Below are 144,179 nucleotides of genomic sequence, written 5' to 3'. Positions count from 1 at the left end.
TAGGAACCCTATGTATTGACGGATGTTGCAAGATTCCGGTCTTCTTAGATTTGTCGATTGTTATACAAATCTCGCTGGTAGGGAAGGAGTGAAATATGTGCCTTATTTGCTGAAACACTAGTGTGGCTACACCCATACCTTTGAGGGTACATTCGGGGAGTTTACCATTACAGTGGTGGATGTGGCTGCCTTATTGGCATTTCCCATTGGGGGTACTGTGTGTCTGCTCAACATTGAATCTGGTCTCACAGACTTGAGGGAGCTTTGCGATGAACTCCTTCATGAAATTGCGGTTTACAAGGCTCGAGTAGACCGAACCTCTGTACGTGGGAAGATGCGATTGGAGCAATGGTTGGAGTTTTGGTTCGAATCCCATGGTAGTGTAGGTGTGATGGTGCGTGGTGCGAATACTCAGTGCCACCTTGCCATGTTTATCTTGTATGTCTCTTCCCGTTTCCTCTTCCCTGGACTTCTTGACTGTGGCCTGCGGACAGTCCTAGTTCCACTTGCCATTCTGATTGCTAGTGGCCATCAACTACCATTAGCTTCGATGCTCCTAGGTTACCTCTATGAACAAATGGACGATACTGTCCAGAGATAGTAGACCCGAGCTGCAAGAGGCGCGTCAGCTATATTTGTGCGCCATTTCTTTGGATGTTCATGCATGAGCGCTTCGACCTCAGTGTCACACCTCGCTATCTATCTCCTATTCGACTTGTCATCGCCACTATGAGGGATGATGAATTTGAAGAGAAGGAGTTCGAGGTTTGTAGGGGCAAGCGTTGGCTCCAAGCTCCCAAGCACAAAAATTTCAGGATGAGCGAGATTAACATGAAGCTGGCTTCTCTTGATGGCATTGTTTGGAGGCCATACACTAAAGTTGTTCACTATGCCATGTTGTTCTGTGTTGGCATGTCTATTCCGGCAGACGGTGATTGACACTGCATTGTGGAAGTGAATAGTCCTACTGTGGGTGTCGCGTGACTGGTGACCTGGCCTGGTGTTGTGGCATATATGGACCGCATCGACGAAGCACAACTGGCTGCCTGCTGTCCAAACCAGGTGCTGCGTTAGTTTGGCTATGACAATATTGGAAGGAGGTTCCTTAGGACTTCTGGGGAGGACATGATCTGGGTTCGTAGTCACGACCCTGCTTTTCCCGATTGTTCCAAGTTCCCTATCACTGGATTTGAAGGTTGCAAGGTTGTAAGTCCCTTCATTTTTCTTACCTTCGCTCATTATTTGGTGGATTTCAAGAGTTAGTAAGGAAGAACCCCCACCCACGTCATGCTTTGGCTCCCCCAGTCATTCTGCCGACCAGGCAAATTTTCCATCTGTTCCTTTGTTTTCTCCTTCATCGCACTCGCCAAGGGTGGTGGGGGTGAAGTGCGGAAGAAGTCATTAGTTTTAGAAGAGGGGGAGAGTAGCAGCACCCCCATCATGAAAAGGTGGAGATCTGCGAGTGTACCTCACTCGATTTGGCCAACGTCCATGCCACGGTCCGTTGACTCGGGTATCACTTCATAACTGTAGGAGTGCCTGACCGAGGCTAGATAGGAGTGTCCAGCGTCCCCATCTACAGAGGAGGTTGCGCCTACCACAGAGCCAGTAGACGTGGCAGTGGTGGTGCCCTCCACAAAGATTACTTGCATTCGTTTCTCGAGCAAGGCGCATGAATAGGATGGCTCCCCACCGACCGATGTGTGGTCCTGTGGACAATATCTCGGTAAGTGATATATTATCGTTTTTCTCCCCTTCTTTACCGTTATTTGGTTATTTTTATTGTGAATAACTGGATCATGTTTGTTGTATCATTTTTTGTAGAACAGGTTGGTCTGGTAAGTGTAATTTTATCTTGCTTTACTGTTACTGCAATCACACATTTTTACCTTAGCTGATGTTGGTGTAGTCTTTTATTTTGAACCATGTGGACGCCACGGAAGGTTGGCTCGATGCGGGCGCGACAGAGGTTCCTGCCATGGGCAAAAAGGTCTGTATAAATTTATTTTACTAATGTGTTTTGGTTGAGCATTTAGGTTTATCATGCTGACTGAATGTGCCTTGTTCCGTCACAGGTCCCATTCGGTGTAGATCTTGCTACTGTACCAATCTTGCCTGTTATCAGGAGATTGGAAGAGGAGCTGAGTTTATCGCAGCCCCTCAGCCAGGTTTCTGAAGATTCTGAGATTGCTGAGATTGCTGGCGTGGGTGATGTCATTCCTGGCGTCGTAATGTGAAGGAAGGAAAGCTCCTCGGGGGTGGAGCCATACTTGGTTAATCATGGCAAAGAAGCCCATGCCTCTCATACCATTGTTGAGGCGGAGGTACTCACCAACCAAGAGATCCAAGCCGTGAATGGGACTGAGGTTCTCGGTGTACCAGAGACCCCCATCAAAGGAAGGGGTGAGGCGGAAGAATTGTCTTATGAGGAAGAACTTGTTGGATTTTAATCTCACAAGAGCTTAAATCCAATGAGTTTGATTGGTCAATTACATGAGGCAGTGTAGAGTTGAATTTCACCTCCGGAAAGACACTAACTCTCCTGAATGTTCTCCATGTTCCTGACATTAGAAAGAACTTGGTCTCGGTAAATCTTGTTTGTAAGAGGGGATTCAAAGACAATGGAATGTTTGTTGGAAAGGGATATGGTTGTAATGGTATGTTCAAATTAAGTATTAATGAAGAAAAAGTTTCTGCTTATATTGTTGGTTCTTTCTTTTTATGGCATGATAGATTAGCACACTTGAATTTTAAATTCATAAAGAACATGAGCAAACTTGATATAATTGCTTACAGTAATGAATCAACTAAAAAATGTGAAATATGTGTAAAATCTAAAATGGCTAAGAAACATTTCCATAGTGTTGAGATAAATTCTCAACTTCTAGAACTAATCCATTTTGACATCTGTGAACTCAATAGTGTATTAACTAGAGGAGGTAAGAGATACATCATAATATTTATAGATGACTTTTCTAGGTACACATATGTCTACCTTATGAGAACTAAAGATGAAGCCTTTGACATGTTTAAACTATATAAGACTGAAGTTGAAAATCAACTAAAAAAGAAAATTAAAATCCTTAGAAGTGACATGGGTGCTAAATACTTTAAAAATGAGTTTAATTCTTTCTGTGAAGAATTTGGAATAATACATTAGTGTTCTCCCTATATCCCTCAACAGAATGGTCTGGCCGAAAGGAAAAATAAAACACTTACAGAAATGATAAACTGCATGTTGTTAAAAGTTAATGCACCCTTAATCCTGTGGGGGGAAGCACTCCTAATAACCTGCTATTTACATAACAGAAATGTTTCTAGAATTAATAACAAATGTCCATATGAATTATGGATAGGAAGAAATCCTAATTTAACATATCTAAAAGTGTGGGGGTGCTTAGCATATTATAGAGTTTCAGATCCTAAAATAACCAAATTAGGACTCAGAGCTAAGAAAAGTATGTTTGTTGGATATGCAGAATATAGCAAGGCCTATAGGCTTCTAGACTTAGAGTCCAATATATTAATTGAAAGTAGAGATGTTGAATTCTTTAAAAATAAGTTGTGCTCTGAATCTACAGAAAATGAATCTATAGGAAAAGACAGAGAAACTCATATCTCAATACCTATTGATAATAATGAGACTGAAAGAAAAAATGACACAACTGTAACACTTACAATAGGACTTAAAAGAAGTCAAAGACAGAATAGAGAAACACATAGGTTTAGATTTTATCTCTACTCAATCAATTGTATTTTTGGTTGAGGCTAATAGAGAGAAGATTTTAAATAAAATACCTATTGTCCTAAACATTGAAAATGATCTAAAAACCTACAGTGAGGCCATGACCTCTAGAGATGTTGCCTTTTGGAAGGAAGCCATAAATGATGAAATGGATTCAATAATGTCAAATAACACATAGGTACTAGTAGACATGCCTCCAAGATCAAAATCAATAAAATGTAAATGGGTGTTTAGAAGAAAATATAACACTGATGGAACTATACAAACTTTTATGGCTAGATTGGTAGCCAAAGGATTTAGTCAAAAGGAAGGGATTGATTACTTTGACACCTATGCACCAGTGGCTAGAACAACTTCCATTAGAACACTCATAGCATTAGCATCCATTTATCACTTATCTGTTTACCAAATGGATGTTAAAACCACTTTCTTCAATGGTGATTTAAATGAAGAGGTTTATATGGAATAACCAAAAGGATTTGTTCTTCCTGGAAATGAGAAGAAAGTCTGTAAATCGGTTAAATCACTATATGGATTAAAACAAACACCTAAATAGTGGCATGAGAAATTTGATTCTTGCATCCTAGCTTTTGGTTTTAAACATAATAGTACTGATAGATGCATCTACTCAAAATTCATTGAAAATTATGGAGTAATTGTGTGTCTTTATGTTGATGATATGCTTATTGTGGGTACAAATATGGTTGGCATAAATGAAACTAAAAACTACTTATTCTTTGTCTTCAAGATGAAAGATTTAGGAGAAGTAGATATCATATTGGGAATAAAAGTTAAAAAGCTTAGTAGGGGCTATGCATTAAGCCAATCACATTATATTGAGAAAGTACTTGAGAAATTTAAGCATTTAGGGTTTAAAGAATATAGCACACCATATGATTCTAGTATAAAGCTAGTAGAAAATACTGGTAGAGCAATTGCACAACTTGAGTATGCTAGTGCAGTAGGGAGCTTGATGTATGCTATGCTTTGTACCAAACCTGATATTGGATTTGCAATAAGTAAACTCAGTCAGTTTACAAGTAATCCTGGTGCAGAGCATTGGAAGGAAATTGGGAGAATTCTTGGGTATCTCAAGAGAACCTTGGAACTTGGCTTGTTTTATTGTGATTATCCAGATGTACTAGAAGGGTACACTGATGCAAGTTGGATTACCGATAATGAAGATAACAAGTCCACATCTGGATGGAGTTTTGTCCTTGGTGGGGGTGCGATCTCTTGGGCATCCAAGAGACAAACTTGGATATCTCACTCGACTATGAAATCCAAATTCATAGCCTTAGTGGCTGGTGAGAAAGATACTGAATGGATTAAGAATTTATTATTGGATATAAAACTTTGGCTTAGTCCTATGCCTCCAATTTCCATTTACTATGATAGTGAGGCAACTCTGTCAAGGGCCTACAGTGGTACCTACAATGGTAAGTCCAGACATATAAGTCTGAGACATGAATTTGTTAGGCAACTGATTCAAGATGGAGTCATCACTATAAACTATGTAAAGCCAAGTATAAACTTGGTTAATCCTTTTACCAAGGGTTTAGCCAGAGAATTGGTAAGAATGACAATCAAAGAGATGGGATTAAAACTCTTTACTTAGTCACTTGTAATGGTAACCCAACCTGAACTGAAAAACCATCAGTATTGGGTTTAGTGGGTAACAACAAGTTATAACAATGTGACTGTTAGCACTGACATTGAGAAATTTCTCATCACAACATAAACAGTGATGTCCGTTATGATGAGAGGTTGAGAAAAACTCTTAATGAAGTTCTGAAATGTGTCAAATAACGGAGCACATAGTGGAAATTCACCTATGTGAACATAGAAGTGGTGCCACTTCTCATGAGGGTTTGGGTTTGCTTTCGGGATTGTTCATGAAACCAGAAAAGAAGCACATGGTCATAACAGTGATGAGCAAAAGTTGAAACTCTTGTAGAGACTAGACATTTTTGTGCATATATGTGTCTCCGATCTGTCTTGAGAGTAATTGGTTTAAGGTCTTACCACCAATAACTTTGACAAGACTCTGAGATAACTATACTAACAAGCAGTTTAAGTTGATAAACAGCTTTTGTATGCATAACTATGTCATAGTAGTTTGGATTGAGAGAGAACTATGTAATTGATCAATCAATGTGGGGGATTGTTGGATTTTAATCTCATAAGAGATTAAATCCAATGGGTTTGATTGGTCAATTACATGAGAAATTGCACCTGCACACTTGGTTGAAAAATCAATTTTCTCTTACAAAAACCCAGTTTTGAACTTGTCCCACATTGGAAAATTATGAGTTTTGTTTTCAGTATTTCAATTGGAGCTGATTTACACTCCTTAGAATTAGTAGAGGAGAGTATGAGGATTCGATACCGCACAATATGTGCGCACGCATGTGCGCGCGTGTGTGCGGCGCAATGAGGTGCTTTAGAGGTGCACTTTTCTCACACTTCGCAATGAACGGCTCTGGTTTTGGTGTGTTGATGACCGTTGATCACCGTTGATGAGATCAACGGTCACGATTCGATCGAGTGCGATCAAGAGGCACAATTCAAAGTTAACAGTCACCAACTGTTAACTACTTTTTAAACAGTCACAATGTTTGAAATTGTGACTGTTCAATGTGCCTTCTCTAAACCAGCACCTGCCTTTTCTTCATACCTCTTCACAAATTATTTAAGGAGCATGAATCAGACTCCAAATCACACAATTTTGAAATTCACTCTCTCTCTCTCTCTCAGTCATGTCTGCTATAGTCTCGCAGAAGGTTTCTCTGGAGATTCTTTAACTTTGCTGGTTGCAGATTCTCGCCCTAGGCTCTATTGTATCCTGGGAACGAATTTTCCTGTAACCCAACAGCAAAATCAATAAAACTGAGTAGGGGCAAATAACGTTCTAAAGACAGTGTTTTCAGACGTGCCTCAGAGCTTCTCCTCCAAAGTTACAGTGACCTCATTTTTCTCCAACAAAACTTGTGTAGATCTGTCGAGAGCTCAGGGAATACTATGATAGGCACAACGTCCCATCTCTGGGATATGAAATCGTACCTATCCAGGTTCAGGGGCATCGGGGAAATGATAAGTACTCCATCTCTCATTCGATAGTGGGGTTTGCTTCGACTATCATCCCAGCAGGATGGATGCCATCAGCCAATCTTCACTTGGTGGTCGTAGGGCCGACCTTGAATACAATTGCGACAATGATGGGCCATATAATGAACCGGCCTACCGAGGAGCTTTCTTGGATGGATTTTTCTTGATGGCTCGAAGCATGTAGATCCTTTTCTACCATCGGCTTCCAAACGGACCAAATCGAAAGATTGGTTGTAATGTTGGTCCATGCATTTTGGAAGGCCGGTCTCAAAGTGTCAAAAACTATTTTGTTTCGCTCAGTAAAGGATGTGCGCCTCCTTCGAAAAGTAGTCAAGGTTAGTATCGTGAAGGCGATAGTGAAAATCAAGGCCATGATAGACAAGTGTGCTAGGTAGAAGAAGATCCTCGACGAATATGAGGGAGAATTGAAAGACTAGTAGAGCGTCGAAGAATGTAGCTAGGCCTTAGAAACCATTATTACTATGAGAAAGGAGTGGGTGAAGGAATGAATACTTTGTACTTATTGTAAAAAAAAATAGAATTATACTAAATAGAACGTAAATTTTGTTTTATGTTGTTGCTTCTAATACTGCAATTGTTTCATATTCGATGTAATTGTCTGCACAATTCCTGGTTATTTGCCTTTGCGCATTGTTATTAGTTACTAGCGCATATCAGAGTCAACTGTTTCGAAAGATTTTCCTGGTGTTGTTTCGTTGCATAAAACCCTTATGGCAATGTTCACTATGATTTTGCTATTCTTGAGTTTTATTGTAAATAAGTATCATTGCAAGAAGGAAAACAAAGTTTTGTATACTTTGAAAAGCTAAGTGTTGACTCATCGTACTTCACCGCAGTTAGTAATTTCTATACATCCCCAAATAACTTTGTTTGTGTGTAAGCATTGAACATTATTTAGGGGTTTGGGTGTCCTTGGTAAGGCGAAGTTAGTCAATATCTGCTAAAATAGAATAAAAAATAGAAGGATTTCGATTTTAATGGAATTTTGTGATTTCATGAAATACGGTGTTTATGCTTGTAGTGATCCCCTATTCGCTCAGAATTCGGGTTTAGAAGAGAACATTATCACAACTCTTTGTATTGGCAAGCTAAGCCGTGCATATTCCTAAGTTTTGGTTTTAAGTGTGACTGTCAAAATAAGGTTCGATCATTCAAAATTGGGAGTTTTGCAAAATTTTATCCCAGTCGCACACTGCTATGATTAGAATGTAATCATGAATGAGTATTGACATAAGTACAATTTAGACTTTAGTGCCAGACTAGTAGAGAAAAGGGTCGATTCCAAGATATGCTAACCATCATCACGCCGTTAGTACTTATCGAAACATATTGGGTGAGCTTTTGGATTGAAGGCCCAACACGATTGTTGAATAATCATGATGTGAGTATTCGGAGTCACAAACTTTATTGCAGATTGCATTTATAGGTATCAACTAAGATTCAAGTAATCAAGTATTTTGTGAACCCTGACTGTGAGCGAGAGCTTATGTTCGTTTATTGGTGATCGTGATTGGCCATTAGTCACGAGACATTTAGAGGGAAGAAAAAATCTATTATGGTTCAGTTTCCCGGGGCCTTCTTGGGGTTGCTAGGGAAAGTGAGCATGCCTGGGGTTTCTAGGCCATTCCCAGGGTTGCCGAGGAAACTAAGTGTACCTGGGGTTGTTAGGGCCTTCTTGGGGTTGTCGAGGAAACTAAGTGCACCCGGGGTTGCCAAGGCCTTTCCAAGGTTGTCAAGGAAATCGAGTGTGCTTAGGGTTGCTAGGGCCTTTCTGAGGATTCTGGGAAACTGAGTGCGCCTGGGGTTGCCAGGGCCTTCGTTGGATTGCCAAGGAGTGTGAGTGCACCTGGCGTTGCCAAGGCCTTCTTGGGGTTGTCGAGAAATATGAGCACACCTGAGGTTGCTAGGGACTTCCTGGGGTTTCTAGGGAATGTGAGCGTGCCTGGGGTTTCTAGGGACTTCCCGGGGTTGCCAGGGAATTTTAGTGCAATCCTGGGGTTGCAAGGAGATAAGACAGTGCAACTGGGGTTGCCAGGGAATTTCAGTACAATCTTGGGGTTGCAAGGAGATAAGATAGCACACCTAGGATTGCTGCAATCCTGGGGTTGCTAGGGGATAATATGAGAGACATATTCAAGGGTTAGTACCCAAGTTATATTGATCAAAGCATTGTAACAACAAATAGTTATCAATTGATTATATACGTGGTCACATCAGGGCTTTATTATCGGAATTGAGAAAGAAAGTAAACTTTATTGCAAGGCATGAATTGTTAACGTATGCATCAGGAAATCATTGTAGTACAATATCAAAAGAATTCTCAGCAAAAGAAGAAAGCTTGTATAATATCTTTGATACATTTATCTTTAAAGAAAATACATGAGATAGTAGAATTACATCTTGTACAATACTTCTCAAAGTAATGTTTCAACTAGTAGTCATTTATTGTTACATCCTATGTTCATGTATCTACAATTTTTAATACATAGTAGCCAGATGAGTGAGCCTCTTTGATCATATAACTTCCCATGTTGGAGAAAATTTTCCAGTAGACTTTCTTTGTCTAATGTTCAGTGTTGTCTTGAGTACCTTATCTTCTAGCTTGGTCCTTTTTCCCATTGCAAAAGCTACACAAGTGGACACTACCCGTATTTCTACCGGCAACACTACTTATTGGCCATACACTAGTGAATAAGGTGTCGCTTATGTGCTTTTTCTAATGGTAGTGCAATAAGCCCAGAGGGTTTCTGACAACTTTTCTTACCAATCTTTTTAATTATCGGCCACCGTTTTTCTAAGCATTCTAAGTAGGGACTTATTGGTGGCTTCTGCTTGTCCATTTTCTTACGGGTAGTACGTTGTTGACGTTCCTAGTCTTGCACCATATTGCCCTAGAAGGTGACAGACTTCCTAGTTCCTAATAGATAGGCAATTGTCTGTCAAGATCCTCATCAGGACTCCAAATCAGTGGACTACATGTTGCCTGAGGAAATTGGCTATATTCTCTACACAAATCCTCTGCAAGTGTATAGCCTATACCCATTTGGTGAAGTAATTTGTGGCCACTATAATGAAGCAGGATCCTTTGGATGGGGGGGATGGATTTTGCCTATGAGATCTACTGCCTAGGTGAGGAAGGGCCAAGGTGTGATGATGGGGTGAAGGCTATTGGTGGGTTTGTGTATTCCATCAGTGTGGATTTGGCATTTATGACATTTGTGCACATGATTTTAAGTGTCCTCCGTCATAGTGGGCTAGTAGAAGCCTAGATCCAAGATGTGATAGGGCTAGCTGTCATTGGTGTGGGGTAGGCTTAGTTAGAACTATGGGAAACTTCTAGTACCTCCTCAATCTCTTCACCAGCCAGGCATCGCAAAGGTTTTCCTATATGGGACTTCTTGTACAATATTCCTTCCTGGAGGTAGAACCGCTTAGCTTTGGATAGGAGCGTTCTTCTTAGTGCTAGGTCTATCGGTAGTGTGTTGTCTTCTAAGTAGCTTATGTACATGCTCCTCCAATCTTCCTCTCCCACCATGAGGCATTCTCTTCCATCCACCTCTATGATACACTTTTCGCTTTTGCGCTGTACTCTGGCAAAGTCTAACTTCATTGCAGGCCAGTAGTACCCCAAAATTTGCAATTTTCTTTACAGGGTGCTAGTGATATCTCCGTAGTGGGCTTTGTTGGTCTCATTCAAGATTACCTCTACCTCTTTCTTCCCTAAGCATCTTGTTCTCATCATGTCCACCTGTCTATGGTATAGTACTCCATTCACTAGTTGGAACCTAAGAAGCACTTTGCTATCCTGTGTACCTACTGCCAGGCTGCTTAATTTCTGAATTATGTAAATATATTTGTGTAAATATATTTTGCTTAATTTGTGTAAATATATTTTGCAAAACAAATTTCAATGATTGAAATCGGTTGTTGGCAGCATTGGTTTCTATCAGAGAGAGTGCATCCCCAATCATTCACTTTGTCTGACAAAGGGGCTGAGTCTGTCACTATGATCACCCACTTAGATGAATTCTTAGACTGTCCCAACATACCCAAGTTTTGACCCCCTCTAATGATCTCACTGATTGACATATCAAAGATAGCCCAATCCGAGACCTAGTGAAGTATCATAATCGAGTCTAGGGGTCAGGTGTAACATTCTAGTTTTGCTCATCTATCTCCAAGGTCCAGGGCAATACTAGAATTCTGGTCCGGTTCAGGGTTTCAAGAAAACCCACATTGCATGTACCTCAAGTCTCACCCTGGCAGCTGAGACAAGCCACCCCAACCAACTTGGTGGCATATCAGTGTCATCCTTGGTAGGATAAATCTACTCAGATCTATCCAAAGGCTGTAAAGATTCTAAACTAACACAAGTCTCAATATGTGTCTAGTTTAAAGGTATTACACAAAAACACACCATAATAAAATGAATCAAATATGTACTTTAATCATTTACATTAAATACCATAATGTACATCATTCTGATTGGAGCTAAGGGCATACACTGTCTAACAGTTACACCAGATCCCTAGACTCAATTATGGTATTGCACTAGGTGTTGGATTGTGCTGTCTTTGATATGCCAATTAGTGAGATCCCTAGAGGGGGTCAAAACCTAGGTATGTTGGGGCAGTTCGAGAATTTACCTAAGTGGGCGATCATAGTGACAGGATCAGTCCCTTTATCAGACAAAGTGAATAATTGGGGAATGCACTCTCTCTGATGGAAACCTAAATTATCGGTAGTTGATTTTAAACTTGTTTGAGATTTGTGTTTTGCAAAATATATTTATATAAAAATATACATATATATTATGGTTTCACAAAATGTTTAGAAAAGGTTTTAATTCCTAGGATCCATGTAAGTAGAGAGTGCAACACTATACCATGTAGCCGAGGGAGAGGTCCTCTCTTGTCGAGCAGCGTTTGATCATTATGGGCTAAGAGGTTAAGTGTAAGACCATTTAGGGCTTTTGCTTGATGGGCTAATCTCTTACTTGCCCACAGTCCTTGGGCCTTCATAAGATGGCTGGACCCAAGGACCATTTAGTGTAAATGTTGGGCCTATTAATAGCCCATACTGATGGACTCAGGGGTTCACTGTACTTAGCAGTGAATTCGGCCAGGCCTTGTAATAGAGGTTAGGCTGAAACCATGTGGCTTATGTGGAGATCTATGATGGGGTCCCAAGCCATACAAAAAGAGCCAAGCTAGCCAACACTTATAGGGAAATGAGCCTTAAAGATTAATGGGCCTAAATCCGAATTCGAACTGGGCTTAATATGATTAATTAAAATAAGGGGGCAAATCTGGGTATGGGTCAGTAGATAAGGATAAGAGGATAACTCTTATCCACTTAAAGAATCTAAATTCAAATAAAGATTTGGATTAGGAAACTTCTAATTGGATTAGGAGAAGTTGATCCTGATATGCAAATAAGATAAGGGATAGGCCTTATCAATTAAAGAGCCTAGATTCAAATAAAGATTTGGATCAAGAAACTCCTAATCAGATTAGGAGGTTAACTCTTGAAGGATTATATAAAAGGAGGAGGGTGAACTGGGAAAAGGTTACACAGTTACACAGTTTTTTGCATTCAATTCTCTCTCCTACTCTTTCTGCCCTAACTTATTCGATCTCTAGTTCTTTGAGTGATCAAGATTGGATCTTGATATTGATTCTTGCTAGAAGAATCAATCTTGAAGTTGTGCTTACATCCCTGCTTGACTCTTGCTAAAGAATTGGGGTTCTTGTTGAAGAATCTCCCTACTGATCCTTCCTCACCCTAAGTTGTGTCTTCTTTAGTGGAGGAAGGATTTGGTAACCTCTTTGGGCGTGAACACCTACATTAGGAGGAGATTTTTTGCATGGATTCCATATCAGGTATTCCTCTCCCTAATCTTTGTTTCAGATTTGGTCCGGTTTGTTTCAAGAACGAACCTTGAAAATTCAGTTTTTCTAAATCAGGGAATAGGATTCCTTAATGGGAGAAATAAACTTTTGAAATTTCACCGAGCCACCTTGCATGGTTCGTTCATCCATATGATGGATCTCCCTTCCCTTCATTATCTTCCGTCCCCCCTTCTTTATTGTTATTTCAGTTGTTTTATTTCAAATGACTAGGTCATTTTTGGATTATTGTTTTGCAGTCTATGTTGAGTGACAACATCCCTCCAAATGTGTAGGGCTCGGTGGCCCCTTCGGGAACGGGCTAGTTTGGTAAGTGAAATTTTATCTTACTTTACTGTTGCATAACCACATAGTTTTTTATTGTAACTAATATCATTGTAGTCTTTTATTTTGAAGCGTGTGGACACCATGGAAGCTCATCCCAATGCAGAGGTAGTTGAGGTTCCTATCATGGGCAAAAGGGTTTGTATAAATTTACTCTACTAATGTGTTTCAGCTGTGCAATGAGGTTTATCGTGTTGACCTAATGTGCCTTGTTTCATCGCAGGCCCCATTCAATGTAGATTTTGCCACCATGCCGATCTCGCCTATTATCCAGTGACTGGTGGAGGAGCAGAGGTCATCGCAGCCCCCTAGCCAAGTTTTTGAAGCTATTGAGGACGTTGGATTAGCGGTACCACTCCTGATGCAACGATGCAAGAAGAAGAAGGCCAAATAGTTGCAAAGGTAGAGCCTGTGGTTCACGTGAAGAGGTTCCCACTCCTCCAACTGATGAAGTTGAGGCCCCTGTGAATTCAGAGGTTTGGGCTTATATAGAGCTAGAGATTCCCGTTGAAAAGTTGGGGTCTCCAAGGGCATAGAAGACTGGCCTGGGGGTAGGGATGCGGAGTCTAGGATTGTCTTTCCAACTGAGGAGCTGACATATGAGGGGGAACTGGCTTAGATATGGCAAGAACTCGGGGACTACTATGATAGACATGACATCCCTCCCTTGGGTTATGCAGCTGTAGAACCTATTCAAATTCAAGGTCATTGGAGGGGTGACAAGTACATGGTTTTTGGCTCGGTGGTGAAGTTTGCTTCCACCATCATATGGGCTGGCTGGTTGCCATCTGTGGACCCTCATCCCATGGTTGTGGGGCCTGCTTTGAATACCATTGTGACCATGATGGACCGCATTGTGAACAACCCAGTTTAAGAACTTTTTGGTTCTATTCTGGTGTTTGAAGTCTACATCCAGGTTGTGGGTTAGCCTCTAGATCAAGGTCCTATATGGCAGGATAGTCAACTCTTTTACTATCATGCTTCCATCAGGCTAGCCTATTACTAGTTTGGAATCACTTATCACTTTAATCTTCTTTGCTTCAAACTCTATTGCCTTGATCAAACCCAGAACTAAAGCTTCATACTCGGCTATATTGTAGGAATAAAGAAACTGGAGTTTGAAGGAGTAAGTGAAGGTTTGATCGTCTAGTGCGGTTAAGGTGACTCTGGCACCTGTTGAAGTACAAGTATTGATTCCATCGAAAGTTAGGACCCACTCTCTTCCTTCAGCTATTGCGATCATGGTTATGTCTCCTTGTATTTCTTCTAATATGGGAAAGTCACCATTGGAGGGAAAGATGGCCAGGAGATCTACCATTGCTTGATACTTAATGGCCCTGGGCTGGGTATACTCTTTCATGTACTCACTCATTTTCATTATTCATTTGACAAGTCTGCTAGAAAGGGGAGGTTTATCCATGAAGAACTTGATTAGGTCACTTCGTGCAATGAGTCTCATCTTTTGACCTAGGATGTAATGTCTGAATTTTTGTGTGGCGAACACCAGTGCGAGGCTCTACTGCTCCATGTGGGAGTAATTCTTCTCAACCGGTTTAAGGGTCCTACTAGCATAGTATACTAAACATTCTACTCCTTCATCACCTTCCTGTGCTAGTAAACATCCTATTGCCTTTGAACCTGATGTGATGTATACCCTGAATTCATGACCTTCCTTGGGTGGTGACATGGTTGGGACCTTAGCAAGGGTAACCTTCAACTGTTCAAAAGTCTATTGGTGCTCTGTGCACTTGAATTCTGTAGACTTCTTAACTAGCTTCATTAATGGCATCACTGCATGTGCAAGACTAGGGATGAACATCCTCAGGTATGAGACTTTTCCTATAAAGGTTTTTAATTGGGACTCATTAACTGGAGGTGGGAGATCTAGGACTGCTTTCACCTTACTCTCATCTTGGTGTATCCCCACTTGGTCAACTCTATCTCCCAAAAATTTTCTAGATTGCACTTCGAATGCACACTTCAACGGATTAAGTCTCAAATTAAAAGCTTTGCACCAACTGAGCACTTTCCTCAACACATCGGGATGGTCTGCCTGCCTCGTTTCTTTGACCATTATATTGTCCACATAGCATTCAATTTTCTTGTGTAATATGTCATGGAAGACATGTGTCATGGCCCTTTGATATAGGGCCCTGGTGTTCTTCAACCAAATGGCATCATCTTGTAGTGGAAGTTTCTTATCGGTGCCCTAAAGGCCATGTGAGCTGCATTTGTAGGGTCCATGAAGATTTGGTTGTACCCATTGTAAGCATCTAGGAAGGAGAAAAGTTCATTCCCTATTGTCGAGTCTATCAGCACCTCCATGTTCGATAGGGGAAACTCATCCTTGGGGCAAGCCTTATTTAGGTCTCTAAAGTTGACACAACACATGTGATACAGTTGGGATGGGTTAATTTTCGATGATGTGCTAAGACTAGGTAACTAAGCTAGAAACACTAACCTAAGTTGCTCTTTCTTCTTCTTCACTAGTACTATATTGGCCCGCCACTGAGGGTGTGCTATGGGTTTGTTCAATCCCACTTTCAAGAGTCAGTTGACTTCCTCTTTAATCTTCAAAGCTACCTCTGGTTTAAAGATCCTTTGTGGCTATTTTATTGGTCTGAACTTGGGGTCTATGCACAGTGAATGTTGATGATGCGTGTCCTACTCACTCCCTCATGTCAGTGACTGGGACCGAACCAAGTTCTGATCTAGCAATGCCAAGCTATACTGTCGAGCTATAAACTGTAGGTCTGAGCTAAGTAGGGCTGTAAAGAAAGAAGGGTTAGAGTGCTTGAGTATGTTTTACCCGGGAGAACACTCCGATGCTTAAGCCAGTAAAGGGGACTTTTGTGAGAATTTGAGAGAGAGTTCAAGAGCTTTAGTGCACATACCTTTCAGAGTGATCCTGCATTCTTTTTATAGCTATTTAAGGTTTAGGTGCCATCAGGCAACATCTCTAAGTCTTCTACGAAGCTGTTTCTACAGTTTGGGGGGTGCTTGACTGTTAGTTGCTAGATTTGTGCGGCGATTACAAGTCACCCTCGAGTCTTGTGGTGTACAGTTCGACAAGCTGTTCTTGTAGAAGTAGTAACGGTGTTCAAATGGGCATGGCATGCGGGATGATTTTGGGGAGAGCTGTCGTTGTCAACACCTGATGTCGATTGCTATCTTGCTGAGTTGGACGCTGCATTGCTGACAACGTCCACATGTCTATAACTATGTGGGGTGACCAAAATGCCCCACATCAAATGTCTAACAAGGTCCAGGTCTAGGCCTAGCATCTGGTTGTACGACCAAATGAAAACATCTTGAAATTCTATGAAAGTACACACAAATTAAATTCTTTTAACAGGTTTCAGTGGTTTGTGATGAAGAAAGTTCTTTACCTTTCAGTAGTGCGATCAACTTTTCTCTTTGCTTGGGTCCTAACTTGGTTGATAAGTATAGTGGTTTCTTCTCTGCTCCTTTTACCACCGGGTTTATCTCCTCTAAGGGTTCTTCCACTATGTCGATGGAACTTGTCATGCGCTTGGGAGGTATTTGAACTTCATCATAGTTTTCTAAAGTCTCCTTTATTAGTTCCCTTTGTTGTAAGCATTACTCAATGTCTTTTTGTGTATGCTACTAATCAAGAGTCTAATATTGTTCATTGTCGCACCTCTAACATTTTTTATTCATTTTCGGATTGCGATTTATTGTTCAATGATGAAATTACAATAACATAATTTAGCGAAAATGATTTGACAAATTAGTTCTGGTTGAAACATTACTTAGAGCTTTGTTAGAGGGGGAATCATGATTGCATAACTCATGTTATCAGGAGATAATTTGGCCAAAAAGAAAGGACTCACATATACTTTTTTGGAAATAGTTTCATAACAGTGTCTTGCGATGAACACAATATATTTTGAAATAAATCATAACTTACATTTTCTTCTAGGGACAACTTATGATCATGCTCTAGAATAATGTAAGTAAATCATAATTTGAATTCATAAACCAGCTCATACCTCAAGAATGGCCTGCTTACTTGTCGGTGCTTCCTCACCTTCATAGGCTGTGACGATGGTGTAACCATCACCATCTGTTACCCACATGCATCTGGTTCATTTTTTTTCTTTTTCTATAGCTATTGGAAGCTTATTCTGTGCAAGGTATGGTAGTTTCGTCCCTTTCTACCTTGGCTATCCTTGTCTCCCCTTCATCTACCAGTTCTGTGTAATAGATCATGTCTTGTAGGTGGGTCACTATCTTATCGAAGGGAACTCTGGTAGTTGGGATTCTGATCACGTGCCCCTTGTGTTTGGCTTTATCGCACTAGTGATGTGTTGATGGAATGAGAACTAGGCTTTGTATCAAAGCTCATCCCAAGAGGTCATGGTAGGCAGTCCTCCTTGAGATGACCTAAAATTCCTGGGAGATGGAGAATGGCTTGATCGCTACTTGTAGTTCAATGGACCACTCTGTGACAGATGTGTTTCCGTTGAAATATGTGACCTCCATCGGCAGTCCTCTAATAGTCTATTGTTGTATGTTCATTAGCTTCAACGTGTAGAATGAGATCAAATTAACAGAACTCCCAAGATCTATCATTGACCTTCTCATTTGGAAGCCCCCCACTCTTGTTGAAACATATAGGGGCCGGTTGTGATGGGGGTCGATAGCTAACATGTCTTCCGCTGTGAATTCCATGCTAGCGATCAGGTTGATAAGGTTCTAATGACATCCTGAGGACTTCTATCAACGCTTTGATAGCTAGTTTTCTTGTTGACATGCTTTCTATCTGCTTATTGAAGAACTGTTGGAGCTCCTAGCTTTGTTCAATTCTCTCTTTCAGCCTGTCCGACTGCTACTGTCTTGCTGCTCCTACCACGTTGATATTTCCCCCTTGGGCATGGGTTGGAAGGGGGTCAATTTCTACTCGCGCTGGGTTTCTTTCTATGAACTCATCCAACTTTACTTTTTGTATGAACAATCTTCTTAATGAGAAACAGTCCCTGAAGTCATTGTGTAGTGATTGGTGATAGTTGCATCACCTTCTGTCGCGTCTACCCTCCTTTGGGTCTACTCCTGCTGGTGGTGGTGGCAAATTGATCACCCCATCTTCAACTAATTTATTTATTATGATAATTACTTTCTCTTTTGTGCAAGTGAAGGGAGGAGGGATGGCAGGTCACTTCTCTTTCCCAGGGTGGCATTACAGTAGTAGGGCCCCTGTCTGGGTCCTCTATTGTTTTGAGGCTTCTAGTCGACTGCATATGCTTCATTCCTTCAATATGGTGCAGGCTGGTGCAAGATGTTCTTCACCGTGCGTGCCATTCTTTTTACACATCTCCATAGTTGACTGAACATCTCAACCTCCACATTCTTGATGCCTATTCTATAAGCAGGCCACATCCCTTGACATGTTGTTCAATGAAGATTTTCTTTGTGGCATGTTCATCAAAAACGGAGTGAGTTAGTTTTGGAACCTCATGACGTACACCAAGAGATCTATCCCTGAATCTTGCTCTATATTTCTCAGATCGGCCATCATCAGCTTTATTTCTAGAATGAACCATTTTGATAGGAACTTTTTGGCTAGTTCACCCTAGGAATCGATGCTTCCAGCGATGAGGCTGACAAACTAGTTGTACATCAGGCCGGTTAGAGATTTTGAAAACTCCCAGACCTTGAGATCCCCATCAAGAGCTAAGGATCCAAGGTTGTCTTCAAACTTTCTTATGTGCTCTTGTGGGCTGCCTTTCTGGCCATCATACTACAGCCACTATTGTAGGAATGTATCCAATGGGGTATGGTTTGTATAGGATCTAGTCAGAGTAAGGCTTATGTAGGATGATGAAGTCTTGCACTTAGTTATGACTTTCTATCACTAGTCCTTGGACATACTGGTTGATGAGGTTTGTAGCTGGTTGATGAGGTGTTGCCCTATCTGCACGGTTAGATCATTTTGGCTGAGCGGAGCCTCCATTTCCGGATTCGTTTGGGAGAAGGTTTGTAGCTGGTTGATGAGGTGTTGCCCTATCTGCACGGGCATGGGATTGGTTTTGTTGGGTTGCTCTAGTGCAGCAAGAATTGGGTTGAAGGCGTGACAGTTGGTAGGGACACTAGTGGGAACAACGGTTGGGGTGAAAGGAGATTGTTTGGCATGGGCTGATCATTAGAGAAGGGTTTGAAGGGCATTCCTTGTTTCTTCTTCCATCCACTCAACTCTTTTTGAATAGAGACTCAAAACATGCCTCGAACTCATACACCATGTTCGAGAATATTTTGATGTCAGCTTGATTGGCTGCCTCTGTTTCAAATTGATTCTCCACTCCTAGGCTGGTATCCTTAGGGATGTTGTCGTATCTTCAGGGACTGGCATGAGGTTAATTCTACGGGTAGCCTTTCTCTGTGATCAAAGACGGAACCAAAGATTCTATTGTAGGTGTGGTGGTAAGGGTACACATAGAAGTCTCCTTGAAAGATGAAGGTGTAGGGTAAGGTGGCAGCTAGGATAGGGAGGTGGTCTCTTTGAAAGATAGAGAAAGACCGAGAACAAGGGAATCAATCCGGAGGCCAAGGCACAGAGGGAGAGTAACAGAACGGGGGATCAATGATGAGGATAAATGAATTTCGTTATGAGAAGGATCTCTATTTAGGGGGAAGATCCCAAGATCCTGAAAGGAAAGAACTAAAGGCATTTGTCTCCTACTAGGAAAGTGAATATTGGATTCACCATCAATCATTAAGGGCATTTCTAGGGTTTCTCCATGTGTCCCTATGGGGATCTTTCTGAGGATTGGATTTTCTTTCACTCGGAGATCCTCATAGCCCATGTGTGCTACTACCTTTATGCTTCTTACTTAACTGACGTGGCGCTAGTGACATCACTACTTGGTGGGCAAGGTTTTATTAGACCTACGTGGCATCATGTCACATTCCCCACATCAACATTACATGTGTAGCTAATACCCGAATTCGGTTCATAATGAATCAGAATCCCATAATGGTTTTAGGGTTCATCATGGGCCAAGTACACGTGAAACCTTATCGCAGGTTCGTCCTGAGTTCATTTTGGGCCTACACTAAGCATAGGATCATTGCAAGAGTGTGGTGAACTGCGGGTTCATCACAAGCATCCATGTGGTATCAATCTAATGTCTACTGTGCTCTGAGGGACTTTGTGAGCACTATGTTCCTATAGTTACAACATTCAAGCTTTGACTCTGGTACATTTGGATATAAACCGAACTCAGATCCTTTAATGATGAATCTTGACATCTTCATTATATTTCACTTTCGCTATGCTAATCCTATTTAATTAATGATTTTCTTGCCAATCTTACTTTCTTTATTTCTTTATTTTTTTTGGTTATCTACTAATTCTAAATCACCATCTCCATTTTTTGATAAATATGTGAGGGGCTTAAGGATGATCACATGTATACGAGATCGCTATTTAGGGCTTAATTAACAAGGGTTCCATATGTGATGAATCAAAGTCAATTTTCTCTACTAAATGGTTTCTCTCCTAGGTTGACTATCTCGATTAAGGGAACCATAATCGTATTTTGCACCCTGAAAAATGGCCGCACCATTCTAGAATTGAAGCAAACATTCATAGTTTCTAGAGGAAGCCTCTCTCCGCGTCATTTCCATTAGAGGAGGCTTTCATGATAGCTTTTGTTGTCATCTGTTATTGTAATTTTTTCTCTGCTTTTGCTGAACCTATTTTCTCTCTCCAAGTGTATTCTATCATGGAAGCTTTCATTTTGATTGCATGTTGTATTAGTTTAGAGTGCTCTCAAATTGTTTGACATAATGCCTTATTGGTTCCATGACTTGAGCTCACCGTTCTTCTTAAGGGCTATGTATGCTATCCTATTACATTTGCCGGCCTTGGAACATCAATTATTTAAAAGGGACTCACCATGATGATTGGGTTTGCAGCTGATATTTTCCCATATCTAGTTAATGCAAAATTTTCATTATTAATGTTAACACATTAAGCAACTTAAGGTTTGTCTATCCTAGTTAAGTGGGTGCTGCATGACCTTTAAGAAGAGAAAAAAGAACCCTACTTAGGAGGCAACCACAATTAATCAAAGTGATTTGGAATGTGGAAATACCATTATGGTGGTTCGGGGTAACTATCGAATTATTGATGGTTGGGTGTGTAAGTACATATTGTTCACCATGATTGTGATGGCAATGAAGGTACCAAACTGGAACCACAGAAACACCCACGGAGACACGCAAGCTGACATGGATTTGTGATGAGTCCATAACTTGTCATGGGCCTATGATGAGATTGAAGCCACTAGAGACCAACGATGGACGAAAACACCATCAACCGAAGTCGTTCATATAAAGACATCCAATAGGATTAAATAGGACACGTTAGACTAGTCCTAACATTACCCATGCTATGTCAATACAGGAGACCCACGAAGGGAAGTAACACACGTATACTATGAGAATCCTCAGATGAAAGAAAAATTCATCCTGGAAAGATCTCATGAGACACATGGTGAACCCTTAGTAGTGTCCTCTGACAACTGACATTGATCGAAGATCCCCTTTCCAAATGGGAGTCAAATCCTTTTTGGCTCCTTCCCTTCAGGGCATCAAGATTTGTCATTATAAAAGGGGGTGTGAATCATAGAAAACACACGATTCTATCGATAGAAGCTCATGGAAAACACACATTTCCATTTGTCATTATAAAAGGAGACCACCACACTTGGCCTTACCACACCACCTACATTAGAATCTTTGGTTTTTCATCAATCACAGAGAATGACAGCTCATAGAATCAACCTTTCCCCTATCCTAAACGAACAGCCCAACAACCACAAGAATCCTAATCTAGAAGTTGAGGACCAGATTGGCCAGGAAATTGCTAAACATGCTGATATCGAAATCTTGGCCAATAAGGTGTACAAATTCAAGACTTGTTTTGACCGACTTGAATAGATGCAAGCCGAAATGAGAAACACCCTTCAACTACTACTACAGAAGACAACAATAACTGAATACTCTTTATTCACACCTGTTGGCCCATTTGTGTTTGAGGACCAAATTGTCCAGGAAATTATTGAACAGGTTGATATCGAAATCTTGGTCAATAAGGTGTACAACTTCAAGACTCATTTTGACCGAATTGAATAGATGCAAGCCAAAATGAGAAACACCCTTCAACAACTACTACAGAAGACAACAATAACTGAATACTTTTCATTCACATCTATTGGCCCATTTGTGCCCCCCTGCTAACAACCTTGGAATATTGAACCTTGGAACGATTGAGCATCTCTCTAGAGCCAACCCTACACCTGCACTAGATGCAACACAGGGAACCTGCTTCTCTATTGTTGAACCTTGTATAGTCCCATGGGATGCAACTGTTAGATAGTGTATGCCCTTAGCTCCAATCAGATCGATGAACAATTACATTTATTGTAAATGAATAAAAGTATATTATTATTTCATGTTGTTATTGGTGTGTTTCTGTGTTTTTACCCCTTAAACTGGACACTTATGAGACTCGTCTTAGTTTAGAATGTTCTCAGCCATTGTATAGGCTTAGGGAGATTATCCTACCAAGGCTGACACTGATGTGCTACCAAAGAAGTTGGAATAGTTTGTCTCAGTTGCTACGATTAGACCCGAAGCACATGTAGTGTGTGTTTGATTGAAGCACTAAACCCAGACCATTTTCCAGTTATGCCCTAGACTTTGGAGACTAAAGGGAAAAACTAGAAAGTTACACATAACCCCTAGACTTGATTATGGTACTGCACTGGGTGTCAGATTGGTTTGCCTTTGATATGCCAATTAGTGAGATCCTTTATGGGTCAAAACTTGGCTATGTTGGGGCAGTCTAAAATTCACTTGAGTGGGTGATCATAGTGATAGGATCAGCCCCTTTGTCGGACAAAATGAATGATCGGTACTACACTCTCTCTGATGGAAACCTAAACTTCCAGTAGTGGATCTCAATCATGTTTGAGATTTGTTTTACAAAATATATTTATATGATATATAAATTATATTTCAAGAAAAATCATTTCATAAATATTTTAATTCCTAGGATCCATTCAAGTATAGAGTGTGACACTACACCTTGTAGTTAGAGGAGAGGTCCTTCCTTGTTGGGTAGTGTTTGATCATTGCGGGCTGAGAGGTTAAGTGTAAGAGACCATTAAGAATTGATTACTTGATGGGCTAAATCTTACTTAAGTCTATTATCCTTAGGTCTTCATAGGATGGCTGGATTCAAGGATCATTTAATAGTTAATGTTGGGTCCCTTTGAGCCCATAGTGATGAGCTCATGGGGTTCACTACATTTGGTAGTTAATTCAGCCAAGCCTTTTGACAAAGGCTGTGCCAAATCCATTGTTATGTGAGGTCATTGTTGGGGTCCCACACCATACAAATTAAACCTAAACAAGCTGAAAACACTCTTAGGTCGTGTGCCACTTAGTTAATGGGCCTAAAACCCATGATTAATATGATTAATCAAGATGTCACTTAACTGCTTAAGTTGCCATGTGACGTGGGTGAATATGGGTTTGGAGCACCCATTATCTTAAGAGGATAAGACCTATCTTATGATAGAGTCCATATCCAGATAAAGATTTGGATTAAACATCCTAATTCGATTAGGAGAAGTGCTCTTTAAGGACAAAAGAAGAGGAGATCGAACTGCTCTAGATAACTCTACTTTCAGCTCTCTCTTCTTCTCTTGCGGCCTAAGAAACCCTAGTTCAATCTCTGAATTTAGGACTGATCTTGATCAGTTCTCTCTCTGATTTTTGCAAGAAAAATAAATAGAAAAATCTTGATCACCTCCCCAGTTTGATCCAAGGAGTTGGATTGCAGTTTTGCTACAAATTGCATTGATGAATCGACTTCACTTCAAGTTGTGCCATCTTCAGTGGAAGCTAGTTTTTGGATTTGACTTTGGGAATGAACTACCACTTTGGGAGCTACATTTGTGGAATCTATATCAGGTATACATCCCCCTCTTTTTGGTTTCAAATCTAATCCAATTTCAATGCAAGATAGATCCTAGAAAAATGTAGTTTTTCTAAAACAACAAATACGATTCCCAGAAGGCTGAATGAAATTTTTGAAATTTTGCCCAACCATCCAGCATGGTTCGGCCATCCATATGAAGAATTCCACCTTCCTTTAATAATGCAATAATGGATGTACCCATCATTCGAACCAATATAAAGAAATATGCCTAGGGCTAGATGGAAGAAAACCAAAACAGAACCCAACCCACACTCGTAATCTAGAAACCCTATTCCAATCACATATTGTACAAGCCATATCCCTCTGGCTATGTTCCCCCTCAGCAATGGCCATAGTTCGATGGATAGGAGGGAAGCCCACAAGAACACGTCAACAAGTTTGAAAATGCACTTGGATCATTTTCCTTGGATGGAGACTTGAAGGTTTGGGAGTTCTCCAAGTCCTTAACTGGACCGATGCATTCATGGTTCATCAACTTGACGATAGGGAGCATCAACTCATGGGCAGAATTAACAAAGAAATTCTTTTCCAAATGGTTCACCCATGAGCAGAGACTGAAAATGGCGGTTTTGTGCAACAAAGGACAATGTACTGGAGAAGACCTTCTAGCCTACATCATGCGATTTTATAAATCGACATACTCAGTCTTAGTCCTAAGCCTTCCTTCATCCTTCATGGAGACCACCACACTTAGCCTTACCACACCACCAGAGGGTGAGAGAGGGCAATGCAAGTCTTTAGGCAGTTCTTCTACTAAGTGTCTCATGAGAGAAGCTGTTGGAAGGGTTAAATTTTATTAGAGAGTCTCCCTCCCTAGTTCTCCATTGCACTTCGTTTGTATGCTTTAAACTATATCATGCTTTCCCTTGTTTCTTGTGATCTTGCATTGTCCTCTATTGATAGAATGGTTTGTTGTCAGTTTATCAATTTTTCAATTAATAAGTCTCCCTTTACTAATAAAAAAGAGTCCAACAATAAATTGTCATTAGAAATTCATTAATTTCTTTCAGATTCAACAATAGTGAAATACTACTAAAATGATGAAAAATATTTGTTAGCATGTTGCAGTTCTTAATTCATAAATTATTGATATCTTTGCCCCTTCTTTTTAGTAATATAATACATCATTTTACTTTCTAAAAAGAAAAAAACAAAGACATGATGCCATTTGCATCTCTAAACATTCCCTCTATTCCTGGTGATCCTAGGTTTTGAAAAGAGTTCCCATCAAAGTTCAATTTAATCTTGTTGTATACAGAGGGAGTGAGTGGTGTGGTAGGCTAAAGGCTCTAATTGATAGATTGTTCCTTCGTTATGAGTTAGGCTGATGAGACTAAAAAGTACCCTATTTTTATCACCTAATATTCACTCTTTTACTTCAATTTAGCACTTAAATGGACTCATTACTCTTGCATTTCAATTCAGGGCAAGAAAGAAGGCAATTGGAAGAAAATAGAGCAATTCGGATGATTTTGCACAGTTTCGGCAATAGTAAGTAATTTGGGCATAACTCTCAATTCCAGACTCCGAACTGGACAATTCAATAGGAATCAGAAAGATGAAAGAAAGGCCCACAACTTTTATGTTTTGGGTTTTGACAGGATCGGTCCGTATCGAATACAAAATCGGGCCCGAAGTCGGAGCAAGTTCGTAGCCAGGCCCAACTCATAGAAGAGACTTGTAGCAACCCAAGTTTTAAGGCAGTCCAACTTGAATTCAAGAGCTTAGAGTCCCAATTTCGAATGTAACCTCGAGAAGGAGAGTCTTATTAGATTTTAATTCTTGAATGTAATCCTATAAAGATAAGAAGATTGGATTAGATCACTAGATAAGAGATAGGTTAGGATTAAGTTCAAAACAGATCAAGACTTTTTAATTTGAGGTTAATCGCCTAGAAGGAGTTGGAGAGAGCCCCTCCCCCTAAAGTTATATAAAGGGGGAGGGGGGGCAGACCAGCTCTAGCATCACTCAATCCAAGATCCAAGAGATCATCAAGCAACTCAAGCTATCAAGAGAGCAGTTCGGCCATTGAGAAGCAGAGCATGGAGAATTTGAAGATCATGAGTAGCTAAGCTTTTCGTTTCTGGTTCAAAGGGAAAGATTCGATTGTGCCATTGTGAGGTTCTGTATTTAATTTAAGATCTTGCTTTTTAATTCAAGTATTCATTAATTCTTGTGCATATTTCCATTGGATGTTAATGTTAATTAGTCTGACAAACTGAATTAATGTTGACTTTCCTACTGCTATCCATAGTTCGGTGATCCGTAATTGTCACGAATAATGGTACAAGTAGCAATTAGGTTAATATCTTTCTGGGTCAATTGTTCGTGACAGCCTTTGACCAATGTATTGAATGTTTTAACCTAAAGGGAATCGATGGAATAGAATTCGATAATTGCAGCTATCTCAATTATTGTTATTTTGGTTTAACTATTTTCACAAAGCTTAATGCTATCATTAGTGGATATGGAACGCTATCGTACCCAGTCGATTAGTGATAAGTGTTGATCGAATGCTGGGTTTGGTCAGCTGATTTAGGAAAACACAATGTTTATTATGGCTATCCTAATAAACCTAAGGTTAAATGCTTGAATTGCAAGACCACCGAAGTCTACCTAGGATCGATGGTCAATTGACTAAACCGAACCCTTGAACCAGAATTCGGTAAGACTGATTACTTCTTGTTAGTTGAATTTGCTATTGCTTTCATGTTCTTTTAATTTCAGTTATTTAATTTTCCCACTCAGTGATAATATTCATTTGGCTGAGAGATTACTGTTAGCTCCCTGTAGGATTCGACCTAGTACCACTTTTACTACAAATATTTTATTGTGGGACTAGTACTAATTTTGAGGGCTTCGACAACCCGTCATAGGCCTCCTTTTATAAGAAGAGATCTTGAGGTCCTAAAAGGAAAGAACCAAAAGAGTTTGACTCCCACTTGGAAAGGGAATCTTTGATTCGATGTCAGTTGTTAGGGGGACACTGTTAAGGTTTCACCATGTGTCTTATGAGATCTTTCTAGGACGAGGTTTCCATTCGTCCGAGGATTCTCATAATACATGTATGCTACTTCCTTTTGTGAGTCTCCTAAACTGATGTGGCATGGGTGACATCGATGCTAGTCTTACGTGTCTCTCTTAATCCTACGAAGCATCCTTTTACGCGTGACATTGGCTAGTAATTGTGTTTTTGCTCGTCATTGATCTACAAGGGCTATGAGCTCATTGCAGGCTCTCGATGACTCTAAGCTCATCGTAGGATTGCGATGGCATTGTGCTCATCACAAATCCTTAGTGACTTTGAGTTCATCTTTAGTACCATAACTTTGAGTCTTTCAAAGGTCCGTAGTAACCTTGAGCTCATCATAAGCTCGTATAGGCATTGAGCTCATCACAAGTCCATGCAGGCTTTGAGCTCATTGCAACTTTGTGCTGAGTTGTGAACTTGTCATGGGTGTCTCTATGGCATTGGTTTAGCACCTTCTGTGCTATTGTGGTTGAGGTGATCAACATGTACCTACAGAGGGTCCACATCTTTTAGATTCCAGATGATGGTTCAACAATGTAATGTGTGTTTCTTTTTTTCTGATCAATAACTGATTTGCATCTATTCCAAACAAGAAATGTTCAAAAGATGTCTACATAGCAAGTTTATATTTCTTTTTGTTTCAAGTGAGCCCCTTGTTATTGTCCCTACTTCTCAAATAAAATTGTAATTTACAAGAATAATATTACACCCCCATACCATATGCTACCTATTTAATCCCTGCTATGATCTAATGTTGATGGTGATCCTCTGGATAAAAGTTTCAATTCCATTGGACATTTATTTTATTCATGGTCAAATAGAAAAAGTCATATAGATTTTATAATTTTTTCTCAGGAATTTGGAAAGTGAGAAAATTGGGAATGATATTTGAATATAAGGAAAGCATAGAATTAACTTATGGAACTTAAATGATAAAAGAGGTATAACTACACAATTAATACCTAAAACAGAATAACAAACCACTAGTCAACTATGTACAACAAATGATGTCAAAGAATTTAAATATGCCTATTTTATCATGAAGAGTTAATTTCTTTAAAAGCCAACAACAAATATAGAACTAACTTGTTGATTCTCTAATGTCATCTCTTTCTTGAATTTTGTGGCCATGATATTGGATGAAAATATTAATTATTAATAATTATATTTTTGCATGATTTTTGTAGAGAGTTAATTATGTGTACATGTTCTGATGTAATTTTGATCTTATAGAATTGTGTTGCCACCAAGGATGGGCCGAGGGCAACAATGTAATTTCATTTTCGTAGATGAGGATGTAGGTACGTAGTGGTCGCTTAGACCATCAGAGCATAGAAGATGTCGAATTAATGCCACATGGATGCTTGCAATGAGTTGACAACTCATTGAACGTCTATGATGAATTCATAATTCATCACATGATTGCGATGAACTTGTGCTCAAAACAATTTGCTATGAATTTTGGCCCAGATAAATTTGTGATGAGTTTCAGACACACATAGACTTGCAATAAGTCTCAGACATGCGTAGACTCGTGATGTGTTTTGGATACACACGAACCTGCGATGAGCTCAAAGCCATCGCAATCCCATGACAAATGTGGAATTACTGTATAACTAGGAATAAATATTAGATGCACATGTGTCTTTAAATTACGCATGATGGGACGCCCTGTGGTTCTAGTAAAGGAGAGCAATAAAAAAGGGTTTAGCACACGTGGATTATGAGAATCCTCATGCGAAAGGAAAGTTCATCCTAGAGATATCTCATGAGACACATGGCGAAACCCTATTGGTGCTCCCTTAATAGTAAATATAAAGAAAGATCCCCTTTCCTAGTAGGAAAGGTCTCCTTTTAAATCCTTCTCCTTATAGCCTTAGTTTCCCTCTAAAAATGGGGAAATATAACTTCGACCTAGGGTTTCCCACAAGGAAACTCTCCCTTCTCTCCCCTTTTTCTCCTCTCTTCCCTGCATTCTCTCTCTCTTTGGTCGTCTTCTCTAGACCTTCAAAGAACTGACCAACTTCCATAGCCTTACATTGGTATCAACATTAGAATCTCTAATTCCTCTTCATTCTCTAAAGAAGTTGGCATTATGGTAACCTCCTCAGGTTTGGGCAGCTCAACCGTGATGCAACCCTAATATCATGTCAGTGAACCATTACCGCTACAATTTAATATCTTCGACCTTGGGTGGGGTGACATTGAGAAAACTGATGTTGCATTATCATCCTTCCAGGCACAACAGAGAGATTTTAAAGGTATTTTTTATTATTTATTTTTGTTTGGGGGCTAATGCGATCGTCATCCACCTTCCTCTCACTCTTCGGTGGAAACTATCTTGACCAATGCTCTTAAGTTGAGCTCTGTTGTTCATTCTTGGTGCCATTGCAGCTTACTTTGTTAGTGACTTCATCAATCGTTGGCTCACGTTAAACCTAAATCTGAAAGGGTTTATACGTTGGACCAGTGAACCTGATTAGAAATCGCACCATTTAGATCAACCTGCCCAAAAGCGATATCATTCTTTGACCACCTGCTTCAATTCCTGGAGGACTTGTTATTCGGTCAATCAAAAGTCAAGGTGCAATCAAGATGATCCCCTATTCCATTCAGTCTTAGGAGTTTAAAGAAAGGTTCAGAACTTGGCCATGTGCCTTTTGGCTACTGTTTGTGATCCGCCCACTAAGCACCAGCAATGGAGAAGTTGCACCTGACACCAACTTTCTATGCTAATAGATTCTCTCCCAGATAGAGTGTCTTAGACGAAGGAACAACTTAATTTGCACACTTGAAAGATATGATCTATTCATGTTTCTATCACTGATGTTTAAACCTTAATCTCAATTCCTTTGGTCTTTAAAGCTACTTTATATAGCATGGTTTTGGGGATTTTGTGATTCCATTACTATTAAATTTTCCTTATTGGATTCTTGCTTCTATTTAATCCTACATCCCTAATTCGTCCAGTTGCTCAGAATCAATGTTGTCTTGATGGTTCTTGTTGCCGCACGGATTAGCCGGGGGCAACGAAGTAAAATCACTCTTCAGGTTCCAAGTGTTGGCCGAGGACCCCAGGGGCTCGGAAACGATTAACCGAAGTCGAGGCGAAGTACTCCTTTTGAGGACTATGGTGGCCGAGGACTGCAAGTCGAGGCGAAGTCTTCCTTCTGAGGACTATGGTAGCAAAGGACTACAAGTTGAGGCAAAGTCCCTGGTGACCAAAGATACAGCAAAACAAGGAGTGTCAGAAGCCTCAGGGTGGATACCTGAGGCAAAGGCTTCGGCGCTCAAGTTAGTACAAGGTGTAGAGTAAGGAAGGGTGTAGGATAGCCCTTGGGGAGAGTCCTCGGATGCACCTGACCTCCTCAAATTAATGCTAAGAAGACAAGGTTGGTAGCAAGAGTAAATGAATGAGTGATGTTGGAGTTTCTTCATTCCACCCCCCCCCCTTTAAGGGGTAGCTACCTCTTATTATACTTGAGCGTGTTGGGGGTAGGTGGAGATGAACACCCCGGATGAGAGCCGTATGAGGTCAGGCTGCTAGCCCTAGTGGGTACGTCTAACAGTTATGTGGTTGGCTCCATAAGAAGGTAGCAGGCTCTCTCCCACTATGGTTGATGCTATCAGGTGTCAGTGTGCTGGGCCTCCTAGCCCGATGTGGGCTAGGCCAAGCTAACCCATTTCACTTGCCCCCCACTCCCGAGACTGAGGTGAGTCTTCAACTTCAGCTAGAAATGAAGGTAGTAGCTGAAGTAAGGCTTTGGCTTCGGTCATTGGGAGTAGTGGCCATTACACCTTCGGATTCGTTAGCCGAGGGATGTCCAGTGGTGGTGTTGTTTTCGCTGTTCGCATTGTTCCTCTTTGCTTCGGAAGTGCGTGTGATGTGGATGCCTCGTCTTGGTGGACCTTTCGGTTGTCCCATGAGTTACGTATTTTCTAGGTAGGTCACATTAAGGGGGCTACCATGCAGGAGATGGCTGTCCCAAGAGTCATGTATTTTCTGGGTCGAACAGTCCACCTAGTGGTCCGCGATGAGCGGGCCTTTCGGTTTGCTCAGCGGGTTGCTGCGAGCGATCTTCATGGTCCACCCGATGTCGTTTTGCCTTCTAAGGGCATGCGCTAGGAGGTATAGTGGGACTAGTTTGCAGGAGCGGGGGGATCTCACATTTGTTGAATTTGCGTCAATCTGAACTGTTGCTTTGGGCGTCATTTCGTCTTCCAAGTCCAAGCACCGGGTGGCACACTACAGTTGGATGGTTGAAGTGGATTAGTTTTAAACGTTGGATTTAGAGAAATCCAGACAATTCATTTTCTTTTAAATAGGAGCCATGGCAGTGATTTTCTTCTTCATTTGAACTTAGATGCCCTTGCTCTCGAGTGAACGCAGCTCCCCAACTCTCAACTCTGTAGAGTTTTTCTATTTCTTCCCTTCTTCGAGACCTTTCTCCCTCTCTTAGGTAAGCAAAACATGTCATTTTCAGATTTTGGTCCTAAGTGCCATGAACTCTCAAACATCTCGGGAGGGAGCTCTCCTGCAACCCCCTCTCCCCTGTCTTCTTTGGGTTCTTTAGCCGTAGCCCCCCTTCGAGTTGAGGTGGCCGTTTTGAGGGAGAGGTTAACCTTAGGGGGTGCCAAGGGCAGTCACTAGGGGAATGATTCTCCTCATGAAATTGCTGCCTCGACATCGCTGAGGGAGCCCGAGGGATCCCCTGTCTCCGAGGATGATGCCGCAAAACTTGTCGCCGGACCAATGGGAGGGAGTGCTGCTCGAAGGGTGGCTGACGCTAGTGTCCTACGTTCGGAGTTTGACAGCTCCTTAGACATGTGCTAGGTCAAATCCTTGGCAAGGAGGTTCCACATACCCTAGTCTTATGACTTGAGGGTCCCTGACGTGGGCGATAGGCCATGGACCTCCGAGGAGGGGGAAATCTATGTCTACTAGCATTTTTTGGAGTCTAGCCTTAGGTTTCCCCTCCCAACCTTAATTTTCGAGTTGCTAGAGTAGTACGGCATCATTATCAGCCATCTCGTACCCAACGCCCTCAAGACCTTCATGGCGATGATGGTATGGGCTCGGCTCAAGGGTGTGGAGCTGACATTGAGGTTATCCCATGCCATGTTTGCACCGAGGAAGCATGATTCCCAAGTCAACATGTATTACTTCTATCCGAGGGGGGGGAAGCCTGTGCATAACCCCCCGTCTGTTCATGGGTGGAAGGATAAGTTCCTCTATGTCTCTTGCCTCGAGGGCTGGCGTTTCAAGTCCGACTGGGGGAGGCCTGTGTCATCATCGAGAGATGTCCCCCACCACTCTGAGATAAAGAGGCTGTAGCTGTAGCTCACCTTCTTGTGATGGGGACATTCCAGGCAAAAACGTTGGTGGAGGAGGAGGTCCCCCTAGTCTCCGCTGGGATTAGCCCAACCCCCCTCGGTAGGAGAGGTTCTATGGTTTGTGCATCTTCCACGTTCTTTTCTTTTTCACTAATGTAATGACTCTTTCCCTTTGTTGTTTCACAGAAGTTCGAATGGACTTCAAGCAACGTTTGCTAGAGAAAGCTCGAGCGAAGCAAGCCGGGAAGAAAGCCGGAGGGTAGACGTTGAAGAGCCCGGTGATGAAGTTGACCACCTGCGCTAGTGAAGGGGGGAGATCCGTAGGTTTCCACCAAGGGTAAATAGCCGGTGGTGACACTGAAGAAGATGGTTAAGGCACAGAAGAAGCCCACCACCTGGGTAGAGGCACCCAATAGGCACACGGATGAGCCCGAGGCGGGTAGAAAGAGGCCCGCTGTAGACACACCGGGGGAGGAGCCCCCATGGAAGCTTGCCAACACTAACAGGCAAGCCGAGGAGGTGGTGTGGAGATCTACGCCTAGGGAGTGTTCATCTGGTCCCTCATCAGCCCCTCCATCAGTAGAGGGGGTCCCCGAGAGAACCGAAGGGGCTAGGAAGACCATCCGCCCACAATGGCATCTTCAAGAGGGGGATTCCATTCATAACAAGGGGGTCAGCCAAAAGCTAGTTAGCAGATCCATCCTGCTGAGGGATCACTACCACCTTCTGCAAAGCGACCCTAAGTCCATTTATGATGAGGGCCTGTACCATTTGGCCGAGGTAAGGTGCTCTTCAATATCTTATTATATATATATATATATATATTTTTTTTTTTCTAATCGGTTTTGTGGTAGGCCTGTTTGCACTTTGCCGGTTTGGGGAACCAAACAAGATTGGCCATGGGTCGTATTGACAAGGTAGAGAAGGAAAAGTAGGCTGCCGAGGAGAAGCTCTAGAAGGAAAGGGAGAAGCTCCAAAAGGCAGCTGCCACCACCGAGGACAAGTACCAAAAATTCAAAAAGGCACTTCTGGATGAGCAATTGGTTCAAGAGCGCCTCAAGGCTCATCTAAAGGAGGCACAGCAAGGGCTCTCCAAAGAGAAAAAGAAGGCTACCGATAAGAAGGTGAAAGTAGACGAAGCCCTAGCTTCGGTAGAAGAGTCAAAGAAGGCAGCGATCAAGGGGGTGGAGGTGTACAAGAAATCTTCTGACTACTTGGACACGTTGGCAAAGTATTCTTCCTCGTCCTACCTCAATAGTATTGAAGATACTAAGAAGGCACTCCTACTGGTTCTGCCAGATTTTGATGTCGAGGGACTGCAAGTGATCACTGACACTCCTACCGAGGCTCAACCAGCTGAAGACGTTGTTCCCCCTCCTACCAATACAAAATTTTTATAAAGTCTATACAAGACGAACATTGAATAGTGAATGAAGCCCCTTTCTTATTTACTGTGTTTCATGCATGTTGTCTCTTCCCCTTTCTTTTCTCCCTTTTTATTGTGAGAGGCCCTTAGCCCTCCGAAAGCTTGAGACCACGATACACAAGGCACACATGATTCAGTTGTACTATTTGTTTATTTGCATGCTCGTCTCGGCTTCTCAGGGTATTGGGAGTCGGGGCGGAGTTATTTGTCCGAAGTGGGTCTCACCTGGCTTCCAAATTCCATGTTATCCCAAGGAAGGCCGAATGGTCCTAGCACCATGGCTGAGGTCTAGGGCTGAAGTATACCGCCGAGGTACCTGGGTGGATGAAGAGCCATGACGGAGCAGCACCATCAGGGTGCAGCTCCCCTGACTCATTCTTACCAAGCATCTTCTTGGGAGAGGCCGAGGCATCCCGTTGGCAAGGCTAAGGGCTCTATCTCATTACTTTCTTTGGGCTAAATGCCGATAGCCGAGGGGTCACCACACTCCGAGGTGATGAGGCATAACAGGCCTTTCCAGTTGGGGCCTAGCTTTCCTACTCTAGGTTTGGGAACCATGACCGTCCTGAAAACAAGGTCTCCCTCTCTAGAGTGCCTTTCTTTTACCCCGGAGTTGTAGTACTGGACCACTCGTTGCTGATAGGCGGTCATTCTAATTTGTGCTTGTTCTCGGGTTTCTTATAGCATGTCTATGTTTGCTCTAAGTGCCTCATCATTCTTGGGCTTAGTATACCGTTGGACCTGAAGCGTCAATTGGCCGATCTCTACTGTGATCACTACTTCCATGTCGTAGGTCTAGACTTGTTCATGGGTTGGGCCGGGTCGGGCTCTGGTCGGGCTTTCACTTTGTATTAACAGATTTTTCTAAGGCCCAAGCCCGATTCTGTCCCTCATAAAAAGCTCGAAGCCTGGGCCTGGGCCTGAGCTCAAAATTTAGCCCATACTGTTACTACTGTTGAAGCGGCTGATTAGAAAGAGAGAGAATTTATAAAAAAAAAGAATATAAAATGTATATATTAAATTATAAATATATATTTTAATAAATATTATATTATTTATATATTTTATATAATATATAAAATACATTATATAATTTAATATATGCCAACACTAACAGGCAAGCCAAGGAGGTGGTGTGGAGATCCACGCCTAGGGAGTGTTCATCTGGTCCCTCATCAGCCCCTCCATCAGTAGAGGGGGACCCCAAGAGAACCGAAGGGGCTAGGAAGACCATCCGCCCACAATGGCGTCTTCAAGAGGGGGATTCCATTCGTAACAAGGGGCTCAGCCAAAAGCTAGTTAGCAGATCCATCCTGCTGAGGGATCACTACCACCTTCTGCAAAGTGACCCTAAGTCCATTTATGATGAGGGCCTATACCATTTGGCCAAGGTAAGGTGCTCTTCAATATCTTATTATATATATATATATATATTTTTTTTTTTTTTTTTTTTTCTAATCGGTTTTGTGGTAGGCCTGTTTGAACTTTGCCGGTTTGGGGAACCAAACAAGATTGGCCATGGGTCGTATTGACAAGGTAGAGAAGGAAAAGTAGGCTGCCGAGGAGAAGCTCTAGAAGGAAAGGGAGAAGCTCCAAAAGGCAGCTGCCACCACCGAGGACAAGTACCAAAAATTCATAAAGGCACTTCTGGATGAGCAATTGGTTCAAGAGCGCCTCAAGGCTCAACTAAAGGAGGCACAGCAAGGGCTCTCCAAAGAGAAAAAGAAGGCTACCGATGAGAAGGTGAAAGCAAACAAAGCACTAGCTTCGGTAGAAGAGTCAAAGAAGGCAGCGGTCGAGGGGGTGGAGGTGTACAAGAAGTATTTTGACTACTTGGACGCGTTGGCAGAGTATTCTTCCTCGTCCTACCTCAATAGTATTGAAGATACTAAGAAGGCACTCCTACTAGTGCTGCCAGATTTTGATGTCGAGGGACTGCAAGTGATCACTGACACTCCTACCGAGGCTCAACCAGCTGAAGACGTTGTTCCCCCTCCTGCCAATACAAAATTTTTATAAAGTCTATACAAGACGAACATTGAATAGTGAATGAAGCCCCTTTTTTTATTTACTATGTTTCATGCATGTTGTCTCTTCCCCTTTCTTTTCTCCCTTTTTATTGTGAGAGGCCCTTAACCCTCCGAAAGCTTGAGACCACGATACACAAGGCACACATGATTCAGTTGTATTATTTGTTTATTTGCACGCTCGTCTCGGCTTCTCGGGGTATTGGGAGTCGGGGTGGAGTTATTTGTCCGAAGTGGGTCTCGCCTGGCTTCCAAATTCCATGTTATCCCAAGGAAGGCCGAATGGTTCTAGCACCATGGCTGAGGTCTAGGGCTGAAGTATACCGCCTAAGTACCTGGGTGGATGAAGAGCCATGACGGAGCAGCACCATCAGGGTGCAGCTCCCCTGACTCATTCTTACCAAGCATCTTCTTGGGGGAGGCCAAGGCATCCCGTTGGCAAGGCTAAGGGCTCTATCTCATTACTTTCTTTGGGCTAAATGCCGATAGCCGAGGGGTCACCACGCTCCGAGGTGATGAGGCATAACAGGCCTTTCCAGTTGGGGCCTAGCTTTCCTACTCTAGGTTTGGGAACCATGACCTTCCTGAAAACAAGGTCTCCCTCTCTGGAGTGCCTTTCTTTTACCCCGGAGTTGTAGTAGTGGACCACTCGTTGCTGATAGGCGGTCATTCTAATTTGTGCTTGTTCTTGGGTTTCTTATAGCATGTCTATGTTTGCTCTAAGTGCCTCATCATTCTTGGGCTTAGTATACCGTTGGACCTGAAGCGTCAATTGGCCGATCTCTACTGTGATCACTACTTCCATGCCGTAGGTCTAGACTTGTTCATGGGTTGGGCCGGGTCGGGCTCTGGTCGGGCTTTCACTTTGTATTAACAGATTTTTCTAAGGCCCAAGCCCGATTCTGTCCCTCATAAAAAGCTTGAAGCCTAGGCCTGGGCCTGAGCTCAAAATTTAGCCCATACTGTTACTACTGTTGAAGCGGCTGATTAGAAAGAGAGAGAGAATTTATAAAAAAAAGGAATAAAAAATGTATATATTAAATTATAAATATATATTTTAATAAATATTATATTATTTATATATTTTATATAATATATAAAATACATATTATATATTTTATAAAATATATAATGCTGAGTCGGACCAAGCCTAGCTCGTGCTGGGCTTTTTTAACAAACCCCGAGCCTGGCCCGAAACACAGTCGGGCTTACTGTGTTAGGCCCGAGGTCAGGCCCGTGGGCTTAATTACATGACCAAGCCCGATCGGGGTGCAGGCCGGGCCATCAGGCTACCCAGCCCATGCCCATGAACAGGTCTACATAGGTCAGGCTGAAAGGGGTCACTCTTGTCGCTGTCCGAGGTGTGGTTCAGTACACCTAGAGGATTTTGTGTAGTTCGTCGGCCCATAGGCCTTTAGCTCTATCCAACCTGGTCTTTAGTCCGTGTAGGATGATCCTGTTCATAACCTCGGCCAGGCCATTCATTTGGGGGTAGCCCACCGAGGTGTACTATTGCCTGATGTCTAGGGAGGTGCACCATTCTCAGAATTTAGGGTCACCGAACTGTTTTCCATTGTTCGTGACCAGCATGTGGGGGAAGCCGAAGTGGCAAATAATGTTCTTCCAAAAGAAGTTATGAATTGCCCACGTAGTGATAGTGGTTAGGGGTTCAGTCTCCACCCACTTGGTGATGTAATCCACAGCAACGACGAGGTACTTCCTGCCTCCCATCGCCTGAGGGAAGGGGCCGAGGAGGTCTCTCCCCCACTTGGCAAAGTGCCAGGGGTTGCTGAGGGCCGAGAGGGTGGTGGCTGGCTGATGGCAGCGGTTGGCATGTCTCTAACACTGATCACATTTTCACACCAATTTGGCCGCATCCTTGTGAAATGTCAACCAAAAGTACCCTTGTCTTAATGTTTTATGGGCTAGAGTCCAACCGCTGAGGTGATATCCATAGATGCCTTCATGAATTTCCTGGAGCACGTACTCGCCCTCCTCCTTGCAGAGGCATCGAAGGTAAGGCAAAATGAATGACCTCTTATACAATTTTCCTTCTAGTAGAGTGTAGTTGTTTCTTGTCATCAGAGTCTTTGGGCTTTGTTCCTGTCATCGGGTAGCCTTCCCATTAGTAGGAAGTCAATGATAGTATCAATCCAAGATGGTTTGGCCTTTACGGGGAGGATTCGGATGTCATCTATGGATGGTTGGGCCAATCTTTCCACGCGCACAGTGCAGCCGAGGGCCGCAACCAAGATTCTTGCTAATTTGGAGAGGGCATCAGCTCGGGTGTTCTTGGCTCATGGGACTTGTTGTAGAGAGAAACATTGGAAGTGGCAGGCTAACTCTTGAACTTTGGTGAGGTACTTAGACATGCTTTGTTCTGTAACCTCATACTTGTCGTTGGCTTGATTCACCACCAATTGCGAGTTGCTGAGGTCTCAGGCGAGCTGCAACACTGATCCTTGCAGCCGAGGGAGAGGTCCACTCTTGTCGGGCAGTGTTTGATCATTATGGGCTGAGAAGTTAAGTGTAAAACCATTGAGGGTAATACCTGATGGGCTAATCTTGCATCTGCCCACAGTCCTTGGGTTTTTATAAGGTGGCTTGACCCAGGGACCATTTAGTGTAAATGTTGGGCCCAATAAGAGCCCATGGTGATGGACTCAGGGGTTTATTGTCTCCTATAGTGAATTCGGCCAGGCCTTGTAACAAAGGTTGGGCTGAACCCATGTGGTTGATGTGTAGATCAATGCTTGGGTCCCACACAATACAAGGATATCCAACTGGGCAGAAGTTTGGAGGTTAAGTGAGCACATAGACTTAATGGGCCTAAAGCCCAATTCGAACTGGCTTAATGAGATTAACTAAAGAGGGGCGGTTCTGGAATTTAGATCAGTAGATAAAATAAGGGACAATCCCTATCCACTCAGAGAGTCCAAATCCAAATAAAGATTTGGATTAAGAAACTCCTAATTAGATTAGGAGGGCTGATCTTTATCTATAGGTAAGATAAGGGATTATCCTTATCTCTTAAAGAGAGTCCAGACCCAAATACAAGATTTGGATTAGGAAAATCCTAATGGGATTAGGAGAACCTCTCTTCAAGGCTATAAATAGAGGAGTAGGGTGAACCTCCAATTCATCCATCAGCCTATTGATTTAAGAGAGAGGACAAAATACAGTTTGACTGCTTCTGTCTTCTGCTCTTGCTCTCCCCTGCTAGTGCCGCCATACCAATTCGATCTCCACTTTGGGAGCAATCAAGAAGGGTTCTTCATATTACCTTTTGGCAGAAATGGTAATCAGAAGTCGTGCTCATTGTCCCTCCATCAGATTCTTGTTGAAGAATCAAGTTCTTGCTGAAGAGCCTTCCTGTTGATTCTGCTTCATCCCACACCGTGTCATCTTCAGTGGAAGCAGTCTTTGGATCTATCCTTGGGTGTGAACACCTTCATTAGTGGTTGTTATTACTTCGTATCAAGTATAACCCTCTACTCCCTTTTGGTTTCAGATCTGGTCTAGTTTAGGTTCAAGATTGATCCTTGAAAATGCAGTTTTCTAAAATAGGGAATGTGCTTCCCACGTGGGAGAGAAATTTTTTAATTTTCGCCCGACCTTCCTACAGGTTTCGGCCATTCATATGATGGATCTCTCATCCCTTCAATGTTGACAGCTCAGTCTCTACAGAGTGTTCGGGTACTTCTGCTTCTTCGGGTCAAGCTCCTAGATGTTAAGTTGCCTGGCATAGGCTTTTTGAGCTGAGGCCGAGGCCCCACCCGAGGCCATGCCCCCAGCGATGACGTCGATGATGCCTGCCACTTGCGGGTGCTACTCCTACTCCTACTGTTGGGAAGAAAAAGCGTCGGCCCCTCCTCCGACGAACTGCTTGAGGTGCCCATGGTGGATGAGGGTCTCTATTTCATTCTTTAGATCGTAGCAGTGCTCAGTGTCATGCTCGGTGCCACAGTGGTATTTGCAATACGTCATAGGGTTCCCCTTCTTGGGGTTCTGCTTCAGCTTTGTTGGCCACTTCACAAACTTCTCTTTCCCGATCTGCATCAGTATCTAGGTGTAGGTGGAATTGAGTGGCGTGTAATCCTTGTAGGCTGAGGCCGGAGCCAGTGGCTTCTTGTTGTCTTTGCCGCCATGGTTGTCGGGGCGGCGCTGGTCCCCGCCTTTCTTCTTCTTCTTCGGGGGCTCGTGTAGCGCTCGACTGCCTTTCTTGGCTGTCCTTGGCCGAAGCCTCTTGGGCCAAAATGTATTTTTGGACCTTTTTAAGGAACTTTAGTTTAGTCTCCGGTGAGGTCTTAGCAACCAAGCACTTGAGAGCCGAGCCAGGGTAGAGTCCGTTGATGGTTGTGTGCATGGAGACCATAGGGTCGAGGTCTCAAACTTTGAGCTCTTCTCTCTTAAAGTGGTCGATGTAAGACCACAGGCTTTCACCCAGCTCCTGTTTAAGTGACATCAGAGAGACTACGCTCTTCTAGCCTCACCTACTACTAATGAAGCGGGCGAGGAACAAGGTTGTAAATTGCTCCCATGAGCTGATTGATCGAGGAGGAAGGCTAGAGAACCAGCAGCGAGTGGCCTCTCTGAAGGTATCCTGGAAGGTCTAGCACATCATGGCGTCGGAGTAGCCGTATAGTATCATGAGTGCCCTGAAACCTTCCAGGTGGTCATCGGGGTTAGTGCTTCCATCGTAAGTTTCCAGTGTGGGAGCCTTGAAGTGTGGGGGAAGAGGCTTTGAGATAATTTCCAAGGTGAATGCGTCCATGTAGCGCACGGAGTTGTCGTGATTGGTTGAGGCATCAACTTGGCTCTCCTTAACCTGGCGGAGCTCATCCTCGACGACCCCAATCTCGGCTTGCAACTCAGCGAGCCTTGGGTCAGCATGGGCATGGGCCCCGCTTCTATCTTCGTGGACCCGGTGGGTGTCAGCTCCGACTCCCGAATACTCGGAGACAGGATAGTGCACTCCTCTGCGAGCGCAATGATAATTCAAACTGTCCTTGAGATTTGAGATGGGAAGTGGGGTGGGGTGGCATCAGCTCTCGCTTTGGGAGTGAATTGCAAGGCGGCTGAGGTGCCCGCCATCATCTCGGGGGGCCTCCCTATGTTGGCAGTGGTGCTGCTCCAGAGATTGATGGCTGTCTTCGGATTGAGCGGGCACACTCTCCCTTCAACTAGGACAAATATTACTTTGAGGTGAATCTGGGAGGCGGTTATTGCCCGATTCTGACGGTTCGGCCAGCAGATTACCATGGTTGTGGTCCAATGGCTCGACATTCTTGTGTTGGCCCTAATCTTTTGACACCCCAACGGGGTGGTTTCCTTGAGAGAGACCTCCTTCTTGGGGGCAAACTTCCTCCATTCATTGGGTGAGGCAGTCCAAACAATCAAGGACGACCTGAAATTGCTCATAGGTGACCGGGTTCTGGTTGTTCCTGACTCTCCTCACCATGACTTTCGAGCTAAATGGGGGTTTGGATTTTGAGTATTATTACTTTTTATTCTAAAAGTGGGTGTCATCTTAGCAAGGCTTCCCATAGACGATGCCAATAGTTGCCATGCGGTTTGGCAGGGGGAAACGAAGTAAATTCACTCTTCAGGTTCCAAGTGTTGGGCTAGGACCCCGGGGCCTCAGAAAAGATTGACCGAAGTTGAGGCGAAGTACTCCTTCTGAGGACTATGGAGGCCGAGGATTGCAAGTCGAGGTGAACACTTCCTTCCAAGGACTATGGTAGCCAAGGACTGCAAGTCAAGGTGAATCACTGGTGACCAAAGATACTGCAAAACAAGGAGTGTTAGAGGCCTTTGGGTGGATACCCAAGGCAGAGGCTCCAATGCTCAAGTTAGTATGAGGTGTAGAGTAGGGAAGGGTGCAGGAGAGCCCTTGGGGAGAGTCCTCAGATGCACTTGACCTCCCCAAATTAATGCTAAGAAGACAAGTTTGGTACTAGGAGTAAATGAGTGAGTGATGTTGGAGTTTCTCCATTCCAGCCCCCTTTAAGGGGCAGCTACCTCTTATTTATACTTGAGCACACTGGGGGTAGGTGGAGATGAATGCCCCGGATGAGAACCGTATGAGGTTAGGCTGCAGACCCTGGTGGGTTTGTCTGACAGTTATGTGGTTGGCTTTGTACGAAGGCAGTAGAGTAAAAGTGCTCTGACCCACATAAATTCTTGACCGACATGCACAAGATGAGTGTTAGAGTGTAAAAGTGCTCCACAACGCTTTGGTTAAAGTAAAAATAAATAAATAAATAAAACAGATTTGGTTTTGAGTGTTCGAGTGAAAGAAAGATGATTCGACTGAGTTCCCGATGATTAAACACTCCATTCCTTTCCTATTATCTAGAGATGAATCATGACACATTCTTAAGCTCTTCTGATGAAATGAGGTTTTCCTAAGAAAATAATATATATGCATGTTTTGAATAGAAGGTCTGTAGAATTCTATAACAGAGCATCTGTAAACAATTAATTGAAAATCTGCTTAAAAGTAGCTGAGCTTACACGATCCTTTTTTATGAACTGGATACGAACCCGATGCCTTTCCCTTTGGGGGGATTTTAGCATTGTCACACCTAGTAGATGATAGACCGAGGTGTCAAGAACCCAAATTTGAAAGTTGATTTAGTAGGGTGTGTATAACCAAGGTATTCAAGGTGAGGAGCATAAAAGGCCCTTTGTCTTTGGGTGTTAGCGCAATTAAAGTTGCACTCAAGTTTAATCACCACTTGTGCTATCAGGTTACTGATTTACTGATATTTGTATAGAAGAGATACAAGTTGATGTCAAGCCTCAATTAATCATCTTATTGGAAAAAGTAGACCTCCCTTTTAGGCAAAACTCTAGCTTTGAGGTCGGACCTTTGGGGTATCTAACAATAAGCCAACAATGAACCTTTATTATTAATCTACTCTTTTTACAAAGGGGGGGGGGGGGGGGGGAATCTTTGTTTAATGCACCCCAAGAAAGATGTAATACATCGTGTAAGCAAGTGAGGGCTGTGTTCATTTACATCACGAGCTGAATGATCTAGGGGGCTGAGCTAGATTATGAATTTACACTACTAATAATTTGCCCCGATGGGTCCTAACTATAGAAATTTTGGAACAAACTACCACTCCTTAAACCATGCAACCTAGGAACTATGTGGACTAACAACAAGACTGAAGGGATGAGAGATCCATCATAAGGATGGCCAAACCCTGCAGGTAGGTTGGGCAAAATTTCAAAAATTTCTCTCTCTCCCATGTGAGAATCACATTCCCTATTTTAGAAAACAACACTTTCAAAGATCAATCTTGAACCTAAACTGGACCAGATCTGAAACCAAAAGCTAGGAGAGGGAGATACCTGATACAGAGTAGTAGTAACTCCCAATGAAGGTTTTCATGCCCAAGGAGATTACCAAAGACTGTTCCCATTAAAGATGACACAGCGTAGGGTGGAGCAGAATCAACAGGGTGAAGAACCTGATTCTTCACCAAGAATCTGATATGGGGAGTGAGCACGACTTCAGATCAACTTTTCTTCCAAAAATTGATATCAAGAACCTTTCTTGATCGCTCCTACAGATGGAGATCGAACTAGCAATGGCGGCAGCAACAGGAGAAGGCAAGAGCAGAAGATGGCGTCAGTCCAACTGCAGTTGTCTTCTCTCTTGAATCAGTAATCTAATTGGGGTGAATTGGGATTCGCCCTCCTCCTCTATTTATAACTTTAAAGAAAGGTTCTCCTAATCTCATTAGGAATTTCAAAATCCAAATCTTGTATTTGGATCTGGACTCTCTTTAAGAGATAAGGATAATCCCTTATCTTATTTGTAGATAAAGATCAGCCTGAAGGGATGAGAGATCCATCCCATGGATGCCCAAAGATTGCGGAATAAGGGGCGAATTTCAAAAACTTTTCTCTCCCTTCAACTGGGAATCACATTCCCTATTTAGAAAATCATATTTTCAAGGATCAATCTTGAACATTAAACTGAACCAGATCTGAACCAAAAGGAATGGGAGAGAATAATACCTGATACGGAGAAGCAATATCTCCCAACGAAGGTGTTCACGCCCAAGGAAGGATCCAAAGACTGCTCCCACTGAAAATGGCGCAGTGCAAGATGGAGCAGAATCAGCAGTGTTCTTCCCCAAGAACTCTGTCCTTCGCAAGAAACAGTAGGATGGAACGTGAGCACAGTTTCCTTTTAAATCCTTTCTCAAAGAACTGATGTCAAGATCCAATCTTGACTTCTCCCACAGCTGGAGATCGAACTACCAAACAGGGCGGCAAGAGCAGGGAGGCGGAAAGAGAGTATTCGCAGGGTGCAGAATTCTCTCTTCTTGATTTCAGCACTAAAGAGGATCTGATGTGTTTCTTGGTCTCTCTCAAGGCTGCCGCCCCCTCCTTCCTTTTGTTAACTTGAAAAGATCATCTCCTAATCCCATTAGGAGGTGCTTATCCAAATCATATTTGGATCAGCCTTCTCATCTAGTGATAAGGATAAACCCTTATCTTATCTGCAGATTAGATTAGCTTTATCCTAATCCCATTATGAGGTTTCTAGATCTGAATCACATTCAGATCTGGACTCTCTGAGTGGATAGGGTTAACACCCTATCCTATCTGTTAATCTATCTCAGAATTCACCCCTTTAATTAACTAAATAAATAGCCCAGTTCGAAATGGGCTTCAGGCCCATCAAGCTTATGTGCTCACTTAACCTTCCTAACTGCTGCCCAGTTGGGCTTCCCTGTATGGCATGGGACCCAAGCATTGATCTACACATCAGCCACATGGGTTCAGCCCAACCTTTGTTACAAGGCCTGGTCGAATTCACTATAGGAGACAGTGCACCCCCTGAAATCCATCAAATGGGCTCTATGGGCCCAACACTTACCCTAAGTGGTCCCTGGGCCAAGCCACCTTGTAACACCCAGGGACTGTGGGCAGATGCAAGATTAGCCCATCAGGTATTATCCTCAATGGTCTTACACTTAACCTCTCAGCCCTTAATGATCATACACTGCCCGACAAGAGAGGACCTTTCCCTCGGCTGCAAGGAACATTGTTGCACTCTCCACTTATATGGATCCCGGGAATTAAATCCTTCTGCAAACATTTTAGAAACCATAATATATATACTTTTATATCTCATATAAAATATACTTTGCAAAACAAATTTCAACAGTTGAAATCGGCTGCCGGCAGTCTTGGTTTCCAACAGTGAGAGTGCATCCCCAATCATTACCTTTGTCCGACAAAGGGGCTGATCCTGTCACTATGATCACCCACTCAGATGAATTCTCGGATTGTCCCAACATACCCAGGTTTTGACCCCCGCTAAGGATCTCACTGATGGGTACATCAAAGACAGCCCGATCCGACACCTAGTGCAGTATCATAATCGAGTCTAGGGGTCGGGTGTAACTTTCCAGTTTTGCCCATCAATCTCCAAGGTCCAGGGCAATACTGGAAATCTGGTCCAGTTCAAAAATTCAATTAATCTCACACTGTATGTGCCTGGGGTCTCACCCCGGTAGCTGAGACAAGCCACCTCAATCGACTTGATGGCACCACAGTGTCAGCCTTGTCAGGATAGGTCTCCCCAGACCGACCCACTGGCTGTGAACTTTCTAAACTAACACGAGTCTCAATAAGTGTCCAGTTTAAGGGTATTACACAGAAACGTACCAAGGGAACATGAATCAAATATGCACTTTTATTCATTTACAATAAACTCATAAAGTACATCAATTTTGATTGAAGCTAAGGGCATACAAAACTGTCTAACACAGCCTTCCTAATCTAGTTGGAGTTTCCTGATCCAAATGTTTATTTGGATCTGGACTCTCTGAGTGGATAGGGACAACCACTTATCCTATCTGTTGATCTAAATCCTAGAACTGCCCCTCTTTATTTAATCATATTAAACCTGTTCGAATTTGGCTTTAGGTCAATTAAGTCCATGTGCTCACTTCATCTCCAAACTGATGCCTAGTTGGGTATCCTTGTATGGCGTGGGACCCAAACATTGATCTACACATCAGCCACATGGGTTCAGCACAACCTTTGTTACAAGGCCTGGCTAAATTCACTACAAGAAACAATGAACCCCTGAGTCCATCACCATGGGCTCTTAATGGGCCCAACATTTACACTAAATGGTCCCTAGGTCAAGCCACCTTATAAAATCCCAAGGACTGTGGGTAAATGCAATATTATCCCATCAGATATTACCCTCAATGGTCTTACAGTGTTGCATTCTCTACTCACATGGATCCCAGGAGTTAAAACTTTTTGCAAACATTTTGAAACCATAATATATATATATATATGTATGTATGTATATCTCTATATAAATATGTTTTGCAAAACAAATTTCAACAGTTGAAATCGGTTGTCGGCAGCTTTGGTTTCCATCAGAGAGAGTGCATCCCTGATCATTCACTTTGTCCAACAAAGGGACTGATCCTATCACTGTGATCACCCACTCATATGAATTCTTGGACTATCCCAACATACCCAGGTTTTGACCCCCTCTAAGGATCTCACTGATTGGAATATCAAAGATAGCCCAATCTGACACCTAGTGTAGTATCATAATCGAGTCTAGGGGTCAGGTGTAACATTCCAATTTGGCCGATCTATCTCCAAAGTCCAGGGCAATACTGGAATTCTGGTCCAGTTCAGGGTTTCAAAAAAACCCACACTACATGTACCTCAGGCCTCACCCTGGCAGCTGAGATAAGGCTCATCCAGGTCAACATTCACCGCAGTCAACATTTCTACATCATTTCCAATGAGTAGAATGTCATCTACATACAAAAACAATAACGTAACCTTATCCCCACTAGATTTCCTGTAAACACAAGGCTCATCCGGGTTTTGTTCAAAGTTAAACCTTTTGATGGTAGAGTCAAACCGGATGTGGTTGCTGCATGTAGATATCTTCACTAAGATCTCCATTCAGGAATGTAGTTTTGACATCCATTTGCCAAATCTCATAATCATGGTATGCTGTTACAGCTAGCAGGATCCTAATGGATTTAAGCATGACGACCGGCAAAAAGGTTTCCTCATAATTGATTCCCTCTTTCTGAGTATACCCCTTCACCACAAGACAAGCCTTGTAGGTCTCAACCTTACCATTGGGGCCCTTCTTCCTCTCATAGATCCATTTGCAACCAATTGCTTTTACCCCAAGAGGCGGATCTACTAGAGTCTAGACTCCATTGGTCTCCATCGAGTCCATCTCAACTCTCATGGCATCTACCCACTTCAAGGAATCTATGTCCAACATAGCTTTCGTATAAGTCACGGGATCCTCCTCACTGGTCGTAGCTTCCACCAGGTAACTATCCTATTCATAGCCAAAACGAACTGGAGGCCTGGAAACCTGGGTAGATCTTCTAGGTTGGTCATTACCTATAACTTGTGGAACACCTCCCACTACCCCTGGGCTCTCCTCATCAAGAACAACTTCTTGACGATAATTGTTCAGGATGTAATCATCTTCCAAGAAATGGGTTTTTCAACTACAGAACACCTTCTGTTCTCCTGGGTCATAGAATAGGTAACCCATAGAGCCCTTGGGGTAGCCTACGAATAGGCAACGGCTGGTCTTGGATTCCAATTTGTCCGCACTCATTCTTTTAACATGTGTCGGAGAACCCCAAATTTTCAAGTGTCTTACACTTGGTTTCTTTCTGGTCCAAAGCTCATAGGGAGTCTTCAGAACTGATTTGGTTGGAACTCAGTTCACCATGTACACCGCAGTCTCTAATGCTTAACCCCAAAAGGATGTGGGTAACTCTGAGTGTACGAGAAGTGATCGGACCATATCCAATAAAGTCTGGTTCCTCCTTTCTGACACACCGTTTAGCTGTGGTGTAGCAGGAGGAGGTAATAATGATACTATCCCATTGACTTTCAAGTAGTCCCTGAATTCGTCAGAGAGATACTCGCCACCTCGATCCGATTGAAGGGTCTTAATTTCTCTCCCTAACTGTTTCTTGACCTCTTGTCTGTACTCTTTGAACTTTTCAAATGATTTAGAGTTATGTCTCATTAGGTACACGTAACCATACCATGAGTAATCATCAGTAAATGTTATAAAATAAACATGTTGGTTATGTGTCCTAACACTCATGGGACCACATACATCAGTATGTATAAGGTCAAGTGTGCCCATACATCTTTGAGGCTTACTGTTAACTGGTTGTTTCGTCATCTTACCCAAAAGGCAAAGTTCATAGGTTAGAAGATCTTCTACAGTTAAAAAAATCCAAAGGACCATCCTTGACCAACCTTGTGATACGATCTATGTTAATATGGCCAAGTCAGTAATGCCATAGGCACCATCACGGGTTATTTCTTTGGGGATGTCATTCGACGTAGTTTCGGCTATGTTAGTTTCTAAAGAAGGATGGAGAACGTAGAGACCATTCTCAAGTTCTCCATATGCGGGGAATTTTTTATTTCTTTTGATAGTAATTGTATTACTAAAAAGAATAGAATATCCATCCGCACACAGTTCTGTACACAAAGACAATCTTTTAGTACAATAATTCCTTCTACAATAATTCCTTCTCTAAAAATTAACTCTATAGTTCCTATAGTTGTAGCTGCAACACTTGTAGAAGTCCCTAAGTAAGGAGTTACTTCTCCGTCACTCAGTCTTCTACTTATCCTAAACCTCTGCAGTGAGTTACACGCATGAGTCGATGCCGCGAAGTCAATACACCAGGAAGCAGAAGTTACCAACAAATTGGTTTCTATGACATAGGATTTGAAATTACCTTGTTTCTTGGATTCTAGGTACTGAGGATAGTTCCTCTTCTAGTGGCCGCTTTGCTTACAGAAGTGACAAGCATCTAATGCCTTGTCTTTCTTCTACTTAGACTTAGTAGCTTTTTTTCTGAGGCTTTCTCTTTGCCTTCCTCTTCTTCTTGACCGATTTGTCAACTTCAACAAGCATGGCAAAGGGTTCATCCTTCTTAATTAGTTCTTTGGCCCTCTGCAACATATTGTTGAGTTCCTGGATGCTAACATTTAGCTTGTTCATGTTTTAGTTCATGATGAACTGATTGAAGGAAGGAGGCAAAGAGTTTAGGATGGTGTCCACATTCGTGACATGGTCAAGCCTGCAGGCCCAGATCCAAGAGCCTCAAGTTCATTAATATATCCCATCATCCGAAGACAATGGTCATGAACCTGTTGGTTCTTGGATATCTGTGCGGTCATGAACTGCTTCAAAACCTTCTGCCGAGTAGAACGATTCTGCTCTTCGTACATCATCCTCAGACTATCCAAGATATCCTTGGACAATTCGACCTGCTCGAACTGTCATTGTATCTGATTATCCAAGGTGGCAATGATGTAGCAACGGGCTAGGGAATTTTTCTCTTATCATTCCTGGTAGTCCCTCCTACGGGCCTCAGAAGCCCTATCACCCGGACGTTCCGGGGTAGGATTTTTGGCTACTTTATCTAATTTCTCTGACGTGGGAACTAGCATAATGTTATGGTACCAGTTAAGCGAATTGTCCGTTTGCCATTTCTAATAAAAAGTAAACATTAGTCCACAACCTAATTTGATCCATGTTATCCACATAGATATGGCTTTTAATCTTTGTTCCATTTCCATTTATTCATCTCCAATATTTCCCTCCTATCTCAGTGACGGAGACTTCAAATTATGTCTCTGGAAATGTGGGAAATCACATAGGGTGCATGGAGCCAACTGTTTCAGCTGCAAAACCCCACCACCTTTCTGTGAAGGATCATATCCACTCATCGTATGAGCTTTCCCTTTGGCCTTTGTCAGACAAGGTTCATTGTCATTTTAGGTTAAACCTTTCTATCCAGTGAGTGCTCACCCATCATATTCATTTATGCCAAGGTACCATGAGAGAATCTTTCATTTTAGGATAGGCCCCTCCTACATCGGTCTATGATGCCCCTATCATCTTATGAAACATTCCAACAGATCCAACAGCAAATGGATAGCCTAATTTTATGGTACGTTTCCTCATTACTGAATGACCCATCTTCATGCTAATGATGAAAGGCCTTTAGAGAGTTCATCATATGAATCTCCCTATCACATGCACTCATATTGAGGGAACAAAATTATTACGTCCTAGTTTAATTTAGGTCAAACCAAAGTGGCTCTCATTGACTTTTAAAAAGCCAGATTTTGGTGGGCCCTAAATGGCTAGGGTTCCACACGGTTCCTCTTGGGGAGGTGTGGGGCCCACCACAAAGGGATGATCATCCAATGATCTTAAGGACACCATGGAAATCATGTGCATTCAACCATGGTGTGCGCGAGAGCCACTATTGTATCAGCATGGGCCAAGTTCTTATGGCCCATGAACGTTGCACATCACACATCCATACATCACATGCAGGGATAAAATTGATATATTCAATTAATATCTGTAAAATCCATTATTAAAGCCCATAATAATTCATAATATTACTGATTAATATTATCTAGGCATATGGGTTGAATAGCAACAAAGTGCAGTTAGGCCCATATAGCTTTTATGTAGTTAATGGGCTTAAGCAGTTTTAACACATTAAAACTGGGCTTTACAGGTGTGGGCCGAATTAGATCTTGCAATTAACTATCAATCCCTTGACCCAAGAATGAAAAATTAGGGCTGAGAACAACCCCATTGAACCATAGATTTGGTCCAATCTAGTTCAAATGGGTCTAGGGTTTGATTATTAATTCAAGATTTTAATTCAAGAATTTATCTGAAATTAAATTACTAATAAAAGACATTCAAGAATCAGTACTAGGGTTGTTCGTAGACCTGCTACCCTACAAAACAGAGGTTAGTTCACAGCTTGCAGTTTCTCAAAAGTTCTAAATATAAATCAGATTTAAAAGATTTAATTCCAGATCAATCGTCCTTAATCTGGGAACCGATTTCCCAGAAAATCTCTTATCTGCGCAAATCGGGTAGAACGCCTTCTGCCATTTGCGTAGTTTCAGATCTGATCAATTTTGGTTCAAGATTTGAACCTGGCTCTGATACCATGGAAGGGAAGAGAGATCCATCATATGGATGGGTGAAACCTGTAGGTAGGTTGGGCAAAATTTCAAAAATTTCTCTCTCCCATGTGGGAATCACATTCCCTATTTTAGAAAACTACATTTTCAATGATCAATCTTGAACCTAAACCACACCAGATCTGAAACCAAAAGGTAGGAGAGGGATATACCTGATACAAAATAGTAGTAACTCCCAATGAAGGTGTTCATGCCCAAGGAGATCACCAAAGTCTGCTCCCACTGAAGATGACACAACATAGGGTGGAGCAGAATCAGCAGGGTGGTTCTTCAGCAAGAACCTAATTCTTCACCAAGAATCTGATGGAGGGTGAGTGAGCATGACTTCAGATCAGCTTTTCTTCCAAAAACTGATATCAAGAACCTTTCTTGATCGCTCCAATAGGTGGAGATCGAACTGGCAATGGCGGTAGCAATAGGAGAAGGCAAGAGCAGAAGATGGCGTCAGTCCAACTGCAATGGTCTTCTCTCTTGTATCAGTAATCTTATTGGGTTGAATTGGGGTTTGCCCTCCTCCTCTATTTATAACTTTAAAGATAGGTTCTCCTAATCCCATTAGGAATTTCCTAATCCAAATCTTGCATTTGGATCTGGACTCTCTTTAAGAGATAAGGATAATCCCTTATCTTATCTACAAATAAAGATCAGCCCTCCTAATCTAATTAGGAGTTTCCTTATCCAAATATTTATTTGGACTCTAAGACTAGGTCATCACAGGGGTCAAACCTCCTAATCTTTATTTGGATGGTAAGCCTATTTCATCTAAATCTTTATTTAGAGATTTATATATTTTTTCAATCATCACGTAACCTTAGACAATGTAGTTCGTGGTGAGGAAGGGGTCGTCAAACCCACGGGGAAGCGAGGGAAAAATTATTATTTTCTCATTCCAGACAAATAAAAAGAAAATGGAATTGGGGATTGCAGAAAATAATAAAATAAAATTTATTAAATCTGAAATTAAAGGTTTGGAATTAAATAAAAGTGATCCAAAATTCGGATCCAATGGCGGTAGCTACAAATTGGCCGGACAGCTTGCAAGAAACCCTCCCGACTAGAACTGAACATCCTTACCCTCTTCAGCCCTCGAACCCCTCGAGACACCTTAGCCTTGAACCAGACGAATTCAGATCTGCAAAGCAAAGAAACGAACAGGAATTAAATCTAAAAGAGTGCTGAAATAAAAATAACGGAAAAGAAAATGAAGAAAAGAAAAGAATGGTTGATCAGATCCTAGGGCGATAGTTGTTAACCACTTCAGAACACCAATTTTAAAATTTATAAATTTTTCCAATCCTCACGTAACCATAGACAACGTAGTATGTGGTGAGGAAGAGGTCGAACCCACAGGGAAGCGAGGGAAAATTATTATTTTCTCGTTCTGGACAAATAAAAAGAAAATGGAACTGGGGATTGCAAAAAAATAAGAAAATAAAATTTATTATGCTAAAATTAAAGGTTTGGAATTAAACATGACAATAACTAAAATTCAAAAATTAATAGAGTACTGAAATTAACAAAAGAAATAAATTAAAGTGATCCAAAATTCGGACCCAGTGTCGGTAGCTGCAGATTGGCCGGACAGCTTGCAAGAACCCCTCCTAACAAGAACTAGGCATCCTTCCCTTCTTCAGCCCTCGAACCCCTCGAGACACCTTAGCCTTGAACTAGATGAATTCAGATCTACAAAGCAGAGAAACGAATAGGAATTAAATCTAAAAGAGTGCTGAAATAAAAATAATGGAAAAGAAAATGAAGAAAGGAAAAGAATGGTTGATCAGATCCAGGGGCGATAGTCGTTCACCAGTTTTAATATTTATAAATTTTTCCAATCCTCATGTAACCTTAGACAATGTAGTATGTGGTGAGGAAGGGGTCGAACCCATAGGGAAGCAAGGGAAAAATTATTATTTTCTCGTTCAGGACAAATAAAAAGAAAATGAAATCGGAGATTGCAAAAAATAAGAAAATAAAATTTATTAATGCTGAAATTAACAGTTTGGAATTAAACAAGACAATAACTAAAATTCAGAATTTAAAAAAGTATTGAAGTTAACAAAAGAAATAAATAAAAGTGATCCAAATTTTGGATCAAGTGGCGGTAGCTGCAGATTGGGCGGACAGCTTGTAGGAACCCTTCCTGACAAGAATTGGGCATCCTTCCCTTCTTCAACCCTCAAACCCCTCGAGACACCTTAGCCTTGAACCGAAAGAATTCAGATCTGCAAAATAGAGAAACGAGCATGAATTAAATCTAAGAGTGTTGAAAAAAAAATAATGAAAAAGAAAATGAAGAAAAGAGAATAATGGTTTATCAGATCTAGTGGCAGTAGTTATAGAGTGGTTGAAGAGCTTGTAGGAACCCCTCCTGACAAGATCTGGGCATCCTTCATTTCTACAACCCTTGAACTCCTCAAGAAACCTTAGCCTTGTGAACTGGGTGAATTGATCAACCCCTTCTACAGGGCCCTTGGGGTCCTTTTTATAGAGAAGAGTGGATAAAACTGAGATTAGAGATAATGAGGGGGGCGACAGCTGGGTTTTTGCAGAAATATGGGCACCCTAGGGTTTAGAATGGAGGGTTAGGATTGTTCTAAGGTGATCCTAAGAATAAAAAGAAAAGGAGAGGGCACCCAATATTATGTAGGGCTGAGATTTAATGGTTAAAGGCTGAATGGTGAATATTAGAAGTTAGGTGGCTCCCATGGTTAGAATGCTAAAAAGAGAGTGCCCTAGAAGGGATGGTGAAGATTAGAAGGGATGGGAGGTTAGGATTTAGCAATTAGGAGCGGCTAGGGTTTGTTAAGGATGAAAAGAATGTGAGGTGAGGTGCCCTAGGGTTTTCTAAGCAGAGGGGAGTATGCTAATACAGTAAGAGGGGCGCCAAACTAGGTTTAGCAAATAGGAGGTGCCCTCCTGTTCTTAGTTTTTCACAAAAACACCCCCTCTCTCAGTTGGACTTCACACCAACTTCCCAAAATCTGCATTTCAGCCATGTAACTTCCTCAGTTTTCCACAGAATTTGCACAGAGACCTTCAGAGGCACAACATTGAATTTAACTAAGTAAAGGGCATACTTTGACTATTGTAAGGCAAAAAATAGCCCTGAAATGATGCCCTTAAGGTATCAAAATGCAAAGTTATAAATAGGCCGAATATGATGCCAGAAGAACATTCAGATCTTGTGTGCCCCGCAAAGGCAGGTTCCATAACCTTTCACTTTGGCACCATTGTGCAAAAGTCCCTCAGCATGGTTGGGTTTTCAGCATAGTAGCTGCACTAAAATAGTTGTATGCTCAAAAGAAAAGTCCCCATAGGTTGAAATGGTCGAGCCTCATCGCAGACCGTAAACCATCCTTGCTCAAGAAAGTTGAATTTTGTCACTTCGAAATAGTCATGTGTTGTTTGCAAAACTCAGACTGTACGTTGGTTAAATATTTAAGACTTTATCGCACATACGAGAGTAAAGTTAGAGTCACCGCATGTGAGGTTTTAACGCATGTGGTGAATATAAGTGTGTAGGTACATAGTGATCGCTCAGACCATCAGAATACAGAGGATACTGAATTGATTCCCCATGGACCCCTATGATGAGTTCACAACTCATCAGCTACCTGAATGAGCTTACAATCCATCGGATGACTGTGATGAATGTATAACTCATCGCACGATTGTCGGCAATTGATTTCAAATTTGTTTAAGATTTTCTTTTGCAAAATATAATTATATATATTATGTTTTAAAAAAAGGTTTGCAAAGTTTTTAATTCTCGAAATCCATCCTGAGCAGAGAGTGCTAGACTCGATGATCATTTAGTGTAAATATTGGGCCTGTTAGAGCCCATACTAATCGGCTAAGGGGTTCACTGTGTTCAGTAGTGAATTCAGCCAGACCTTGTAACAGAGGTTAGGCTAAACCCATATGGCTTTTGTAAGATCAATGTTAGGGTCCCACGCCATACAAACAGAGCCAAGTTAGACAGCAATTAAAAGGGGAGGCGAGCCCATTTACTTAATGGGCCTAGGGCCCAAGATTAATATGATTAATCAATGTGTGTGAATCTGTGTTTAAATATGAGTTTAGATCAATATATGAGGATAAGGGGATAAGTCTTATCCACTTAAAGAGTCCAGATCCAAATAAAGATCTGGATTAAAAAACTTCTAATCTGATTATGAGATAAGCTCTTTAAGACCTATTTAATTAGAGGAGAGTGAATTGCAAAAAGGTTACACACTACTTTTAGTTCTCCCTCTTCTTCAGCTCTTGCCGCCATATACCCTGTTCGATCTCCATTCTTGGATTTATCAAGATTGGTCTTGATTCTGATTTTTGCAAGAAAAATCAGATCTGAATTCGTGCTCACATCCCTTGCTTAATCCTTGCTGAAGGATTGTAGTTCTTGCTAAAAGACTGCATTGCTGATCTTGCTTCATATCAAGCTGTGACATCTTCAATGGAGGCAGGATTTGGTACCCTCTTTGGGCATGAACACCTACTTTTGGAGCTACATTTTTGGATTCCGTATCAGGTATAGCCCTCCCTTTATTTTGATTCCAAATCTAGACCAGTTTGTTTCAAGAACAATCCCTGAAAAATGCAATTTTTCTAAAACTGGGAATATGATTCCCGAAAGGAAGACAAAAAATTTTTGAAATTTTGCCCAGCCACCCTGCATGGTTCGGCCATCTATATGATGGATCTCCCTTCCTTTCAATATTCACCTCCTCGATTTGATCGAAGGGTTTTGATGTGTCTTTCCAATTGTTTCTCAACTTCTTGTCTAAACTCCTTGAACTTTTTGAAGGATTCAAACTTATGTCTCATTAGGTACACGTAACCATACCGAGAGTAATCATTGGTGAAAGTTATGAAATAACAGTGCTGGTTGTGTGCCCTAACATTCATGGAACCACATACATCAGTATGCATCAGGTCAAGTGTGCCAATAGATCTTTCAGGCTTAAATGTAAATGGTCATTTAGTCATCTTACCCTGAAGGCATGGATCACAAATTGGTAGATCTTCTATAGTTGGAAAATTGAAAGGATCGTCCTTCACCAATTTTGTGATACGTTCTATATTGATATGACCAAGTCAGTAATGCCACATGCACGTGTGGTTAACCGTATCATGTGTTCTCTTCTTGGGGATAATTTCCGACATAGTTTTGATTATGTTCATTTTCAGATAAGCATGGAGAACATAGAGACCATTCTCAAGTTCTCCATAGGTAAGGAATTGTTTATTCAATTTAATAGTAATCTTATCACTGAAAATTAATGGTACATAAAGACAATCTTTAAGAGTTGCAATTCCTTCTCTAAAAATTAAATCTACTACTCCTATAGCAGTAGTTGCAATAGTTGCAGATGTCCCCAAGTAGAGTATCACCTCGTCGTCATTCAGCCTTCTTCTTTCTTTGAGCGCCTGCAATGTTTACATGCATGAGTAGAAACCAAGAGTCAATACACTAGGATGCAGAAGTGACCAACATATTGGTCTCTATGACAAGAGATTCAAAATTACCTTCTTTGTACTTGCAGGATTCCAGATACTGAGGACAATTCATCTTCCAATGTCTAGTCTGTTTGCAAAAATGACACTCATCTGATGACTTGTCTTTCTTCTGGCTTTTTGGCTTACCTACTTTCTTCTAAGGCCTCTTCTTGCCCTTCCTTTTTATTTTGCCTATTTTTCCATGTTCAACAAGCATAGCTACCAGCTTATCCTTCTTTATCAGTTCTTCAACGCTCTACAACATATTGCTGAGTTCCGGAAGGCTAACCTTTAGTTTGCTCATGTTGTAGTTCATGAAAAATTGATTGAAGGAGGGAGGCAAAGAGTTTAGGATGAAATCAGTTTTGGTGTCATCATCTAGCTGGGGTCCAAGAGCCTTCAGTTAATTTATATACCCCACCATCCGCATGGTGTGGTCATGGACCTGCAAGCTCTCAGTCATCCTTGTGGTCATCAACAGCTTGAGGACCTTCTGTCTAGCAGAATGATTTTTCTCTTTATACATAGTCTTTAAACTATCCAGAATATCTTTGCAGATTTTGATCTTATCAAATTGTCTCTAGATACTATTGTCTAAATATGCTACGACATAACACCAGGCAAGAGAGTTCTTCACCTCCCATTCTTGATATTCCCTCCTACATGGTTCAGAAGCCCTGTCACCAGGACATTCCAGAGCTAGGTTCTTGGAAATCTTGTCCAATTTCTCAAATGTGAGGAGTAGATTAAGGTTACAATACCAGTTAGCATAATTAGGTCCCTTTAGTCTGTTGTTGTCCAACAGTTTGACGAATTGTCTATGTGCCATTTTTTATAAAAGGCAATAGTTATTAGTCCATGACCTATAATTGTTTCATGTTATCTTACATAGAATGGTCTTTTGTCTATGTTCCGTCTCCATTTATTCATCTCCAAGATTTCCCTCCTATCTTAGTGATGAGGACACAATGCATGTCCTTGGAAATGTGGGAAATCACATAGGCGCATGGAGCTAACTTTTTCACCTACAAAACCCCACCACTTTCTATGAAGGATCAAGTATCCATCCATCCAATGAGCTTTCCCTTTGGCCTCCATCAAACAAGATTCATTGCAATTTTAGGTTAAACCTTTCTATCTGGTAATTGCTAACCTATCATATCGTGGAACCCAAGGTACCATGAAAGAGTCTTCCATTTTAGGATAGGCATCTCCCACCTCGGTCTATGACGTCTCTATCATCTCATGAAGCAATCCCATCAACTAGACCAGCAAAATGGATAGCCCAATTTTCTGGTGCATCTCCACCCACCAGTACAACTTGTTTTCATGCTAATGATAGAAGGCCTTTAGAGAATTCATCATATGATATTCCCAATCTCTTTGCACTTATATTAAACCGGAGGGAATGAGCAAGATAGTCCCTATGTCTAATTTAGGTCAAACCAAAGTGGCTCCCACTGGTTTTCATAAAGTCATATTCAAATGGGCCCAAATCGGGCTAGGGTTCCGTGAGGTTCCTCTTAGGGAGGAAGCTGATTAGGGGGCCCATCGAAAGGGATATCATCCAATGATATATGGGCACCATGGAAATGATGTACATTCAGCCATGGTGTTTGTAGAGAGCCACATACATCTAAAATCACATTCAGTACATCACACGCACACGCACAATCACAAATTGATCCAATCAATCAAAAGGCATGTAAAACCCTAATTAATTTAAGCTAACACACAATCATCCCATTAAAGGCCGAAAAATTATCCAATGATTTCATCTTGGTATATGGGCTAAATTGCATAAAGCAGTTTGGCCCGTATAGTAGTTATGCTGAAATCGGTTGATGTTGCTTTAACTTAATATAAACTGGTTTTTCAAGGGTGGGCCGAATTGGTCCATGTGATGGGCCATCAAACCCTTGGCCCATAACCGATTTTGAGCCACCAAAAACGTGACCCATGGGGCTGTGATCAAACCCCATCGAACCATTGGTTCGACCCAACTAATTTGGACCAAACTAGGTCAAATCAGCCTAGGGTTTGGTGTCCAAAAGATGCAACAATTCATATGAATCTGACCTGAAATTTTAACAGCCGAAAAATGACAATCAATCACAAAAAATAAACAATAATCTAGGGCTTCAAGTGTGATGGTCCAAATCTTATCCCGATGAACTGCAAACCTACAAAAAACTATTAATCACAGATTGCAGATTTTCTACAAAATCTTCCGTCTCCTTCTCCACGTGCTTCAGCAAGTCTTTCGATGTAAAAAGACATAGAAAAACCCAAATTTTGTATTACTTACATCAGAAAAAATCCTAGTACATCTTTTTTCTAAAAGGAAAAAAAATTATTTATAGACCAATAATCAAATAAATAATTTCTCGGGTGCGCAGACCTTGGCACCAATAAAGAACTCAATCTCCATTACACAAAGAGCCCAAGAACCAAAGAATTCATAGAAGAACAATTCTAAATTACATTAGAATATAATAATAAAACTTTCATATCGATTCGCCCAAAAACTGAGAAACGATTTCTCAAAGAACTACAAACTGCGCAAATCGGTTAGACTAGTTCTGCCGATTTCAGTCTTGTTTCAAATCTGGTCTATTTTGGTTCAAGATTGAACCTTTGCCACTGATACCACTGATGGAAGGTTATATCCATCATATGGATGGTCGAACCGTTCTAGATGATTGGGAAATTTTTCAAATATTTTCTTGCAACCTTCTAGGAATCGTATTCCCAGTTTTAGAAAAACTACATTTTTTAATGATCGTTCTTGCATCAAAACTGGACCAATTCTGAAACCAAAGAAAAAGGGAGGAGTATACCTGACATGGATGCCACGAGTGTAGCTCCTAAAGTGGTAGTTCATGCCCAAAGTGAGTCCCAAAACCAGCCTCCACTGAAGATGGCGCATCTTGAGATGAAGTCGATTCAACGATGCAGTTTTCAACAAAACTACAATCCAACAGATTGGATCGAACTGAAGAGGTGAGCATGGTTTTTCTCTAATACTTTCTTGAAAAATTTAGAGATCAAACTGATCAAAATCAGTCACAAGAAGGATAGAACAAATTAGTGTTTCTAGGGCGACAAAAGCAGAGAGAGAAACAAAAGCAGAATGTGTCTAGAGATGTTTGAGCTCTCCTTTCATAAGCCTTAAGTAGCACCACTCCTAATCAAATTAGGAGGTTCCTAATCCAAATCTTTATTTGGTTTTGGGCTCTCTAAGTGGATAAGGCTTATCCTCTTATACTAATGGGTACTTCATACCCTCATTCAAACCCATATTCGCCCAAGTCACATGACTGCTTAAGCTATAATGTGACCACTTGATCAATCCAATTAATCATGGGCTTTAGCAAGTGGCTCACGTCCCTAGGTAGTTGTTGGCCCATTTAGTTTCACTTTGTATGGCGTAGGACCCCAACAATGACCTTACATAAGCCCACATGGGTTTAGCCCTGCCTTTATGAAAAGGCCAGGCCAAATTCACTGTCAAGTATAGTGAACCCCTGAGTCCATCAGTATGAGCTCTTAATGGGCCCAACATTTACATCAAATGATTCTTAAGTCCAACCATCCTATGAAGGCCCAAGGAAATGGACTTAAGTAAGATATAGCCCATCAAGTATAAAGTCCTCAATGGTCTTTTACACTTTACCTCTTAGCCCATAATGATCAAACACTGCCTGACAGGGAAGGACCTCTCCCCTGGCTACAAGGTGCAGTGTTGCACTCTCTACTTGGATGGATCCTGGGAATTAAAACCCTTTTGCAAACCTTTTTTCTTAAAACATAATATATATATATATATATATATATATATATATATATATTACCATATAAATATATTTTGCAACCCGCTAAAAGCCCACTTTTGTAGGAAAGCTATATGGGCCGAATTGCTAAATCCTAATTTGGCCCATATACCTACATAATGTTAATTGTTAATGTTATGTATTAAAATGGGCTTTATTTATGGGCTTTACAGATATTTAATTGATTGGACCAATTTATCCCTACATGTGATGTATGGATGTGTGATGTGCAACGTTCATGGGCCAAAAGTACTTGGCCCATTCAGATACGATAGTGGCTCTTGCACACACCATGGCTGAATGCACATCATTGCCATGGTGTCCCTAAAGACCATTGGAAGATCTCTCTCAGTGGTGGGCCCCACACCTCCTGAAGAGGATACGTGCGGAACCATAGCCGATTAGGGCCCACCGAAATCTAACTTTATGAAAGTTAGTGGGAGCCCCTCTGGTTTGACCTAAATTAAGCTAGGGCATAATTATTGTTCCCTCCAGCAATATGAGTGCATGTGATAGGGAGATTCATGTGATGAACTCTCTAAAGCCCTTCCATCATTAGCATGAAGATGGGTCCTTCAGTAATGAGGAAACGCACCAGAAAATGGGCTATCCATTTGTTGTTGGATTTGTCTGAGTGTTTCATAAGATGATAAGGGCGTCATAGACCGATGTAGGAGGGGCTTCACCAGAAAATGGGAACTCTCTCACGGTACCTTGGTGTTCACGAATATGATGGGTGAGAACTCACTGGACAGAAAGATTTAACCTAAAATGGCTATGGACCTTGTCTGACAAAGGCCAAAGGGAAAGCTCATATGATGAGTGGATATAATCCTTCACAAAAAGGTGGTGGGGTTTTGCAGCTGAAACTGTTGGCTCCATGCACCCATATGATTTCCCACATTTCTAGAGACAAGTCGATGTCTCCTCACTGAGATAGGGGGGAAATCTCAGAGATGAACAAATGGGAATGGAACATAGATTAAAAGCCATATCTATTTAAAGAACATGAATCAAATTAGGTTGTGGACTGATGTTTGTTCTTTTATCAGAAAATGGCAAACAGGCAATTTGCAAAGCTTTGTGATGATAACAAGCTTAAGGGCCCAAACTATGCCAACTGGTACCGTAACCTCATGTTGGTCTTAACCTCTGAAAAGTTGGATAAGGTGGCCAAGAATCCTGCCCCGGATCATCTAGGAGATAGGGCTTCTAAGGCCTGGAGAAGAGAATACCAAGAATGGGAGGAGAAAAACTCACTTGCCCGCTGCTATATCATTGCCTCATTGGATAATCCAATACAGAAGTAGTTCGATCAGATTGAACTAGCCAAGGACATATTGGACAGTCTCATGACAATGTATGAAGAGCATAATCATTTTATTCGGCAGAAGGTCTTGAAATAGTTCATGACCGCACAGATGTCCAAGGGCCAATAGGTTCACAACCATTGTCTCGGATGATGGGTTATATCAACGAACTGGAGGCTCTTGTATTTGGGCTGGATTTGGTAACCCAGATCAATGCTATTCTCAACTCTTTGCCTCCGTCCTTCAATCCATTCATCATGAATTACAACATGAACAAACTGAATGTCAGCTTGTAGGAACTTAGCAATATATTGCAGAGGGCCAAAGAATTGATTAAGAAGGATGAGCCCATTGCCATGCTTGTTGAAACAGGCAAATTGGGCAAAAAGAGGAGGGCAAAGAGAAAGCCCCAAAAGAAGACCATCAAACCCAAGAAGTAGAGGAAAGACAAGGCATCAGATGCCTGTCATTTTTGCAAGCAGACCGGCCACTGGAAGAGGAACTATCCTCAATACCTGGAATCCAAGAAAGGTAATTTTGAATCTTGTGTCATAGAAACCAATTTGTTGGTTGCTTTTGCGTCTTGGTGTATTGACTCCGAGGCTTCAACTCATGCGTGTAATTCACTACAGAGGTTCAAGGTAAGTAGAAGGCTGAGTGAAGGAGAAGTAACACTTTACTTGGAGACTTCTGCAAGTGTTGCAGTTGTAGCCATTGGAATCGTAGAGTTATTTTTTAGAGAATGAACTATTGTACTTAAAATTTGTCTTTTTGTACAAAACTTAAGAAGAATTTTGATTTTTGTCTCAAAACTGTGTGCTGATGGTTATTTCTATCTTCTTTAGTAATACGATTACTATTAAAAGAAACAACAGATTCATCGCATATGGGGAACTAGAGAATGGTTTCTATGTTCTACATCCTTCTCTAGAAACTAACATAGCCGAAATTACGTCGGCTGATATCCCCAAGAAAATAATCCGTGATACAGTTAATTCCACGTGCCTATGGCATTACCGACTTGGCCATTATCGACTTTAGATTTTCTAATAGTATTAGCATAGGTGTAGTATGTTTTATCATAGATTTTTAAGGAAAAAAAGCAAATAGCTTTAACCCAACTGCTAAGACATTGTCGAGTGCAAAGACGTTATAACATTATGTTAGATAAACTTCTAATTAATGTATTAAAAGAAAAGGAAAGTTGAACAATTTCGTAGGTAAGCGTGGTTTTGATACCCATGTGAGGATCAAGGGCTGTCGTGCCTCGAAAATGCGGAACTTATTGTGGATGGTGTGATTAGAATGCAAGCAAAGTGTAATCGACTAGCATAAGCTAGAACATCATTACGAACATACCAACACATCTGTTTAGCTACGAGAATTAGTTTTGGGCTTTATCCCCCCTTGTTATTGCGATAATGTGTCGGGAAGCCATTTATTGAGGAGTCGAGGCCCTCCTTGGGCAATGCGACTAAGGTTTACTCATAATGTAAACAACCGTACCCATTATAATTTCATCGCAACCATACCGGAAGGGCAGCCTGCCACAAGGTTTCAATTTCGAACTTCATACCTTTGCATTCTTTATGATGATTTATGGTTCCAAAGTGAAGAGACTGCCAGAAATTCTTTTGGGGAAGTAGTTTGTCTGTGATTGGAGTAAGTGCTAAGTTCGTTCTAATGTTGCTAGAGCCCTCCAAGGGTTGTCTGGGGGTGCGACTATGCTTGAGGTCGCCATGGTATATGAGTGTGCCTAGGGTTGCCAGGGCCTTCCTAGGGCTGCCATGGAACTTTAGTGCAAGTGTGCCCGGATTCGCCAGGGCATTCCTAGCATTGCTAGGGAATGAGAAAGCACGCTTGGGGTTTCCAGGGCCTTCTTGGGGTTGCTAGGGAATGTAAGCATGCCTAGGGTTGCTAGGGACCTTCTTGGGGTTACCAGAGAGAATGTGATCATGCCTGGGGTATCTAGGGATTGTGAGTGCGCCTAGGGTTGCTAAGGCCTTCCTAGGGTTATCAAGGAATCTGAGCACACCTGGTGTTGCCAAGGCCTCCCCGGGGTTGCCAAGGAATCTGAGTGGACCTGGGGTTTCCAGGAAATCCGAGTGCACCTAGGGTTGCCAGAGCCTTCCTAGAGTTGTCAGGGAATGTGAGTGCACCTGGGGTTCCCCTCTTTTGTTCATGTTATTGGGGTTAGTATGTAGTGTTTTTCAATTTCGTTATCAATTGCAAATACAGTATGTTCATGGTCATACCTCTAGTGTTTGCGATACCTTTTCGGGTTATGGTACATCTTTCTGCAATGAGACTACAGCAATGTTCTCTCGCAGGAATGGCTCAATAAAATAGTACTAATTGAAGCATTACTCTTAGTTTTATTAGGAGGAAGCTTACGATAGTCTTGCTTATAATATTTGCATGGTATACACATATGTTTAAAGAAAAGTTTATGTATATTGCATATCTTGGGATGATAGTGGCTGTGATTTGCGATGGGGGTTACACTCATCATGCTCAGAATATTGTAAGGCAAACTATAACCTAGAATTATCAGAAGCTCATACTTCAGGAATAACTCTTTTGGTTGTTGATGGCCCATCGTCCTCGTAATCTATGACGATAATGTAGTAGCTTTGTCCGTCGTCGCCGGTCTTCCACATGCACCTGGTCCTTTTCTTCTTTTCTGCCATCATTGGAGGCTCTTCTCGTGCTAAGTTCAGTAGTTGTAGTCCTTCTACTCTTGTTATCTTCGTCTCTCCTTCATCAGCCAGCTCTATACCGTAGATTGCATCCTATAGGTAAGCCTCTGATCTGTCAAAGGGGACCTTGGTGGTGGAAATCCTTATCACGCATCTTTTATACTTATCTTTAATACACTAGTGGTACACCAACAAGACCAAGGCTAGGCTATTTATCAAAGGTCTCCCCAAGGGGGTATGGTAGGCAATCTTCCCCGAGATGACTTGGAACTCTTGTATGATTGAGAATGGTCCGGTTGCTACCTGTAGCTCAATGGAGACCTTTGTGACGGATGCATTCCCATTAAAGCCGATCACCTCCATAGGCAAACCTCTGACCGTCTCTAATTGTATATTCATTAACCTTAGTGTGTGGATAGAAATCAAGTAGATGGAACTCTCGGGGTCGACCATGGACCTCCTCATTTTGAAGCCCCCCACTCTTGTTGTAACGTATAAGGGACGATTATGGTGGGGATCCATGGCCAGCAGGTCCTCTGAGTAAACTCCACATTGATATGATCAGGAGAGAAAGGCTCCAAAGGTCTCCTAAACACTTCTGCTAAGGCCCTGATGGCTAGCTTCCTTGTTGACATGCTTTCCCTTTGCTTGCAGAAGAAGTGTTGGAGTTCCTAGCATTGCTCTAATTTTTCTTTCAACATGTCCGATTGGTTCTGGCCCAGTGTTCCCACTACGTTGATACTACCTCCTTGGGCATGAGCCAAGAGGGGACCAGTCTCCACCTGTGCAGGGTTTCACTTTACAAATTCATCTAGTTTCACCTTATGAATGAACGAACTTCTCAACGAGAAGCAATCCATCAGGTCATGGTGCGAGGATTGGTGGTAATTGCACCATTGCCCCCTGCATCTATCCTTCTCTAGGTCTACCCAAACTAGGGGTGGTAGTAAACAGATTACTCTGTCCTTGGTGCAGGGAAAAGGAAGAGGGATTGGCAAATCATTTCTTCTATTTTGGTCATTGTTTCAGTAATAAGGCTCCAGCCTAAGCCTTGAGCTATTACGGGACCTATGATCAACTGCGTAGGCCTCATTTCTACCAACCTACCCAGGTATCAATTGGGATTGGGTTATGGCGCTCCTGACTGTGCGCGCTATCCTTTTCGCGCACCGCCACAATTAGGTGAGCGTCTCCACTTCGACATTCTCGATGCCTATTTTATAAGAAACTTGTATTCCTTAGATACATTGTTTGATGAACCCTTTTTCCATGGAATGTTTGTTGAAAACTGAGTGGTTCAACTTCTAAAACTTCATGACATATGCAAAGAGGTTCTCTCACAAACGTTGTTCCATGTTCCTTAGGTTGGCCATCGTCAGTTTCCTCTCCAGGGTAAACCATTAGGACAGAAACCTTATGGCCAATTCAGTCCACGAATCTATGCTTCCAGTGATAAGGTTGACGAACCATGAATATGCTGGCCCCATTAAAGATTTCAAGAACTTGTGAACTTTCAGGTTTCCATCAAGGGCAAATGACCCCAAAGCATCTTCGAATTTACTGATGTGCTCTTGCGGGCTTCCCCTCTATCCATCGTATTGGGGCCACTGTTGGGGAGGGGTGTATCTAATGGGATAGGGCTTGTACAAATTCTATTAGAGTAGGGATTTTGTGGGACAATTGAATCTTGGGCTTGATTGCGACTCTCCACTACCAACCCCTAGACCTAATCTCTTAGCTCGTCCCGGCTGAGTTGAGCCTCCATCACAGGGTCAGTTTGGGGAAAGATTCTAGGATGGCCAGTGGAGTGTTACCCTGTTTTTTGGAGTGAAGGGAGACTATTTGGCTTAAGCTGATCATTGGAGGAGGATCTGGAGGGCATTTCTTGTTTCTTCTTGCATCTGCTCAAGATTTTTGAATCGAGCCTCAAAGCAGGCCTCAGACTCTGATGCGTTTAGAAGACACTAGCAAGTGCACTAGTCGATCAAGTAATATATTGATGAGTAGAGTATCATTCCCACAGGGATTAATCCAACAACTACTAGTACTGAATCGGCCTTTTGTTATTTGACAATCTCAAAGGTTAAACAGAAACAAACTTAACTCCTAATTAGCAAACTACCCTAAGTATTCTCGGATCAAACCGCCTAAAGCAATGAGAAGAAATACTGCATGCAAATACTAGCAGAACCGATTTAGCAATTAAATCATTAATTCAGTCATGGGTTGGCAAATTCCTCTTGGTATGAGTAGCCTCTTTTGAGCACAGCCTGCTCTACCTATGAGAAACAACTCCTATATTTCTATCAAGAATTTAATCGCCATAGGTGCATTAAGAACAAAGAATTAGACAGAAATCAATCCTGGTTGCATGAATGCCAAACAAATCGTGCATATTAACTCTAAGATGCATTCAATCCATTTTCTTGATCAGTTGATCTGATTACCTAAACCCTTTCTCAAGCAATTCAAGTAATCCAAGAAACAAGAATAATTCGACCAAGATTACTCTTATAATCAAAAAACCCTAATCAAGAAATCCCAAGAATGAATCATAATCGATCAAACAGCTTAAAAGATTAATTACATATCTGAATTAACATCCATCATGTTTCGCATAATAGAAAGAAAGAAAGTTTCAACAAAGAAAAACCACTAAACCCTAATTGAATCGAGGTTACTGAATTCACAGAATCAAAGAAGAAGACAACTTAGGATTTCTACGATCTCCATTCTTGGGATTAACATCCATCATGTTTCGCATAATAGTGCTTACCCTTAGGGTTAGTGCCCAAGGGCCCCTGCTCCTCCTTAGCAACTTGGTTCACATAGGGAACCCCATCCTTAGAAAGAGCCTCTCCACCCTCATCAGCCACGTGGCCCAGGCGGGACCATCACGTAACAAGGCCAGGGATCAACAACCATGAATAGTTGCATCCTGCCAAAAAGGGAACATAAATAACTCAGGTGGATAGATTTACAAACTTCAAATCTCTTGAAGCCAACCAGAGGGAAGCGAGAAATGCCAAGTCATTCCAATTAGTCTGGAAGACATCTTCACCACCCAATTGCAGAAACTACGAAGCCATGTTGTCATAGCCAAACTGATGGAGAAGACAGTCAAGGCAGTATGTTGTCAATTGTGCCTCTCCAGCACAGTCAAGATAAGCAAGAACCCCCGACCAAAGAATAAGGTGTGCGATGTGAGCAAGAGGGTGGTCAGTGTCGACAACACACTGCTGATCATCATCTTCAGGGACATTAACTCCAACACAGAATGGCATGGAGTAATGGATGGGCTGAGAGTATAGTTGTAGAACAAAACCTTTGAGAGAAGATAGCTTGAACTCGATTTCAGCAATCCTAAACTACTTTCCCCTCTAGGCACTAAGCCACCATATTCCACGACAAACCTCTAGAGTTGCATCTTCAGTTTGATCCCCCTCCAAGGTCGCCATGGTGACAGTCAGAGGAGATAACCGTTGAAGCATGACACTAAGATGGAAATCATCATATATAAACATAAATAGAAAAGGGGATAAAATGTATGAGCATTGACGCTTGCAACTCGAATCATTTATTTGATGCATAGTGTCACCCATCTAGTCAAAGAGATAACCCAAGAATATCGATGCTAATGGCAACTGATGACCACTAGTTGCCAGAACAGAAAGAGGAATCAAAATTGTTCGGAGGTCGTAGTCCAAATTGTTGGGAAATAAAAACTGAGACACGATGCAAAGAATGAAGGTTGCAAGATGGCATTGACTATCCTCCTTTCAAACCATGAAATTAGTGGAGCTCTTGCCCTCAAACCAGTAAGGGATCCATGCATCCAAGGGCTATTTCCCACAAGCTATAGACTCGTCAACCTGATTTTTGAAAACGTGAATTTCCTTTGTCAACTCCGTGTATAGATCAAAAGGGTTGCCGGGGATAGACTCCGCATACTATAAATGCTGGGACAAAATGGCCCCTCCCAAATGGAAAAGCCAGCAAAGCAACAATGTCCTTCACGATGACGTCGAACTCGCTGAAGGTGTCAATGAATGTGTGAGTACGGCAGCACCAATGAGAAAGGAGAGGCTTCATGTAGCTAACCCCCTCCTTATCAGAAGGTCTAAGAAATAGTCCACGAAAGAAGGAGCCCTACACTATGGAGCAACCAGCAGAACATAGGGTTCTCTAGTATGTAACATGCCCAAGTTGAATAGTTTACTTATGACTTGGAGTCGTCCGTCTTCAGCTCATGATACCGGAAGAAAATACTCTAAGCAACTGTATAGGCACATCAATTCCTTCCCCTCCACAACATCAAACTCGCCATCTTTTCCCCTCGACACTGGCATGGGGGGGGGGGGCAAAAACCTTTCCCACCGTCAGCCATGTTTGCAGACTCATGCTTAGAAAGAAGGTTCGTAGTGTTAACAACTCTCACAAAATTGACAAATGGACACTCAGACTTTATAGACTTCTTTGTGTATGAGGAGCCACTAATGAAAAAGCATAGGTGTTAAAGAAATGAAGGAGAAGAGGAAACAAAGAAAGAGAACAAACAGACATAGAAGGCACTAACAGAATCAGAGCAGGAACGCAAAAGAAAGCACAAGAAACATCCGAGCAGGGCCCTCTTATAGAAGCTTCGCATGGGCATGGCAGTCCAATTAGCATCGTGGAAGACTGAATGGAATGATTATCAATCACCCGTTGTCACTCAGCAGTCTAATTTAAAAGCATTGCCACATCATCAGGCCACCATTTCAACCAAATAACCCCCAATCCCAAGCCACACATGACCCATAGCACATAAACATGATTCGACAATTATACATGAGGAATGATGAAGATCATGTCACACATATAATGTTCGACCTCACCACCATCACATAACACAAGAATGAGAAGATCCATTCCATCCGTTAGCGAATCCCTATAGAAACCAGAAAACCATGAGTTGGGCATGCCCACCAACAAAAAGGGGGTTGAAAGCCTTGCCTAGATAACTTAACTCATTAATGTATTTCATGATAAAAAATACTTTGCCAAAGACAAGGGTTGGAAATCAAAACCATAACCTCAATTGTCTTTGACAAAGCATTTTCTATTGAGAAACAGGGGGCTAAAAATCAAATTACCACTACAAACTTCCCTAACAAAGAATATCTTGTCGATAATAGGGGCTTAAAAGCAAATCATCAGCTAGTAATTGTCTTTTAACAAACTACTTTTTACCGATATGTAAGGGGCTGAGAACTTCGCCAAATGGTTCAGTATCAAAATGCCTCTCGATAGAACGCACCCTGTCAAAAGATAGGGGGTTGAGTATACCAAAACAATCAACTCCAATAAACAAATAAATAATGCCAAATCTCTAAGAAAATCAATAGCCAAGCGGAAAACAAATTCAAAGTAGCCACCCTAGCATGCAAGTCAACAACACCAAAAATATAACAAAAATAGAAATTCTTACTGATAAGCTCACACTTACCAATAAGTAGGGTGCTAATAACCTACCCAAATTAAAATTTCTATGCACACAATCCAACATGCACCTTAGCCAAGCACAGGAACAATTACTAGACCCAACACAACAAGAGTACACCCCCCAGTCAAGGAACCCATCTACTGGAAGCCACGAGTAATCATAGAAATAAGATGCCATGACACCCATGATTATTCATATCCCTCACTTTGTCACACACACCTCCAAAGCAAACCCCAATGACACAAATTCTTATTGGTATGCTCCCACTTACCAATAAGCAAGGGGGCTAAATGTAGGTACATGTTAATCACCACAACCGTAATAGCATAGAAGGTGCCAAACTGATGCCACAAAGATACTCGTGATGAGTACAAGACTTGGCACAAACCTGTGATGAGGTCTAAGCCTACACAGACTTGCAATGAGTTCAAATCCTACAATGATCTTGTGATGAGATCAGGGCCACCATAGACCTACAATAGACCCAAAGCTGCAATATTGAAGATAAACTCAAAGCCAACACAAGCCTGCGATGAGCTCAAAGCCATTGCAAACATTCGATGAGTTCACAACCATCGCGTATTAGCGACGAACGAATGAACACAATGATTGACCAATGTCACTCGTGATAAGACGTCCAATAAGATTAGGAGAGACACATATGATTAGTATTAACATCATCCACACCACATCAGTCTAGGAGACTCGCGAAAGGAAGTAACGTACATGCATTATGAGAATCCTCAGATGAAAGGAAACCTCTTCCTTGAGACATCTCATAAGACATGTGGCAAAACCTTAGCGGTGTCTCCCTAACAATTGACACCGAATCAAAGTTTCCCTTTCCTAATAGGAATCAAACTCTTTTGGTACCTTCCTTTCAAGACCTTGGGATCTCTCCCTATAAAAAGAGGCCTATCTCATAACAAGAAGAGCATTCTATCAATCATAGCCTTTATCCTACCCGTTGCCCTCATCCTTCCTCCGTCCTTCAAGGACACCCTCAGTACGTAGCCTTTAGCCTACCCTTTGCCCCGTACGTACTCATCACGGGTGTCTCTGTCATATCGATTCAGCACCTTTTACGTTATTATGGTTGTGGTGATCAACATGTACCTACACTTTCAAATCAAACAGTTGGATCAAAAGGACCCAAAATCCAAAATTTTCAGCAATAAACATGATTACAAAATCTTGCATTGATCTTGAAACATACCCCATTTGAGTTTGACATTCACATGTGAAAGCATCCAAGAAACACAAATTCTAAACTTTGATAGTGTAGCATGCTTCCAAAGGCAATGTCATAATCAAATCCTATCCAAATCCATGCACAAAACAATTCTAGACTAGGATTCAATACTATTGATAGTCCATGAGGTTCAAGAGAGAAATAAAATGATCAAGAGAGTGGTGCTTACCTCTTTGGAAGTCCTAAACATTAGCCATGAGCATTAGGAGGAGAAATCCATGCTTTCCCAAGTAAAAACCATGTTCCTCATGTGAAATGACTCATTGACAATCATTGAATTTAAGTGTGCATATGCTTTCAAAACTCCTCAAACAGTTTGCATGTTAATTCACCACATAAAGGAATTGTGAGAGAAAATACACATGCGGAATTCAATTTCCATTTTGCTTCCTTATTTTAGCATTCATTCCCCCACAACCCTCATCCTTACACTCATTTTCTCTCTTCCACACTTGAATTAAATTAGGGGACAGGGATAGGGAACATGCAATTTGTTGACAGTCCTAACCACTTCCCCACATTCAACTTAAACTTTGTCTCTTTACAAAACATGTAATTCTACTATCCAAACCCGAGTGACATAAGAGCATGAAAGAGGCTTATTCCCTAGGGAAAAATTCCTAATTCAAGAAAGTAACATGAATACACAAAGCAAATTTCCTAATCCAAATTCATGTAAATCAAAATTTGATAAACTAAGAAGAAATCCATTCAATTGATGCAAGTAGATTGATTACGCAAGAAAAGAGAAATCAGTATGCCAAAAATGGGACAAGAGAGTCACACTTGTCATCAACAAAATAACATAATAAGCATTGCATGCAATAATCTAAATAAGAGACAAGAAAAACAAGCTCATTTCCAATAAAAAAAAAAAAAGAAAGAAAAAGCCAATTGGGCACCCCATGTGGGCCCTACCTATGGTCCAAGATCTCCCCAGTGGAGTCGTCAATTTGTAAGTGTCGGAAAATGGCTCACTTGGGCTGGATCTGGAGTCGCCACCCATCAGATTAGGAAATGAAGGTGATGGGACCTTTGAGGTATACATCGGAAAGCATTTTGGTTTAATAGTGACTCCAAAGCCTAGGCATTGGCTACACCAATCCGAGTAAGACTTGAATAAGGAGAGGAAAGGGGTTAGGCACCCCTCTCTCGGGTCCAATAGGTGGGGCCCACATGGTGTCCCAAATAAGTGCTATCACAAATATACAACCATGTAATTAAACTAGAGACATAAGTAATAGAGAGAAGCAAAACAAGCCAAGAACAAATCAACACAAGAGAATCAACCCAACTTACAATTTTATTTTTTTATTTTTATATTTTTATGTTTATTTTGTCATTTTCTTATGGAACCCTATTTATTTTATTTATTTTATGAGATTATTTCTATTTCCATTTTTTTACTTTTTAAATTATTTTTTTTAAATCCTTTATTTTCTTTTTATTTCAACTTTTATTGTTGTTTCCCTTTTCAGCAACTTATCCTCCCCCTTGTTAACTAACTATGCCTGAGTGTAGTAAAATTAGTTTACCCACTTCACATCTACTGTCAAGTTTGTTAATTTCTTCATTTATTTTTCTCCTTCCTTTTTTTATTTTTGTTTTTTATTTCTTATTTTTTAATCTTCCATTTTATTTATTATCTTTTATTGGTTAATAATTTTCTCATTTATCCGATCAACCATCTCTGTCTCTCACTCAAATCTTTCGACTGCTGTAGTGTCTCTTCTTTTAGAAGCCTCACATATATAGAAGTGAACGCCAAACGACTCACTCTCTCTCTCTCTCTCTCACTTCACTCAGATCTACCGTAGGTAGATGCCACACTGCCCCTTTCTCGCTCAGATCACCACAGCACCACCACTCTCCCTCTCTCTCTCTATTCATTTTCAGATCTTCAGTAGGTGGATGCCGCACCACCCCTCTATCGCGCTTGGATCTACAATAGGCGGATGCCACACTGCCCCTTTCTCGCTCAGATTGTCATAGCACCACCACTCTCTCTCTCTCTCTCTCTCTCTCTCTCTCTCTCTCTCTCTCTCTCTCTCTCTCTCTCTCTCTCTCTCTCTCTCTCTCATTTTCAGATCTACGGTAGGTGGATACCACACCACTCCTCTATCGCGCTCTGATCTTGAAGCTCGTCGCCACACCACCACCCTCTCTCTGTTGCTTAGATCTACCTTTGAAGGTCATCGTCGCACCACCGCTCTCCCTCTCTTGCTGACTCAGATCTCCAGTTCGAAGATTTGAAAGAATGAAGAATCAAAGACTATCATTAGAAATTTTAGTGACTTTTTTGTGTTTTGAAATATTTACAATGTCTTGTAAATTCTTGCAACTTGAAATGTAAATCCATCAAGGATTCTACAAATTTAACCGAAAATATTTTTGTAAATTTTTATCTCTGAAATATTTTTTTGAAAATTTGCTTCTATATTTGGTGGATTCATTGTCCATTTTTGCTTGATTGTTTTTGAAAAATTTTCATTTTATTAGTTTGTCTGCAATTTTTTACTTTTCTGCTATAAAATATAATTTTTTAATTTTAACATTTTAAGTATTTTTGCATTTTTTGCTTTTATCCCATCTTTATATTTATCTGATTTTTTGTCTTTTTCAATTTTCTTGTATTTTGTCTTTTTTAGTGTTTTGCTATAATTTCTATTGTTTTTTATAATTCTCTTTCTAGCATTTTCTATTTTCTACAATCTATACATTTTCTGTATTTTTTTGTTATTTATTTGCAATTTCTTTGTTTTCCTATAATTTTTGGTGTTTTCTACAATTTTTATTTTCTAAAATTTTTATTTTATGCAATTTATGCAGTTTATATAATTTATTTATTTTTTGTTTTTGAAATTTTTATTATGTTTGCAATTCTATATTTTTTATTTTTTTGCAATTTCTTTGTATTTATATAATTTATATATGAAAATATTTTTTGAACTTGTTTTCCTTTTTCATGGTTTTTAGTTAAAACATATATATGTATATTTTGTAGTTTTTTGTAATTCTATTCAGGCTTTTGCATTTTTTGAATTTTCTTACAACTTTCCTATATTTTTCTACAATTTGCGATGTTTTTTACATGAAATATTTTTTCTACATTTTTTTATTTTTATAAATTTTTATTTTTTATTTATTTGAAAATTTAAAACTTTTTATTTTTTTAATTGAAATATATAGTTCTATATGTTTATGTGATTAAAAAAGAGAAAAAATAAAAGGTTAAGGTTTTGCTTTGAATTAGTGGGTCAAATGGATGGGTTAGGGTCGGTAAGGGTCAAAATGGGTTGTGACGCACTTTGACCCACTAATATGGGTGGGGGATGGGATAGTGGGCAATGTGGGTGGGTTGGCACTCAACCCTCACCCAAACCAACCCAACCCACCCATTTGTCACCCCTACATGATATCTAATTGCCTTATACTAAGAAGGAAGCATATCAAAATCAGTTTCATTATTCTAGTTACCTTATACCAAACTAAGTTTTAGTCCTTGAAAACTCCTTCTTAGCATTCATAGGCTGACATGATATAAAATTACCTTATAGAAAATAAAAAGAATCATCAAGTAAGTTGTCTCTTCAAAAAAATATAGGTTCCTCCATATGAGGACTTCTAATTCAAAAACTTTGGATATGATGTTGCATGTGACAAAAACAATTGTAATCATTAACCAAATTTTTAATTCCAAAAACAAAAATTACAAGGTCCTCCATACAAGGACTTGCCATCTTTCCATATTTCCATCCATTGTAAATATGATTTTGCAAACACATAAACATATGCCATTATATTTTAGCAATGAATAATGTATATATGTTTTAGATATGTTATATGTATTATTTTATAATTAATTTATGTTTCTTAATTCAGTTTTTAATTTTTTATTTATAAAAAAATATTAAAATTTGCAATTTGAGGCCAAAAAAGGGGGTTTTCTTACGAAAATAGTGGAGCAAGGCACCTATGGCTCCTTGGGATAAATAGATCTTGAAAAGTTATCTGGAATAAAAAAAATCACCTCAATCAGATATCAGAGTGCAAAGTTATGGCCTCCGAAAATTTTGCATGCATTGAAAGTGCAACCCATGACTTGGTCACCGGGTCGAACGGGTCAATGGTTGAACCAATTGAATCGAATGATTCTTGACCAAGAGTTTTTTATTGTCTGATGGGTCTTGATTGAACCAGACCCAAAATCCCGGCTGGGTGATGGTTTGAGTGATTCGATCGACTGGGTCAATGGCAGGTTGAAAACATTGTTATATATATAGATAGATAGATGTGGATAGAGTGTTTAATCTGAATTCCCATAACTGTAAGATTTTTCATCTTTATCCTCCTTCTTGGTGTAGGCCTTAAGGGTTTTTAGGTTATGATAGATTGATAACTTAGTTTGGACCATATTTATTTGGAGAAACCTTGAGTCTAGTAACTCAATACATCTCTAAGCACAAGTAAGTATATATTTTTGTACTTGGAAGGCATAAAATATTCAAGGCATAATATCAGAGAACCTATGAGTTTGGAAACAATCATTAAATCAATTGATGAACACAATTTGATATTATTGTTTATGGATTTATCGGGGGAAATTTTCCATAAATTTCTTAAAGAAAGTTTATTTACAAATGACCATAGAAATTTCTCAATGTATGTTGCCACACTTGCATCAACACTATTTCTTCTTCAAAGACATATCATGGCAATTCTAGTCACAGCTTCTAGGGTGATTCTTGTTTGGACATTCTCAATACTAATTGTTCTTCCAATCACATGCTTACTCATTAAACAAATCAAACTAGTGTTTCTTTTTGGTTCTTCTTGTAAGTTTAATTACAACTTTAGCTCTTCTAGAGTACATTTATTGTAACCTATACAAATTTTCATAGTAATAATAGCATTCTTACCCTCCCCCCTCCAGAAAAAAAAAAGATACCCAAAAACAAAAAATTCTTGGTTTTTAATATTGACATACTTATGCAATTAACAATTTGGATATTCATGGTTGTTGATTATCAGTACTATAGAAGATGGACATCATAAGTTCTCAATCCACTAGTATATAATGTTGTGGGAGGTGGTGAGAGCCATTTGTATGTGACTACTAAAGGGCCACTATATATGGATTTAACAATTTCCATTTTAGTAACTCTTGGTGGTTGATTGATTTAATCTAGAAAAAAGGCCATTACCCTTTGTTAATAAAAATCTATATCAACTAATTTATATTAATAAATTCTCATTTGACATATACTAACCGGTTTTGGTTGAAACCTCATGTCCGATTACTCATTTCATTACATTTCTACTCTAGTATAACAAAGAACAAGGAGAAGGATAAAAAAAAAAAGAAAAGAAAACATGAAGCAACAATATAAATAATACTATAACCTACAAGGATTGAAACATGGAAAAAGGGGAAAGACATCCTATGCTAATCGGAGGCTAGATTTTTTTTTTTAATTCACATGTGAGAAAGAATGAAGCCAACATCTATATGGACATCAATATTTGCAAGAGTTAGAGGTTATGTACCTTCAAGTACGGAGTGTTTACTAGATAGAAGAACAGGTGACAACAAGTGAGACCTGGCCTCCGTCGAGCTCTGATGTTTGGAAATATAAAAAAGGTAATATGAGTAAATATCTTGAAATTCGATCAAAACCGTAGAAATGAGTTTTCTTGAAGATAAGAACCTACGAGAAAATAGAACAAACGAAACCCAAATAGAGATATGCTAGAAGACAACCAATATCATTTTATGTATGAAAATATTGGCGGCAAAAGAAGCACAACTAGCACTTTTGTTGATTCCCAAACCCATTTTATGTGGCAGAGTTCTCCTTTCTCAAATGGTGTGAAATATGACAAGATCTCCCTTCTTGTCACCGGTGGATCTCCATGGAGAGGAGAGATAACATACCAAATGTTTTGAGGTAGCTGGTGGTGTTGTATGTCAATTTCAAGTCTGTTAAACCTCGAGGAAGCATATCAAATTTCCATTTCCATTGTCAAAGGTTGAGAAGCTAGTTGAGCAACAGTGGATGGAAGGTAACTGTTAAGGATTCTCAGTTGTGGAGTTCCTTGGAGACATGAGGCAATGGAGAAAGAAAATTAGTGCTCTATTTCCATTGATGAAAAATGAGAACACAGGTTCACTTCTAAAATTTTGATGTGCAATTATGCCTCAAAATCGAGGGAAATACTAACAAGATTGTATATTTGTTAGACAACGTATGCCCTTAGCTCCGATCAGATTGATGCATATTAAACATTTATTGTAAATAAATAAAAGAACATAATTGATTCATGTTATACTTTGTATGTTTCTGTGCAATTACCCTTAAACTGGACACTTATGAGACTCGTGTTAGTTTAGAATGTTCTCAGCCGTTGGATAGACCTAAGGAGGTTTATGTTGCCAAGGCTGACACTAATGTGTTGCCAAGTCAATTGGGGTAGCTTATCTCAGCTGCCAATGTTAGACCCAAAGCACATGTAGTGTGTGTTTACGTAAAACACTGAACCTAGACCAATTTCCAATTATGCCCTGAACCTTGGAGACGAGTGGGCAAAACTGGAAAGTTACACCTAACCCCTGGACTTGATTATAATACTACACTCGATGTTGGATTATGTTGTCTTTGATATGCTAATCAGTGAGATCCTTCGGGGGTTAAAACCCGGGTATGTTGGGGCAGTCTGAGAATTCACTTGAGTGGGTGATCATAGTGACAGAATTGGCCCCTTTATTGGACAAAGTGAATGATTGGGGACTGCACTCTCTCTGATGGAAACCAAAACTATCGGCAGTCGATTTCAACTGTGTTTGAGATTTGTTTTGCAAAATATATATATATATATATATATATATATATACATTATGTTTTATTAAAAGCTTTGCAAAATATTTTAATTCTTGGGATCCATCCGAGTCGAGGGAGAGGTCCTCTCTTTTCGGACAGTATTTGATCATTATGAGTTGAGAGGTTAAGTATAAGACCATTTAGGTTTTTTATACCTGATAGGCTAATCTCACTTAAGACCATAGTTCTTGGGCGTTCATAAGGTGGCTAGACTCAATGACCATTTAATGTAAATGTTGGGCTCATTAAGAGCCCATACTGATAGACTAAGGGATTCATTGTATTCAACAGTGAATTCGGAAAGGCCTTGTAACAGAGGCTAGGTTGAACCCATATGGCTTTTGTGAGATCAATGTTAGGGTCCCACGCTATACAAAGAGATCCAAGTTAGCCAGCAATTAAAAGGGAAGTGAGCCTGTTAGTTTAATGGGCCTACGGCCCATAATTAACTGGGTTAATTAAGAAGTCACATGACAGCTTAAATAGTCATGTGACTTGGGGCAAATTTGGGTATGGATTAACAAGAGGATAAATCTTACCCACTTAAGAGTTCGGATCCAAATAAAGATTTGGATCAAAGATTCCTAATAAGATTAGGAGAGCTGATCTTTAAGGCTTATAAATAGAGGGGGCGAACTGCTTCAGTTTTCACCTTTCTGCATTCAGTTTTCTCCTCATGTTCTTGCCACCCAACCCTAATTCAATCTCTAATTTCTTGGACTGATAAAAATCAGTTCCTACCTTTGATTTTGCTAAAAAATTAGATTTGATTTCATTCTCACATTTCTTACTTGATCCTTGCTTAAGGATTGCAGTTCTTGCTGAATTTGCTTCATCTCAAGCTGCGTCATCTTTAGTGGAAGTGAATTTTGGTACACTCTTTGGGCGTGAACACCTACTTTGGGAGTTACATGTGTGGATAACGTACCAGGTATTGCTCTCTCTCTTTCTTTTGGTTTCAAATTTGGCCCGGTTTGGATCAAGAGCGATCCTTGAAAAATGTAGTTTTTTCTAAAACTAGGAATGTGATTTCCGGAAGGGAGAAATTTTTTTTTGAATTTTTGCCCAGTCACCTTGCATGGTTCGGCTATCATATGATAGATTTCCCTTCCTTTCAATATTTCCTTTGATTTCAAGGTTCTTTCACATCTCTACCAAACCTAGGAAAAAGTGACCCAGGGTGCATATTCCCCTCAAACTAGGCTTTGCACTCTTCCCAAACGAAGCCTAAATGGGAGGGAAAATATGGAATATTTTGGAAATTCCTCCCTTTGTAGGTTTGATTTGTGGGATGTCATGAAATGGGATGAGAAAATGGTGGGATTATAGATCCCAATTCTAAGGATGTGGAGTCCCACCATTTTGGTGCGAAACAAATGGGAATGTAGGGGAAACTTATTTAACAAAAAGAAAACACCTTCCTTATAATATTTCTAATAGTTAACACTAGATCCATGACCCATAAATAAATTATTAATTACTAAATAACATATTAATAAAATAATTTAATTAAAACAAGTAATGAATAACTTTAAATAAATAATTAATAAAATTAATAATCAACAAATAATTTAATAATTAGTTTTTTTAGAATAAAAATAATTAATAAGTATTAATGAAATAAAATATTAATAATATAGTTAAACTAATAAAAATTAAAATACTATTTATCATTAATAATTAATTAACTAATTAGTATAAAATTAATAATTAGCAATAAATACTAAACCATAAAAATATTATTAATTAATTAAGAATTAACAACACAATATTCAATAGTTAATTAACTTACTAGTTAATTAACAATTAAATAATTATTTTATAATTGATTATTTAATTAAAATAAATAATTTATTAATTAAATATAATTTAATAATTTATGAATAATTAATATTAAAATATTAAAATTATTAATTAAGTCATGTGTCATACTAAAATGTAATATTAATAATAACTTATAAACTAATAAAACGTAAAACATTAATTAATTAAATAATTATGTATTTGAAATAATTAATATCTAATTAAAAATAAAATATTAAATAATAAAAAGGTATTCTTAACTAATTAATAATTAACAAAAATATTTAATAATTAACTAAGTAATTAATGAATAAATAAATATGGATTTTATTATTAATCTAATTAATGATTCAATAAAATAATTAAATAATAAAATGTTAAATAATTAGAATTAATGAATAATAAAAGTAAAAATATTAATTAATTCATATTAAGTATTAATAAAAGAAAATTTAAAATATTAATTAATAATTAATAATTAATTAGATAATTGTCAATACTAAATAACTATAAAATTATGTCATTAAAATATTAAAATTTAATAGTTAATAACTAAAATATAAAAATAATTAAAATATTACTGTTTATCAAACAATGGAACATAAAAATTTTCCATCCATATTTCCTTTTCCATCCTATCCCATCCCATCCCACCAAAATCTTCGTAAGAAAACAGTCTTTGTGAATTGTCCATAGACCATGGATAGGGTCTTCCGTTTTCGCGCGCGCTCTCTCTCTCTCAATACGAGAAAAGAAGCTCGAAGAACAACGGGTCCCCACTCCCCACGATAAAAGTTGCTCTCCTCTAAAGCATTTTAACTCCGTTCTTTGCTAAGAATTTAAGATAGAGCAAAGGGAAGGAGTGAGAACCGAGAACGGAAGAGAGCAAAACACACGGCTACATCCATACAGCTAAAAAGCCATCCATCCCATTGACCTATCCGCCTTTATTTTTGATTCTTACAGAGACAGGTCGAGTCGAGACATAGACCGAGAGAAGGGAAGAGAGTAGAGTGTGGCCTTATTCTCCTTAACCGGAGTCTCATGAAAGCGCGCTAGAGAGAGAGAGGGGGGGGGGGGGTTATCGCTTTAATATTCGCTCTGGATTTCTTTCCTTTTGTAAAGTCATTCTCCACTCGTGTCGATTCTTTCCGTCTTTTGACTTCTCTAAGCGATACGTCTGTTTTCTTTCTTTTTCTTCACATAATCACCTTCTTTTCTTTGTCTGATACGGGAACCGTTTGGTTTGGGTTGAAGGAGATATAAGAGAGCAAGAGAAGAAGCTAGGGTTTGGTTTTTTGCTATTAATTTTGAACTTGTAACGATGCCGATGGACCAGGGTTTGCTGGACGACATCATTAGGCGTCTTACTGCTGCAAAGACTAGCCGGATGACGAAGCAAGTACAGCTCACTGAGGCAGAAATCCGGCAACTTTGCGCCTTTTCCAAGGAGATCTTTATCAGCCAACCCAATCTTATCGAGCTCGAAGCTCCTATTAAGATATGCGGTAATTATGGAATACCTAATGATTCTGCTTTTGTTCGACTACATGTTTCTGTTCTGTCGAGTTTAGATCATTCATGGATGTCCTTCGTTTTCTAAATTAACAACATAGGGTCTGAACTTTCTTGCTTTGGAGCTGATTTTGTTTGCTTATATCTAGCGAATGACCTTTCTATGATATGTGTAAAGGTGTACTATGTGTAACTCTATTTTATGTTGGCCAGTAGATGCTTTGATTCCGAGACAGAGCGAGTAATGGGCATATAATCGTATTAGTATGTAATGCAGCAACTGTCACCAATTATCGCCATAAATGATAGAATATAATATAAAGTGGTGGTCTTTAGGATGTTTAGGATGTAGGACTGAATTGAAGGAAAATATTTCTGTTATGGTGGGGGGGAGGGCGATATAGTGCGGTCAGAAGAGGTAAAAGGCCCTGTTTCTTTCATTGTTCAAGCAATTTTTTTTTTTTTTGTTTTTTTGACCAGCAACAGAAAAATTGAAATATTAATTTAGAATAGAAAGATACAACTAGAGGTTGTAAAAAAAACAGCAAACCCAAAAAGCCAGCCCAAATTTTCACATGAGCCCAAAACATGGGTTGTCTCTGAATTCCTTGTGATGGATGAGCATATCTCTAGAAAGCTGTTTGAAGTGCCTGAATTCATTCCTTAGCTGCCAAATTACCCTTTCCTCAGTTTTGATTAGCAACATGCTACTTAAAATTTCTAGAGAGTTTATTTCTATCAATACTCTTTTTTTTTTTTTTTAAAGTCTGTTGGTTTGACAATTTGACAGTGGACATGTCTAATCAGTTATTAATATTTAAAACAATTAAAATCACATAACCCTTATTATTTAAAGTATCAGTGACCCTGAAAACCACTTTGAACCTTGGTGTGCTTGGCATCTGCAATAAAATGATTTCATTGCATTCTTTATTGTTTTGGATTCTAAGTCAAGATGGGGATGTGATCGCTTCAAGATATCAAACAATGAACTTTTCCCTAATGACCAGAAATGATTCCGTTTCAGATGAGGGCATTGTACATTCAAATGCTAATAAAAATAACTTGAACTAAAGCATCTTCTACACAAAATATGAGAAGTGGACTAAGTGGCTTGGAGATGTTCTCAAAAACCATCTAGAGCACCAATAAGGAGTTATTTGATGCGAGCTGATGGTCATCTAGGTATTAGGAGAATGCCAAAAGCTATGGGTTGAGGTTGTGAAAACTGAGAAATGACCTGATGACTTGTGGTTTGGCAGAGGGACCTAGGATGGGCTGGAATTATGATATGATAAATGTAGCTGACCCAGTATAATTGGTATATGGCTCTGTTGAACTGAATCAAGTTGAGTCCAGTTTTCAGAGGATTTGGCTTGTTGGATGATTGTTCTGGATTTGAAACATAGGGTACATGGCATTGCCCTTTTCAAAAGGCATGCACCTATTTTAAAAATGCATTCCTTTGTTTATATTTTGTTTGGTAGATTCTTTTATATGCCTTTGTAATGGTTTGTCAACTTCTCAAGTACCTTTTATTGCTGTTTATATTAGTAGTAATGGTCTATTGGCTTTTAAAATAAATAAATAATAAATAAATATAAAGACCATTCAATACCTGAATGGTCTATTAGATTTTGTGGCTGTGATTTATGACTCAAATGAAAAGAATTTTTAAGTTTTTTTGGTGTTGCTTCTGGTTGTCCACATTTGTATCTCTATGCCAGCCTGATGATGCCTTTTGCACTTTACCATTTCTGTAGCACTTTAGAGGAGCTAAAAATTCATTATTTTCTGCAAGTAATTTGATGCAGTTTTGCACCAATTTCTCAAAACATTGCAATGCATTGTGTCAAGATAAATCTGAAATTTATTGGAAATGGTTTTAGAAGGAGGTTCCTTTTTTTGTTTTCCATAACAAAGCAAAATTACTTTCTCCAATGTCAAATCCTGAAAATGGAAATGATAATTATATTTGCACCTGAAATTTGCAAATAGAACTCATTAGTATAAATGCCTTCTGTCTTACTATGTCATCTATAACATGCATAATCTTACCAAAGAGATTAGACTCATTTGCTTATATATTATATGTTGAGGCATGATTAAATTTGATCATGTCTAAGCAGTTATATAAAAAAAAATTTTGGTCTTAGTAGAGAGATGATTGGGCATTGCATTTTGTGATAACAATTTTTAACAGAACCGAGCTAGTTGACTGCGGAATTGATATAGCTTTGTTGCCAGACACCTTGATCATATCCATCTTGAGGTCACAGAGCATCAATGTGCTCTATCCAACACCTACAATACCTCTATATAGCTCCCTGATTCAAGTAAAAATCTCTAGTAACCTCTGGTCGAAAGGGAAGCAAACAATTTACATCTTGATTGCATCTAGAAAGAAAGGCTTTAAAATCGTGTTACTTCCAGGCATTTATTTGGTAAAGAATGCATTTCTCAGCTCCATGACTAGCACTTCCCTTCTAGAAGGCCAAAACCAGGATTTGGAATGAAAAAAGTTTTGTTTGCTTCAAATGGTCTCAGATGATCTCTGCAGTGAGCATCAACTATCTTAATGGCAGTGGCCACTATAGCCCATTTCAATACTTTCTATGTAAGAGATAATCCATGCTGACTCCTAGACGCCATAGGAACTCTCCTTAGCCCTTAATACCACTGTTTAAAAACATTGAGAGAGTTTGGTGGAGAATGGGATTCTTTGTTTCTTGAGACCCATTCCTTTTTCCTCCCTTACCAAAAATTTCCTGCCAGGGTTATAAATTGGCCGTTCTAGCAGGGTTTCTGTTCAACAGCCTCCTACATAAGGATGGATCCAGCCTATGGGGCATGTCTCTCCTCATCCATTCGCACCATTGAGTGCCCCTGGAAAGTCTGCGGACACGATGCCCATCTGGCAATGTTAAACTCGGCTCCTTCCGCTTTGCAAGGAACCAGATAAGGGCCACCATGACTCTGTGAGGGCGTACTTTGTAAGCAACGGGCGGATAAGGCCTAACACCTTTGGACGTATTGGACATACACTTACTTTACTAAGCTCTCGGCTCTGATTCTCTGCCCAGTAGCTCTGGTTCTCTTTGGTAGCTTGGTACTGAAGGGTTGAGAGATCCATCAGATGGACGCCCAAAGATTGCGGAATAAGGGGCGAATTTCAAAAATTTTTCTCTCCCTTCAACTGGGAATCACATTCTCTATTTAGAAAATCATATTTTCAAGGATAAATCTTGAACCTTAAACTGAACCAGATCTGAACCAAAAGGAATGGGAGAGAATAATACCTGATACGGAGAAGCAATATCTCCCAACGAAGGTGTTCACGTCCAAGGAAGGATCCAAAGACTGCTTCCACTGAAAATGGCGCAATGCAGGATGGAGTAGAATCAGCAGTGTTCTTCACCAAGAACTCTGTCCTTCGCAAGAAACAACAGGATGGAACGTGAGCACAATTTCCTTTTCACTCCTTTCTCAAAGAATTGATGTCAAGATCCAATCTTGACTTCTCCCACAGTTGGAGATCGAACTGGCAAACAGGGTGGCAAGAGCAGAGAGGCGGCAAGAGAGTATTCGCAGGGTGCAGAATTATCTCTTCTTGATTTCAGCACTAAAGAGGATCTGATGTGTTTTTTTTGGTCTCTCTCTCAAGGCTGCCGCCCCCTCCTTCCTTTTGTTAACTTGAAAAGATCAGCTCCTAATCCCATTAGGAGGTGCTTATCCAAATCATATTTGGATCAGTTTTCTCTTCTAATGATAAGGATAAACCCTTATCTTATCTACAGATTAGATTAGCTTTATCCTAATCTTATTAGGAGGTTTCTAGATCTGAATCACATTCAGATCTGGACTCTCTGAGTGGATAGGATCAAGACCCTATCCTAACTGCTAATCCATCTCAGAATTCGCCCTTTAATTAACTAAATTAATAGCCCAGTTCGAAATGGGCTTTAGGCCCATTAAGCTTATGTGCTCACTTAACCTTCCTAACTGCTGCCCAGTTGGGCTTCCTTGTATGGCGTGGGACCCAAGCATTGATCTACACATCAGCCACATGGGTTCGGCCTAACCTTTGTTACAAGGCCTGGTCGAATACACTGTTAAAGACAGTGCACCCCCTGAAACCCATCAAATGGGCTCTATGGGCCCAACACTTACCCTAAGTGGTCCCTGAGCCAAGCCACCTCGTAACACCCAGGGACTGTGGGCAGATGTAAGATTAGCCCATCAGGTATTATCCTCAATGGTCTTACACTTAACCTCTCAGCCCATAATGATCTTACACTGCCCGACAAGAGAAAACCTCTCCCTCGGCTGCAAGGAACAGTGTTGCACTTTCCACTTATATGGATCCCGGGAATTAAAACCCTTTTGCAAACATTTTAGAAACCATAATGTATATACTTTTATATCTCATATAAAATATACTTTGCAAAACAAATTTCAACGGTTGAAATGGGCTGTCGGCAGTCTTGGTTTCAAATAGTGAGAGTGCATCCCCGATCATTACCTTTGTTCGACAAAGGGACTGATCCTGTCACTATGATCACCCACTCAGATGAATTCTCAGATTGTCCCAACATACCCAGGTTTTGACCCCCGCTAAGGATTTCACTGATTGGTACATCAAAGACAGCCCGATCCGACACCTAGTGCAGTATCATAATCGAGTCTAGGGGTCGGGTGTAACTTTCCAGTTTTGCCCATCAATCTCCAAGGTCCAGGGCAATACTGGAAATTTGGTCCAGTTCAAAGATTCAATTAATCCCACACTGTATGTGCATAGGGTCTCACCCCGGTAGCTGAGACAAGCCACCCCAACCGACTTGATGGCACCACAGTGTCAGCCTTGTCAGGATAAGTCTCCCCAGACCGACCCACTGGCTGTGAACATTCAAAACTAACACGAGTCTCAATAAGTGTCCAGTTTAAGGGTATTACACAGAAACATACCAAGGGAACATGAATCAAATATGTACTTTTATTCATTTACAATAAACTCATAAAGTACATCAATTTTGATTGAAGCTAAGGGCATACAAAACTGTCTAACAGCTTCCATTTGCACTTAGGTCCAATCAGGTACTAGCCGCAGTTCTATGCTTTCCACGTGTTTCATAAACACTTTCTGTGTCAGTGGCTTAGTCAATGGGTCTACCACATTCTCCGCTGATGCTACCTCTTACTATCATCCTCTCGTAGGTCCAGTGTTGTCATACAACAATGGAATGGGTGATGTGCTGAATTCCAAATTCATGAATGAACACCTTCATTCATAAGGCAGCATCACTTACGGCAATGCGCTCGGCTTGGGTTGTGGACTATTAATTTGCAACTTAGGACCCCTGTTTGCTGACACTCAGGAAACAACACACGATCCTATCGTGAAAACATATCCAGATGTAGACTTTCTATCATCTGGGTCTGATTGGAAATCGGCATCTGTATACCCTTGGATCTGTAGTGAGCTACCGTCGAATACTAGACAAAACTCTTTTGTCCTTCGAAGGTACTTAAGTATGTTTTTCACAGCAATCCAATGCTCCTGCCCTGGGTTGGCCTGAAATCTGCTTACTACACTCACTGCCTGAGCTATGTCAGGACGAGTGCACAGCATGGAATACATGATGCTCCCTACGGCAGAGGCATAGGGAACGTCTTTCATGCCATCAATCTCCTCAGAAGTCTTGGGAGACATCTTCTTCTTTGAGAGTGACTCCGTGCCTGAAAGGAACATTTTCTTTCTTGGAGTTTTCCATGCTGTATCTCTTGACTATTTTGTCAATTTAAGCAGATAGGGATAATCCTATTATCCGCTTCGATCTATCTCTATAGAGTTGAAGACCCAGTATATAGGAGGCTTCTCCAAGATCTTTCATGGAGAATTGCTGTGATAGCCATACTTTCACCGTAGTTAATATCCCTGCATCATTCCCAATGAGTAGAATGTCATCTACATACAGAACCAAGAAGGTAACCTTATCTCCACTGTACTTCCTGTAAACACAGGGTTCATCCGGATTCTGCTCGAAGTCAAATGATTTGACGGCAGAGTCAAAACGGATGTTCCAACTTCTAGAAGCTTGCTTAAGTCCATAAATGGATCTATTAAGTTTACATACCATGTTTTCCTGACCTGCAGCAATAAAGCCTTGCGGCTACTGCATATAGATATCTTCAGTAAGATCTCCATTCAGGAATGTAGTTTTGACATCTATTTGCCAAATATCATAATCATGGTATGCTGTTACAGCTAGCAGGATCCTAATGGATTTAAGCATGGCCACAGGCGAAAAGGTTTCCTCATAATCGATGCCCTCTTTCTGAGTGTACCCTTTTGCCACCAGACGAGCCTTGAAGGTCTCAACCTTACCATCGGGCCCCTTCTTCCTCTTGTAAATCCATTTGCAATCGATTGCTTTTACCTCGGAGGGCGGATCTACTAGAGTCCAGACTCCATTGGTCTCCATTGAGTCCATCTCTGCTCTCATGGCCTCCACCCACTTCTGGGAATCTATGTCCAACATAGCTTCTGTGTAAGTCACGGGATCCTCCTCACTAGTCAAGGTTTCCACCAGGTAACTATCTTGGTCATAACCATAACGGACTGGTGGCCTGGATATCCGAGTGGATCTTCTAGGTTGGTCACTACCTGGAACTTGTGGGACATCTCCCACTGCTCCTGAGCTCTCCTCATCAAGAACAACTTCCTGACGATGGGTGTCCAGGATATAGTCGGTTTCCAAGAATTGCGCATTACGACTGCAGAACACTTTTTGCTCACTTGGGTCATAGAATAGGTAACCTACAGAGCCTTTTGGGCAGCCTACAAATAGGCAACGGCTGGTCTTGGATTCCAACTTGTCTGCACTCGTTCTCTTAACGTGTGCTGGACAACCCCAAATCTTCAAGTGTCTGACACTTGGTTTCTTTCCGATCCAAAGTTCATATGGAGTATTCGGAACCGATTTGGTTGGAACCCGATTCAGCACATAAATCGCAGTCTCTAAGGGCATACAAAACTGTCTAACAGGTACTAACTTGCCTGTTAGAGTCCCCTTGCCTGGGTCATCCTCTCGGGCTCTTTGATGTTTTTGATCTTGTAGATACGACTTGATGACCTTAGTTCACATTGTTCGAGCTGTCATTGCCAGCAGAGACTCAGCGTGATTTGGTCCTCATCACCTTGTGTATGTCTTTTTCTCTGATGTACATCTTCTCATGTACTACCTCTTTTATTTAATCAAATTTTTGTTATCCTTTCTCAAAACTTAAAATAAAGTAACACCATTTGCTCTTTTTTAAGCTATCTGGAAAGAGTGCTACAACCAGATCTTTGACTCAAAAGCTTCCATCATAGAGGTTGTTATGCATAGGACTGAGTGATACCTGATCTGCTGGCAAAGAGGGACTCAGCAATTCCGGGGGTTACAGCTAAGCAATCCAGTGTAACTGGATTCTATCTCTCTCTCTCTCTCTCTGATGCAAACTGTCTTGTGTACATTCTGTTCTTTGTTTTGTTCATCTGAGTATATATCTCAATACTCCATTATAAATGAAGTAGGAGTTTCCCTGCTTTACAGCAATATAATCATATACCACTTAAAAAAATGCTTATTCTGAAGAAAGTCATTGGTAAAGAAACTCAAGTTGAAATGAGGGAAGTGTTGGGAGTGTTATATTTAGGAGGGGAGTTTTCTGAACAGTTGGAAGATGGGGAAATAAGAGAGCAGAAATCGGGGGAAGTTTTAAAAACAGAACACTATGTGAGGGTCAATTGAAAAGAATGGGGTGGGAGTTAATTATCAAAAAAAAAAAAAAGAATGGGGTAGGAGTTTAGTTGACACCGGTAACCATATTTGGAGACACATTTTTGATACCTGATGAGGGCGATTTTGATGGCTGGAGTATGGTTTTTGGATAGAGGGCTGAGAGAATCCTTGTTTTTTCTTGTTTGTAATGGTTCTTATATTTGGGTCATTGTTTTCAAAGTGTGCCATACCGCCATTAGTCTATGTAAGTTCTTATTTGATTGGTCATAATGGGGAGTTTAGGATACTTGTTGGTTCTCTTGTCCTTTGTGGGTAATTCCTTACAACCTATTTTTGTGTCTTCATTTTGTTTTAATGAATTTTTCTTTACCATAAAAAATGCTTATTCTGTCCAAGATTCCAAGGAACTTATCCCATAGTTTTGGAGATGTATTAGATAAGATGCCTGTGAGCAGAAAATCTGAATGTCATGTAACTATGTCTCTTTCACACTTTTCTCTACTACTCTCCCTCATTGAAAGATTGAGTCAGTAGGGTTAGAGATATGATGGAGGGGAAGGTTTTAGCTTCAATTGAAATGAGATTTTCTCCATTTTGTAGCATGGAAAGATCCATGATGAACTTTAGAAGAAAGTAAAGGAGAATAAAGGGAGATGGAAGGGCAAAAGAGAGAAGAAAAGATTGGGAGTAAAGGGCCAATGGAAGGAACTACAAGATTGGTGATGGCCGTTCAAATGACCTGGGAGAGCAGGGAACATAGAGCCAAGAAGACTAACTGGATGTGAGTTCACACTCGCATCCAACTTTCTTTCCCTGATGTTGTTTGCCTTAGCCAAACTATGTGGTGAACTTGTTTAGAACAATCAAGTGTTGAACAAGGTGAGACCAATGAAACATGGGGGACCCTCATGGACCAACTCCTGTAATGTTCAGGATTAGTGTCTCATCCACAGACTCCGCCAGGTTGGTTTTTACCCAATAAAGAACTAATAGAGGACAAATATTCATATCTAAGCATTTATCTTTTTGTTGACTTCATCCTATGTGTCACATCCATAGGTGTTAAGATTAATCAGATTTTATAACAGACATTGTCTAACACATGGTAACAGCATATGTTTGCCTTTCCAAAGCCTGTTATCTTAGATACAAAAATGACAACTCCCATTATCTACATGCTTTTATGATTGTTTTGATTGATATTTGAGAAAAATGATTGTGTATTTCGATTGAGTAAAATGAGTATCTTAGAGCAAAGGCAGCCATATTTTGAATTTTATTAAGTACCTGAAGGAGCAAGTTGTTTGTTTTGTTGGGCGGGCATCTACCCATGTGTCTACAGAACTGATGAAAATGCATAAAGATAATTATCTTATTTACCAAGTTTTCTAATTCAATTACAACATTTTCTGTTAAACTGCAAATATCTTGTGTGGAGTAAAAGTGTAGCTCCATTCATTTGCTTTAATAATGAAATCTCCATTGCTTAACTACTTGACTCTTTGGCAGGAGATATCCATGGTCAGTATTCTGATCTTCTTCGGCTTTTTGAATATGGTGAATTCCCACCTGCAGCAAATTATCTCTTCCTTGGGGATTATGTGGACCGTGGTAAGCAGAGCATAGAGACCATTTGCCTTCTCCTTGCATACAAAATTAATTACCCAGAGAACTTTTTCCTTCTTCGGGGCAACCATGAGTGTGCTTCCATCAATCGAATATATGGGTTTTATGACGAGTGCAAGAGAAGGTTTAATGTCCGCCTTTGGAAGACATTTACAGATTGCTTCAACTGCCTGCCAGTGGCTGCTCTTATTGATGACAAGATCCTTTGCATGCATGGAGGATTGTCCCCTGACTTGAAGAACTTGGATCAGATACGGAATATTGCTCGCCCTGTTGATGTGCCCGATCAGGGACTTCTCTGTGATTTGCTATGGGCTGATCCTGATAAAGATATACAAGGATGGGGAGAAAATGACAGAGGTGTATCTTATACATTTGGAGCTGACAAGGTCACTGAATTCCTTCAAAAACATGATCTAGATCTCATTTGCCGTGCTCATCAGGTAGATATGATTCAAATGCCATAGCCTGGCTCTTTTGGCTTGCTTAATCAACTTTTGTTACTTCATTAACGTATGCATCTATCGGCTTATGTCTAGGCCTATAGATTTCAGTTATGCATCTAACATCAAATCATGGTCTAGATTAGTGCATTTTTCATGAAATCATAGGGTCCCATTAGAATGGCATAATTCATAATCCTCACTAAAAGTTATGGCAGACAAGTAGGGGTGCTACAACTTCCGTATCTTGTAGTGGACTTTCCAGTGTGACAGAAGGTAATTTGGGTGACTAATGATGAAAAATAGATATGAATAAACAAAGATACAGCTTGCTGTCCACCAAAGTTTGAGTAGGAACTAGATTTCATCATGGAAGCACTTATAGAAGTAAAGAAAAAGAACTGTTGCTCATAGTTTCCAAGGTGCCAAGGCAAGGCTAGGTGACCATGGCGGGGCGCCCGGGCACCTAGGCACCTAGGCACCTAGGCACCTAGCCCTCACCTAGGCGATGGAATTTAAAAATAATAAGTTGATGGATTTCTACCCATTCTGAACTAGTTTCTTTGGATTTATGTATTCTGCACTTTTGTGCTTGTGTTTCTTGCAGTGTTGCTTCAAGTAGGCAAAACAATTTATTAGAGTTACAACTTATAACTTAGGAGTTGGAACTTAAAAGAACTGAAGGGGGTGGAGCCTGTTGTGGATGTGTTCGTGGGGAAGACTTACCACCGCCGGCAGCAGCAGTGATGCGGGGCCCACGTAGGCAACAACTTATCTTATCAGCTTATCTTATCCTTAGCCAGCAGTAGCTTATCTTTAGCAGTTTCTCTTATCTGTTCTTACTTTATTTATTAGAAGAGTAGTAGGAGTTTGTTTTATCTTAGGGAAGCCTTATCCTTCCCAAGTTAGGAGTCTTATCTGTAAGCAGTCAAATTCAACAAGGAGTCTTCCTACAAGGAGGATCCTCACCCCTTAGGTCGCCATGATAGGGTCTGCACGCAAAGGGAGGGGCAAGGGGAAGCTAAAGGTTCTCCCCGTGGACCGACCTGTGACGAGATCCTACGCCTGGGCCCATAACATTTTGGTATCAGAGCCGAACGCCATGGGCGATATGGAGCAGCTGTCAACCAGGGTCCACGAATTGGAGCATCGGCTCATGGAGAACCACGCAGAAGTACGAGAAGTCAAGGAGGATGTTCGGGAGCTTCGTCGCTTGCTAGAGTCATATTTCTTCAACAGGGAGAGGAGCCTCGAAGGGACGACAACCACCAATAGCCGCCACCCAGATTTGGCAGAATCAGCCGGCAAACGACAGATCGTCGTCCCAACAGCAGCAGTCATTCCCAAGTATAGTAGGCTGGAGTTCCCTTTGTACAGCGGCAGCGGAGACCCATTGTGATGGCTATACCGTTGTGAACAAATCTTTTGCAATCAGCGTACAGAGGAAAGAGATAAGGTCAGTCTGGCCACATTCCATCTAACAGAGGATGCACAACTCTGGTTCTACCGAGTGGAGTAGGAGGAACCAGAGCTCAGTTGGGACCAATTCAAGTCCTACTGCCTCCTCAGGTTCGGGTCCCCATTGATGAGCAACCCATTGGGTGAGTTAATCAACCTCAAGCAAACAGGCACCGTGGCTGAATACCAGCGCCAATTTCAGACCCTTCTCACCAGAGCCGTCTCGGTACGCCCAGATCAGCAGGTGGATATGTTCACCACTGGATTAGCTGAGCCCCTGAGGGTAGATGTGGAGATGAAACATCCTCCCAATCTGGTCACCGCCATGAACCTAGCTCTTGCTTTCGAATGTAAGCTACAGATCAACCGAGGATCCTTCAGCATGCGGCGGTCAGCGACATCATGGACACCCCCGAAGTTAACCTGGGTGGCCCCTTCTTCGACAGCCAGCAGGGAACAAAAGCTTCACACAGATATCAATCCCAGACTGGCACCTAGCACAGGAAGCAGCATGACGACACCTCCCATCAAACACTTATCCAGAGTTGAGATGGCAGAACGCCGGGCAAGAGGGCAATGCTTCAATAGTGATGAGCTGTATTCAGCGGGCCACAGATGCAAGAGGCTATTCTACCTCCTGGTAGACGAACTAGAGGAAGATGAGGAAGAACCCGTAGCACTAGAACCCGAGATCTCCCTCCATGCCATCACCGGGATAAAGACCTCCCAAACTATGCAGCTACGGGCACAGGTGGCAGGGAAACCAGTACGTATCCTTGTAGACTCGGGAAGCACGCACAACTTTGTAAGTGAGCAGGCTGCCTTCAACTGAAACTACTAGTGGAAAATAGATCGCAACTACAGGTAGCCGTCGCAAATGGAGAGAGGGTTCATAGCCTTGGAATCTGTAAGGACATCCAAATACAGGTCGAATCCGAACCCTTCCACCTGCTCGATCGTGTGACCATCGGATTCCTCTGATAACAGGTTCAGAACCGATCGTCATCCGGCCATATCGCTACCCACATCTGCAGAAAGACGAGATAGAGAAGTAGTGTGCGGATATGATGATTGATGAAACAAGGGATCATCCGCCCTAGCCGCTCCCCCTTCTCTTCGCCGGTTTTATTGGTACCGAAGCAAGACAGTACTTGGAGGTTTTGTGTGGATTACAGGGAACTCAACAACAAAACCGTCAAAGACAAATTCCCGATTCCTGTGGTAGACGAGCTGTTGGATGAGCTCCACGGATCTCAGTACTTCTCGAAGCTAGACCTCAGATCGGGATATTTTCAGGTACGGATGGCCCCCGAGGATGTGGAGAAAACAACTTTCTGAACGCATCATGGTCACTTTGAATTTCTAGTTATGCTGTTCGGTCTCACCAACGCTCCATCCACATTTCAGTCACTGATGAACGAGGTATTTCGGCCCCACCTTCGTAGATTCGTCTTAGTGTTCTTTGATGACATCCTAGTCTACAGTAAATCATGGGTTGAACACGTACATCACCTATGGACTGTTTTGGAACTACTGTGCCAACACAAGCTCTTTCTGAAGCGGCCTAGATGTTCTTTCGGGGAGCGCCATGTTCTTTATCTAGGACACATAATCAGTGGGCAAGGTGTCACAGTGGATGGCTCCAAAATCCAAGCAATTCAGGATTGGCCCAAACCTCAATCCACCAAGGCTCTCCACGGGTTCCTAGGACAGACCGGGTACTACCGCAAGTTTGTGCAGAATTATGGATTATTGCCTGTCCCATTAACTAGTATGCTAAAGAAGAACGCATTCCAGTGGGATGAAGCAGCTGACGCCGCCTTTGTGAACTTAAGGGATGCCCTCTCCTCCACAGCTGTACTACAGTTACCAAATTTTGACTTGGAATTTATAGTCGAATGTGATGCACCCAGTGTAGGTATTGGAGCAGTACTACAACAGCAAGGACATCCAATAGCCTTCTTTAGCCACAAACCGGCTGATCGGCATCTAAAGCTACCGACCTACGAGCGCGAGTTGATTGGACTAGCTAAGGCCGTGCAACACTAGAGGCCATACTTGTGGGGAAGATCCTTCGTCGTCAAGACTGATTACTACAACCTCAAGTATCTACTGGAGCAACGGCTAACCACTCTGCCTCAACAACACTGGGCAAGCAAACTGCTTGGTGACGAGTTGTCGAAGTCCTCAAAATTAATGCTAGTCCCACAATAAAATTTTTGTAGTAATAGTGGTACTAGGTCGAATCCCACAGTGAGCTAGGGAATAATTTCTTAGCCGAATGCGCAATATAATAGAGTGAGAAAATTAAATAATTAAAAATTCTAAAAGAACAAGAAAGCAATAGCAATATCAAACAAGAGAAATCAGTCTTACCAAATTCTGATTCAAGGGTTCGGGTTTGTCAATTGGTCATCGATCATAGGTAGGCTTCGACAGTCTTGCAATTCAAGCATTTAACCTTAGATTTATTAGAATAGTCATAATAAACCTTGTGTTTTCCTAAATCAGCTGACCAAACCCAGCATTTGATCAACACTTATCACTAATCGACTGGGTACGATAGCGTTCCAATCAATTAGTGATAGCATTAAGCTTTGTGAAAACAGTTAAACTAAAATAACAATAATTGAGATAGCTGCAATTATTGAATCTTGCTCCATTGATTCCCCTTAGGTTAAAACATGTTAATACATTGGTCAAAGGCTGTCACCAACAATTGACCCAGAAAGATATTAACCTAATTGCTACTTGTACCACTATTTGTGATAATTATGGATCACCGAACCATGGATAGCAGTAGGAAAATCAACATTAATTAATTTGTTAGACTAATTAACATTAACATCCAATGAGAATATGCACAAGAACCAATGAATACTTGAATTAAAAAGTAAGAAACTTGAGTTAAATACAGAACCTCACGATGACACAATCGAACCTCCCCCCTTGAACCAAAAAAGAAAAGGCTTAGCTGCTCATGGTTTTCGAACCCTCCAAGCTTTGCTTCTCAGTAGGCCGAACTAATCTTCTTGGTAGCTTGAGTTGCTTGATGCGTGATCGTTGGACTGATTGAGTGATGCCTAAAGTCGGTCCTGTTAGACAATTTTGTATGCCCTTAGCTTCAATCAAAATTGATGTACTTTATGAGTTTATTGTAAATGAATAAAAGTACATATTTGATTCATGTTCCCTTGGTGTGTTTCTGTGTATTACCCTTAAACTGGACACTTATTGAGACTCGTGTTAGTTTTGAATGTTCACAGCCAGTGGGTCGGTCTGGGGAGACTTATCCTGACAAGGCTGACACTGTGGTGCCACCAAGTCGGTTGGGGTGGCTTGTCTCAGCTACAGGGGTGAGACCCTAGGCACATACAGTGTGGGATTAATTGAATCTTTGAACTGGACCAGATTTCCAGTATTGTCTTGGACCTTGGAGATTGATGGGCAAAACTGGAAAGTTACACCCGACCCCTAGACTCGATTATAATACTGCACTAGGTGTCGGATCGGGTTGTCTTTGATGTACCCATCAGTGAGATCCTTAGCGGGGGTCAAAACCTGGGTATGTTGGGACAATCTGAGAATTCATCTGAGTGGGTGATCATAGTGACAGGATCAGCCCCTTTGTCGGACAAAGGTAATGATCGGGGATGCACTCTCACTGTTGGAAACCAAGACTGCCGGTAGCCGATTTCAATCGTTGAAATTTGTTTTTGCGAAGTATATTTTATATGAGATATAAAAGTATATACATTATGGTTTCTAAAATGTTTGCAAAAGGGTTTTAATTCCCGGGATCCATATAAGTGGAGAGTGCAACACTGTTCCTTGCAGCCGAGGGAGAGGTCCTCTCTTGTTGGGCAGTGTAAGATCATTATGGGCTGAGAGGTTAAGTGTAAGACCATTGAGGATAATACCTGATGGGCTAATCTTACATCTGCCCACAGTCCCTGGGTGTTACGAGGTGGCTTGGCCCAGGGACCACTTAGGGTTAGTGTTGGGCCCATAGAGCCCATTTGATGGGTTTCAGGGGGTGCACTGTCTTTAACAGTGTATTCGACCAGGCCTTGTAACAAAGGCTGGGCCGAACCCATGTGGCTGATGTGTAGATCAATGCTTGGGTCCCATGCCATACAAGGAAGCCCAACTGGGCAACAGTTAGGAAGGTTAAGTGAGCACATAAGCTTAATGGGCCTAAAGCCCATTTCGAACTGGGCTATTAATTTAGTTAATTAAAGGGCGAATTCTGAGATGGATTAGCAGTTAGGATAGGGTCTTGATCCTATCCACTCAGAGAGTCCAGATCTGAATGTGATTCAGATCTAGAAACCTTCTAATAAGATTATGATAAAGCTAATCTAATCTGCAGATAAGATAAGGGTTTATCCTTATCATTAGAAGAGAAAACTGATCCAAATATGATTTGGATAAGTACCTCCTAATGGGATTAGGAGCTGATCTTTTCAAGTTAACAAAAGGTAGGAGGGGGCGGCAGCCTTGGGAGAGAGACAAAAAAAAAACACATCAGATCCTCTTTAGTGCTGAAATCAAGAAGAGATAATTCTGCACCCTGCGAATACTCTCTTGCCGCCTCCCTGCTCTTGCCGCCCTGTTTGCCAGTTCAATCTCCAACTGTGGGAGAAGTCAAGATTGGATCTTGACATCAATTCTTTGAGAAAGGATTGAAAAGGAAGCTGTGCTCACGTTCCATCCTGCTGTTTCTTGCGAAGGACAGAGTTCTTGGGGAAGAACACTGCTGATTCTGCTCCATCTTGCACTGCGCCATTTTCAATGGGAGCAGTCTTTGGATCCTTCCTTGGGCGTGAACACCTTCGTTGGGAGATATTGCTTCTCCGTATCAGGTATCATTTGAAAGAATGGTAGGATCCATCTAATGGACGCCATAAAGGTTGCGGAATGGGTGGGTGAATTTAAAAAATTTTCCTACCTTCTCCTAACTGGGAATCATATTCCCTAAATTTAGAATACAATATTCAAGGATCCTACTTGAACCATAATCAAGCCAGATCTGTACCAAAAGACAAATGGGAGGAATATACCTGATCTAGAGAAGCACTATCTCCCAAAGTTGGTGTTCACGCCCAAAGAATGCTCCAAGATCCGTTCCTGCTGAAGATGACACAACTGTGGATGGAACAGAACCAACAGGGTGCGTCCTACACACTGGATCCTTTGCAAGTATCCTCTGGAAGCACTAAACACTGAATCTATTTCAGTCTTTCTTGCAAGACTGATGTCAAGAACAGATTTCTTGACTTTCTTTTCTGCAAAATTCTAATCTTGCAAAAGAGATGGCGGCGGCAGGAGGAGGACTCTAAAGGCGAAAAGGTTGAATTGCCTTTTTTATTCTTTTTCTGGAGTATGAGATCTGATCTCAATTTGCAGGAACCTTTCTTGCTTCGAAATCTGTATTTTTCTCCTTCTTGGTTAGGGTTTATCCTCCTTTCTTCTTGATTAAGAAACCTCCTTATTAGGAGTTATCCCTATCCAAATCAGTATTTGGATAGGGGATAATCTTAATCCTATCTGCAGATAAAGTTAGCTTACTCCTGATCTTATCAGGAGGTTACCAGATTCAAATCTAATTTGAATTTGGTCTCCAAGATTGGATAAGGCTAAAGGCCTAATCCTTTTACTAACATTAATCTCAGATTCGCCCCAAGGATGGGTGATCATATCAGCCCACCTCGAAATGGGCTTCTGGCCCATTAAGTGTTCAGTGTCTAATTACTTTCCAATCTGCTGCCCAGTTGGGCTTCTTTGTATGGCGTGGGACCCAAGCATTGATCTACACACTAGCCACATGGGTTCGGCCCAGCTTTTAATACAAGGCCCGGCCGAATTCACTGAAAAACTCAATGAACCCCTTGAGTCCATCATATGGACCCTATGGGCCCAACACTTACATTAAGTGGTCCCTGGGCCAAGCCATCTTATAAAAACCCAGGGACTGTGGGCAGGTGCAAGATTAGCTCATCAGGTATTATCCTCAAAGGTCTTACACTTAACCTCTTAGCCCTTAATGATCAAGCACTGCCCGACAAGAGAGGACCTTTCCCTCGGCTGCAAGGAACAGTGCCGCACTCTCCTCTCACATGGATCCCGGGAATTAAAACCATTTGCAAACAATTTGAAACCGTACATATATATATAAATATATTAATTTTGCAAAACAAAATTCCAACGATTGAAATCAACTGCTGGCAGTTTGGTTTCCATCAGAGAGAGTGCATTCCCGATCATTACCCTTTGTCCGACAAAGTGGCTGATTCTGTCACTATGATCACCCACTCAGATGAATTCTCAAACTGCCCCAACATACCCAGGTTTTGATCCCCGCTAAGGATCTCACTGATTGGCATATCAAAGGCAGCCTGATCCAACACCTAGTGAAATGTCATAATCGAGTCTAGGGGTCAGGTGTAACTTTCTAGTTTTGCCCATCTATCTCCAAGGTCCAGGGCAAGACTGGAAATCTGGTCCGGTTCAAGGATTCAAGTAATCCCATACTGCATGTGCCTCGGGTCTTACCCTGGTGGCTGAGACAGGCCATCCCAACACTTGGTGGCACACCAGTATCAGCCTTGGCAGGATAAATCTCCCCAGAATTATCCGACGGCTGTGAACATTTAAAACTAACACGAGTCTCTATAAATGTCCAGTTTTAGGGTTTTACACAGAATTAAACCAAACAACATGAATCAAACATGCACTTTATTTATTTCCACTAAATAACAAAAGTACATCAAATCAGATTGAAGCTAAGGGCATACAAAAACTGTCTAACATCATTCTCTCCCATTCCTTTTGGTTCAGATCTGGTTCAGTTTAAGGTTCAAGATTTATCCTTGAAAATATGATTTTCTAAATAGGGAATGTGATTCCCAGTTGAAGGGAGAGAAAAATTTTTGAAATTCGCCCCTTATTCCGCAATCTTTGGGCGTCCATGTGATGGATCTCTCAACCCTTCAGGTCCCCCCCCCCTCTCCAACTCCTTCTCGGAGATTAACTTCAAGTCCTGATCTGTTTTGAATCCTATCCTATCTCTTATCTAGTGATCTAATCCAATCTTCTTATCTTTATAGGATTACATGTTAGACAGTTTTGTATGCCCTTAGCTTCAATCTGATTTGATGTACTTTTGTTATTTAGTGGAAATAAATAAAGCGCATGTTTGATTCATGTTGTTTGGTTTAATTCTGTGTAAAACCCTAAAACTGGACATTTATAGAGACTCATGTTAGTTTTAAATGTTCACAGCCGTTGGATAAGTCTGGGGAGATTTATCCTGCCAAGGCTGATACTGGTGTGCCACCAAGTGTTGGGATGGCCTGTCTCAGCCACCAGGGTAAGACCCGAGGCACATGCAGTATGGGATTACTTGAATCCTTGAACCGGACCAGATTTCCAATATTGCCCTGGACCTTGGAGATAGATGGGCAAAACTGGAAAGTTACACCTGACCCCTAGACTCGATTATGACATTTCACTAGGTGTTGGATCAGGCTGCCTTTGATATGCCATTCAGTGAGATCCTTAGCGGGGATCAAAACCTGGGTATGTTGGGGCAGTTTGAGAATTCATCTGAGTGGGTGATCATAGTGACAGAATCAGCCACTTTGTCGGACAAAGGGTAATGATCGGGAATGCACTCTCTCTGATGGAAACCAAACTGCTGGCAGTTGATTTCAATCGTTGGAATTTTGTTTTGCAAAATTAATATATTTATATATATATATGTGCTGTTTCAAATTGTTTGCAAATGGTTTTAATTCCCGGGATCCATGTGAGAGGAGAGTGTGGCACTGTTCCTTGCAGCCGAGGGAGAGGTCCTCTCTTGTCGGGCAGTGCTTGATCATTAAGGGCTGAGAGGTTAAGTGTAAGACCTTTGGAGATAATACCTGATGAGCTAATCTTGCACCTGCCCACAGTCCCTGGGTTTTTATAAGATGGCTTGGCCTAGGGACCACTTAATGTAAGTGTTGGGCCCATAGGGTCCATATGATGGACTCAAGGGGTTCATTGAGTTTTTTAGTGAATTCGGCTGGGCCTTGTTTTAGAGGCTGGGCCGAACCCATGTGGCTGGTGTGTAGATCAATGGTTGGGTCCCATGCCATACAAAGAAGCCCAACTGGGCAGTAGATTGGAAAGTAATTAGACACTGAACACTTAATGGGCCAAAAGCTCATTTCGAGGTGGGGTGATATGATCACCCATCCATGGGGCGAATTTGAGATTAAAGTTAGTAAAAGGATTGGGCCTTTAGCCTTATCCACTCTTAGAGACCAAATTCAAATTAGATTTGAATCTGGTAGCCAAAAGCCCATTTCGAGGTGGGTTGATATGATCACCCATCCATGGGGCGAATTTGAGATTAAAGTTAGTAAAAGGATTGGGCCTTTAGCCTTATCCACTCTTAGAGACCAAATTCAAATTAGATTTGAATCTGGTAGCCAAAAGCCCATTTCGAGGTGGGTTGATATGATCACCCATCCATGGGGCGAATTTGAGATTAAAGTTAGTAAAAGGATTGGGCCTTTAGCCTTATCCACTCTTAGAGACCAAATTCAAATTAGATTTGAATATGATAACCTCCTGATAAGATTAGGAGTAAGCTAACTCTATCTGCAGAAAGGATTAAGATTATCCCCTATCCAAATACTGATTTGGATTGGGATAATTCCTAATAAGGAGGTTTCTTAATCAAGAAGAAAGGAGGAGAAAAACGAACCAAGATAGAGAGAATTACAGCAGATTTCGAAAAAAAAGATAAATCGCAAGAAAGGTTCCTGCGAATTGAGATCAGATCTCATACTCTCCAGAAAAAGAGAAAAAGCAGTGCAGCCTTTTTCGTTTTGGAGATCTCCTCCTGTCGCCGCCATCTGCCATTGCAAGATTAAGATCTTTGCAGAAATGAAAGTCAAGAAATCTGTTCTTGACATCAGTCTTGCAAGAAAGACTGAAAAAAATTCAGTGTTTAGTACTTCCAGAGGATTCTTGTGAAGGATCCAGTGTGTAGGACGCACCCTGCTGGTTCTGTTCCATTCACAGCTGTGTCATCTTCAGCAGGAACGGATCTTGGAGCATTCTTTGGGTGTGAACACCAACTTTGGGAGATACTGCTTCTCCGGATCAGGTATATTCCTCCCATTTATCTTTTGGTACAGATCTGGTTTGATTATGGTTCAAGTAGGATCCTTGAATATTGTATTCTAAATTTAGGGAATATGATTCCCAGTTGGGAGAAGGTAGGAAATTTTTGAAATTCGCCCACCCATTCCGCAACCTTTATGGCGTCCATTAGATGGATCCTACCATTCTTTCATTACATTTAAAATTTAAATCTAATAAGACTCTCTTCCTGGAGGTTACATTTGCAATTGGGGCTCTAGGCTCTTGAATTCGAGTTGGGCTGCTTTAATATCTTGGGCTGCTACAAGGCTTTTCTGCGAATTGGGCTTCAGTTGTGAAATGGGCTTTACTACGAACTTGTTCCGACTTAAGGCCTGGTTTCGTCTTCGATGTGGACCGAATCTATCAAAACCCAAAACATAAAAGTTGTGGGCCTTTCTTTCATCTTTTTGATGCCTCTTGAATTATCCAAATCGGAGTTTAGAATTTAGAGTTATGCCCAAATTACTGAATGGTGCCGAAATTGTGCAAAATCATCCGAATTGCCTTGTTTTCTTCCAATTGCCTTCTTGTTTGCCCCGAATCGAAATACAGGAGTAATGAGTCCAATTAAGTGCTAAATTAATGGAAAAGAGTGAATATTTGGGGATAAAAGTAGGATGCTTTTTAGTCTCATCACTCGGGTTTGATTTTCGGGTGGACTACAAGGCGGGGTCCTTAAATCGGGTTGCAGATGCTCTGTCCAGACGTGACGAAGATGCTATGCTCCTTTGTGTGATTTCACGGCCCTGTGTCACCCTGTTAGAAGGCATTAGAAGCACGCTGCCCCAATCACTGGAATTGAAGGACCTTGTTCAGAAAAGACAGTCTGGAACGACCAACACGAATTGGTCCATTCACGATGGGCTGGTGCTATACAAAGGATGGATATACCTCCCAGCCAACTATTCCTTAATTCCCTTCGTCATCTCCAGCATACATAACTCCACACATGAGGGCATTTAAAAGACATTGCATCGCGTCCAAGCTGATTTCCATTGGCCTGGCATGAGGACTTCGGTTCGGAACTTTATCTAGAATTGCTCCACGTGCCAACAACAAAAATGGGAAAACTTGCACTCAGTAGGCCTTCTCCAGCCTCTTTCACTCCCAACACAAATCTAGGTAGATATCTCTATGGACTTCATTGAGGGCCTACCCAAGGTCGGCAGGAAATCGGTCCTATTCGTGGTGGTGGATCGCTGTTTCAAGTATGCTCACTTCATTCCCCTGTCCCACCTGTATAACGCGGTTTCAGTTGCCCACGTCTTCTTTATGAAGGGATGAGATATCCATCGTATGGATGCCCAAGTCTTGCGGAATAGAATGGGCGAATTTCAAAAATTTCTCTCCATCTTATTGGGAATCGAATTCCCTATTTTAGAAAAATCATATTTTTCAAGGATCAATCTTGAACCAAGAACCGAACCAGATTTGGACAAAAGCAGTGGAAGAGGGATATACTTGATGCGGGGAAATAATATCTCCCAACGAAGGTGTTCACGCTCAAGGAAGGATCCAAAGACTGCTCCCACTGAAGATGGCGTAGTGCAGGATGGAGCAGAATCAGCAGTGTTCTTCCCAAGAACCTAATCCTTTGCAAGAATTAGCAGGACGACATGTGAGCACAGCTTCCTATCAGTCCCTTCACAAGGAACTGATATCAAGATCCAATCTTGATTTCTCCCACTGAACTGGAGATTGAACTGGCAGGTGAGGCGGCGGCAAGAGAGAATTTTCGCAGATGTGCTTAATTCTCTGTTCTGTGATTTCAGCTCTGAAGACAGGTGATGATCTTGTGTGTCTAAAAGGTTGCCGCCCCCTCCTTTTATAACCTTAAAGGGATCAACTCCTAATCCCATTAGGAGTTGCTGATCCAAATCATGTTTGGATCAGAATTCTCTTTAAGCGATAAGGGTAAACCCTTATCTTATCTGCAGATTAGATCAACCTTCTCCTAATCTCATTAGGAGTTTTACAAATCTGAATCACATTTAGATCTGGACTCTCTGAGTGGATAGGGTTAAGACCCAATCCTATCTGCTAATCCAATCCGAGAATTCGCCCCTTATTTAACTGATCAAATCAGCCCAGTTCGAAATGGGCTTTAGGTCCATTAAAGTTATGTGCTCACTTAGCCTTCCAAACTGCTGCCCAGTTGGGCTTCCTTGTATTGCATGGGACCCAAACATTGATCTACACATTAGGCACATGGGTTCAGCTCAGCCTTTGTTACAAGGCCTGGCCGAATACAATGTTATGGACAGTGCACCCCCTGAAACCCATCACGTGGGCTCTATGGGCCCAACACTTACCCTAAGTGGTCCTCGGGCCAAGCCACCTTGTAACACCCAGGGACTGTGGGCAGATGCAAGATTAGCCCATCAGGTATTACCCTCAATGGTCTTACACTTAACCTCTCAGCCCATAATGATCAAAACACTACCCGACAAGAGAGGACCTCTCCATCGGTTGCAAGGAGCAGTGCTGCACTCTCTACTCACATGGATCCCGGGAATTAAAACCTTTTGCAAATGTTTGAAAACCATAATATATATACTTTTATATCTCATATAAAATATATTTTGCAAAACAAATCTCAACAATTGAAATCGGCTGCCGGCAGTCTCGGTTTCCATTAGAGTGCATCCATGATCATTACCTTTGTCCGACAAAGGGGCTAATCCTGTCACTATGATCACCCACTCAGATGAATTCTCAAACTGTCCCAACATACCCAGGTTTTGACCCCCGCTAAGGATGTTACTGATTGGCATATCAAAGACAACCCAATCCGATACCTAGTGTAGTATCATAATTGAGTCTAGGGGTCAGGTGTAACTTTTCAGTTTTGCCCATCAATCTCCAAAGTCTAGGGCAATACTGGAAATCTGGTCTGATTCAAAGATTCAATTAATCCTACACTGCATGTGCCTTGGGTCTCACCCTGACGGCTTGGACAGGCCACCCCAACAATTGGTAGCACACCAGTGTCAGCCTTGGCAAGATAAATCTTTCCAGACTTATCCAATGGCTGTGAACATTCTAAACTAACACGAGTCTCATAAGTGTCCAGTTTAAGGGTATTACACAGAAACACACCATAGGAGCATGAATCAAATATGTACTTTATTCATTTACAATAAACTCATAATGTACATCATTCTGATTGAAGCTAAGGGCATACAACTATCTAACACTTTACACATATTTTCCGTTTGCATGGGCTACTAGAATCCATCGTCAATGACAGGGACCCAGTTTTTACTAGCACCTTCTGGAAGGAGCTGTTTCGGTTGCAATGTACAACCCTAGCTTTTTCCTCTGCCTACCACCCTCAGACAGACGGGCAAATAGAGGTAGTAAACCGTACGATAGAGATGTATCTCCGTTGTTTTGTGGGTGACCAACCACGGCGGTGGGTTGATTGGCTTCCTTGGGCCGATACTGTTACAACATGGCCTATCATTCTTCTCTTGGCCTGACACCATTCCGGGTCGTCTATGGTCGGGACCCGCCCCACCTATTTTCCTACGAACCCGGTTCGACGCGGTTGGATGAAATTGATCGTAGCCTACAAGACCGCGATGCCCTCCTGGTCGAAGTCTCTCTCCGCTTACAGCAAGCGCAGGCACGCATGAAGAATGCCTATGACCAGCACCATCGGGAATTAACTCTCGAACTAGGGCAGTTCGTGTGGTTGAAGCTCCAACCCTATCGACAACACTCCCTTAGACGTAGGGCTCCCCCTAAATTGGCTCCCAAATTTTACGGGCCCCCTTCAAGGTTTAACGATGGATCGGGAAAGTTGCATATCGGCTCGAACTGCCAGAACCCAACAAGCTCCATGATACCTTCCACGTATCCTTCCTCAAACCATTTATAGGTACTCCTGATAAATTACCTCCTCTACCACCCCTGAAGGACGTCAGACTCATTCTCCGTCCTCGAGCTCTTGTTCGATCTCGAGTCAATTGAGGTATTCTCGAAGTCCTGGTGGAATGGGACGACCTACCATCCGTCGAGGCCACCTGGATCCCCTGGACTGATCTTCAAGACGCATATCCAGATCTTGAGCTTGAGGAGAAGCTCATTGCCTAGGAGGGGTGTAATGTTGTGGATGCGTTCGTGAGGAAGACTTACCGCCGCCGGCAGCAGCAGTGATGCGGGGCCCATGTAGGCAGCAACTTATCTTATCAGCTCATTTTATCCTTAGCCAGCAGCAGCTTATCTTTAGCAGTTTCTCTTATCTGTTCTTACTTTATTTGTTAGTAGGAGTTTGTTTTATCTTAGGGAAGCCTTATCCTTCCCAAGTTAGTAGGAGTTTGTTTTGTCTTATGGAAGCCTTATCCTTCCCAAGTTAGGCGTCTTATCTGTAAGCAGTCGAATTCAACAAGGAGTCTTCCTACAAGGAGAACCCTCACCTCTTGTAATCTCCTATTTAAGGAGCTGTGACTAGAGTGTAAGGCATCCAAGAATTTCAGTCAAGAAAAGAGTTGAGGAGAGTTAGGTTGATCTCTTGGACAAATCACCCCTTAGGTCGCCACGATAGGGTTTGCACGCAAAGGGAGGGGCAAGGGGAAGCTAGAGGTTCTCCCCGTGGACCGACCCGTGACGAGATCTTACGCCCGGGCCCATAACAGAGCCCCTATTTGAGATCAACAAAACATAGGGAACAAATACTAAAATAAAAGAAAATGAATGTGAAAAGTAGGTGGCAGAGCCCCTGTTCTAGACTCAGATAAACTGGTAAAAAAATATTAAAATAATAGAAGAAATATGAAGAAGAAAAGAAGGGGTGAAGCCTTGTTCTAGACCCAGAAAAGTTGGTGAAAAAATACTAAAATAAAAGAAGAGTATGAAGAAGAAAAGAAGGGGTGGAGTCAGGAAGTTATTGTTCTGGCTTTCAATCCGCCAACATAGTATCCATATTCTCAATCAGCCGATTCCAATGAGTGAGAGAAGAGAGATGGAGAACAGGTTTGTAGAAGTTGCAAAATGGAGAAAAGAGATAAAGATTGAAGCAAAAGTTTTCATTCTTGAAGAGATAAGGATCAGAGGCCAGCAGAGCTTGAAGATTAGGGAGGCAAAGAGAACTACAATATTGTTGGAAGGTCTTGAAGTGATCGAATGAATGCAGAAGTTTGTTTAGAAGCAAGTTCTAAAGGTAAACAAATGAACTTTACGAAGTTCAACCTTGATGGAAGAAAGAGCTATGAGTTGGAATGCAAAAGGTTGTTACATAACTCTGCAGGAATTCTTTGGAGGAAGAAAGAAGCAGGTGGTCTGCTTCCCAGAAAGTAGAAGGGGTAATGGTTGGAAGGCAGTGGCATAGGTACTAAGTGACTTTATTTAACAGCTGAAAACAAAACAAGTAGAGGCTGTAGCAAAGGAAAAGAAAGGGGGTATACAAAAGAGAATGGAAGAACCCAGTGACAGAAACTGGTTGATTGCAGAAAAAGGAAAAAGAAGTTCTAAACTAGTAGCATCAGTAGAAAAGGAGAACTGGGGGAAGAAATTTGTGGTGGAAACCTCAAGTTCACCAAAGGATTGGAGAGGTATTGCGCAGGCGATACTCGAGAATTAAACCTGCAAAAGCCGATGGTGATTACTCCTTATGCCTCTTGTAAAGCTTTGTTAGATCTGGGTGAAGATGAAGTAGAGATTTCAGCTTTAATTATTCACTCAGAGGCTGGTGCTGCCACAGTCTCGAAATGGTGTCCTCTCTCCAATACCAAAAGTTTTGTGATTGAGGACAATGTAATAGTCAAATTGCTTGGGTTACTTTTCAACCTCTGGAAGGAGGAAGTATTACAGTCAATAGTTGTAGTCTGTGATGCAAGATTAGATGGTGTGTTTGATTGTGATCTCCATTCAGTTGTAGTGATGTTAGGTGGTATTAAACCCAGTGATATTTCAAAGAAGATAGAGGTTGTTTCAGATGGTTTAGTTTACCCCGTTTGGCTTGCTACCTCCATTAAAGCCCAACTATGGAAGGAGGGAAGAAGAGAGGAAGATGAAGAGACAAAACAGGCTCGGTTGTGTGGTTTGCAAGGCAGTGTAGTCTTTACAAGAGAAGTTAAGGCAACTGAGGTTCCCAAGAAAAAAGATGATGATTTAAACACTTGGGGAAAGTCTGCATGGCAAGGTGGGCTGAGGGATGGTTGGTCCTATGTTTAGTCGGTGACAGGGGAATTAAATGGAGACTGGCTTGTTCCATTTCAAATTTCAAAACAAAATGAACAAAGGTTGGAAAGGTTTCAGGGTTCAAGCCAATCTTGTGAGTTGGTTCAGTCTGGTCCAATGAACCAAGGCTAGTCAACCAGTCACATGTTTTAAGTAAACACGTGACTGGCAAAGGGATAGGGGGTTGGGCCAAGCCCATCAGGATCTAATGGGTCTAGGCAAGTGAATGGACCGACTTTTTTAAATCGGGTGGACCTAGACCTTAAAAAGCCACGCGCCCTTTTAAGTAGGCACGTGACCAAAGGAGATGGGGAGATGATGGACCAAAACGATGGCTATCATCGTCTCCCTCGAGCAATTTGCAACCAACGCTTGCAGGAAGTAGGGTTAGCTGCAGTGGTGCGGCAAATCTGAACTGGGCATGGGTTCCAAGCTTGAAGAAAAAGGGATTTTCTTCGGAATGACGCAAAGCATCATCTGACGACAGTGGAGACAGGGTTTTCCCTCCTTCTGGTGACAAAAAAACAAAATATCATGGACGCATTTGAGGTCTGTGAGACGGAGGAAGGAAGTAGCTCAGATTCAGAGTTTGAAGGCTCTTCAAGTATTGGAAGTGTAGAACTGAAAAAAGCCAAGCCCCTCAGCGCTGATGAGAGCCTACATACCGAACTGCATTTTTTGGAAAATGATGATTTAGATTTAAAAGATTTAGCTCAGGAAAAGCATACTCAATTTTTTCCCTATACCTAAGGAAGTGGGGTCTATCGCTGCTTTTATAGAGGAGAGGCAAAGGTTACTGGATCTTAAATTTGCTCCTAGTTTGCTAGAGCAGCAAGGCATTGATAGAAGACTAGAGGAACAAGACATACCTCGGTCACCGATCACAGAGGTATCAATCAGGAGACAACATCTAAAGGCAAATTCTAAGGCAAGGACTAAAGCAATATTCGTTGAACACAACGGAGACCCACAACCATCTCTTTTGGAAGGATTAGACGTGACCTTGCCCCTTTGTGTTGCTTCTCAAGATCCATTGCCCTCTTCCCACAACCTGTCAGGTAATATTGTCAATTCGTTTTCTAGTACTAATGTGGATTTTCTGCCTGGAATAGGTACTTTTGTAGCTCAACTTGATGCAACAGCTATGGATGGAAAATATTTAATTGGGGACAAGGAGGGTAAAGATCGAGAGGAAGTGGAAAGGGGAAGAAATTTATAGGAAGAGGAGTCAGAGAATACCTGGGATCAGATCTTTTGGTTTTTGGAGTATAAGAGAAAAGAGGAAGAGGTAGGGAAGTATGAGGTTTAAGAAGGTTTAGTAAAAACAGGGGCTCAAAGTAGCAAAAAAGTTGGGGATGAATCAATTATGAGAAAGATGCAGAAGAAGGAACTAGAGAGGATTTGGGGACAGATTTGTGCTCTCCTTGAGGAGTATAGGCAAACGGAGGAACCTGTGGAGGAAAACCAACGACTTTCGGAAAGGCAAAATAAAACAAAAGTAGTCTTAAGCAGATCTGTCATAATTAACAACCAAAGGAAGAAGAAAATATTAGAGGCGGAAAGGTTGATATCAGATATAAAAGAAAATTTGGAGTTCAACGAAAGAGGGGAAAGAAGGAAAGCCTCCAAGTAAGGGCCTGATCTTAGGAGGGGATGCCAATTCTTTTATCTCCATTAAAATCATCAATTGGAATGTAAGGGGGCTAGGGAGTGCTAGGAAAAGAAGGCTAATTAAGGACCTCCTTAGAAGGGAAAGGCCGGATATAGTGATGCTACAGGAGACCAAACTAGCCGATATTGATAGGAGTTGGGCAAGGAGTATCTGGAAGTCTAGAGGAATAAACTGGGTTTGAGCACCTTCTTGGGGGGCTTTAGGGGGAATTGTTACTTTTTGGAGAGGATGCTGTGGAGGAGCTAGTAGGAAAATTTTCAATGTCATTAAAATTTAGGATGATAGAGGATGGATTTACATGGGCACTAACTAATGTGTATTGACTAAGCAATTATTGAGAAAGGAATGAATTTTGGGAAGAATTTTATGGGATACAAGGGCTTTGGGATGGTCCGTGGTGTTTGGGGGGAGATTTCAATGTAATTCAATTTACGAATGAATCAAATAATCACCAACAGATGATTACAACCAGCATGCGGAGATTCAATGATTTTATTAATAACTGTGAATTAAAGGAACTCCCACTACTGCAAGCCCTCTATACTTGGTCCAACTTTCAAGAGACACCAACCTGCTCCAAGTTAGATAGATTCCTTTTCAATAAAAGCTAGGAAAATAAGTGGGCGAACTCGATCACTAGGTCTCCATCGAGAGTCACTTCTAATCACTGCCCCATTGGCCTAAGTTAGGAGCCTTTTAGGCAAGGACTTCGACCCTTTAGGTTTGAGAACATGTGGTTGACTCACCGGACTTCTTGAAGAAGGTTAAGGAATGGTGGAGAAAAGACCTAAGGGGGGTGAAGTGGAAAGGGGTAGGATTTCACAAAAAACTTAAAAGATTGTGAGCACATGTGAAGGATTGGAATAGGGAGCAATTTGGGAGATTAGAAGAAATGAAATCCTCTCTGTTGACCCAAATAGAGGAATTGGATGCGAAGGAATCCCAAAGAACCATAAGCCCTCAAGAGAGAGATCGGAGACGGGAACTGAAAAGAGAGTAAGAAGAAGTTGTTTTGAGAAAAGAAATTTCTTGGAGGCAGAAGTCTTGATGTAAATGGATTAAGGAAGGAGATGGGAACACTAAATTCTTTGATACCCAAGAGAGGATAGCCAATTGTTTTGTTGACCACTTCAAATCCATTTTGAGGAGACCCCTAACACCTAATGTGGAGTTGGAAGGCATAACCTTGCAGAGGCTTCTAGAAGAGAGTAGAAGCTGGTTGGAAAGGAATTTTGTGGAGGAAGAAATTAGAAAAGCCGTTTTTTCAATGGACAGGTCAAAAGCACCAGGGCTAGATGGGTTTACAATGGCTTTCTTTCAAGATTGTCGGGACCAGTCAAAGAAGATTTAATCGAGGTCTTTAAGGAATTTGAGGATAATCTAGTGATAAGTCGTGGAATTAATGCTACTTTTTTAGCCTTAATTCCTAAGATGAAAGAGGCCAAGCATCCAAAGGATTTTAGACCTATTAGTTTGGTGACTAGTGTATACAAGGTTGTGGCTAAGGTCTTATCTTTGAGGATAAAAAAGGTGCTTCCTTATCTTATCAACCAAGTGCAAGGAGCTTTTGTTTAGGGGAGACAAATTGTAGATCAGATTCTAATAGAAAATGAATGTATAGGGGAGATGTGGAGATCAAGGTATCAAGGTTATGTTTGCAAACTTGATATTGAAAAGGCCTATGGCTTGGTGGATTGGGGATTCTTACTACTTGTGCTAAGGAAGTGTGGGTTTGGGGATAAATGGTGCAAATGGATAAATGGTTGCCTTTTCAATTGCCATTATTCCATCCTAGTCAATAGGGTAGTTAATGATTTTTTCCCAATTAGTAGGGGTTTGAGACAAGGTGATCCCATGTCACCTTTCCTTTTCACTTTAGTCGCCAATGCTTTTAGTAGACTTCTCTCAGAAGCAGATAGAGTCGGATCTCTAAGAGGGTGGAGAATAGGTAGAGAAGGAGTTTCAGTAACCCATCTCCAATTTGCAGATGACATAATAATCTTTTGTGGAGGTTGTGATTTGATGGAGGTAAGGAATCTAAAGGATTTAACAATTCACTTTGAGAGGGCCTCAAATTTAAAGGTAAATTTTGAGAAGGGTTGTGTTGTGGGAGTTCATTTGAATAGAGAGAAGATGGAGTCTATAGCAGCATTGCTAGAATCTCTCAGTGGTCTCTATCCTACCTAGGACTTCCATTAGGTGCAAATCCAAAGGAAAGTAGGTTCTAGAACCCGATGGTGGAAAAATTCAAAAAAAGATTGGCAGCTTGGAAGAGAAACTATATTTGCAAGGGTGGTACAGTTACTTTGATTAAAGCAACTTTAGCCAACTTACCTTTATACTTCCTGTCAGTCTTTAGAATTCCTAAAAGGGAGGCAAAGAGGTTGGAAAAACTGATGAGGGATTTCTTATGGGAACCTGGCGAAGAGAAAAAAGATCACTTGATTAGGTGGGAGGTGGTGTGTCGGAGCAAGGAAGGAGGAGGCCTAGGATTAGGGAACGTGGTGAGTAAGAATGAGGCTCTTTTAGGTAAGTAGCTTTGGAGGTGGCCCTGGAGAGGGAGAGGCTGTAGCATGAAGTACTGAAAAGTATCCATGGCTGTTCTGAATCAGGTTGGGATGTGGGGGTATCCCGAAGGGCTTTGCTCACAACACCGTGGAAGGCTATCTCTGGCATTCTCCCTAAATTCCTCAGTTTTGTAAGGTACAATGCTTGCTCTGGAAACTCCATTCTTTTTTGGGAGGATACTTGGGTGAGCACTCAACCCCTAAAAAACTGTTTCCCTTCTCTCTATTCCAAATCCCTCTTTAAAAAGAAACCCATTTCTTGGTTCCTTTCCCCCTGGTTTGCCCTTTGGCTTTAAATTGGGATTTTCGGTTTCGAAGAGGGTTAAGGGATGAAGAATTTCTGTGTGTTTCAGAACTGTTGTTGCATCTAGATTCGGTGTGTTTGGACCCCCCTAACCTGGATAAAAGATTCTGGTCCCTAACCCTGGTTGGCTCATTTACTTGTGCTTCTTTCTTTAAAGCCTTTTGCTCCAACCCCTCCTCTTAGGTCTTCCCCATTAAAGAGGTTTGGTCAAGACCAATTCCCCCCAAAATAGCAGTGTTTTGTTGGGAAGCCTATTATGCTAAGATCAATACTGTGGAAAACTTGCAAAAGCAGAAACCTTTTATGTGTCTGTCTCCTAATTGGTGCTTTTTGTGTAAAGTGAAGGGTGAGGACTGTAACCATTTGTTGATATCATGCTCCTTTGCTGCCAATATTTGGAACTAGGTTGTTTCATTATTTGGGTGCAGGTGGAATTTGCCCTCTGAAGTAAAGTTGCTGTTCACTCCTGCTGCTTTTGGGAGATTGACAAAAAGAGGGAAGCTAATGTGGAAATGTATCAGAGCTGCTACATTGTGGACTGTATGGGGGGATAGAAATGCTAGAATATTTCAAGAACAGGAAAAATGTCTTGCTGAAATCAAGGAATGCATATTGACAAGGACTATCTCATGGTTAAAATCTTCACACTTGTTGGCAGATTACTCCTTTGGTGACTTAAGGAGAAATTTGGCTGCAGTGGCTGTTACAGTCTCCACTAAGATCAAATCACAAGTTGAACGGAACACCCCACCGGATGGTGTGGTAAAATTGAATTTTGATGGAAGCTGCCAAGGTAACCCAGGACCATCAGGAATCGGTGGGATTTTGAGAGACAAAGACAGCAATATGTTGTCTCTATTTTTAGGACCAGTGGGTGAAGGTGATTCTGTAAGGGCAGAGCTACTAGCAGCGGTACAAGGTATACATATGGCTAGTCAAATTGGAGTCAACAATCTGTTAGTAGAAGGGGATTCCAAGGTAGTAGTAGGCTAGCTAATTAGCCCAGAAACAGCTTGTTGGGGCTACATGGATCTGTTAGAGAAAAATGGATCTGTCAGGTTTTCAGTGGGTCAGAAGATCAGCAAATGCAATGGCTGATTCTCTGGCAAGCAAGGGCTGTGAAGGGGAGATCTATTTTGGGCTACTTTGTAATTGTGTCTCAGGCTTGGGCAATTTTGGTGTATATGGTTCAGTCCTTGGGGGGGGGGGGGGGGCTAACATCTTGTGCCTCTTATTCTCATTTATCAAAAAAAAGAAAAGGGGTGGAGTCCTGTTCCTCGCCTGTTTCAGACACCAATAATGAGAAAAAAAAAGCTGAAAACATGCAAGAAATTTAAGAACAAAAGGTGGCAGAGACCCTGTTTCAGTTCCAATAAAATGATTCAAAAAGCTTGGGGAAAAGATACAAAAAGGAAGAGGAGAAAAATGGGGGAAAGATACAAAGAAGAATGATTTACTTACCTGAGTTAGAGGACCACAGGTTCTATTATAAAAGCTGAAGCCAACCAATAAGAAGAAGAAGAAGAATGATTAACTTACCTGACTTAGAGGACCACAAGTTCTATTATAAAAACTAAAACCAACCAATAAAATAATATATATTTCGCCTTGTGAAATCAGTTCTTCCATTAGCAGAATTTACTAATCCAAACATTTACTTGTTAAATCAGTTCTTCCATTTATGATTACAATGACTATTTATGGGCTCAACATAAGAGCTTGGATCTGACTCATAATTACTTAAGAACTAAGGCAAATTCATTTATAACCCATAGTGACACTCAAATATGGACTCTGACTTCTAAAATAGCTTTAGATACTTGTTACTGATCTTACTAAAACTAAACAAGCCAAATGCAACTCCAAAATATGGCCATGTTAAATGGAATAACATATCAACATGTGTGTCACGCAATCCCTTTCCTTGTGTACTTGATTGAAACACCATTGCTCAAGGGAGGATCATGGTGTTGCAACTCTTTTGATTATATTATCTTATGTAGTAGTGTATTTGGATTAAAATTTCACCATCTTTTGATTGTAATTTATTTTGTCATCAGGTTGTAGAAGATGGTTATGAATTCTTTGCAAAGCGACAGTTGGTGACCATATTCTCGGCTCCAAATTATTGTGGGGAGTTTGACAATGCCGGTGCTATGATGAGTGTGGATGACTCATTGACATGTTCTTTTCAGATACTCAAGCCATCTGATAAGAAAGGAAAATTTGGTAGGAACATGTTGAGACCTGGAACACCACCACCTAAGGTGCCAAAGAATTAGCTTCCTTTATGTCATTTCCATATATAAAGAGAATCCATCGGTTAATTGCGGTTTCGGATGGGGTGTTTTTTTTTTTTTTTTTTACATTTAACCAAACCGATGCAACCTGTCTATCGGTTAATTGCGGTTTGGTTTTTTGGTTTTTTTATGCTCTCAAAATTAAAAAAAATGGAAAAAACAGAGTCGAAGAGAACTGGGAGATGCAGTAGAGCCCCTAACCCGTTGAGCAAATGCAGCCGAGTCTCCAGTGTTGCCAAAGCAGGAGGGATCACCAGTGTTGGAGGCTGTCGGTGATCCGGTCGGAGGGCGGAGCACCGAAGGTCGTCGGTCCATTGGAGAAGAAGAGAATTAGGAGAGTGAGAGTCAGAGAGAGTCCGAGAGAGAGAGCTCAGAGAACTGGGAGAGTGGAAGTCTGAGAGTGAGAGTCCGAGAGAGAGGGAAAGAAAGGGAAAAATCCCTGCACGGCGGGTCAGACAGGCTGTTCGCCAGTCTGGTTGCCAGTTGAAACCTTAAAGCCTCAGTTTGGCAATCTGAACACCCTCAGACTGTCGAACTTTTTTATTGGATTTTCAAAAAAAAAAGTAATAATATATATATATATATATATATATATTACTGTATATATATCGGTTGGTTTGGTTTATCGCTGGGTTTTTAAATGGTTAATCGAAACTGAATCGAAACTATCGGTGTTTTTTAAAAACATTGAATTCAAACTGAATTGACTGGTTTGATTAACCGATTTTTTGGTTCGATTTTGGTCAATTTTTTTCGATCGATTCAGTTTTTCGGTTTTTTTTCTCAGCCGTAGGGGACATTGTCTCATTGTAACATAGCATTGGCAGTGGAAAAAAAGATTGTTTCCTTACCAATCTGCTTTCCACTGCATATGCACCTAAAAGGTGGGCTAGATCTTGTTGACAGCTGTACAGTTTCGATTCAATGTTTGTATTTCATACGCCTCGTCAAGTATAGACAATTGTTTTCTCACCGACAAAAGGGTCTTGAATGCACTAAAAACTATTTGAGCTTGTTCTTTTCTTCTACTTTCAGGGTAAGGGTTGACAAAGTTGAGCTGGTAGCAGTCAGAACTCAGAAGGTCATGACATTCAAGGTAGTTGAAAAGCTTCTAATGCTAATAAGCGGACAAGATGTACGAAGTTGGCACGTGGCACAAGGTTGTACGGGAGAAGCTCAGAGATGAGCGTGATCTTGCGTGATTCATCGATCATGGTGTTTTTACCCCTTTGTTTTTAATTTTGTATATGGCAATTGAAATCAGACATGTTAGCGCAGATTATAATTAGAAAGGCATTGCACCGTGTCCTTCAATGAATCTGTTTCACTTCAACGGTTCCACTACCATTCTGAACGTGAATTGATAATGTCTTGTGCATGTAAACGGGTTTGGAGAGAGGGGTATCGAGTACTGCTGCAAGGCACTCGTTCCAGGCCCTACTTGACCAATCCATGTCCGGTCAACGTTCATAAGCACAGCCAGTACAAAGGTGAGCCTTCCCCTGCCACTTGTTTTTCTTAGGTGTCAGTTACAAGCCCTCTTCCATTGTTGGCCATGTCGGTTCGACAGTTCCCCATTGATTTCAGCTTTAGCAAGCCTGGTATCTCTGAATTATAATTGTCGGCGTTTCAACGTGTAATTTTGTTTTTCCGAAATGGGTCGTCTTAAATTAAGCATGTTCCACATCAACCCTAGGATCTATTCGGGTCTTTTTTTAGATCTGTCAATGGATTCGGCCCTGTTTGAGACGGGGCTTATCAGTCCTATTCCGATTCATATTCGGGGCAATAAGGGACTCAAAATTGACCCAATCATTAATTAGGACAATTGAGCACGCTCTGATTATATCATATTATAATTGATTCCTATAATTATCAATGATAATAATTATTTAGAAACATAATTTTTAAGGCGCCAAGGCCAGGCTACGCAATTGGGGTCTCCTAGTCACCTAGGTGGGTGACTAGGTGTTGCCTATGTGATGGATTTTTTATTTTTAAAATATACATCCTAGGATAGTTTTCCAGGTAATAAAATCATATTTCTTTAATAATTATTCATGATTTTCATAAAAAAAGTATAAATTTTATATTAAAGTATAGAAAATCAACATATTTATGAGAAGAAAAGGAAGAAAGAAAATAAAATTCAAAAAATATAGGGGCTGAACCCTTATTTTTGTTAGAGGAGAAGAAGAAAATAAAAAGCATTGGTTAGTAGTAGTAGAAGTAGAAGAAGAATATATGGAAGAGGAAAATGTGCTGATTAGATAAAACCCTAATAAATAAGAAAATAATAAAATAAAAAAAATAGTATATAAGAAATTAAATAAGAAAATAATGTCTATACAGCATTTAGCAATGTTTGTGTTGATTAAACCCTAATAAATAAGAAAATAATAAAAATAAATTAATATATAAACACACAAGATGACTATTTTAGTTTAATAATGCCTATTTTATAATTATAATTTCAATAAAGAATGAATAAAAAAGTATTTTATAATGGAAAGTAGAAAACTGTTAGGCAATTAGGTGAGGTGAGCCTCAAAGGGCACCTTGTGGCCTAGGCGTTGCTTTGACAACTATATTTAGAGCTTCATTTTGATAATATAACCTTAATAAAACTGAAATTGAAATAGTAAAGTCCTATTTGTCATTTGCAAAATTATTTAACCATGTTCTTTTAGCCATAAAAAATTATTATTGAACCCCAAGGTGGGAAAGTTATTCAACGGAGAGATGGGATCACTTTTATGAGCCCACATAAATCTGAAAAAAGAATATAGATGTCTCAGTCAAAACCAAAATCCCATTAAACGACTTTCCTCTATTTTAAAATCTGAAAAACAAATGGACTCTAAATTGTATACATTCATGTATTTTTAACACAATTATCTTATGTACTGTTTATCAAAATTCTCTTTTAAAGATAAATTACAGACCCTCCTATATTATGGGGTCTGTAATTTAAAGATAAATTACAGACCCTCCTACTTTGCAATGAAATAAATATTTTTGTTAGAGTTATATCGCTTGACTTATTCTTATTTATTTGAGTGATTTATGATTGAATTAGTTTTCTAAATATAATATTGAAGTTCTCTTGGTTGCTCTAAAAGATCCTTGAAGATTTATAGATTCAATATTTAGATGAATGGTAGAGTTTTTTTTTTTTCTTGATAGAAATAAATTTAAGGTTTTATTTGTTTTTTCTTGATTCGTTGAAGAAAGGAGTATATAATTTTTATATTTTAAGATGAAGAGAAACATTCATATTAGTGAAATAAAATAATAATTTAATGAGGCTTGCTTTTGTATGTTAGTGAAATGATTCTTGTTATTTTAGCTGATTTTGATTAGAGAAAATGGAGGTATTTTTGAATCAATTAGGGTTTAAGATAAAAGGGTGAGTAAAAGAAAATAAATAAAATTTAAGTAGATATTTTGGTAATTTAATATATTCTATCGTCTAACTTAATGGCTAGAGGTATTTGTGGCAAAGTAAAAGTTCAGGGACCTTGCAAATAAAAGTTCAGGGAGTAAATGTCAATGACCCTACAGGATGTCTTTGTAATTTATGAGAAATAGCAATTTAAATTTATGGGTTCAAAAAAAAAAAAATCTCTTACAAATTTGTATCGATAAACCCAAAACACCACATAAAAAAAAGCTACTGTACTAAACACCTAATATAATCCGTTGGAATCTGAATTGATTGAAAACAACAAGAACAGATCTAGTTCCAGTTATTAATTGATACAAAACCACATAACCAAACCCATTGGTTCCGTTGGTTTTGGTACAGCCTTTAAAATCTTTTTAATTAAAAAAAGTAAACTAACTACACAAGACGGGGATGGGGCAGCACGTTGCCAGATGTCACAAAAACAAAGCCTTTTCTATGGTCGTCGTAATCAGTTTTCAATTACTAAAAACTTTCCCTCAACTGGTTCTTTGTCTTTTTCTGTTTTTTGACATGACTCAACTGGTTTTTCTTACCATTTATATTTTAACACCGTTGTAGTAGAATCCTATTTCTGTCAAAGTTTTAAACTGAATCCTATTTTCATGTTTGCTCTGCAGTGTTGAGCGTTGGAACCCTCACACACGGTTTGGAACTCAGAATCGACCCTCAATGTATTATTGAGAATTTTAATGACACAGAAGATGCATCGATGATCTAACGCATCGATAATACAAGGCTACTGGCGACCCTAATATTTATTTGAAACACATCCACCGGTAAACTGGTAAAGGACAAGGAAACAGAGAGAAATGAAAAGAGGAAGATGCAAATTCCAAAGTCGATTCAATTTCAGGAACTTAAAGGATGTCACCTAAGGTAGGGAGCTTGATTTCTCCCTTATGAGAGAGTGACAGCGTAAAGTTTCCGACGACCGGCAAGTCTATCGTGAAACCCAACTCTAACGCATAATCGATGTCCCAGTCTGAACTTATGTCCTTTGCCAAGCTTATCAATATGCTGTAAGGCACCTGAACCGGTACATCTAACATCGTTGTCTGGTTCGCCGCTAGCGACCCTGGATCCGGCATCGTCCCCGATGCTATCACTCTGAACAACCCCACCCCCGCCACCACAAATCAGATAAAATCGTACAATTTAGCATCAATCATAACACCGAAGAGAGAGAGAGAGAGAGAGAGAGAGAGAGAGGCAATGACCTGTTATCGCTCTTGAGCAGGTAAGTGACTTCGCAGATGGGGAGAGGGCATGGATAGGGGTTGTTTACAGAGACTTGAGCACTAAAGGTGGCGGAGTCACGAGTGATGCTTTTGAAATCGACGTCGGCCAAGGTGGCTTCCGGTTTCTTTATGCTGGCAACCTTCTCTGAGACGAAATTCGTCGCCTTCTCTACCAGATCAGACATTCTTGTTCTCTGGCCTCGGTTGTTGGGTGCTAATAGGCAATGAGATGAGAATGAATGATAAGCGTGATAAACATCGGCTGTTTATGTAGCTATTGACTCGCGATACGTGTCGTCTTTTCCTGATTGAGTTTTCCGAAACTCCGAGTCGAAAACGTGGTCACCTTCCTATTACGCGCTTGCGTGTTGCGTGATTTTGTGTTCCATTGACACACACGTGTTCAGATCTCTTATGATGGGATTGGTCTCTACATTCTGCAACACATACCGGTGGGATTGGAAGCGCACAATGATTGGGATGTGGTGTGGGGCGACCGTGGGGCGTAAATGTGAATTCGGGCAAAGTGGGCTCTCGGAAAATTTGTATTTGATTGGTTAAGTTTTTAGGAAAAATTTCCCATTAGTAGCTTGTATTTTCGGCTACTATCTGAACTTTTAAAATGTATCAATTCAACCTATCGTTAACCGGCTTAATTCAAGTATTAAGCTTTGTGTCAATTTAGTATTTAATCAGCTCTTATGTGACATTTAAAAAGACATATTTTTCGAATGTCATCTAATTCTGTTTATTAATCATCTAAATGTTGATAAAAAGTGACAAATTCTTATTTTTTTATTCAGGAAAGTTGGGGTCTGGATGGTGATAAAGGATTTGACACTGTTCATTTTTTGTTAACATTTGGATGGTTGATAAGTATAATTAGATGACAGTCGAAGGACATTTGTATATTCTCAAATGTCACTTAATAGCTGATTAATGAATTGGTTATTATTTTAAAAGTTTGGATACTGAATTATTGCATTTTAAAGTTTAGAGACTAAAGTGGCACTAGGCCCAACGTATAAGGCACTAATCGAGAATTTTTTCAATTTTTTTTTTTCTGAATTGAGGTAGCTTTGCATGGAGAAATCAATGTTTAGGGAACCAACTCCAAGGATGAACCATTTTCCCTTTGGGTCATGAGTTATCAGTTTAATGAATAAAAACCGGCTGGCTTTCTGAAATCGAGATCTCGATTCTTCAATTAGATTGGATTTGGTTCTCACAAAATTGTCTACATACTGTCCTCACAACCTTTTGTAGCCATGCATTGAGAACATCTTCATATTAGTATACTTTTATTCATGGAGAACTATTCCTAATGCACAAGTGCAAGTGGGTATAAGAATGGTGTGAAGATCAAATCCAAATTCTTCTTCAATTCCCTAGTTGCAACAGCTGATTGGCCATTTTTTGACCAATTTTTGTTACCACTGACTTTTAGAGCCTAATTGAACCCATCAATGGAGGGGTTCATGATTTTACCTGTTCGGACTAGCTAGTCTAATCTGATTACACTAGGTGGAACATCTTTCTTGCTTCATTTTACAATGTCGCTAAAGCTCAATAGTTCAATAGTCACTACATCCATCAATCTACCATAACCAATCCACCACAACCCTTGATATGTGCTCTAGACCGACCCTAGGGGAATCATGGTGCGGCTCCTACTAACATTTGATGTTTTTCTGAATTGCTTTGAAAATGCTACTAAAACTAGTGTAAGTATATGTGGAATCAGACATCACATCACTTGCGATGAATGAACCACCGTGTGGCTATGCGAGTGGCTAGTGCATGAGTAGTAGTGATAAGACAAGACATTAATGTACTAACGTTGAATTCCCAGCACAGTTGCTTCCCATGTATGTGTTCACTGTTGTCATAGCCCTTGTTGCAGAAAAACTTCATAATAGTGCACCACATCACAACCCCCCATTGCATCGCCTCGATGCATCCCATACCGCAACAACGACCTTGCAATGTGTTGAGGCGCCATAGCCTCACATCGCGAGGCTATCACAATCCCGTGCAGTGTGTTATTCCTCTTCGTTGCAACCCAACAACCCCGCCTCGTGGAAGTGCCTCATAACTTAGTGCTTTGGCCTCACCCTATTGGCATGTCTCGCAACCTTGCTTCTCAACCTTGCCTTGTGCTCATGCACGGGCCCTACATCCCTCACTACATAATCTTAAGCAACACTTGGACGTTTTGAAGTTAAATTTGCTTGTGGCACATGTGGTCAAGTTTCAAGGGAAACCACAACCGTAATAGCACAGAAGGTGCTAAACCGATGCCACAAAGATACCTGTGATGAGTTTAGGACTTGGTACAAGTCTACGATGAGCTCTGAGCCTGTATAGATTTGCGATTGTTAGATTTTAATCTCTTAAGAGATTAAATCCAATGTGTTTGATTGGTTAATTACATGAGAGATTGCACTAGCACACTTGTTTGGAAAATTAGCTTTTCTCTTACAAAACCCAGTTTTGAACTTGTCCCACATTGGAAAATTATAAGCTTTGTTTTTAGAAATAGTAAAGGAGAGTATAGAGGTTTGATACTGTGCAATGCGCGCGCACGCATGTGTGCAACACAATGAGGCACTTTAGATCAATTGTGATCAACACAATGATGCTGTGTTGAGCGTGGCTTGCGAAGGGCAACTTTGGTTTTGGTGTGACGTTGACCGTTGATCACCATTGATGAGATCAATGGTCACGATTCGATTGGGTGTGATCAAGAGGCACAATTCAAAGTTAACAGTCATTAACTGTTAACTACCTTTTAAACAGTCACAATGTTTGAAATTGTGACTGTTCAAAGTGCCTTCTTTGAACCAGAACCTACCTTTTCTTCATACCTCTTCATAAACTATTTAAGGAGAATGAATCAAACTTCTAAAATACACATTTTCGAAATTCACTTTCTCTCTCTCTCTCAGTCTGGTTTGCTATAGTCTCACAGAAGGTTTATTCGAAGACTCTTCAACTTTGCTGGTTGTATATTCTCGCCCAAGGCTTTGTTGTATTCTGAGAACGAATTTGCCTTAACCCAACAGCAAAATCAGTGAAACTGAGTGGGGGCAAATAACATTCTAAAGGCAGTGTCTTCAGATGTGCCTCAGAGTTTCTCCTCCAAAGTCTTTAGTGACCCCATTTCCCAACAATTTTAGAACGTTATTCTGCAATGGAGGCAGAAGCAAGCATGACTTCGATCATGATGATGAACCAAGATCTTGTTCGACTGGACCGGTTTGATGGAGTAAACTTCAGCCGATGGCAAGACAAGATGATCTTCTTTCTGACCACATTAAAACTATACTATCTGCTGGACCCGAATCTACAATCACTTCCTGAACCCACTAACAAAGACTCAAAAAAATTAAAGAAGGAAAGAGAAAAACGAGAAGAAGACTCACTTCTATGCTGAGGACACATACTGAATGCCTTATCAGACCAACTCTACAACTTCTACAAGGAACTCACATCTCCAAAAGAAATCTGGAAGGCCTTGAAATTCAAATACAAGGTGCAAGAAGTAGGTAATAATAAGTATCTTATTGCAGAATACTTTGACTTCACCATGAATGACCATAAACCCATACTGGAGCAAATTCATGAACTACAGGTGATAATCAACAAAATTCGATCCCTTGACATCATCTTTCCTGAATCTTTCCAAGTGGGAGCAATCATTGCCAAACTTTCACTCTCTTGGAAGATTTACAAGAGGAAGCTTCTGCATAAGGCTGAAGAACTTAACTTGGATCAAATTCAGCAACACCTTCGTATTGAAGAGTCTCAGATTTGAGACAGTAGGGATAAGACTCTGGCCGGTATGCTGAACTTTAAGGTCAATTTTGTGAAAAACGGATCGAAAAAGACTAACCCTGCATTACAAGTAAAGAAGAAGGATGTGAACTTCAAGAAAAGCAACAATAAGAAATGATCCTACTATGTTTGTGGAAAAAAGGGGCATTATGCTTGAGTCTACTGACATCGAAAAGGTGAAACCAAGTCTACAAACATGGTAGAAGACAATCTAGTGGCTATGGTTACTGAAGTCAACATGGCAGAATCGTCTTCTGGATGATGGTTTGATTCAGGTGCTACAATCCGTGTTTGCAAGGACAAGTCCTTGTTTAAGACATATGAAGAAGTGACTGATGGCTAGGAAGTACAGATGAGAAACCAAACATGTGTTAGAGTTGTTGGAAGAGGTAGCGTAGAGTTGAACTTCACATCCGGAAAGACACTGACTCTCCTAAATGTTCTCTATGTTCCTAACATTAGAAAGAACTTGGTCTCATTAAATCTTGTTTGTAAGAGGGGATTCAAAGTTGTTTTTGAATTTGAGAAACTAATCCTATCCAAGAATGAGATGTTTGTTGGAAAGGGATATGGTTGTAATGGTATGTTCAAATTATGTATTAATGAAGGAATAGTTTCTGCTTATATTGTTGATTCTTTCTCTTTATGGCATGATAGATTAGCACACTTGAATTTTAAATCCATAAAGAACATGGGCGAACTTGGTATAATTACTTATAGTAATGGATCAACTAAAAAATGTGAGATATGTATAAAATCTAAAATGGCTAAGAAACCTTTCCCTAGTGTTGAGAGAAATTCTCAACTTCTAGAACTAATTCATTCTGACATCTGTGAATTCAATGATCTATTAACTAGACGAGGTAAGAGATACTTCATAACATTTATAGACGACTTTTCTAGGTACACCTATGTCTACCTTATAAGGACTAAGGATAAAGCCTTTGACATGTTTAAATTGTATAAGACTGAAGTTGAAAATCAACTAGAAAAGAAAATGAAAATCCTTAGAAGTGATAGGGGTGCTGAACAGAATGGCCTGGCCAAAAGAAAAAATAGAGCACTTACAGAAATGATAAACTGCATGTTGTTAAAAGCTAATGCACCCTTAAACTTGTGGGGGGAAGCACTCCTAACAGCTTGCCATTTACATAACAGAATTGTTTATAGAGTTAATAACAAATGCCCATATGAATTATGGACAGGAAGAAAGCCTAATTTAACATATCTAAAAGTGTGGGGGTGCTTAGCATATTAGAGTTTCAGATCCTAAAAGAACCAAGTTAGGACTCAGAGCTAAGAGAAGTATGCTTGTTGGATATGCAGAACATAGCAAGGCCTATAGGCTTATAGACTTAGAGTCCAACATAATAATTGAAACTAGAGATGTTGAATTCTTTGAGAATAAACTGTATTTTGAATCTACAGAAAATGAATCCACAGATAATGATAGAGAACCTGAAAGAGAAACTCAGATCTCAATACCCATTGATAATAATGAGACTGAAAGAAGAAATGGCACAACTGTAACACCTACAATAGAACCTAGAAGAAGTCAAAGACAAAGAATAGAGAAACACTTAGGTTCAAATTTTATCTCTACATAGTCAATTGTATTTTTGGTTGAGGCTGATAGAGAGAAGATTTTAAATAAGATACCCATTGTCCTAAATATTGAAAATGATCCAAAAACCTATAGTAAGGCCATGACCTCTAGAGATGTTGCCTTTTGGAAGAAAGCTATAAATGATGAAATTGATTCAATAATATTAAATAACACATGGGTACTAGCAGACTTGCCTCCAAGATCAAAATCAATCAAATGTAAATGGGTGTTTAGAAGAAAACACAACACTGATGGAACTGTACAAGCTTTTAAGGCTAGATTGGTAGCAAAAGGATTTAGTCAAAAGGAAGGGATTGATTACTTTGACACCTATGCACCAGTGGCTAGAACAACTTCTATTAGAACATTCATAGCATTAGCATCCATTTATCACTTATCTATTCATCAAATGGATGTTAAAATTGCTTTCTTAAATGGTGATTTAAATGAAGAGATTTATCTGGAACAACCAGAAGGATTTGTTCTTCATGGAAATGAGAAGAAAGTCTATAAACTAGTTAAATCACTATATGGATTAAAACAAACACCTAAACAGTGGCATGAGAAATTTGATTCTTGCATTCTAGATTTTGGTTTTAACCATAATAGTGCCGATAGATGCATCTACTCAAAATTCACTGAAAATTATGGAGTAATTATATGTCTTTATTTTGATGATATGCTTATTGTGGGTACAAATATGGTTGTCATAAATGAAACTAAAAACTACTTATCATCTGTCTTCAAGATGAAAGATTTAGGAGAAGTAGATACCATATTGGGAATAAAAGTTAAAAAGCATAATAGGGGGTTATGCATTAAGCCAATCACATTATATTGAGAAAGTACTTGAGAAATTTAAGCATTTAGGGTTTAAAGAATATAGCACGTCATATGATTCTAGTATAAAGCTAGTAGAAAATACTAGTAGAGCAATTGCACAACTTGAGTATGCTAGTGCAGTAGGAAACTTGATGTATGCTATGCTTTGTACTAGACCTGATATTGCATTTGCAGTAAGTAAACTCAGTCGGTTTACAAATAATCCTGGTGCAGAACACTGGAAGGCAATTGGAAGAGTTCTTGGGTATCTCAAGAGAACTTTGGAACTTGGCTTGTTTTATTGTGATTATCCAGCTATACTAGAAGGGTACATTGATGCAAGTTGGATTACCGGTAATGGAGATAACAAGTCCACCTCTAAATGGATTTTCATCCTTGGTGGGGGTGCGATCTCTTGGGCATCCAAGAAACAAACTTGTATATCTCACTCAACCATAGAATCTGAATTTATAGCCTTGGCAGCTGCTGGAAAAGAGGTTGAATGGATTAGAAATTTATTATTGGATATAAAACTTTGACCTAGTCCTATGCCTCCAATTTCCATTTACTGTGATAATGAGGCAACTTTGTCAAGAGCCTATAGTGGTACCTACAATGGTAAGTCCAGACATATAAGTCTGAGACATGAATTTGTTAGGCAATTGATTCAAGATGGAGTCATCACTATAACCTATGCGAGGTTAAGTAAAAACTTGGTTGATTCTCTTACCAAGGGCTTGGCCAGAGAATTGGTAAGAATGACAACCAAAGAGACTACTAGCACTAACAATGAGAAATTTTCCATCACAACATAAATAGTGCTATCCGTTATGATGAGAGGTTGAGTTAAACTCTTAATGAAGTTCTAAAATGTGTCAAATAATGGAACACATAGTGGAATTTCACCTATGTGAACATAAAAGTGTTGCCGCTTCTCATGAGAGTTTGGGTTTGTTCTCGGAATCGCTCATGAAACCAGGAAAGAAGCACATGGCCATAACAGTGTTGAGCAAAACTTGAAACTCTTGCAAAGACTGGACATTTTTGTGTTTATGGGTATCTCCGGTTTGTCTTGAGAGTAATTGGTTTAAGGTATTACCACCAATAACTTTGACAAGGCTTTGAGATATCTATACTAATAAAAGGTTTAAGTTGATAAATACCTTTTGTATGAATTGTGTCATAGTAATTTGGGTTGAGAGAGAACTATGTAATTGATCAATCAATGTGGGGGTTGTTGGATTTTAATCTCATAAGAGATTAAATCAAATGGGTTTGATTGGTCGGTTACATGAGAAATTGCACCTGCACACTTGTTTGGAAATTTAGATTTTCTTTTACAAAACCCAGTTTTGAACTTGTCTCACGTTGGAAAATTATAAGCTTTGTTTTTAGTATTTTAATAGGAGCTGATTTACACTCAGAAATAGTAGAGGAGAGTACGGAGGTTTGATATCACGCAATGCGTGTACGTTTGCATGTGTGTGGTGCAATGAGACGCTTTAGAGGCACACTTTGCTAGTACTTCGCGCGCACCCACGTGGCTCGCTAAGGGAAGCTTTGGTTTTGGTGTGATGCTGACCGTTGATCACTGTTGATGAGATCAATAGTCATGATTTGATTGGGTGTGATCAAGAGGCACAATTCAAAATTAACAATCATTAACTGTTAACTACCTTTAAATAGTCACAATGTTTGAAATTGTGATTGTTCAAGGTGCCTTTTCTAAACCAGCACCTACCTTTTCTTCATACCTCTTCATAAACTATTTAAAGAGAATGAATCAAACTTCTAAAACACATTTTCGAAATTCATTTTCTCTCTCTCTCTCTCAGTCCGGTTTGCTACAGTCTCACAGAAGATTTATTCAGAGACTATTCAACTTTGCTGGTTGCAGATTCTCGCCCAAGGCTCTGTTGTATCCTGGGAACGAATTTGCCTATAACCCAACAACAAACTTTGTGAAATTGAGTGGGGGAAAATAACGTTCTAAATAAAGTGTATTCAGACGCGCCTCATAGCTTCTCCTCCAAAGTCTTCAGTGACCCCATTTCCCAATAGGGATGAGTTCAAAGTCTAAATGAGCTTGTGATGAGAACATGGCCACCACAGACTTGCAATAGACCCAAAGCCACAATACCAAAGATAAACTCAAAGCCGTCACGAGCCTGTGATGATCTCAGAGCCATCACAAACCTGCGATGAGCTTACAACCATTGTGTAACAACGATAAACAAAGGAACACGATGACTGAACTATGTCACTCGTGATAAGATGCTTAGTAGGATTAATAGAGACACGTAAGATTGGTAATGACATCGTCCATGATATGTCAGTCTGGGAGACTCACTAAAGGAAGTAGCATACATGTATTATTGAGAATCCTCGGATGAAAGGAAACCTCATCCTTGAGATATCTCATGAGACACGTGGCGAAACCCCAATGGTGCTCCCTTAATAAATTAACGTAAAGATAAAAGATCCCTTTTCCTAAATAAGAAATGACTCCTTTTAGATCCTTCTGAAGGGATGGGAGATCCATCACACGGATGCCCGAACCATGTAGGGTGGCTGGGCAAAATTTCAAAAATTTCTTTCTCCCATTTGGGAATTGTATTCCCTAAGAAAAACTGCATTTTTAAAGGTTTGTTCTTGAAACAAAACGAACCAAATCTGAAACCAAGATTAGGGAGAGGAATACCTGATACAGATTCCACTCAAAAAGCTCATCCCAACGTAGGTGTTCACACCCAAAGAGAGTACCAAATCCTTCATCCACAGAAGATGACACAGCTTAAGGTGAGGCAAGGTCAACAAGTGGTTCTTCAACAAGAATCGAATGGGATAGTGAACATAGCTTCAAAATTGTTTCTTCCACCAAGAAAGAATATCGAGATCGAATCATGATCACTCCAAGAGGTGGAGATCGAACAAGGTAGGGTGGAAAGAGTAGAGAGAGAGAGAATTGGAAGCATAAAGTAGTCAAATTTTAGATCAGTGTAACCCTTCTCTAGTTCGCCATCTTCTTTATATATAGCCCTTAAAGAGATAATCTCCTAATTTGATTAGGAGTTTCTTGATCTAAATCTTTATTTGGATATGAACTCTTTAAGTAATAAGGATAATCCCTTATCTTATCTACAGATCAAGACCAGATACTCATAATCAATTTAGAAGTTTCCTAATCCAAATCTCTATTTGGATATGGATTCTTTAAGTGGATAAGAGTTATCTTCTTATCCTTATCTGCTGATTCATACCAGATTTGCCCCTATTTAATTCATCCAACTAACCCAATTCGAAATGGGCTTTAGGCCCATTAAGCTTTCAGGCTCACTTCCTTTTTAATGCTGGCTAGCTTGGCTCTCTTCGTATGGTGTGGGACCCTATCATTGATCTCCACATCAGCCACATGTGTTCAGCCTAGCCTCTGTTATAAGGCCTGGCCGAATTCACTCCCGAAAACAGTGAACCCTTGAGTCCATCAGTATGGGCTCTTAATGGTCCCAACATTTACACTAAATGGTCCTTAGGTCCAGCCATCTTATGAAGGCCCAAGGACTATGGGCAGATGTGAGATTAGCCCATCAGGTTTATTATCCCTAAATTGTCTTACATTTAACCTCTCAACAGTGTTTCACTTTCTACTCACATGGATTCCAGGAATTAAAACTTTTTGCAAACATTTTGTGAAACCGTAATATATATATATATATATATATATATATATATATCTCAATATAATTATATTTTGCAAAAAAAATTTCAACACTTTGAAATCAACTGCCGATAGTTTAGGTTTCCATAAGAGAGAGTGCATTTCCCGATCATTCACTTCATCCGACAAAGGTGTTGATCCTTTTACTATTGTCACTCACTCAGGTGAATTCTCGGACTGCCCCAACATACCCTGGTTTTGACCCCGTCTAAGGATCTCACTGATTGGCATATAAAAGACAACCCAATTTGACATCTAGTGTAGTACCATAATCGAGTCTAGGGGTCAGGTGTAACGTTCCAGTTTTGCCCTTCCATCTCCAAGGTCCAGGGCAATACTAGAATTTGGTATGGTTCAGGGTTTCAAGCAAACCCATACTACATGTACCTCAGGTCTCACCCTGGCAGTTGAGACAAGCCAACCCAACCAACTTGGTAGAATATCAGTGTCAGCCTTGGTAGGATAAATTTCCCCAGATCTATCCACTGGTTGTGAAGATTCTAAACTAACGCGAGTCTCATAAGTGCCCAGTTTAAGGGTATTACATAGAAACACACCAATATAACATGAATCAAATATGTACTTTATGTTAGACAGTTATGCCCTTAGCTCCAATCAGATTGATGTATATTTTGACATTTATTATAAATGAATAAAGTATATAATTGATTCATGTCATTGTGGCGTTTTTCTGTGTAATACCCTTAAACTGGACACTTATGAGACTCGTGTTAGTTTAGAATCTTCACAGTCATTTGATAGATCTAGGGAGATTTATCTTGCCAAGGTTGACACTGATGTGCTGCAAAGTTGGTTGGGGTGGCTTGTCTTAGCTGCCAGGGTGAGACCTAAGGTACATGCAGTGTGGGTTTTCTTGAAACCCTGAACTAGACCAAAATTCTAGTAATGCCTTAGACCTTGGAGATAGATGGGCAAAACTTGAATGTTACACCTGACCCCTAGACTTGATTATGGTATTGCACTAGGTGTTGGATCGAGTTGTCTTTGATATGTGATGAGACTAAAAAGTACCATATTCAGGGCAAGCAAGAAGGCGATTGGAAGAAAACAAAGCTAATTGGATGATTTTGCACAGTTTCAGCGCTATTCAGTAATCTGGGCATAACTCTCTATTCTGGACTCCAATTTGGATAATTCAAGATGCACTGGAAATATGAGGGATAGGCTCACAACTTTTATGTTTTGGGTTTTGATAGATTCGGTCTGCATCGAGGATGAAATCAAGCCCGAAGTTGGAGCAAGTCTGTAGAAAATCCCATTTCACAGCTGAAGTCCAATTCGTAGAAGAGCCTTTTAGCAGCCCAAGTTATTAAAGCAGCCCAACTCGAATTCAAGAGCCAAGAGTCCCAATTTTGAATGTAATCTCTAGAAAGAGAGTCTTATCAGATTTAAGTTTTGAATGTAATCCTAGAAAGATAAGATGATTGAGATTAGATCACTAGATAAGAGATAGGATATGATTAGTTCAAAATAGATAAGGACTTTCTTAATTGAGGTTAATCTCCTAAAAGGAGTTGAAAAACAGCCCTCTCCCTCAGCTATATAAAGGGGGGGGGGGACTAGCTTTAGGCATCAATCGAAAAATCCATCAATCAAGCATCAAGCAACTCAAGCTACCAAGAAGATCAATTCAGCCTATTGAGAAGCAAAGCCTGGAGGGTTCGAAAATCATGAGCAACTAGCCTTTTCTTTTCTGGTTCAAGGGGGGAGGTTCGATTATGTCATCGTGAGATTCTATATTTAACTCAAGTTCTTGCTGTTTAATTCAAGTATTCATTGGTTCTTGTGCATATTCTCAATGGATGTTAATGTTAATTAGTTTGACAAATTAATTAATGTTCATTTTCCTACTGCTATCCATGGTTCAGTGATCCGTAATTGTCACGAATAGTGGTATAAGTAGCAATTAGATTAATATCTTTTTGGGTCAATTGTTCATGACAACCATTGACCAATGTATTGATATGCTTTAACCTAAGGTGAATCAAGGGAACAAGATTCGATAATTGCAGCTATCTCAATTATTGTTATTTTGGTTAACTGTTTTCACAAAGTTTAATGCTATCACTAGTTAATATGAAGCACTACCGTACCCAGTCGATTAGTGATAAGTGTTGATCGAATGCTGGGTTTGGTCAATTGATTTAGGAAAACACAAGGTTTATTATGGCTATCTTAAGAAATCTAAGGTTAAATGCTTGAATTGCAAGACTGCCGAAGTCTACCTATGATCGATGACTAATTGACTAACCCGAACCCTTGAATCAAAATTCAGTAAGACTGATTACATCTTGTTAGTTGAAATTGCTATTGCTTTCTTGTTCTTTTAGAAGTTTTAATTATTTAATTTTCCCACTCCATTATATTACTCATTCGGCTGAAAAATTATTCCCTAGCTCCCTGTGGGATTCGACCTAGTACCACTATTACTGCACAAAATATTATTGTGGGACTAACATTAATTTTGAGGGCTTCAACAACTCATCAAAATTTTGGCACCGTTGTCGGGGAGCTACTTTAATTTCTTATCTTATTACATTCTATTTGTGTTAACCTTCTTTGTTTTATGACTCGTGCATCTCAAAGAGGTGAAGTAGAGTACAACCCCGAAATTGAGAAGACTACCCGTCGTTTAAGGAAGGAGGTGAAGCAAAGGAAGGACCGTTCACCACCAAGGGTAAATTCTGAATTTGACTTGCCAACTTGTGATCCACCTATTTTCGAAGAGGAAGAATGGATGGCTGATAGAGAGAGAATGCTAAGGGAGTTGGCTGCACCAATCATGAACCAACAACCCCTGTGCATAATCTATCCCAATCTCGAGGGAGCCTTTGAACTAAAATCTGGTTTGATTCAACTGCTTCCTATTTTTCATGGCTTTCCAGGTGAGGACCCTCATAAGTATCTCAAGGAATTCCATGTTGTCCGTTCAAGCATGAAACCATAGTGTGTGACTGAGGATCAGGTAAAATTAATAGCTTTTCCTTTTACTTTATGAGATAAAGCAAAGGATTGGTTATACATTCTTCCTCTCGGTTCGATACATACATGGGATGAGATGAATAGAATTTTTTAGATAAATATTTTCCTGCTTCCCGAGCTGCAAATATTAGGAAGAAAATTTGTGGAGTTTGGCAGTTTGGTGGTGAGACACTATACGAATATTAGGAAAGATTTAAACAGCTTTGTGCTAGCTGTCCCCACCACCAAATACCCAAACAACTCTTGATCCAATACTTCTATGAAGGACTCCAACCTATGGATAGAAGTATGGTAGACGCAGATAGTGGAGGAGCCTTGGTCAATAAAACACCCGAAGCGACTAGGGAATTAATTTCCAACATGGCCAAAAATTCACAACAATTCAGAGCAAGAACAGAGGCGTGTTAATGAGGTAAGTCATTCTAATTTAGAAAATCAAATTTCTGATCTAACTGCCTTGGTTCGACAACTGGCTGCAAGGCAATTGCAAACAATAAGGGTATGTGGTGTCTATTCGATTCCTGGGCATCCTACGGATATGTGTCCATCACTACAGGATGGTTCGATGCAACAAGTTAATTCCGTAGGAGGATTTCCTAGCCAACCTCAATGCAAGTATGATAACTATTCCAATTACTACAATTCTGGGTGGAGGGATCACCCCAATATGAGCTATGAAAACCAAGGAGGATCACAAAGATACCAGCCCCAAGCTTTCAACAGACAGCCCCCAATTTCAGCACCTATCTCAGCGCAAAGTCAACCCTCAAGTTCAGGTATGTCATTAGACAAAATCGTTAAAGCTCTAGCTACTAACACTCAACAATTTCAACAGGAAACAAGAGCCAACATCCAGAATTTAGGGAACCAAATCATTCAGCTTGCTACTTCCATTAGCAAGTTGGAGGCGCAAAACTCCGAAAAGCTACCATTACAGACGGTAGTTAATCCCAAGGAAAATGCAAGTGCAGTTGTGCTGAGAAGCAGGAAAGAATTGCAGCTACAACCTACCTCACCAAGGAAGGCAGATAAGGGAGATAAGGAAGAGGAGAAATAAGATTAAAACGAGAGCCCCATTAAGGTAATACCCGACCCCCTCTCCCTAAGATTACTAATGCCATTGTACCACCTTTTCCTAGTAGGTTGAAAAAATCCAAGAAGGAAGAATATGAGCAAGAAGTAATAGAGACCTTCAGGAAGGTGGAAATAAACATTCCCTTGTTAGGTGCCATCAAACAGATTTCAAAATATGCAAAATTTCTAAAAGAATTGTGCACTAACAAGAGGAGGCTGCGAATCGATGAGAAGGTAAGGGTTGGAGAAAACATTTAAGCTGTCATTAAGAGGACCTTGCCGGAAAAATGTGCTGATCCGGGTATGTTCACTTTACCTTGTGTGATTGGCAATAAAAGAATCGAGCGTGCCATGCTAGATTTAGGTGCATCCATCAATGTCATGCCATACTCGATTTATTGTGCTTTGAGATTAGGTCCCTTAAAGGAAACTAGGGTAGTCATTCAGCTAGCTGATTGTTTTAATGCCTACCCAGAAGGGATTGTTGAGGATGTGTTTGTGCAGATTAATGATCTAATCTTTCCAGCTGACTTTTACATCCTGAAGATGGAGGAGGACACGGTCACAAGTTCAGCCCCACTTCTATTAGGCATGTCATTCATGAAAACGACCAAGACCAAAATAGATGTGGATGAGGGTACCCTCTCCATCGAGTTTGACGGGGAGATTGTTAAATTTAATACTTTTGAAGCTATAAAATATCCAAATGAATGCCATTTGATCTGCTCTATTGACACTACTGATTCAATTGTGCAGGAAATTTTTGGAGAAGAGGACATGAATGAAGAACTTGAATTAAGTGCACAATTGGACAGGGAGGAGGAGTTCGATACATCCTGTGAAACTCCAGAATCAATACCGGAACGAAAGGTAATCAATTCTGATATTCCATTGTCATTTTCTCACAAGAAATTGTTGCCTTCTGTTTTGCAGGCTCCGAAGTTAGAATTAAAGACCTTACCAGCTCACCTTAAGTATGCATACTTGGGCGACAAAGAAACATTGTCCGTGATCATTGCGAAAGGGTTGACTGAAGAACAAGAGGAACAATTCATCAAAGTTCTGAAAGAACATAAGGTGACGATTGGTTGGACCTTAGCTGACATAAAAGGGGTCAGCCCCTCAATTTGCATGCACATGATTCTTTTGGAAGATGGCGCCAAACCAATTAGAGAATCGCAAAGAAAGCTCAACCCGGTAATGAAAGAAGTGGTGATGAAAGAAATACTTGAGTTGTTGGATGAAGGGATAATCTACCCAATTTTGGATAGTAAATGGGTAAGTCCTATACATGTTGTACCCAAGAAAACTGGGATAACTATGGTAAGAAATCAAATGTTAGAAAGATTAGTAGGTAAGGCCTTCTTTTGTTTTCTCGATGGGTTTTCGGGTTATTATCAGATTGTTATTGCCCAGGAGGACCAAGAGAAAACAACTTTCACTTGCCCATTTGGTATTTTTGCTTATAGATGAATGCCTTTTGGTCTGTGCAACGCTCCAAGCACTTTTCAAAGATGCATGATAAGTATATTTTCTGAATTTATTGAGAAGTGCATTGAAGTGTTCATGGATGATTTTACTGTTTATGGTGATTCGTTTGATGATTGCTTAAATAATTTAAGAAAAATTCTGAATTGATGTGTCAAGACTAATTTTGTTTTGAATTATGGAAAATGCCACTCTATGGTAAAGGAAGGCATTGTGTTGGGACATGTTATCTCGGCTAGAGAAATGGAGGTCGATAAGGCCAAAGTTGATTTAATTGTGAGCTTACCTTACCCTACAAATGTTAGGGAAGTACGTGCCTTTCTTGGACATGCAGGTTTCTATCGCAGGTTTATCAAAAACTTTTCAAAAATCGCCCTGCCATTGTCCAAATTGCTTCAGAAGGATGTGCCTTTCGACTATGGAGATGAGTGCAAGGAAGCATTTGATAAGCTCAAGAATCTATTAACAATTGCGCCCATTATTCAACCACCTAACTGGAACTTGCCCTTTGAGATCATGAGCGATGCAAGCAACTATGCGGTAGGAGCTATTGTAGGTCAATGAATTGATGGGAGGAGCCACACCATCTACTATGCTTCGAGAACACTAAATGCTGCACAATGCAACTACATGACCACCAAAAAGGAGCTATTAGCAATTGTTTTTGCTTTAGATAAATTTTGATCATATTTGCTTGGCTCTAAAGTGATTGTATTTTCTGATCATGTAGCTTTGAAACACTTGCTGGAGAAAAATGAGTCAAAACTGAGGCTGATAAGGTAGATACTTTTGCTCCAAGAGTTCAATTTGAAAATCAAGGATCGAAGGGGAGCTGAAAACTCGGTGGCAGACCATCAAAGCAGGTTGGTAAAAGATGAAGACTCCCTACCCAGCTCTGAGTTTTTCCCGGATGAGCAACTATTCCACATAAAAGGTATGGTCCCTTGGTATGCTGATATCGTGAATTACTTGGTCACCGGAATTTTGCCTAATTATCTTAGCAAGCCAATGAAGAATAAAATTAGATATGAGGCAAAATATTATGTTTGGGATGAACCCTATCTGTGGAAATTCTGCTTTGATCAAGTGATTAGGAGATATGTCCCTGAAAATGAGCATATATCAATTTTAAATTTTTGTCATAATTATGCTTGTAGTGGTCATTTTGGGCCAAAAATAACTACTCAAAAGGTCTTAGATAGTGGGCTGTATTGGACAACCTTATTTAGAGATGCATACTTGTTTTGTAAAAATTGTGAAAGATGTCAACAAAGAGGTGCATTGTCTCGCAGAAACGAGATGCCCCAAACCCCCATTCTTATTTGCGAAATCTTTGATGTTTGGGGTATTGATTTTATAAGACCCTTTCCTCTCTCTTGTGGTTTTGTTTACATACTTTTGGAAGTTGATTATGTCTCAAAATGGGTGGAAGCAAAAGCCACTAGAACTGATGATTCTAAATGTGTTGTAGGTTTTATCAAATCTAACATTTTCAGTAGGTTTGGTATTCCTCGAGCCATCATAAGTGATCAAGGGTCCCACTTCTGCAATAGAGCCATTGAAGTCTTACTGAAAAAGTTTGGGGTGCATCACCGAATCGCCACTGCCAATCACCCCCAGACAAATGGACAAGCTGAAATTTCTAATAGAGAGGTCAAATCCATTTTAGAGAGATGGTGAATCCAGGAAGAAAGGACTGGAGCCTACGTCTAGATGAGGCACTCTAGGCATATCGAACAACATATAAAACACCAATAGGGATGTCTCCTTACAGGTTGATTTTTGGCAAATCTTGTCACTTGCCAGTCGAAATTGAGCATTGGTCTTATTGGGAAATCAAATGCTACAATATTAACATGGAAGAAGCTGGCAAGGTAAGAAAGCTCCAATTGCAAGAATTGGAAGATTTGTGGTTAGAATCATATGAGAATTCGAGAATCTACAAAGAAAAGACCAAATTGTTCCATGATAATTTGATTTTAAGAAAACAATTTATAATTGGACAAAATGTTTTATTATACAATTCTTGACTCCAACTCATACCAGGTAAGTTGCGTTCTAGGTGGATGGGTCCATTTGTTGTTACTAATGTGTTTCCTTATGGTGTAGTAGAGATCAAAAGTCTCAATACAGACAAGGTTTTCAAAGTGAATGGGCATCGATTAAAATTGTTCCATCAATCAAAGTGAACAGGCATCGATCAAAAGTCTCCTCTATGGTAGACATCTCGTTGAACCTTCCTCATTATTCATCGAGTTAAGGAAGCAAAGGAGGACGTCGAGCATAACAACGTAAAACAATTGCGCTTATGGGAGGCAACCCACTGTGTGTGGTTATTTTTTCTTCAGTTATTGTTTTCAATTTTAGGAACATGGTCGTGTTTAACAACTGATTTCACATTTGAAGAATCTCAACAAGGCTTCAGGGAAGTTCCCTCAAATCTTTCTTTCGTATGCATAATCATGTGCATTGGGGACAATGTATACCTTAAGTGGGGGGGGGGATTAGGGGAAACTCATAATTTCTGGGGTAACTCTAGCATGCTTCGTTCATCACTTCTTAACCTTGCCTTTTGAAGTTTTTGCTCCCTAGAAACTTATCCTTGAATGATTTCAAACTATCAAGAATTATGTGCTTAGGTTGTATAGACAGGATAGGATGCAAGCATGACTAACTGGAATTTTTGGTTGCACAAGGTACCTCACTATTTTAAATGATCAATAGGCAAGATGCATACAAATTTAACCCGCATGAGTGTGTGCTTAATTTTCACCTAAATGTCTGTCAAACATGGTCCGATTATTCTAGAACTTGCTGTGTTAGACATGTTGAGACCACGATCAATGAGTTCATGGATCAGAATGGTGGTGCCCTTGCGATTATAAAGGGGGTGAATTCCTCTGTTATACACAACTGAGTTATAAACATGGTCCGATTGATTTAGGAGGCTGATCCTGAGAAGGCTATAAATAAAGGGGGTGAATTCCTCAGTTATGCACAACTGAGTGATCAAGAATTGTTCTTGATATTGCTTCTTGGTAGAAGAAGCAATCTGAAGTTGTGCTCACTAGCCCTCTACTCCATTCTTGTTGAAGAATTCAGTTCTTGCTGAGAGTTGTCCTGTTGATCCTGCTTCACCACATACTATGTCATCTTCAGTGGAAGTGGGTTTTGGTTTTCTCCTTGGGCATGAACACCTTCATTGGGAGTTACTGCTACTTCATAACAACTATATCCCTCTCCTCCCTTTTGGTTTCAGATCTGGTCCGATTTGGTTCAAGATTGATCCTTGAAAATGTAGTTTTCTAAAATAGGGAATGCGATTCCTAGATGGGAGAGAGAGAAATTTTTGAAATTTCGCCCTGCCTTCATACAGGGTTCGGCCATTCAAATGATGGATCTCTCATCCCTACAGTGATATCGGAGCTTGGTTCAAATCTTGAACCAAATTTAACCATATCTGGATCTGCGCAAATGGGTAGAAGGTGTTCTACCCGATTTTTGCAGTTAGCATTTTTTCTAGGAAATCGGTTCCCAATTTTGGGCCAATGATCCGAAATAAAATCTTTATTAATCTGATTTATATTTAGAATTGTTCTATATATTTTTCTTTGATTTTGGGCTGTTTGTATGGTGGAGATCGAATTCTTTTTTTGCGCAAGAAATTTGCACACCTGCTGATTTATTCTGTTCATTCTTTGTCTGTAATTAATTTTATTTTTTTAAATTTTGGACGGAATGTATAGGTATTCGAATCTGATGTAATATTAATAGAAAAATTAAGTTTTCTAATTTTATTTCATTCGAAAACGAAGCTGAAAGCGTAAAGGAGAGAATTTCGCAGATTCAGGTTCAACGATCTATGATTTGTAGTTTTGGAAACTACATACTATGAATTGATCCTTGTTTTGCAGGATAGCAGCCTTACGAACAACCCTCTTACTGATTCTTGATTGTCATGTATCAGTTTCTTTATTTTTTAGATCGTAATTCTTGAATTGGATCTTGAATTAAACATCAAACCCTAGACTCATTTGAACCAGATTGGACCAAACTGGTTGGACCAAATCTGTGGTTCGATGGTGGCTGTTCTCAGCCCCAAAATTTCCTTCATGGGCTGAGGGATTGATGGTTAATTGCAAGATGCAATTTAGCCCACATCTATAAAACCCAGTTTTAACCTGTTAAAACTGCTTAGCCCAATTCAACATAAATGCTATATGAGCCGAACTGCAAAAAGCAGTTCAGCTCATATACCTAGATAATATTGATTGGTAATATTATGGAATTAAATGGGCTTTATTTATGGGTTTTACAGTTATTTAATTTATTGGATCAATTATGGATTTCATGCATGTGATGTGCTACGTACATGGGCCATAAGCACTTGGTCCATGCTGATTCAATAGTGGCTCTTTCGCACACCATGGCTGAATGCACATCATTGTCATTGTGTCCTTAAGATCATTGGATGATCTCCCTATGTGGTGGGTCCCACACCCGCTTCCTCCCCAAGAGGAACCATGCTGAACCCTAGCCGTTTAGGGCCCATCTAAATCTGGCTTTATGAAAGTCAGTGGGAGCCACTTTGGTTTGACCTAAATAAAACTTGGGCATAATTATTCATTCCCTCCTGAAAATATAAGTGCATGTGATAGGGAGATTCATATGATGAACTATCTAAAGGCCTTCCATCATTAGCATGAAGGTTGGCTGTATTGATGGGTGGAGATGCACCATAAAATTAGGGCTATCCATCTGCTAATGCAATCGGCTGGATTGCTTAATAAGGTGATAGGCGTCATAGACCGATGTGGGAGGGACCAATCCAAAAATGGAAGACTCTCTCATGGTACCTTGCCGTTCATGATTATGATGGGTAAGCACTTACTAGACAGAAAGGTTTAACCTAAAATGGCAATGAACCTTGTTTGATAGAGGCCAAAGGGAAAGCTCATTAGATGAATGGATATGATCCTTCATAGTAGGTGGTGGGGTTATGTAGCTGAAATAGTTGGCTGCATGCACCCCATATGGTTTTCCACATTTTTAGAGACACAATTGTCTCCGTCACTAAGATCGGAGGGAATCTCAAAGATGCCCAAAATGGAAATGGAACATAGATTAAAAGCCATATCTATGAGGTACACATGAATCAATTTAGGTTGTAGACTAATAATTTGCCTTCCCTTTTATCAGAAATGGAAAATGAACAATTCACCAAGCTGTTGGACAACAACAAACTTAAGGGCCCAAATTATGCTGACTGGTACTATAACCTTATGTTAGTATTAACATCCGAGAAATTGGACAACGTTGCTAAGAACCCTACTCCAGATTGGCCAGGTGATAGGGCTTCTAAGGCACGTAGGAAAGAGTATCATGAATGGAAAGATAAGAATTCTCTTGCCCAGTGCTACATTATAGCCTCCATCGACAATTCAATTAGGTTGAAGTGTCCAAGGATAGCCTGGATTGTTTAAGGATAATGTATGAGGAGCATAATCGCTCTACTCGTCAGAAGGTCTTGAAGCTGTTCATGACTGCAAAAATGACCAAGAGCTAGATGGTTCATGACCATTGTCTCAAGATGATGGGTTACATTAATGAACTAGAGGCACTCAGGTCAGGGCTACATCATGTCACCAAGGTTGATGCCATCCTAAATTCCTTGCCTCCCTCCTTCAATTAGTTTATCGTGAAAAACAACATGAATAAGCTAAATTTTAGCCTTCAAGAACTCAACAATATGTTGTAGAGGGTTGAAGAACTGATCAAGAAATATAAACTGATAGCCATGCTTGTTAAAGGTGGCAATTTTAAAGGTGGTAATTCGGGTAAGAAGAAGAGGAGGGCAAAGAAAAAGCCTCAGAAGAAGACTAGCAAACCGAAAAAGCAAAAGAAGGACAAAGCATCGGATGCCTGCCACTTTTGCAAACAGACTTGAAGGGATGAGAGATCCATCATATGGATGCCCAAATCATGCAGAATTAGGTCGGCGAAATTCAAAAATTTTTTCTCTCCCTTCAACTGGGAATCGAATTCCCAATTTAGAAAATCATATTTTCAAGGATCAATCTTGAACCATAAACTGAACCAAATCTGAATAAAAGCAGTAGGAGAGGGTTATACCTAATATGGAGAAGTAATATCTCCCAATGGAGGTGTTCACACCCAAGGAAGGATCCAAAGACTGCTCCTACTAAAGATGGCGCAGTGCAGAATGGAGCAGAATTAGCAGTGTTCTTCTCCAAGAACCTAGTCATTCACAAGAAATAGTAGGATGGCACGTGAGCACAACTTCCTATCAGTCCTTTCACAAAGAACTGATATCAAGATCAAATCTTGACTTCTCCCTCTAAATTGGAGATCGAGCTGGCAAGGCGGCTGGAAGAAGGAGGCGGCAAGAAAGAATTCTGCAAGGTTGCTTAATTCTTTCTTCTATGATTTCAGCTCTAAAGAGGATGTGAATAATTCTTCTAAAGATTGCTGCCCCTTCCTTCTTTTGTAACCCTAAAGGATCAGCTCCTAATCCAATTAGGAGTTGCTGATACAAATCATATTTAGATTAGGCATCCCTTTAGGTGATAAGGATAAACCATTATCTTATCTGCAGATTAGATCAGCCTTCCTCTAATCTCACTAGGAGGTTTCTAGATCTGAATCACATTCAGAACTGGACTCTCTGAGTGGATAGGGTCAAGACTCTATCCTATCTGCTGATCCATCTCAGAATTCGCCCCATATTTAACACATTAAATTAGCCGAGTTCGAAATGGGCTTGAGGCCCATTAAAGTTATGTACTCACTTAGCCTTCCTAACTGCTGCCCAGTTGGGCTTCCTTGTATGGCGTGGAACCCAAGCATTGATCTACACATCAGCCACATGGGTTCAGCCCAACCTTTGTCACAAGGCCTGGCCGAATACACTGTTATGGACAGTGCACCCCCTGAAAACCCATCAAATGGGCTCTATGGGCCCAACACTTACCTTAAGTGGTCCTTGGGCCAAGCCACCTTGTAACACTCAGGGACTGTGCGCAGATGCAAGATTAGCCCATCAGGCATTATCCTCAATGGTCTTACACTCAACCTCTCAGCCCATAATGATCAAACACTGCTCGACAAGAGATGACCTCTCCCTTGGCTGCAAGGAACAATGTTGCACTCTTTGCTTATATGGATCCCGGGAATTAATACCTTTTGCAAACATTTTAGAAACCATAATATATATACTTTTATATCTCATATAAAATATATTTTGCAATACAAATCTCAACGATTGAAATCGACTGTCAGTAGTCTTGGTTTCCATCAGAGAGAGTGCATCCCCAATCTTATCTTTTTTCGACAAAGGGGCTGATCCTGTCACTATGATCACCCACTCAGATGAATTCTCAGACTGTCCCTACATACCCAGGTTTTGACCCCTGCTAAGGATCTCACTGATTGGTACATCAAAGACAACCCAATCCGACATGTAGTACAGTATCATAATCGAGTCTAGGGGTCGGGTGTAACTTTCTAGTTTTTCCCATTTATCTCCAAGGTCCAGGGCAATACTGGAAATCTAGTTCGGTTAAAAAATTCTTTTGATCCGACACTGCATGTGCCTAGGGTCTCACCCTGGTGGCAGAGATAGACCACCCAACCGACTTGGTGGCACATTAGTGTCAGCCGTATCAGGATAGGTCTCCCCAGACCGGCCCACTGGCTATGAACATTGTAAACTAACATGACTCTCATTATATGTCCAGTTTAAGAGGATTACATAAAAACACACCAAAGGATCATGTATCAAATATGTAGTTTTATTCATTTACAATAAGAGGAACTATCATCAATATCTGGAGACTAAGAAGCAAGGTAATTTTGAATCTTTTATCTTAGAGACCAATTTGTTGGTCACTTCTGCTTCCTAGTGTATTGACTCTAGGGCTTCAACTCATGCATGTAACTCACTGCAGGGGTTTAAGATAAGCAGAAGACTGAGTGATGGAGAAGTAACACTCTACTTGGGGACTTCTGCAATAGTTGCACTAATAGCCATAGGAACTGTAGAACTAGTTTTCAGAGAAGGAATAATTGTACTTAAAGATTGTCTTTTCGTACCTAATTTAAGAAGAAATTTGATTTCTATTTCAAAATTGTGTATGGATGGTTATTCTATCTTATTTAGTACTATGATTACTATTAAACAAAATAACAAATTCCTTGTATACAGAGAACTTTAGAATGGTCTCTATGTTCTCGATCCTTCTCTAGAAATAAACATTACCGAAACTATGTCAGAAATAATCCCCAAGAAGAGGACTTGTGATACAGTTAATACCACATGCCTGTGGCATTACTGACTTGAACACATTAATATAGATCGTATCACAAGGTTGGTAAAGGATGGTCCTTTGGATTTTCTAACTGTAAAAGTCTTCCAACCTATGAACCTTGCCTTCAGGGTAAGATGACAAAGCGACAATTTACCAGTAACCCTGAAAGATCTACATACACACTTGACCTGATACATACTAATGTATGTCATCCCCCGAACGTTACGACACAAAACCAACACGTTTATTTTATAACATTTATCGATGATTACCTATGGTACTGTTACATGTACCTAATGAGACATAAGTCTGAATCCTTTGAAAAGTTCAAAGAATTCAGACAAGAAGTCGAGAAATAGTTAGGGTGAGAAATTAAGACCTGTTGATCAGATCGAGGTGGCGAGTATCTCTCTAATGAATTCAGAGACTACTTAAAGGAAAATAGGATTGTATCACAACTAGCTCCTCCTGCTACACCACAATTAAATGGTGTGTCAGAGAGGAGAAATTGGACTCTATTAGATATGATCCAATCACATCTCATTGACTCAGAGTTACCTACATCCTTTTGAGGTTTCGTATTAAGAGACTGTGATTTACGTGCTGAATCAGGTTCCAACCAAATCTGTTCCTAACACTCCATATAAGGTATGGACTGGTAAGAAATCAAGTGTAAGACACTTAAAGATTTGGAATTGTTCAGCACATGTTAAAAGAACTATAGATGACAAATTGGAATCCAAG

The 144,179-nt window shown here is 40.5% G+C and overlaps 2 protein-coding genes and 2 long non-coding RNA genes across 6 annotated transcripts; 1 reads left to right on the top strand and 3 right to left on the bottom strand.

Annotated features, from left to right (window-relative positions):
- Positions 1–53,001: 53,001 nt before the first annotated feature.
- LOC148848852 (uncharacterized) lies at positions 53,002–76,739 on the bottom strand. The gene is made up of 4 exons (XR_016100614.1): positions 76,670–76,739; positions 69,618–69,685; positions 68,962–69,315; positions 53,002–53,266 (listed from the first exon to the last, which is right to left on the bottom strand). It is a non-coding gene; the product is annotated as an uncharacterized LOC148848852 (long non-coding RNA).
- A 3,710-nt stretch (positions 76,740–80,449) lies between these two features.
- TOPP7 (Calcineurin-like metallo-phosphoesterase superfamily protein) lies at positions 80,450–116,186 on the top strand. Of its 3 annotated transcripts, none has more exons than XM_088949180.1 (4): positions 80,450–81,311; positions 90,612–91,171; positions 114,614–114,820; positions 115,889–116,186. In XM_088949180.1, exons 1-4 carry the CDS (start codon positions 81,128–81,130, stop codon positions 115,898–115,900), a joined length of 963 nt encoding a protein of 320 aa, XP_088805306.1. In that variant the 5' UTR covers positions 80,450–81,127; the 3' UTR covers positions 115,901–116,186. The 3 variants fall into 3 exon arrangements, with proteins under 3 accessions (XP_088805306.1, XP_088805307.1, XP_088805305.1); XM_088949181.1 differs by having other exon boundaries at positions 80,456–81,311; positions 114,614–114,782; XM_088949179.1 differs by lacking the exon at positions 115,889–116,186 and having other exon boundaries at positions 80,622–81,311; positions 114,614–114,889.
- LOC148848851 (uncharacterized) lies at positions 83,085–95,724 on the bottom strand. Its single transcript, XR_016100612.1, has 2 exons — positions 95,550–95,724; positions 83,085–83,299 (listed from the first exon to the last, which is right to left on the bottom strand). It is a non-coding gene; the product is annotated as an uncharacterized LOC148848851 (long non-coding RNA).
- A 2,781-nt stretch (positions 116,187–118,967) lies between the features above and the next one.
- Positions 118,968–119,806, bottom strand: LOC148848849 (desiccation protectant protein Lea14 homolog). The gene is made up of 2 exons (XM_088949182.1): positions 119,540–119,806; positions 118,968–119,429 (listed from the first exon to the last, which is right to left on the bottom strand). The coding sequence occupies exons 1-2, from the start codon at positions 119,743–119,745 to the stop codon at positions 119,180–119,182; spliced, it is 456 nt and encodes a 151-aa protein (XP_088805308.1). The 5' UTR covers positions 119,746–119,806; the 3' UTR covers positions 118,968–119,179.
- Positions 119,807–144,179: the final 24,373 nt, after the last annotated feature.

The sequence above is a fragment of the Nelumbo lutea genome, chromosome 6, assembly GCF_056320005.1.
Source record: "Nelumbo lutea isolate HS-2025 chromosome 6, American lotus-T2T, whole genome shotgun sequence".
NCBI lineage: Eukaryota > Viridiplantae > Streptophyta > Magnoliopsida > Proteales > Nelumbonaceae > Nelumbo > Nelumbo lutea.
The sequence above is the reverse complement of the archived record's forward strand: the minus strand, read 5'-3'. Positions and strand labels throughout refer to the sequence as shown.

Bases quoted from the DNA above. Each gene is read 5' to 3' on its own strand.
- TOPP7 (XM_088949179.1), top strand. From the start codon at position 81,128: ATGCCGATGGACCAGGGTTTGCTGGACGACATCATTAGGCGTCTTACT. The intron at 81,312-90,611 runs GTAATTATGGAA...ACTCTTTGGCAG, and splicing joins AGCTCCTATTAAGATATGCG to GAGATATCCATGGTCAGTAT. The intron at 91,172-114,613 runs GTAGATATGATT...TTTTGTCATCAG, and splicing joins TCATTTGCCGTGCTCATCAG to GTTGTAGAAGATGGTTATGA.
- LOC148848849 (XM_088949182.1), bottom strand. From the start codon at position 119,745: ATGTCTGATCTGGTAGAGAAGGCGACGAATTTCGTCTCAGAGAAGGTT. The intron at 119,430-119,539 runs GTCATTGCCTCT...GGGGTTGTTCAG, and splicing joins CTGCTCAAGAGCGATAACAG to AGTGATAGCATCGGGGACGA.